At 35.9% G+C, this 121,896-nt stretch overlaps 1 protein-coding gene across 1 annotated transcript; it reads right to left on the reverse strand.

Annotated features, from left to right (window-relative positions):
- Nucleotides 1–3,019: 3,019 nt before the first annotated feature.
- On the reverse strand, nucleotides 3,020–119,423 carry ZBBX (zinc finger B-box domain containing). Its single transcript, XM_036850855.1, has 20 exons — nucleotides 119,344–119,423; nucleotides 112,770–112,886; nucleotides 108,657–108,770; nucleotides 106,138–106,228; nucleotides 99,816–99,864; nucleotides 98,834–98,943; nucleotides 92,594–92,689; nucleotides 60,604–60,762; nucleotides 50,028–50,202; nucleotides 42,298–42,418; nucleotides 33,228–33,337; nucleotides 32,747–32,847; nucleotides 31,495–31,574; nucleotides 29,718–29,857; nucleotides 24,043–24,350; nucleotides 19,817–19,970; nucleotides 18,961–19,089; nucleotides 13,678–13,935; nucleotides 5,269–5,407; nucleotides 3,020–3,181 (listed from the first exon to the last, which is right to left on the reverse strand). Exons 2-20 carry the CDS (start codon nucleotides 112,835–112,837, stop codon nucleotides 3,055–3,057), a joined length of 2,529 nt encoding a protein of 842 aa, XP_036706750.1. The 5' UTR covers nucleotides 112,838–112,886; nucleotides 119,344–119,423; the 3' UTR covers nucleotides 3,020–3,054.
- Nucleotides 119,424–121,896: the final 2,473 nt, after the last annotated feature.

The following is a 121,896-nucleotide window of genomic DNA, read 5'->3' on the forward strand; positions in this document are numbered from 1 at the left end:
AGAATTAGGTGGTCTTAAGGGTGGGGTGTGCCACTGGCCTGTGTTGTGTGACACACTCAGAGTGCACCAGATGTGAAAGACTTCAATGAATATCAAACAACATATTAAAACTATCAAATATAATTTAATTTCAATTTGTTTCCATCATGTGTATGGCCAGAGTTATAAAATTACAGAATTTCCTATGGCTATACACCAGAGGCAAATCTGCATATAAACTGCTAAATCCTAACATGCATGCAAAATCATATGATCATTTGTCCAATAGTTGCTAGAAGCACACTATACTAACTCTAGAATTAAGAATATGGTTGTGATTCTTCTAGAATGTCTGTAACTCTCTCAATTCCACAGTCAGAACTAGGTGCATGCCTTTAACAGTGATTTTTAAGCTTGATCTCCAAGATGAGAGAACACATTGAAGCTGCTTTGGGCAAAGGCCCTAATCTTATTTAGTTTTTATTTCCTCATTAGACTAATGACAAATGAATTAAGGAACTTTTCTAAATGTGTGGTTATGGGAAGCAAATAAAGGCAGAAGGGGGTCTTCTCTGCCCCAGAGGACCCTCATGTTTAATTTCAATGTCGTATTAGAAGTCAAATGACAAAGTCAATGGTACACTCCTTATTTCAAATTCTGGCCAGAAATGTACTGACGACAACCAATTACCAGCTTAATTTTTATTTCAAAATTCTTATATTGTAAAAGGTAAGGGCATCTTATAAAATCTCCTTCTGAGCTAGTTTATAAAAAACTCAAGCTATGGCCAAATACACAGAAGGAATAGTAGTGGTTCTACTTTCCTAATGAGAATAAGACAACATCTCCTGCCATTTTGTCTGAGAAAAAACATTGGAGTTTTATAAATTGCACCCAGAGGAACAATTTTCTTTTCCATCAAAAGGGAAAAGGAAAAAAAAAAGGGGGGGGCGGGGGGAAGGAAGATGTCTTAGAGCAAAGGAGGAGAGGGAAAGCCAAGAAACTTTAAACCTGAGCAGACATGTTAAAAAGAAAAACAGTATCTTTTCCTATCTGAACAGATGAAGAGGAAATCTCCATTTAAGCTATAGATACTAAAATTCAGAAAGCTAGCAGCCTCAGGATAAGATGCCAGAAGGGCTTTTGACACAAATGACAAAGATTCAAGGGTGACTCACTGCTGTCTCTCTATGGGATTGCAGTAGAAGTACTAAGAGAACAGTAACAATTACAGAGGCGTCACGCTCTTAATTTTAAGATATTTCTTCTGAAAAATTTTATTCTGTTACTATGATTGGCTTCCTTGATTACTTATTGTTCACTTATGTTAATCACTTTTAACAAATGGCATTTTTATGCTAAAAGACATAGAAATGGCTATAGGTTCTCTTCACCATCATTTTCTATCCTGTCAGTAGATGATGTGTGTGAATGCCAGTATAATTTTTTGATGCTGTGAAAAAAGTATCCAAGATCGATTTACACTAAACAAACATCAGTCTTGTGTAAGGGGTTTCTACCCAGAATCTCAGAATTTAGAATCTTGGAATACTACTCAGAAGAAGGGGTTCAACCCCGAGATATGACTATGCTGTGGTGATAGCATAACCAACCTGTAGTGATGTTCTTCTGATAGGTCAACAAACTCCTTAATGGGAAAGTGTCCTAAAATGTCACAAAGGGACATCCATAAAACTATCCTCCCATGTCGTCTTCTGCTCTTTTTTAAGCCCTTGCATTATAAAATTACGTAAAACCTTGAACACCTACCAACCCCAAGATCCACTACCACTCAAGACTAGCAAAACACTTCCAAATGTGTTATTTTCTTTGGCTACCACAACAGTCCTTCAAACTGACTATGTTTGAATTAGTCAGGGTTCTCCAGATAAACAGAACCAATTGTGATGGCTAGCAAATTCAAAATCTATAGGGCAGGCCGGCAGGCTGGAGGCCAGGGAAGAGCTGATGTTGCAGCTTGAACCTGAAGTCAGTCTGAAGGCAGAATTCTCTCTTCCTTAGAGGACCTCAGTCTTCTTTCTCTTAAGACTTTCAAACGATTGGATGAGACCCACACACACTATGGATGGTAACCTGCTTTACTCAAAATCTATTGATTTAAATGTTAATCATCTAAAAATTACCTTCATAGAAACATCTAAAGTAAAGTGTGACCAAATATCTGAGTACCTTAGCCTGGCCAAGTTGACACAAAAAATTAACCATTACACTGACCCTCCCCAAATAAGATACTTAGGGGATCTTTTCTGTGTTTTTACTAGAACAGAGAATGGCAAGTATTATGTCCACTTTATTTTAGGTCCCCTTTTTCTCTTCCAGCAGAAACTTTTGATGTTACCAGAACATCTATAAATGTCAAAAACACCAATAGAAAAAAAAAAAAAAAAAGCCATAATCACCAAAGTAAAAAAATGGATTCCAGGCTCAATAAATGATACTGCCAAGTATAACTTGGCCATCAGATGTACATTGATGACATAATTATTTAAAATGTAATTTAACAATTAGTGTTACTTTAAAGATAATCATGTACTAATTTATATAATATTATACATCAAATGTACTTCAATAAAAATAAATTAATTAATTAATTTAAAAAAGATAATCATGTACCATCTTATGATAAGTTCTTAGAGACATAGTTATAACTTACTTTTTATCAATTTCCTTTCTTTTAAATTTGATTTTATTTATTTTTTTATACAGCAGGTTCTTATTAGTTATCTATTTTATACATATTAGTGTATATATGTCAACCCCAATCTCCCAATTCATCACACCACCACCACACCCTGCCACTTACTTTTTAAATTTCACTAAATTTTACTAATATGATCTGCAATATAGATTAGTATTTGACATACAATATACCATTTGGAAGAAAAAGCCCTTAAACTTGTAATTTCACTAACTTATATTAGTCTGCAAACCTTGAAGTATCAGAGACAATAATCAAAATCTCCAGCACCTGGACACATAATCACTTGATTACTTTTTTCAGTTGTTTGCTTTATTCTGGGTACAAAATGGAAAAAGTAATGGACAAATGATCATTAGGTACTCTTTGACCATGGGAGTGTAATGACATGTTGCTCGTCAAGAAAATCTTCTTCCTCCTCATCCGTACTGCTTTCAGAAACTGTCAGCAAGGACTGGATTTCAGTATCTTTTTCAGAAGAGCTGGAAATACATTAAAAGATCAATACACAATATACAGAACCAGGCTTCAACTCTCCATTTATCTTCTGATCAATACTACACACGCTGAAGTCATCGGAGGCAGGCAGACGTGAGGGGGCTGTCTTAGACTGAGACCATAATTTTCAATGTGCCCAATACACCAAGCCTCCTTGTAGTGAGAGATCCCCATCATTCTCCCTCTCCCAAGAAATAAAGCCACAGTGGAACCAAGGAGAGAAGATTTTATGGTCTCTTGTTGTGTCGTTCATTGATGGTTCAGAAGGTATTTCACAAACTTACAGAGCCTCCGGGTCATCTTTAAGAACACTCATCATTACATGGGCTCTTTAACAGAATCCCAGTGAACAGACTGCCAGATAAATCATCTCTTTTGTGTACAGTAAATTAGGACTATGTGGATAGCCAGTCAAGATATGGCAAAGCCAAAATTAAGAACAGCAATTATATAGTTATTTTATTTTGTTGCATTTTATGGTGGAAAGGAACTCGTGGAAACTCTAGTGTGTTGCTGTCTGAGATTTGGGGAAAGACGTAGAATGGGGGAAAAGAGAGGAGCCTGCATAGTTCAGATATTTTGCTCCAAGTTATCTAGAATTTCAGCCAATGTATGCTACTAAATAATATACAATAGTTCACCCTGTGACAGATAGAACTCTTCTTTGGATTTTATGCCCAACACAGGCTAAACCAGCATTTCCTAAACTCTTGTCGGTGGACCAGTTCATATCTAACTGTGATTAAAAAAAAAAAAGTTTTCACTGGTCTGAGAAAAGAAGGACAAGGTAATAACTTTTTCATGAAATTTTTAATTTTAAAGAAATGTGCTTTATTCTACTAGTATATTCTCCTTATATTTAGTACAAATGTCTTTCCTTTTATGAAATGATGGTGAGAGCATGAAGTTGGTTTAGTTACTTTGTTCTTAATGACTTTTTTAGGGAAAAAATAGCAACTTTGGGCTTCCCTGATGGCGCAGTGGTTGAGAATCTGCCTGCTGATGCAGGGGACACGGGTTCGAGCCCTGGTCTGGGAAGATCCCACATGCTGCGGAGCAACTAGGCCCGTGAGCCACAACTACTGAGCCTGTGTGTCTGGAGCCTGTGCTCCGCAACAAGAGAGGCCGCGATAGTGAGAGGCCCGCGCACCGCGATGAAGAGTGGACCCCGCTTGCCGCAACTAGAGAAAGCCCTTGCACAGAAACGAAGACCCAACACAGCCAAAAATAAATAAATAAATAAATAAATAATTTTTTTAAAAAATAGCAACTTTATATTGATCCCTTTAAAAAAAATATTCGTGGTGTCAGAAATGCAAAAATCCTCGGACCACAGCTAAATGATTTCCTCCTTCAGAAAGACAGAGTAATGGACTCTTGATTCCCTTTTAGTGCAATATTAGACTTCAACGAATCAAAGGAATTTACAATTCAAGGGACTTTTATTTTACATTTATCTCAGTCTTTTTAGAAGAATCCCTCTTCCTTTTTCAGGGAATTCCAGTATGTCAATAGTAGCCTGACATGATAGACTACTTTTCTGAAGATTTATTAGTATAACCCATGTTCCTTATAAACAGATCACCATCTCTAAATAAATGTTCTTATCTTATGTAAGGAAACAATGAAGTTATACAGATTAAAATATGCTATCATTAATGATCTAGACTTGATTTCAAGGAGACTTCTCAATATTCTGTTCTATACATTGAGTAAGAGGCTATTAATGCAAAGTGTTGAAATTTAGTAAGTTAATGAATGCAAGCAAGGCAATTGTTTTTCAGTATAAGAAGAAATGCTGAAGGATTATTAAATTCCAAATGTTTTTTCATTTTCCTGACACACATTGTGCAGCAGAGAATTATCTCTTCACGTTAAAGTAACAACTTCATAAGCTTCCACTAAATCCTGATAATAGGTCAGCAAAGGACCTGAACATTTTACAAAGAGTGGCCATATAAAGTACACACATGAGGACAATCTTTCTTTTTGTAGTAAAGATAACTAGTTGGGGCTTGTCAAAAATTTTACTATGCACTGTCTGTACACATAAGCTGCAGATTTAACCTACCTCTGTTCCTCAACTCCACATGGGCCCCTTGCACGTGAGGTCTTACAGAAATTCCGGGTAGTCTGACTTATAGTCAGCGAATGGTTGTTGAAGTCTGGTAACTCTTCTGAGGTTAGGCTGTAAAGTTTTTCTGAAGGATCTGAAATATTTTATTTCATGCACTGTCAGCACATAAATTCAAGAAACAAATGTACAGCATATGGTGCTGGAAGTTTACTCAAAGTAAATTACAAGCAGTACAAAGATGGGCAGTACAGATTTTCCATCATCTCAATTTTTTAGTGCTGGAGGGGTGGGCTGACTGTGAGGTACGTTTGATCTGAGATTCCAAATAAGGGCATGGGTATCAAGTCACTTTAATCACACTGATTTATTTTTAGCAAATTCCCCAATTTTCTTCAGCTTTGTTGAGATACAATTCACATGTAACACTGTGTAAGTTTAAGGTGTACAATGTGTTGATTAGAGACACATATATTGTAAAATGATTACCACCGTAGTGTTAGTTTATACCTCCATTATTCCACATAACTACCATTTCTTTTTTGTGGTGAGAACATTTAAGATCTTCTCTCCTAGCAACTTTCAAGTATACAATACAGTAATACTAACTATAATTACTATGCTGTACATTAGATCCCCAGAAGTTATTCATCTTATAACTTATTCATCTTATAAGTTTATCCTGTTTGACTAACATCTCCCCATTTCTCCCACTCTCCTCTCCCGGTAACCACCACTTTTCTCTGTTTCTATGATTTTGGTTTTTTCAGAGTCCACATAGAAGTGATATTTGATTAGTATTTGTATAGTGTAGTATAGACAGTATTTGTCTTCCTCTATCTGACTTACTTTACCCAGCCACATTGATTTTTTAATATACAAATTTTGATTGTTTGATATTTTAAGTGTCAAATGCCCTGAAAATTCCCAAAATTCCAAAGAAAATCAAGCGAGCCTCTTTAAAGTTACAATACTGGGCAACTCCTAAACTTGCCTGAATGTTAAATACTTTACTATATATTTTTATCTTCTAAGAATTAGAAGCTTTGCCCACACACAGTCTGAGGCAATGGTTAGTCTTGAAAGCTACCCTTTCTTTTTAGACTTCCTTGCTTTGTTTGGGTAGATAATAGCCACGTGTATGTGAAAGGGTTGAAGCCTTAATTCTTTTTCCTTTCCATGAAGCTGGCCGGTGATTCAGCCTGAGTAAGGACAAATAGTGCAAGCTAAATAAGCAAATGTATAAGCAAACACATCTTTACATGAACTACCCAAAAGTCAAGTATAGAAATAAATACAATTGCTATGTTAGGTCATAATGCCCTCGTTTTGTCATTGATAAAGTTGTAAGAGCCATCTAACTTATACATGAGGTTATGTTATGGAGACTTTTAAAACTGTTAAAACTACAGGCTGCTGTTCCTCCCTTCACTCTTATGAAAGCGCCAAGATCAGAAGGACCAAACACCAAACTGCAAGTATTAATACACTTGACAAAAGATACTTTTGTGGTGGGGGGCTGGTTAGAAATAACTTGAAGTTTTTAAGCAAGCAGAGCTTCCCCTACAGAAGGTAACTTAGATTATTCCTCCCGCAAGATAGAGCTCAATACATTTACGACTGGAAGTGTCCTTAAAATCCCAGTGACTTCTTAATTACGATACATGGAGAAATTCAGTAGGCTGAGGGATAAGGCTCCCACCACCACCCCAAAGCAAGCAGGACAGCTTTCCCTGGTCTCGTTTATGTTTGGGAACTCTCTATAAGATTAATTTTGAGAAAAACAAAAGATTCCTCAGCTAAAATTTTTGTCCCATCCCCACTTGCTGGAGATTAGGAAATTGATGGCCCACCGGGGATTGATAACTTATTCAAAGTCATGCAACTACATAACAGAAGAACTGGAACTCAACCTAAGCTCTTTTAGCTCACCGAAACAATAAATCACTATGTTCCAGAATCTAATTCTTTAGCATTAGGCTACTATCTTCTCTCCTGTTTTTCCACAAGATGAAAGAAAACAGGCAGGCAAGGTCCCTTCACATACCCCGGTGATAGAGAATGTTACCCGTGGGAAAGCAGTCAATTCAGAATTTGGAATTGGTAGAACCACAGTGCTAAAACCCAGTGGTGATACTTAGATCTAAGGAATCCCACCAGGAGAGATATTCAACCTCTGTTAGGCATTTGAGTCCTAACTGAATGAGTGCAGAGCTAATCCAAATTGTGCAAATAGGATGAGACTATTTTTGTATAATTATTCATTCTCAAAATTATATTTCAGAATACCTTGTGAAGTTAGCAGGAACAAAGGTGACATCACTTGACTTTCAAGGCAGAGAAAAATAAAACTGCTAACAAAAACCCTACTGCAGGTTAGCGTTAAAACATAAGAGGTCAACCGTACAAAAACCTAAGTCTTCTGATTTTTCTCATACAGGACCAAGTAAGACTGCATTGATGTTTACATTGGAGATTTTACTTTAAAACTGTCAAGTCAGCTGATTGTTGAGGAGTGGACTGAAGTTAAATCTTTTCTATCCCTGGAGTAAGAGTGTATGTTCTCTGATCACTGAAGAATCTCTTAAATGCAATAATAAAGAATGGCCAAGGAGGAAAACTGACTAAATACAAAGTTCTACAGTGTATTTCTAAAACTCAAGTCATTTAAAACATGTACATAAAACTTTATTCTATGGGGAAATAAACACATATGAATATGGGGATATATGTATACGTATAGCTGATTCACTTTGTTATACAGCAGAAACTAACACACCATTGTAAAGCAATTATACTCCAATAAAGCTGTTAAAAAAAAAAAAAAAGAAATGAAGTAAAGAAGAAAGGCAGGACCAAAGAAACAGGTTAAAAACTTCAAAGAACAAAAACAAAGCAGACAGGCTATTTCCCAATAAGGAATTCACCACCAACAACAAAATCAAGAACTAGATACATACAAAGGACACCCCAATGTTCGGGAGGTGTGACAACCAGGACCCTCGCCCTGTAACCTGTGAGCCCGTGCCCAGCCCGCCAGCGTCTTCCTCATCACCCACTGTCTTGCCTTCTTTATCCTCCATCCCTTCTTTCCTTTGCCTTCACTCTGCCCACACCCTCTCCCTCTCAAGTGATCACAATAGTGATTTGAAGGAAGGATTTCACACTGTTTAAGTGGCACTGTGGTCTGGTGGTAAGACAAAGGAATGTGGGGCAGACTTGCCTGGCTTTGTGCCTGGGGGCTTCTGAGCACCCAGGGGAGGCAGTTACTGTGCCATCCAGAGCCCAAGTTACTGTAGCCACACAGGGGGAACGAAAAGCAGCACCGGCCCCATCAACCTCACGGGGTAGCTGTGAAGATCAAATGGAGCAACATTTCATGGCAGACTAAACAGTGATTATTACTACTCATTGAATGGTTTCATATTCTTTACATCAGAATGTATTTAATATGTCGACTTTCACTTTTAGGTGTCACTCAATTTTTTTTCCCTGAAATTCAGATGCCCTAAAGCAAACAGATTGCCATTCTAACCCAACTCAACCTGACTGTCTTTACAAGGGTTATCTAGTTAATTAGCTAACTATAAATCCTGATTAGCCCTTTTATAGTTTAATATCTTACTTGCTGGTCAACCTGCTAATTACTCAGGAAACTACTGCCTCACTCTTTTACTTCACAGGCAGTGTGGCTACATCCGCTAGTATCAGGTAGATTTTTATTCTTTCTTGTTTAAGAAAAAGTCTTTTCCTCTCTTTAATTACTTGGCTCAGTACCTTTGGGCTCCTACAAGCATAAGATTGCCATGGAAATGTAAGGACCACAAAAACTCTTAAACCACAAATCAGAATGAGTTTAAAACAAATGAATCATTTTTAACTATTGAAGAGATGAATGCTTTACTGTGTATTATTACTGATACTTTCTCGTAATGCATATCTTCTGATATTTCCAAATTCTTCAGGCTATAACAATATCCAAAAACTGAAAAAGTGCCTTGGTAAGTAAATGATACTGATATGTTGAGTTCATTAAGGGGGTGACTATAGTGTTATTTACAAAGATATTTGTGGAGGGAGTAAAAATACAGCCTGAACTATAGCTAACTATAATCCTCAAAGTGCCCAGAAAAAAACATAGTTCTAGAACGGAAACAGCTTTTATATGTTTTTGACTAAAAATTGGACTTGTCAAGTGCACCATACCTTACTGTATGTCAAAAGCGCCACCCATTGGTTTCTTATATAATTTAATAGTGTTTTCAGGACAGACTATGTGCTGGGCACTTAAATGTTAAAATGTATGTGTGTGTGCATGTGTGTGTGTGGAGAGAGAAAATTTTTATAAGTATAATATTTAATATATACCTGTAGTGAAATTCAGTCATTGAACAATTTTATGATAGGGCCTATTATCATACTCATCTTTCATACCTGGAAACTGATGCAGCGTGAGTTTAAGAAAGTAATTTGCCCAATGTCAAGAAGCTAGGAATTGGTGGTTCTAAGTTTCAGAGCTGGACCCCTGGCCCCAGAGCCTGATTCTCAACCACCCTGCCTTGCTGCCCCTTGTCTCCTGATTCAGCAGGAAGTTGTATCTGCAACCTGCATACACGTGCGCACAAACACACACACACACACACACACGTGCGCACGCACATGCACATTCCTAGCCCCCTGCCGGCCCCACCTCCTTTTGAAATGGCTCTACTGTCAGCTTCATCAATCAGAGTCAAAGGAGAAACTACTCAATGTATTATAGTTATTTTCTGTCTTTTCTTCTCCAGGCTCCTTGGCTCTTTTCCTAGAGCTTAGAGGAAGTGGATGTATCTATCCTAGAGCTAACAGAAAACAAGTCAGAAGGTTTGCTGCTCACAAAAAGGCAGGTTTCATAGGGATGCGAACTTATTTATATTTGCTTAAGAGTTCAGTTGTGTAGCTGTGTTTGTGTGAGACCAGACCTCATGAAGTTTTTCCGGAATGCACCATGAGGAGTGACATGTAGGCGGAATTTTTCTGCCCAGTGATGCTGAACAGAACACAAAAGCCTGTGCTGAATCAGTGAATTTTCTAGAATAAGGCCTGATTGCACCACAGCATCTGTCCCCTCACTGACTGTTGGGATGATTCAGCTGATGTGCTGTCCTCTTCCTTCCTCAGCTCCAGGTGAGTGTCTCCAAAGCTGTGCACTCATCCAAGGCCAATCTTCTCAAATAGAAAGAGAGCTGTTCCTGCGTAGAGTGTGTATAAGTGATTGCATTCTGCTCCTGAACTATCAGAAAGCCCTGGCAGTTCACAGGCTACATAGTGGGTGCTTGCTTTTATATATGAAAAGTTATGTATTCTAGTGAAAATATTGGTGTTGGAGTACGAGGAAATGAGTGACACGGAGGAAAAGTGAAGCATGTAAGGACAAACCTGACAGAGGAAATGGAAAAGCTGAGAGGTTAGAAACAAAAAAAGACTACTGTTTATAAAATATTTCATTTGTAAATAATGGGACTTATCAACTTATCAAAGTAAAAAACCTTCACCTTCTGATTTAAAATTGTACGATTATCCTTTTGATCCAGTTCAGACCTGACATGCTTCATTTTAGAATTGGCTTCTAATGTGAGAATTACCTCCAAGGATATTTCCATTTGATTTTTAGTAATGTGGAGTCAGGCAAATGAATGACAGGTAAAGATGGATCACAATCTCTCCTCCCCCAATCCCTAATGAAATGAATGGAAAAAAGCAGAAAAATAAAAAATCATAAATAGAACCAAAGAAAGACGTACAAGTTCACATAACAGACTTTGACAAGGGACAAGCAAAGGAATAAACAGAAGATTCATTAAGCTATAGCTGGGGGCTACTGCTCTCCACCCCCTCCCCTCCCCACCCAGTACGCACACAAACTAGTAACAGGAAAAGGAGAGTCATCTAAGGTGCTGACAAGTCTCACCAATACCACACGGATTTAGAGAAAAGTGGGTGAAGGGGAAGTAAGGAGAAAACATTTTAAATATTTTTAAGCCCTAAACATCCACCAGAAGATCTCAGCAGAGGCAAGAAAATTGCAAACTTGCAGGCGTCCCCCCCCAGGGACAGAACACACTTGAAATCAGGTCCAGTAAAGTTTGGTGTTTAATAAAATCCATAAAAAAAGACAAAAGAGCCCAGATCCTCCAACAAAAGAGGTTAAACTCCCCAGTCCTTCATGTATCCTTCCTGTGCCTTTGAGCCAGCAGGATACAGAAAAGAGTGCAACAGCCAACCCCCAAATAGTAGCTCCAAAGAGAAGATTAACACATCTCAGTACAGGTGGAGAGAGTTTCAGGGAGAATGCGGTCTCACTATATCAGAAAAGACAGAAGATATGAGCAAAGCCACCCACAGTGCATGTGAGCAAGTAAGATACATGGAACTGACGGCAACTAGTTATGCAAACAAACTGGAATCCAAGAATCCATAGCACACAAAGAATGATTAAATGAAAGACCAACCTGGTAGATAACAGATCAAGACCATAACAAAATTCCCCCATAAGTCCTTGGGCTACAGAAGAAATAATGAAAATGACATTTTTAAAAAGAATAAAACTAATATCAAAGATCAAACAACAACATGTAAGACATCAAAAAGGAAAATAAATTAAATGATCACTTGTTCCTGGACTGGATCTTGTACCAGAAAAAAACAAGCTATAATGAACATCACTGAGACAATTTAAAAAAATTAGATACACACTATGGATTAGAGAATTATAGTGTATCATTGTTAAATTTCCTGATTTTGATCATTGTACCGTGGTTATATAAGAAAATGCTGTTGTTCGTGGAAAATACACTGAAGTATTTTTTGGAAAAGGGTCATGATGTTTATAACTTCTTCTCAAATGGTTCAGAAAAAGTGTTGTGTTTGTGTTTGTGTGTGTGTGTGTACATATATGCAAATGAGGTAAAAGACAAACAGATGGTGAACTGGGTAAAGTGTATATGGGAGTTCCTTGTACTATTCTTGCGTTCTTGCAAATTATCTGTAAATCTGAAATTATATCAAAGTAAAAATTACCAAAAAAACATCAAAGCAATACCTGTAAAGGGCTAATTTATTAAGTCAATCAATAAAGAAAGGACTAAAACCAGCTGAAAATTGAAATTCTGACATAGAAGATGTCAGTAAATGCAAAGGAAGATAAAAACAGGTTAAAACAGTTGAAGAAAATGTAAGAAGATCCAACATAAACAAAACAGGTCTCAGCAGGAGAAAGCCAAATGGAACAGAAAAGCAACTCAAATATACAATAGCAGACAATTTCTCTGAAAATAAGCAGGAATTTAAGCGTTTTAAGAATGCTGAATTACTGACACCGAAACATAATCCTGGTCCGGTAACTGAATTTCAAAGATTAAGAAAAAAATTCTTCTAACATCCAGTCAGGAAAGAAGCAAGTCACATGCAAGAGAGAGGGTGAAGTAAAAAATCGGAGACCTCAGACTATTTCACAGCAAATTCAGACCCAGGAGACAATGAATCAGTATGTTCAAGGTTGAAGAGAAAAGTGACCCAAGGAAATTACCCGCAGTCAATTTGCCATTCAAATACAAAGGTAGCAGACATTCTCAAACATGGCAGGACCTCAGTAATAGAGTTACCATGAGCTCTACCTGAGGGGAAGAAAAGTATTTGACAATTAAATTCAACCAAACAAAAGTTAACTGGAAAAACCACGCCAAAGGACTAACTAGCACCATATCCAGGGACAGAAGACACTGGAGAAATGTCTACTGAGTGCAGAGGAAAAAAAACTGTGATCCACTCAATTAATCTAGCTAACTTGCCAATTGACCATAAAGATAAAACTCAGACATTCTCCAGAATGCCACAATCAAAACTTCTAGAAATGAATCAAAATAAAAGGTTCAAAATTGGGAAGTCTTATAAAAATGCAGAATCTCAGGCCCCATCCCAGACATAAGAATCAGAATCTGCATTTTAACAAGACCCCTGGGGGGATCTGTGTACACATTGAAACTTGAGAAACACTGCTTCAAAAGATCGAACAGCTCACTTCTCAAAGTGTGTTGGGCAATGGCTTTTATAAAGCAACAGAGATTAGCCACTCACTGAGTTTGTAGGAAGGAGAAAAAAAAATTTTGTTCTGTCCGCATGAAGGATGAAGGTCCTTAAGCCACAATTTAACCGTGTATTATGTGAGCTAAGGGGACTATCTCTGATATGGCTGGGCACCCACACGTTTTATAACATTTTCAGGGTGACATTGGGGGTTAGTCAAGAAAACAGACACAAAGGTTGATGGTTAAAAGAGAAGGGAAAGGCTTGTTTTCTTGGAGCATGATATGAAGAATCATGTGGAAGGCAGAGTTAATGTTGTCTACGGTGAAAAAATAGCATTACCTGCAGGATTTCTCAGTGCGTTTAATTCTTTTTCCAAACTGTCTAAGGTTTGTTGATCAGCAGTGTCGTCTAAGAAAGGCTCATCATGGTCAGTATCATCAATATATTCAATTTCTGAAATTTCAGAAGCAGCGCTAGAGAGTGATCGAGCAGCTGTATTTCTTGACCGGGGATGAGAAGAGGAAAGGCGGCTGGAACTTCTTTTCACACAGTTGCAAAGTGGTAAATTTGCTGTTGAAGGTCTCTGTGATGTCCAGCCTAAAATAAAAAATAAAAAAATTTTAAATCAACTGTTTTTAAAATTCTGAATGAGTGCTTAAAGATACAAAATACCAGTTCCCTGAACTTAGAACAGTTAAATTCATGCAACAGAGTTTATGAGAAAATGAACTTTAGATTATCATCCATTTTGGTTTACCTCAATTTGTGAATCCCAAATTACTTTCCCTATGTCATAAAGAACACTTCTGGGTTATTCTTCCCTAATTTTTTATAGAGATTCAGAGAAAGGCAAGCTAATTTTAATATTAACTAAAACAAAACATCTGTAAACCCAGTCAATTCCACAACAATTCAACACCCCCAATCTTATCATCTACCCCATAGCCAGCCACTGTGCCATGTATCTTAAATTCTAGGACAATGCCACACTGTGCCTTGTAAGAGGATAGGATAAACATGGTACCACTTCCTAGTGAACCAATTTTATTTGATGGTGTGTAACATTCTTCTATTAAAACAGATATGGAGACAAAATAGACCAGTATGCAAAATCTTTTAGAAAAACACAGGCCTTAAAGAAATTGAGAGCACATCTCTAATTTTGCTAAATATGAGTTCACCCTCAGCCACTTTATAGGGCGCTTCAGTGGAAAAGTTCCAGAAGCACAGATCTGAGTCAGGTTATCACTTTGTTCCAGTAGGGTAGTGAACACTTTATCTTGATCTATTTCAAAGGTTGACTTAGTTGGTTTCTTCAATATGTGTGTTTCTTTCATAGTAGGAAAACATAATCCACTCAAAACATACTAACAGAACATAACTATATATATCATTTGGTACTGCGCACAAAGTTCTTTAAAAAAGGCCAAGGGAATGAATATTCAAGGCATAAATTTGGAAATGCATAGTGCAGGTATATTTTTAATATCCTGAATCATTGTTCTGATTTAGATAAATATATATTAAATATAAATAATTTATAAGATAATCTTGCATTCCCTTAATATAAATTGCCTTTGTGTAAAATATTGGATTCTTTAAAGAAGTGCTATTGTCATTATCATAAAAGTCATGATTTGACTTAACATATGCCATATAACATTATGCCCACTCTATTGACTCAAAGGAAAATGTAAGATTTAGAAGGGTGGCTACAGGCAATTGTCATGTATTAAACGGTTAATGATTATTGAGTTTGTCTTCTATTTTTAACTTAAAAGATCTACTTTGAAGGTGGCTAGTACCCTAAGAAGAATCTTAATGCAGTATGTAATTATTTAAGCAATTAAAACTGACTAAGGTAAGTCCCAAAGGGCACCAATTTTAATGAACATTTCAGAAATCAATTTTGAAAACAATTTTTGTGGGAGTGAAATTGTGAATAAATTAAGATTCTGACCTTTTTGTGTCTATTTGTGCTCAGAGACAATTCTGAAGAAAAACAACTGACAAAAACGTGCATATGTTTTTTTAAAAATAAATGTAAATATCCCTAAGATTTATTTATTGACTAGAATTTGGAAATGATTTTACCTGTAATATGTAAGGAATCAATATTTTATTTATAGCCATCAAGAAAAGCAAACTTGCCATTCCCAAGAGTGAAGTAGTAGTAGGAACAATAATGGTGGAAGTAAAGGTCAGAGAGTATAACAGTAATTCAGCTATATAAATAGAAACTTCTAGATCTATGGAGAAAACCACACCCTTCTATTTGTATTGTGCTATGTCTCAGTTAAAATTGAAAGGAATTTAAAACTCGTTAAAATAAACAAACAAGGACACTAAGGGGGGAAATCGGCGGGGGGTGGTGGTGGTGGGATGAATTGGGAGATTGGGATTAACATGTATACACTGATGTGTATAACATGGATGACTAATAAGAACCTGCTGTATAAAAAAATAAATAAATAAATATTAAAAAATAAAAAACAAAAGAAGTTATTAGGAAGGACTGGACTTCTGCCAACACAGGCAAACATGAGGTGAGAAAAATTTAACATAATGTAGATGCCCTTCAGAAAATTCAGGAGAGTACAAACGCTTGCTGAACTCTTATAACAACATCTGGCTGCTACAGTATTAGAGGTTAACTGATCCCAGTTGAGAAAAAAAAGTACACTGGGGTTGGATCAGACTTATGCTTAGCACACAGCAAAGAGACAGACCATCTTTCTTACTGGACATATACTCAAAGTGTAATTTAAAGTACCTAAAACATAGAAAGACAGTGAGGCTTCAGGTTGATCCTTGATTTTATTTATTTTGTTCATTTAGGTATGTCATTTCTTCTAGTGCTTCCTGTATAAGCTTAGTAATGTTATTGCTAGGGTTAAGATTAGAGAACCAGTTAAGACAGGCACTAATGAAAAATGCCACGACTAAAGGGATCATCCCATATTTTTTTTAAAAGTCCAATTTGCAGATTATAAAACATAAGAAATTCCTTTTGGAAGTAACTTATGCTATCACTGGCAATGTAAATAATATTCCCATATATGTTTCAGGGACTCTTAGAAAATACATTTTTTTTAATGTATAAATTCTCAATAATTTACACAGTGGAGCAGGAATATCAAAAGACAATAATGTTTTGCGACCTTTATCCAGGGAAAAAATATTGAGCCCTTTGGTCAGAATGTTACTTGTTTATTGAAACAGTATGCAAAAAGCATGTTGCTCTGCTTATGTTTCATCCAATTCTAATGTTTTATTTAGAATAGTAATAATTACTATTGTATTAAAGACTCTTCAGTGAGTGATTAATATTTTTTATATATCGGCATTCTTATGCCCATTAATGTAACCCAAAGCATCATTTTACATTATTTTCCCAATATTTCACTGGTCTTATTAGTAATCATAGCCTATATTCTTGAGCTAATACCAAGGACAATTTCTTCTGTTATATTTACAGTATAACTGTGATCAGTGTTAATCTATAATTTCCTCAGATTACAGAGATAGGAAGTCGGAGTCTGGGAGCAGTAAGTTTGGGCAGCGGGTGGGGAGAAGCAATGGACTTCCTGCTCAACACACGTGTATTTCATAGCTATCATGTTTTTACGTTCACAAACTTAAAAATCTTACAGAAAGAGGCGTTCCTTTATATACTGGCATCAGTTCAGAACATAAGATTTCTGTAACTTGTGGCATAGTCAGGAAAATTTCATTTTTATTTCAGGCCACTATCTCTGTCCAGAAAGCCATCTCTTTCCACCTCTAACTGGGAAGTCTTAATAATGCTTTAAGATTTGGCTGAAATGTCACCTACTCTCTAACATCTTAAAATATCAACATGTTTCAATGGCAAAGCAATTATTTTACTATCTCCATTCCTAAAAGACTGCACATGCATCTACCTCTATTATAACTGATCTTATGTACTATTATTAGATACCTATCAGTCTCCAGAAGCATGTTACTCACAGTTCTTTCATAAACCTTTTATTATTAATACATATGGTACAATTTATGTATTTACATGTCTATACAGCAGTGTTCTCAAAGTATGATTTTTGGACTATCTACATCAGCATGACATGGAATTGTTGATAAAATAAATGCAAATTCCTGGACCTTATCTCAGCCTTAATGAATCAGAATCTCTAAGAGTGACACCGAAAAATCCCCATTGCAACAGGTTTCCCAGGTGATTATGCTCATGCTGACATTCCAGAGCCTTTGAATTGGACTCTAAGCTCTCGGGCTTCTGGGAAGAAGGCTTATTTTATATCACCAGCACCAGGCCTCGAGTAGGTGCTCCTTCAAATGTTTTCTATAGTAAATTATTGATTTCAACTGATCACTCTAAGTTGATACTTAAAGGCATTTGGCTACTTACACATAAAGATTTGTCTTAGTGACAAATTCTCATAGCATGCATGTGAACTTGTTTTTAATCAATATATAGTGACTTTTAAAAGTATCTTTGACTGCCTCAGAAGGAAGCAGCCAGAATATTTAAAGCTGCCCTAGACTTTGATGTGAGAATAGGTATCTAATTATAGAGCCAAAAAACATCTATCATAAATGAATGGATTTTCCACTAAAAAAAGACCTTTTAAAATCTGACAGGTTCTCAACATAAATGCATATGGAAAGAATCTAAGCTAGCCAAGTAGTTTTAATCACAGGATTTAGGGCAAGAGAGACATATAAACTTTACATATTTGGACAAAACATATGTAATTAAATTTCTAGCTTGAAGATGGCCTTCAGACAAAGGCAAACAGTCCCCTTTGTCAAGTGTTTCTCCTAAACCATGGGCTCCCGAAGATCAGGGAACGTGACTTACGCAACCATTTTCTCCCAGGGCCCGGCACGGTGCCGTCATACTCAACACGTGTATTGAATTGCCTTAATTCCTCAGTGATCTATTACAACTTCATATGAAATTCAGCACAAAGTAAACCTACTTCAGAAGGTATTTTAGGATAACAATAATGATGTAATAATACTATTGATTTTAATCATGCCAAAATTCTCTGCATACCCTCACTAGGAAAATACTGCAGTGAGCATTCAATATGTCAAAAGAGTTATCCTATAGAAAATCTTGAAATTATTTTGGCTAGAAAATAGAGTTAATGAACTGAAATCAAGATTCCAGGGCCAACATATTAAGCATCAGGTTTAAAGCAGAGGTGTCTTAACCACAGCAGCAAGTAGCAATCTTGAGGCTTTGTGTGATCATAATACGAATCAAGCAGAGGAGTATGCAAAATCTAGTATAGATATACTCTTTCCTGAAAGTGTAATGAAACCCAGCATGTACTTTATAAGCGTTGTTCAAAATATATGCCATATCCTGAGCTACATTTTAAAAATATTATTCTCTACTACATTGTTACAGAAAGGAGCTAAGACTGTAAAATTTATGTGTTTGAGAAGAATAAAGACTACTCGTGGTTTTTTGGTTTTGGAAGAAAAGTCCAGAACAGTTTAAATGAGTAAGTTTAAATTAAGTAACTGCAAAAACTAATTTTCAGGTGCCTAGTAAACTGCTAAGAGACAAACTAATAAATGAAGTGAGCCACCAATATGGCACTGCAGCCTTACAGCCAATGTTACCAGTCTCTTGCTGTGTTCTCCTTGATGACGGGTTCTGGGCTCTCTTCAGAACACCCAAGGCAACTGCATTATCAGCATAGGCACTTACGCTATGGTCTGGGATCCATTCTCTGTCTCCTAAAAATGGAAAAATGGTAAAATTATATAAAGTTGAAAAAGAGGAGACATCTATATCGTTGCTTTATTATATGTATTGCCTTACCGGATAATATTTAGCTAAATAAAAAACATTTATAACAGTGAGGTGTATATTATGAAAGAAAATCTCATAATTATACAACAAAAGGAATAAATTCTAAATTGCAAAGATGTTGCACACACACACACATACAAGTTTGAACAGAAACAAATATTTTTAAAAGTATACAGCAATATAACATAAAATATAATCATTTGTATGTGAAAAAATATATTTGAACACATAGGAAATTTAAGAATACAGGCGACACCAAGACATGGCTTTAAAAGGAAATTATGGATATGTCTCAGAAATCTCACAGGTCCTAAGATTTTAAGATGGCATTTAAGAATTATCATACAATACTTAACCGTCAATCAAGTGATTTGAAGAATTACTATTAATTTATTAAGGGCCACACTTCTAAAATACAAAAATAATCTCTCTCAGTCTCATTATAGCCATGTTTTCTGACAGTAGCCTTAAATATAAATATATGGCAACTCACACAGGGTTAATAATTCCAGCCAGAAAAGAAGAAAATGATTTATTTGTTGAACAGAATTGCCCAGTATTTCCTAAGATGTTGACAAACTGTTTTAAAAAAAGGTGTCAGAAAACTGTTAGCTTGGTCCACAGGCCGTCTGATTTTATGTCTGAATTTACCTGCACTTGTAATCCTAGTACTGGAGTAGCTGCGTTCTAAGCTATGAGAAGGAAGTAAGTTGAGTCTTTCATTTTTATCAACAACAAAGAATCTTTCAAGTCCTTGATATTGTTCAGTTATGGGCTTACTTCTGAGGGCTATTTCTTGTAATAACTAGGAAACAAAATATTCAACAAAGTTAAGTTTATTTTATCTCATCCACACAAATCAGCACGTTCATTCACTGAGCACCTACTATGTTCTTGGCATGGATTTTGCCCACATCAAGTTTAGGTTCTAGTTGTGGAGACATAAGTAATAACACAACATTTATATAGAGTAAATTCGGAAAAATGCATAAACCACAATTACAGTAATAATCTGAAAGTTGCCACAAATCTAAGGAGGACAGAAGTTCATGAAGAAAAAGTAAAGCTTTCCTTTCTCTTTCCTTTCCTTTATTTTCTTCCCTCAGTGCCTTTGCACATAAATTACTCTGGAAAATAGAGTCTCTCTCATATGCTGTGCTTTTGTACTAGTAGTATCTTTGTCTATACATAAAATAAATTCAGAGACGAAAGTAAAATACTGATGGAAACAAATCTGATCTGATCATGGTCACAGAGCAAATCCAAGTTAACAAAACATTCACCATGAATAAAATATACAAGTAGGAAACTGAGGCAAGGGTGAGCTAAGTAATTTGTGAAGTTTATACAGGTAGAAACTAGCAGACCTAGATTTTGACTATATAGATCTGGCTGATCTGAAGCCTAGGCTTACTCCACCACCCTATGAATTCATATTTTGATATGCTTTCATCCTAGGGAAGAATATAAATATGAGGTTAAAAAAGTACATGGGTCTAGTAGGAAACAGATTAGAGATGTACCAGTGAGCGCTCTGGATGGACTTAAAATACAATCAGAGTGGCTATCAGTATTAAACAGTTCCCTAATGTATCTAATGCCCAGATGCAGTCTGTTTCAAGGTGGTAATCACATAAAGAAAATTACGATAACTATTCAAATGTAGAAATCATATAAATGATATTACAAAACCAAGCTAGTGACCAATAAAGCACTTCCTTCAAAGACAAGTCCAAGTCCACCCTACTCATGACGTCGTCACTGGCTCTCCCAGACACTGATCAAAAATTCACAGGACGGTGGGGCTTCCCTGGTGGCTCAGTGGTTGAGCATCTGCCTGCCAATGCAGGGGACACGGGTTCGAGCCCTGGTCTGGGAGGATCCCACATGCCGTGGAGCAACTGGGCCCGTGGGCCACAATTGCTGAGCCTGCGTGTCTGCAGCCTGTGCTCCGCAACAAGAGAGGCTGCAGTGGTGAGAGGCCCGCGCACCGCAATGAAGGGTGGCCCCCGCTCGCCGCAACTAGAGAAGGCCCTTGCACAGAAACGAAGACCCAACACAGCCATAAATAAATAAATAAAATTAAAAAAAAAAAAAAAAAAAAAAAAAATTCACAGGACGGGCTTCCCTGGTGGCGCAGTGGTTGAGAGTCTGCCTGCCAATGCGGGGAACACAGGTTCGAGCCCTGGTCTGGGAAGATCCCACATGCCGCGGAGCAACTAGGCCCGTGAGCCACAGCTACTGAGCCTGCGCGTCTGGAGCCTGTGCTCCGCAGCAAGAGAGGCAGCGATAGTGAGAGGCCCGCGCACCGCGATGAAGAGTGGCCCCCACTTGCCGCGGCTGGGGAGGGCCCTCGCACAGAGACGAAGACCCAGCACAGCCATAAATAAATAAATAAATAAATAATTTTAAAAAAAATTCACAGGACCCCTTCAGCTCTAGTGGAGCTCATATTTGGATTAGACAATTGAAAATATAGAAGTTTCTTTTAAAGCCTAGGCTAACAGAGAACAATGAGAGTGAATTTGCTTGTTTGCCCAATGTCACCAAGTTAACTACTGGAAGTTTCAGATTCAAAACAAAGAGCCCCTGACTAGTCCATGTTCTTCCTGGCACATGCTCCTACCTCACTGCTGCTGCTCTACAACTTAGTACTCAATTCCACACCTTTATGAAGAATTCAATTTCTGGAAACTGAAGTGCAAAATGTACTGTCTTATATTCCATTTTGAAGTCAAGTAATGCCACTGCTTAAAATTGCCCCTACTGTCCACTCCTGAATTTTCTACTGGAGCATAACTGATTTCTAAATAGTTTCTGCTCAGGGGATGGTTTCTACTAGGGCAGGGGAAGAGTAAAAGCAGTTCATGTAGAGTCATTAGGGATGAAAAGAAAGTAGATTCTACCACTAAGTGTAAAGCACTGTGGTTCTATGATATAATCATTTACCACTTATTTTTTTTACAATAGTAGTATAAGAGATCAAAATTATTAGTAGTTTTTTAACATTTCAATTTTAATGATGAAATACTTTAAATATATAGATATGTACAACACATAATATAACTTTCTCACACAATATCAGTAATTTAAAAGACTTGCTTCAAATATCTATACCAAAAATATATATATATATTAGACTTTATAAGTAGAATTTATTGTATTATTGTATTGAAGTTGACATACACTATTACAATGTAAGTTTCTGACTATTATTTCATCTGAGTGTATCCATAAAAAGTTCCAATTATCTTAAATGTTTCCAAAAATGCTATCAGACTTATATATACTCTATGTATCCTTTCATATTTAAATTTTAACATCACATTTTTGAGATGTATCCACGTTAATAAAAGTAGTTATGTTTCATTCATTTTAATTGTTACATTGCTTTCCATTATGTGAATTACCACAGATTATGTATCGGTGAGTTTTGCCAAATGTCTTTTATTAGGTTACAGAAAACAATGTCCACCCCAGGGCAGAGGTCAGGCAGGCTGACACCCAGTATAAAAGAATTGGGTTCTATATGCTCAGAATTCCTCTCTTATAACACAGCACACAGCATGTGCAGGTGTCACCTAGCCCTCCGCATGATGCCCTGTGGAAACTGGAAAATCAGTCCTTGTTTGTTCTGTTTGCGGAAATTCATTCTATGATTAATTGTTTTCTTCATTGGGGGAAAGGGAGAAGCTCAGCTGCCGTGGGCGTTGATTTGGGGAATCTGTTATTGGCTAAATTGTGGGACTGTCTTCCTAGAAGGGATTAGGGTTTACTTTTGCCAGATACCTCAGGGCATCAATAGACGTGGATCAACATTAGTGTTAATTTATTGGCTTGCAGATTCCAAGTGAGAAATGTACATTCAAACTCTAAACCAAAGCTAGATTAAAGCCCAAGATTTCCATTTTTCAGATAAGATATTTATTGACTTGAGCCAGATCCCCTGCAGAAATCAGTTTCCTTTCATCTTGTTGTACCTGTGAGTATGTCTCCTTGTGTATTCCTTCAGAGACTGAGCAGACTTTTAGGGATCTAAGGTTTTTGCAGAGGTCTCAATTCTAATTTCTCACTTTGAAAAGGAAAAAGACCTGTCACTAAGTGGGCATAGAAATCCAAACCCCTAAGCAGAAGTAGCAGCAACTCAATATTCATTCTTCAACTTTTTTGGTCCCACCTTCAGTTTAGGCACCATGGAGATTCATTACAAATGACTGTAAAGTCTTGGTAAAGTGTTTGACTTCCTCAATTTCCAAATAATTTAACATTTGACTTGTCCAATTTCTAAATAACTTATTATTAATAATCATAATTACTTAAGATTTTTAGTACCTAGAACAGAGATTCAAATATAGTTTTTAAATTTGGCAATAATGCAATAATGAACTGCTTTATCTTTTTTTCTCTAAGAAGAAACAAAAACTACACCCCTATTTCTTTATTAGCCATATTCCTGAAGAATTACCTTTTCAACCTTATATTTACATTAAGCCACAAAAACTGGTTTTATCTACAAAACTGCATTGTTTTTTTCATTTTAACCAGTGACTATAGAGTAGAAAGCTAGAAAGGATTTATTACAGTAAATTATTCATAATAATGAATTTGATTTAGAAAAGTAACAGCACTCTTACTATGGTGCATGAGGTGGGTCTTAAATTATTTGTCATAGAAAATCATTCGTTACAATGGCATTTACCATATTAGAATTTGTTCTGCAAGTCATTTATATTCTTTCCCAAGTGAGTTACTCTTCAACTATAAGCTCGCACATTTTAAATTCAATAGGAAGTAACATTTAAGAATATATTGTGTCAATATGAATTTTTTATGTTTATTATACAATTTTTAATACAATAAACGTAATAGATATTTACCAGTGGTGACTCTGTAGTTTTAGAATCTTCAGAGTTTGGCCTCTCATGCAGATTGCTAAATTCCAAGAATTCCTTGTCCTCTTGAGATAATTTCCCCTTAATGGAGGCTTTTTCTAAATCTGTACTTGGCAAAGAATCCTTGCTCTCAAGTAATATGCAGGAATCGTCGTACTTTTGACTACTTTCTATATCTATGCTGTCCTCTTTGAAATTTCTCTCAAAAAAGCTGTTTTCCTCTAATTTTTCAACAGCAGGAGAGAAAGCATCAGGATTCACAATGTCACCAAAATCTGCACTTGAAGCTCCTGCTGTTGAAAACACATATTTACAAAAGTTAAATAAATAAATATAAACAAATAAATTGATTAAACTGTTCACTAACCAAAAGTTCTGTGCTATAAACCTTTATCATTAAACACTATTTTTTTTTTTTACAGAATAAGCATTTAATACTTAGTTATTATTAATGATACTCCATTTTTTTTTAATATTAATTAATTTATTTATTTAGGCTGTGTTGGGTCTTCGTTTCTGTGCGAGGGCTTTCTCCAGTTGCGGCAAGTGGGGGCCACTCTTCATCACGGTGCGCGGGCCTCTCACTATCGCGGCCTCTCCCGTTGCGGAGCACAGGCTCCAGACGCGCAGGCTCAGTAGTTGTGGCTCACGGGCCTAATTACTCCGCGGCATGTGGGATCTTCCCAGACCAGGGCTCGAACCCGTGTCCCCTGCATTGGCAGGCAGATTCTCAACCACTGCGCCACCAGGGAAGCCCAAACACTATTTTTTTAACCAATGTTTCTTTACTGAGTTCTCAGTGTTAAAATACTTTTACATGGCTTGTGTTCATAAATGATAATTATATATATATATTCAAGCCTAAATTATTTAGAGTAATGGAGGGAGACAAGATATTGTTTTGTAATGCAATCTTGAAATTGATGCAAATTTTCATTTCAGCCTGTGGTTCAATTCTCACTTTCCTACCCTCTCTCCCACTCAAGTTTTATATCAGCAATTTATGAGAAATAATACAGAGGGAACCTTATTTCCCACATTTTACCTCTTTTGCTTAGCATGACTAGTGATGAGGAGAGGGCAAAGGGAAATCTGCCAGATGAAAGAACAGCAGCATTTAGGGGCACAGAAATGTTTAAGTTGGGACACCTGCCTCTGAAAATCTACAAAATGAGCAAGATTATATTAGTCACCCACCTCATTATGTCTGCTTTTAAAAATCACTTGGTTTAGATCACTGGTTTTCAACCTGGCTGTACAATGGAATTATCTGAAGGTACTCTTTAAAACTGTCAGCGTATGGGCCTGACCCCAAACCTATTAAATCAAACACTGACAGCGGGACTTAAGCACTGTTTTTTGTTTTCTTCCCCCTCCACCAAGTTCTCCAGGTGATTATAATGTGCATCCAGGATTATGAAACATTGTTCTAGATTTTCTTAAGAATAAAACTTCTTTAAAAAGCTTTGTACCATATTGCTTTCATTATCTCACACACACACACACACACACACACACACACACACACATATATTTATCCAGACTGAAGACAGCTTCATCTGATTATCCCTTACTCTCTTTCCAATATACATGTCTTATCTCTATAAATAGACTGTGAAAATAGTAGAGGCTATGACTAAAATAGTCTCCAGTGATACAAACTCTGCCTTACAGCCCAAAGGACTTACTTGTTGCAACCAAATGTTTATACAATTCAGCAATTACACACAGTACTTAGAACTTCCACTTCCAATATCACCTCTTAAATTGCACAAGTACTGTGAGAAATGCAATAAGTTGTATGTCAGAGAAATATTTTATAGAAAAACTTTATAAAAGCTATTCAATTTAATGAAACTTTCATGGTAATGCTGTACTTTCCTACTGAACTTGAAAAGAAATTATCTGAATCTAATATTTTTGTGGAAAGATCTGCCATTCCTACGTATAAATGTCTACAACGAACCTCTACAATATTTTTGCAAGATTGTAAAATTCCATTATTAGGATTTATTGCTGCTAAAAAGGTGAGAACACAGCCTCTTAATAATGTTTAAAATGCAATGCAGAAAGTACAGATATGATTTAAGTTAGTCTCATTAGAAGCCCTTTTAAGTCATAAAAAATAGATGCCTTGGTTCAACATTCAAAAATCAATTATTCTAACCTGTCACATCAACAGGATAAAGAAGAAAAATCACAGGGTCATATCAATAGATGCAGAAAAAGCATTCAACAAAATCCAACACTCATTCATGATAAAAACTCTCAGCATACTATAAATAAAGGGGAATTTCCTCAACTTAATAAAGACTACCTAAAAAAAAAACTACAGTTAATATCATAATTAATGATAAGAAACTAAAAGCTTTATCTCTAATATCAGGAACGAGATAAAGATGTCCACTCTTACCACTTCTTTTCAACATTTTAATGGAAGCCCTAGCTAATGCAATAAGACAAGAAAAGGAAGTAAAAGGTATACAGATTGGGAAGGAAGAAATAAATCTGATTTTGTTCACAGATTAGATGATTGTCTATGTACAGATCCAAAAGAGTTGACCAAAAACTTCTGGAATTACTAAGTGATTATTGAATGGTTGCAGGATACAAGGTCAACATACAAAAGTCAATTGCTTTCCTACACACCAACATGAACAAGTGGAATTTAAAATTAATAACACAATACATTAGCACACAAAAAATTGAAATACTTAGGTATAAATCTAAAAAAATGTAAGATCTACATGAGGAAAACTAGACATCTCTGATGAAAGAAATCAAAAAACTAAATAAGTGAAGGGCTAGTTCACATTCATGGATAAGAAGACTCAATTTGTCAAGATGTCAGTTCTTCCCAATTTCATCTAAAGATTCAATGCAATTCCAATCAAAATCCCAGCAAGTTATTTTGTATATATTGACAAAGTGATTTTAAAACTTATATGGAGAGGTAAAAGACCCAGAATAGGCAACACAATATTGAAGGAAAAGAACAAAGTCAAAGGATTGACACTATACAACTTTGAAAATTATCACACAGCTATAGTAATCAAGACAAAGTGGTATTAGCAAAAATATAAAAATAGATCAATGGAACAGAATGGAGAAACCATAAACAGATTCACTTAAATATAGTCAACTGATCCTTGACAAAAGAGTAAAAGCAATACAGTGGAGAAAAGATAGTCTTTTCAACAAATGGTGTTGGAACAAGTGGACATCCACACATCCCCAAATAAATCTGGACACAGACTTTAAACTCTTCACAAAAATTAACTCAAAATGAATGATAAACCTAAATGTAAAATGCAAAACTATAAAAATCCTAGAAGATAGGAGAAAATCCAGATAATCTTGGTTATGGTAATGACATTTTAAAATACAACACAAAAGGCAGGATCGTGAAAGAAATAATTGATAAGCTGGACTTCATTAAAATTAAAAACTTCTGTTCTGTGAAAGACACTGCTAAGAGAATGAGAAGACAAGCCACATATTTGGAGAAAATATTTGCAAAACACATACATAAAATACTATTATCCAAAATATACAAAAGAACTCTAAAATTTTCAACAGTAAGAAAACAGACAACCCAATTAAAAAATGGGCAAAAGGCCTTAACAGATACCTCATCAAAGAAGATATATATGGCAAATAAGCATATGAAAAGATGCTCAACATCATACATCATTAGAGAATTTCAAATTAAAACGAGATACCACTATACAATTATTAGGATGGCAAAAATCCAAAACACTGACAATGCCAAATATTGGCAAGGGTTTGAAAAACAGGAAGACTCATTCGCTGTTGGTGGGAATGAAAAGTAGTAAAGTCAATCTGAAAGACAGTTTGGTGGTTTCTTACAAAATTAAACATACTCTTACCAACAATTGTGCTCCTTGGTATTTACTGAAATGAGTTAAAAACTTATGTCCAAACAAAAACTCAAACATGGATTTTTATAACAGCTTTATTCATAATTGCCAAAACTTGAAAGCAACCAAGATGTCTTTTAATAAGTGAATGTATAAATAAATTGTGGTACATCCAGACAATGGAATATTATTCAGCGCTAAAAAGAAGTGAGCTATCCAAGCCATGAAAACACATGGGGGCACCTTTAAATACATATTATTAAGTAAAAGAAGCCAATCTGAAAAGACTATTGTATCATTTCAGCTACATGACATTCTGGAAAAGGCAAAACTGGAGACAGTAAAAAGATCGGTGGTTGCCAAGGGTTAGCAGGGAAGTTTGTGTGAAAAGACAGAGCACAGAGGATTTTTCGGGCACTGAAACTACTTTGTATTATTCTATAATGTTGGATACAAGTCATTATACATTTGTCCAAACCCAGAGAATGTACAACACCAAGAGTGAACCCTAATGTAAACTGTGGACTCTAGGTAAAAATGATGTGTCTATGTTCATCGATTTTAACAAATTATTGTTAAATAATTTGTACTACTCTGGTTTGGGATGCTGATAGTGGAAGAAGCTATGAGTTTGTGGAGTCTGAGGGTATATGGGAACTCTGTACTTCATGCTTAATTTTCCTATGAACCTAAAACTGCTCTCTAAAAAATAAAGTCTATTCAAATAAATTAAATATCTTTAAAGTAACACTTAATGGGCATTTGTATTCAGCATTTTCCCAAAGGCAATTGGAACTCCATGCTCCAGGTAGGTTAAAAATACCTTCTGGCTTAGACCTGGAGCCCTGTAAAGTCCTAAATTCCCATGTGGGTATAGTTCATTGTCATATGATTTAGAGGCTTCGTAGCTGAAAATGTTAAAACCAGCATGATTACTACAAATCATTGTTCTCTACCATCTGTTACCCAATGAGAAGGTAATCATCAGTTTTACAACTAGTCACTTTAAATAATGATCTCTGGCATCTCTCAAATTCTTCACATAAGATATATTTATTGGTTTTTCTGAAAATCCTAAGTAGATAAAATAAAATCCTAAGTAGATAAAAGTAGATTAGAAATAATCTAGTTCCCATATTTTAGTTTCGGAAAGTGAGATCTAAGAAAGGAAGTGACATGTTCAAGGTCACACAGCAATTTAAGGCAGAAATGAAAACAAAATCTGACTAGCAGGCCAGGATACTTTGCTATGACTGTCTTTAAATGATGATCTCAGCATCTAGAAATGAAAACCAGACATTAGCACACAGTATTCTAATCTATAGATCCCAAGGGTACTACTAGTAATAACAATGTAGATATATAAACAGATGATTTGTTTTGGTTTTATCACTAATGTGAAACTTTACACAAACTTAAATATTTTATGAAAAGATTCAGTGTCAGGGAGGGAGGACAAAAGAGTGCCAATCAGACTTTTGTCACTAAAAGCCCACCTATGTAATCCTTTAAATGCTAGCTCAGTCCATAATAACTTTTAGAGTAGTCCTATACCGGCTGCTTTTTTCTCTGAATACAAATACCATTGTCCATTGACCAAAAAGAGTATTTGATAGAAAATTATGTATTTTCAACCAATTTTCTCCTGAGGACTAAATCTTCTGGGTTTAAAATGAACAGCAAAATAGGCAAAGCTTTTATATACTGCAATACCTATTGGTTTTATTAAGTTACTAACATTCACCATTAATAATATTAAGCAACAACAAAGAAAGTTACCTTTTGAGTTATCTTTACAATAAGAAGTGTTGTTGCTCAGATGAAGATGTAAGAGGTGTGTTTTTCCCTTGGTGAAAATTTGATGTTGATGGATGTCATTTTCGTATAGAAAAGTATTCTGATAATCATGAAATGTGCAACTTTCATGTTTAGGGACAAGCAAAAGAAAAGAGTTGAAAGAAATTATATATAAAAAAGTTAAAAGACCCAGCTTATTAAAATAAATACAGTAAAACTTTAAGCAAATAGGGTTATTCACATTAATTTAATATTTGCTTCAACGTTCTGTGGACAAATTCTAAACCACAAGTAACTAAACAGTATTATGAATTTAAAGGATATAGGCAACTGGGACAAACCTGATTTAACTACAAATTTTTAATTGACAGTTTCTTGTTAAAAATATTCTGAAATAAGTTTGGTTTCTCACGGTCTTTCTTCTAAAAATGGAGAGTTATCTTTCAATCTCATCAAGCTCATGAAATCAAGGTTTTATTGCTTAAATAAACTTTTTATTTGTTCATCATGAACTATATGAGTTCAAAAGCCTTATGTGGTATTTATATCTCAGTTTTAATGAAGATTACCATACACAAGCATAATTACAATTGAATAACATTTTCTATGAATGGAATAATATATTTAATAATACTTGATATTCATGTAAGCTCTACATAGTACCACCATAAAAACTCATGGATTATGCTTAACCAAAAAGGTCCTCTTGTGTCACTTATGATGCTTTATGACTCTTAGAAAAGAAGCTCTATGGGCACCTCCAAACCCAAGATGCAAAACTATTGCCAAACCATAATCAGTAACTTTCTCTGCCTTGTCTAACATGGAGGTCAAAGCAAAGACTTGTGATAAGATATATAAAAGAATCAAGTTAGAGAGTAGAAATCCATTTCCTTAGGGATACAGTAGTGCATATAAACCTCATATACTGACCAGAAGGTTGTCCCCTGCCAAAAGCACATTTGCTGCTAAATATCTGGGTCTATGTGTCCAAACGTGGGGCTTTTCGGGTCTGAGGGCATCACTTAGGCCCACTGCTGTTCCAAAATGCTGACAGGGGCCTAAGGTGATCTGAACATATAAACAAAGAATCGGTGTAGGGGCTACTTAATAGGAACTTCATTCTGCTGTTTACCCAACTTAATGCTTTGTAGTCAAAACATGTGAAATCCTAGCTAAAGTTTCAACAGCAAAGAGGACTTAGAATAATTTTTAGCATTACTAACAGATACAGCTAGAAATTATTTTTCATTTGGAAATGACAAAATTCTTTAAAAAATTTACAAGCTGAATCATTATAATTCATTTATTTAATTTATCACACAGTAAAATCTACCTAGGAAGTAATCTATAGTTTGGGGGCTTTTCTTGTCTCTCAACTTATTAATGTACCTGTTTTTATTTAGGGTTCATAACAAACTGAAGAAAAATCCAAAGAGTATCTTTGGAGAAAGTAAGGAAGTTCATATGAAATACATGACTTGGGAGGCCATTTCAAATAATAACAATTCCTAAATTCAGAAGCATCTATTAAATAATCCAGATATTAGGTAAGAGTATAAACATATCATTATAGATAATTTTCTAATTACTGAATGCCGATAAATATTAGCAATATTGTACCCAAATTTAAACATGGCTTAAATAAAATATATTCTAACACTGAAGTCACATTTTTTTATGTTGTGAATTTCTCAAGAGATAGTTAATTTTTTGTGGGTTTTTAATAAGTATCGAAAGCGAATTAGAAAGATCTTACCTTTGTTGACTGTCTGCATCTGCTAACTCAACTTTATAAGGCACGACATTTCCCGGTTCTTCAAATGCTGCTTCATCAGTCTTATTAAACGCATGTTGTATAATATTAGTATGTTCAACAAATTTATAATACATTAACCAGCTGATTTGTGCATAATATTTAGAGAATTTTTTTTCTCACAAAGAAATGTCATGAGCTCTCTGACTATATGCCATAGAGCATTAGTTCTAGGAGAACTAAACAAATTCAACAGATATTTGCTGAGGGCTTTTGCTGTGTCAGTACATTTATCACTACTATCACACCCAGAACCAAATATAACAACTTAGGTTTTATTTTGTAACTACTAAGTGCCAAGTAGATCAGTGACTAAGATGTTTTTCATTCTCTGGCCAGCATGTCATACCATATGCATCAACAATTTAATGAAGAGCACACACAAACACACATGCATGTATGTATTTATTTGCTCAGAATCTTCAATTTATCCAGAGCAGAAATAAAAATGTTGCCAGGCATACACACACACACACACACACACACACACACACAGCAGAAGCTATTAACCTCAAGAAGAAAGCAGTACTTAAAAAGGTACTTCCTCATTGTAGTCCTTCTCTGTGACAACCATAGTAAGAGCAACATTGAGGACAGGGGGTACACTCAGCTACTAGAGGACTAGAAAGTCAGAAATGCAGAGTTTATCACAACTTAACCCTCCAAGCTGGAGCTCTAGATCTGACTGGCTCTAGCTCCAGCTTATTCTACCTGGTGTCTTCTAGAGGTTTGTATTCAAGTTATTATTATACTAAATCCCTTAAATCTTAATATTATTTTTCCTTTAAATAGAAAATATTAAATGACATTCAACAAATTAAATTTATACAAATTTTATTAAATAAATATCATATAATGAGAACAGTCTTTGTTAAAAAGCCTGATAACACAGAGAACTAAATAAAACAAACACTAAACTACATTTCTACAAGTTAAAAGAGTGAAACGTCTTCTCATCTCCCATACTATGACACAATATCAATTTAGCTGACAAATTTACTGTCTACATTAAAATAATAGTCGGTTGTATTCCTGTCAGCATATTTAAATTCAAATACTTGTAAATTTATAATACTTGTTATATACTTGTAAATTTATTTCAACAAGAAATCTTGTTGAAAACAACATGTAGTTGTAACTGTATGTTGTGAATTTCCTGTTTGTTAAGTAATATGAGTGGTCATTATGCACTTACATCATCCAGTTCGACTATTTTTAGAGATGGTTCAGGTCTCTCTATGTTTAATTCTTCTACTGGCAGAAAAAGAGCTGGGGGTTGTATTTTGATATCTACAACTAGAAAATAAGATTAAAAATAATATCATCAAAGCATATACCTTACCTGATAATTAATCTTCAAATAACAAAGGCAACAACAGAAGAAGAATGTTCTCCTGTGCATCCACACAAAGGTATAAATACTGTCAATTTTCCCAGTTCAAGTAAAATACACATTGACTTAACATTCGATTTTTAAATGAAACTATTTAAACTAAGGTAAAGTAAATCTAGAGAATGGCAAGGAGAGTGTGCATGATTTTGATCTGGAGATAAAGTGTACACAGTGCAGTTGAGAATGATACAGTAAAGAAAACCAAAAGCAGATGCTGATTAATGCTCAGCGTATATAATTTGAAATAGTAAATTTGAAAATATCTAATCAAGGCTGAACTAACCATCACTATCTTCATCATTTTCATTCTGAGAACACTGCGCCTCCCTACTGGTTTTACACTGAGGTATAAAGGTGTCCAGTAGCATGTTTTGAAGTTGCTCCTGTGGAGTTCTACAAAACAAGAAAGAAGCAATTAAAAGCCTAAAGTACATTATCTGAAATTTCTCCAGACAAGATCTTGACTTATTTCACAAACAAGTGAGTCTACAAAATTAATAATGAAAACCATAGCCATACCTCTGATTCACAGAAGAAAAGTACAATTGTATAACATAATCTGAATCCACTAAAATAATTTTGTAAATCAAATTAACATCACACAAGGTTTTTAATTTCATATCTTATTGTTTTTCCTTTAGGATGAAAATCAAAGTTATGACAGAATTCAGTATTTTTGCAAACAAACACATGGAATCCATGAAACATATCACACTGTTTGAAAAGCTAATTTACAAATGTGTGTTGTATCTCACAGACTTGGCATTATGTTGATAAGTTCTAAGAGAACTGAAGACATTTTTCTGAACTTCCACCAAGCCAGTCGGGTGACAAAATAGGCTTCCATGATAAGAATGTGAGGTGTTCCGGCTGTAGCATCTATTATGTAATTAACAATGAGGTCTGATGTGGCCTGTCTCACATACAAGGCAATGAAGCACAGGAATTCTTAGAGGTCTTGTGCATTTGGTTCCAAAGGATAGTCCCAAACAATGGGGAAGGGAGTAACTTTTTAACTGCCCTTAAACCACACAGCTCTTCTAGATTATGCATGCTCATGGAGTCCCCATATAAAAGTCAGGGCCTTCTTAATAATATTAGCTGGTGACAATAATACAAAAAATGTACCAGGCTATGTTCTAAACAATCTGGGGTACTGAATCTTAACAGGAATATTAAATAGGCACTAATATTATCTAAGTTTGATGAGAAAATTAAAGCACAAAGAAGTAATCCAGCTTGTTCAGTCATTCAGGTAGTAAATGCAGCAAAGACAATTTGAACTCAAGCAGTCTGCCTCCCTAAGCCCATGTTCTTAATCATTACTCTATATTGCCTCTCTCACAATTTGCAAAGGTACTAAAAATTTAATGATCTCCTAGCAAACTGTGACTATGTGCATTTCCCCACTATATGTAATGTATATATCAGAACACTCCAAAATATTTATATATTATCCAGCTTTGAAGAGCATGTCATCTTACATCCATAATTTAATTAAATGATGGAAAATATTAAAGAGTAAAGGTCAAAGACAAACTGGCATCTGGCCACCAGAAACCTCTTTCCAGTTTGACATAGATATACTGTACTAAAAATTCAATCACTGATACACATAAATGTACTAATATCCAGATACTCCTTCATGAAGTGAAAACTTACCTAATTTTAGGAGGAAAGCCCTGAATCAAAGACTTAGAGAGTCCAGTTAATAGAGCATTGGAGCTGAAGGGGTCCCTTAGATTATTTATTCCAAACTCAATGTTTTTCAGGTGATAAAATGTGGACCAAGAGAATTAAAGTGATTTGTCCATGAACAAACAACTAGTTAGTCAATAAACTAACTCTACATTCTGGATTGGGACCCTAGCACAATTGCTTTGTTAAAAGATCATGCCACATAAATAAAAGATGACATATGCTTTAGAATAGGATTACCTCACCAGATTTTCCTCTTTTAAAATGTAAACAAATATATATTGAGCATTGACCAATTCATTTGGGGAAACCAACTGATTCTGTGAATCAGTGTTAGGCTGTTTGCATCAGAATCACCAGAGAAGATCTTTTTGAATGCAGAGTCTCATACCCATCCTTAAAAACACTGACTTTTAGGTCTGTCTGGGGCCGGGAGGAGAAATCAGCATTCTAAAAACCTCCCCCCATGCTTCAGATGATCAGCTAGAACTGAGAAGTACATATAATAAAAAGAGTAGGGGAACTGGAGTAGAAATACCAGCTAATTTTTAATATCCGCCCTTAAAATACTCTAAATCCAAATCATATGATCTCTTTCATGAAACTTTCCTAGCATTTAAAAGACCCACTAGAAACAAAAGAGAAAAAAAACCAGTGGGACTACATCAAACTAAAAAGCATCTGCACAGCAAAGGAGACCATCAACAAAATGAAAAGACAGCCTACCAAATGAGAGAAGATATTTGCAAATCATATATTTAATAAGGAACTAATATCTAAATAATATCTAAGATATATAAATCAACAACAAGAAACCCAAAGAACCCAGTTAAAAATCGGCAGAGGATCTGAATAGACATTTTTCCAAAGAAGACATACAGATGACCAACAGGCACATGAAAAGATGTTCAACATCATTAATCATCAGGGAAATGCAAATGAAAACCACAATGAGATATCACCTCACACCTGCTAGAATGGCTATCATCACAAAGATAAGAAATAGCAAATGTTGGAGAAGATATGGAGAAAAGGGAACTTAATACACTGTTGGTGGGAATGTAATTTGGTGTAGCCACTATGGAAAACATTATGGAGATTCCTCAAAAAATTAAGAATAGAACTACCATATGATCTAGCTATTCCATTTCTGGGTATTTATCTGAAGAAAATGAAAATAATAATTTGAAAAGATGTATGTACCCCTTTGCAGCTTTATTTACAGTAGCCAGGATATGGAAACAACCTAAGTACCCAGCAACAGATGAATGGATAAAGATGTGATTATACACACACACACACACACACAAACACACACACACACACTATGGAATACTACTTAGCTATAAGCAAACATAAAATCTTGACATTTGTGACAACATAGATAGACCTTGATAGTATAAGTGAAAAATGTCAGAGAAAGACAAATGATTTCACTCATAAGTGAAATATAAAAAAACCAAAAATAAACAAAACAAAACAAAACAAAAACAAACACATTAAAACAGAGAACAGATTAGTAGTTACCAGAGGGGAAGGGGAGTAGAAGAGGGCGAAATGAGTGAAGGTGTTCAACTGTACAGTAACGAATGGAAACTAAACTTTTGGTCGTGAGCAGGTTGCAGTGTGAAATATAATCTGCACACATGAAACTTATATATAATGTTATAAACCAATGTTATCTCAACTACAACAAAAAGAACCACTGGAGATATTAAGATTGCTATTAAGGTCTATCAACACTTACGTATTGGCAGGTAAAATACAAAAATCATTACTATCCAAATCAGAAAAGTGATATAAAAACAAAATGCAATAGAACATATATTTATAAACCTGTTAAGCCTTTTATAAACTATGACAATTGTAGGCAGAAATGAAGTCAGTCATTTAACAAAAGTGTTCTTCTTTTACTGTATAGGAAACTCAGTGTGAAGGGCCTTGAAAGGCAGCCACTAAAAAAGATAAGTGACCTTGGCATTACTTTTATGTACTAATTCCTAAGCTAGAAAGAGGCAATTGACAGATATACACTACTAAGTTTCACACCTGAAAGACTGTTATGGACATCATACTTTAAAAGAGATATAGACAACTTGGACAATAGTTACATAGGAATAACCAGAATAGTCTATGTATGAACTTAAAACCCTGCCACGTAAACCACAATGGGATATAACTACACACCTATTAAAACAACCATCAAAAGAAAAAATAACCTGAGAATACCAGGCACTGGCAAGGATGTGGAGTAACTAGAGCTCTCACACATTGCAGAAAAAAATGCAAAACTATGCAGTCACTTTGGAAACAGTTTGGCAGTTTCTCATCAAGATAAACATATATTTACCATATAACTCAGCCATCCTGGTCCAGGTATTTACCCAGGGAATTAAAAACTTATATTCAAACAAAAACCTATATGCAAATGTTTATAATAGATTTAGTCATAATTGCCCAAAACTAGAAACCAGCTGGATGTTGTTTAACAGATGAATGGATAAAATATATACCATGATGATGAAATACTACTCTACCATAAAAAGGAACAGACTTTGATTCACTCTAGAACATGGTTGAATCTTAAATGCATTTTGTTAAATGAAGGATGCAAAAAGCTACATATTTTATGATTTAATTTGCATGACGTTCAGAAAAAGGCAAATGTATAAGGATGGAAACAGACCAATAGTTGCCATGGGTTGAGGAAGAAGGGTTGACTAAAAGAAGAGGAAGCATGAAGGATTATGGGGTGATGGAACTGTATTCTTCAGTACTGTGGTGAACACATGGCTCTAGGCATTGGCAAAAACCCATAGAACTGTACACAAGTTTATTCAAATTTTAAAAAGTACTCAGGATATGGGCATACCCCCAAAGAATGGTAGAACCACTCTAAAGGAGATGGGAAAGTAATGAGTGCCATGGCCTAAGCAACTTTGGAAAACAAGATTTTGACTGGATACTGTAGAAAGCACTATACACAGTGTACTCTAATTGGTAAATTTGTTTCTCACAGTGATATTAGTTAGCGATTCTGAAACTGCTTTACACATATATTAAGGGTGATAAATTAATAAATATATTATAGATACTGAGAGCCAGGATTCTCACTGCAGGTGAAAGAAACCACAAATAAGCAAAGGGAGAATGTAAATGAACCATTTGATGTTGGTTTGGATGTATGAATATGAACTCATGTTTACCTTAACAGATATCCAGGTAGACAGGTACAGAAGTAAATTTAGTTGTGTGTGTATCCTGGGTTAGTATATATACATGTATCTCCTAGATGTTCTCTGAGAAAACCTAGGATCTGTGACTCCTGAGCAGCAAGGTGTACACCTAAGTTGAGATCTTGGTTTCTGAATAACAGTCTCCAGTAAAAGGAATCAGGTTTCCTTGGAAAAATGATTCTCGGGTTAGGACAGGAAAATGCATCTCAGGTGCTAGAAAAATAAAGAGATGTTCAACGCAAACCAACCAACAAACAAAAAAGGGCAAGAATGTATTGAAAGGAGCGAGAAGTCAACCTGAAAGAGCTCTCAATGATCAAAGCAGGAACTTGAGTCAAAAAATAAATAACAATCGTATTGGATATTAATCCAAAATAAAATAAATATCCATGAGTCCACATAAATAAACAATTGAATAAATAAACCAAAGTGGGAAAAGAGATATTCTTCCTTGAAGAATTCCAATTAATAAATGTAGAAGGAATAGAGGAAACAGAAAATCCCCAACAGAGCAGCAGAGTAATAACTGATACAGGCAAAATCCACTGACAAATGCTACAATTAGTAGATGAAAGTTTAAAGTAAAACAGAATTTTGCATCATCTCAAAGTATCTCCCCTAAAATATTTATTACTATGATGTGATTAAGTCCCCCCCCACCCAATTCATATGTTGAAATTCTAACACTCAGTGTGATGGTATTAAGAGATGAGGCCTTTGGGAGGTGATTAGGTCATGAAGGCAGAGTCCCCACATGGGATTAGTACCTTTATAGAAGAGGCCCATGAGAGCCCTGTGAAGACACCATGAAAAGATTTCTCCTATGAACCAGGAAGCAGGCCATCACCAGACTCTGAACCTGCTGGTGTCTTGATCTGGGACTTCCTAACCGCAGGAACACTGAGAAATAAATGTTTGTTTTTTTATAAGCCACCCAGTCCATGGTATTCTGTTATAACATCCCAAATGGACAAAGACAGAGATTGGTACCAGAAGTGGGGTGCTGCTATAAAATTCCTTAAAATGTGAAAGCAGCTTTGGAGCTGGCTAATTAGTAAAGGCTGGAAGAGGTCTGAAGTTCATGCTAGGAAAAGGCTACACTGCTATTAATAGACCTTTAAAGACAATTCTGGTAAGGGCTCAGAAAAAAGAGAGAACTGTAGAAAAAGCTTCAATAGTCTTAAAGAATACCAAAGTAATCCTGAATAGAACGTCAGTAGTAATATGGATGGTAAATGCCATTTTGATGAGGTATCAGATGGAAGTAAGGAATAAGTTATCATACAATGGAGGAAAGGCAATCCTTGCTAATAAAGTGGCAAAGAACTTAGCTGAATTGCATTCCTGTCCTAGTGTTTTATGGAAGGTAGAACTTGTGAGTAATGAAATTAGACATATGGCTGAGGCAATTTCTAAGCAAAGTGTTGGAGAGGCCTAGTTTCTCATGACTGCTCATAACAGAATGCAAGGAAGAGAGAAATGAATTAAAGACAGAATTAATCAAAAGAGAAGCAAAACTTAAAGATTTGGAACATTCTCAGCCTATTTATATTTATACTGAGAAGTATGACACAACCTATACAGGAGAGAATAGGAAGTATATGGCCAAAGGATCATCTCACAGGGAGATCAGTTAGCCATCTAAACAGAAGATATGACCTATTATCCAAGACAATGGAAGAATGATCCTGAAGGCAATTCAGAAATCATCAGGGCTATCTCTCCCATCACAGAGAGCCCCCATTAGAGCAACAGCCCAGTAAATCCCTGGGCTGCCCTTGTGACCCCAGACTAGAACAGCCACACAATTCAAGCCCAGGGGAGTCACAGGCATGTCACCGAGCTCAGAGCCATCTTAGGAATGGGGCCACTCAAAGCCACAGGGCAGAGCCAACCAGAGCCTTGGGGGCCCAGCCCCTGCCAGGCAAAGCTCGGGGCAGAACTGCTGCCTCAGTGTGTCCAGAAGTGGGGCTTCTATCCCAGTGGGCCCGGACAGCAGAGGATACTTTCAAGATTTAAGGTCTGATAGCATTTGGCTCGTTAGGTTTCAGACTTGCTCAGGACATGTTACTTCTTTTTTATTTCCAATTTCTCCCTTTTAGAATGGGAATATCTATCCTATGCCTGTCCCACTTTTGTATTTTGGAAGCACAGAACGTGTTTGATTTCATATGTTCACAGTTAAGAGAGCAATTTGTCTCAGAATGAATCATACATTGAATTTCACCCATATCTGATTTAGATGATACTTAGATAAGACTTTAGAATTAAGACTTTAGAATTTTGAGTTGATGATGAAAGGAGTTAAGACTTTTGGGGCTACTGGATAGAATGAACATATTTTGCATGTGAGCAGGACATAAACTGGTGGAGGGCAAGGAGCAGAAAGCTCTCTTCTGAATGTTTGTGTCCCCACAAAATGCATATGTTGAAATTCTAACCTCCCAGGTGATGGTATTAGGTGGTGAGCCTTTGGGAGGTGATTAGGTCAGAGGGTAGCGCCCCCATGAATGGGATTAGTCTCTCCCCAAGAGAGACCTCTCGCCCCTTCTGCCCCGTGAGGACACAGTGAGAAGACAGCCCTCTATGAACCAGGAAGCCGGGTCTCTCCGGTCACCAAGTCTGCTGGCACCTTGATCTTGGACTTCCCACCCTTAAGAACTGTGAAAAATAAATGTGTGTTGTTTATAAGCCACCCAGTCTATGGTATTCTGACAGCTTGAACAGACCACAATGTTAACTATGAAAGGAAAAGAGTGGTTTTGCAGCAGGGAACCTTGGTGAGTACCACATTAACCATGTGTTCAAGGTTAACATCCTCGTGATGAGACCTACTGATAGTATGATCGGGTGATATCATGCACTGAGAAGAGTACATCCTCTCTGTGGCATTCTTCCTCAAAATGCACAACCTCAATCTAATTAGGAAAAAACACCAGATAGACCCACACTGAGTATATTCTACGAAATACCCAGCAAGTACTCATGTCCAGGTCATGAAGACAAGGGAAGACTGAGGAATTGCAATGGATAAGGAGATAGGACAAAACTGCAATGTGAGATCCTGAGTTGAATCCTGAAACAGAATAAGGATTTTAGTGAAAAAAACTGGTGAAATCCAAATAAAGTGTGTAGTTTAGTGAGTTATATTGTACTAATGTTAATTTCTTGGTGTTAATACATGCACTATGATTATATAAGATGTTACCATTAGAAAAGCTGAATGAGCGGCATGGGAAATTCTTCGTCTTGTTTTGTAACTCTTGATTGCATGTCTTATTTCAAAATTAAAAAAAAAAAATTAAAAGAAAAGAAATCTGCCCATGAAAAACAGCTGAAGGGGCGTGGGGGCAGATGGTAACCTGTCAAACAGAAGCTTCAAGGAAGTCATGAGGGCTGATTTTTAAAATATGAAGGGATACCATGAAGAGGAGAAATTCAGTTTGCTCAGTATTGGTTTAATTGGTAGAATTAGGACCAAGTTAGCAACTAGTCAGAAAAAATTACAGCTCACTAGGAGATATCATAGGAGGCAGAATGTTCCAAGGATGGAGTGGGCCGTCTCGGGAGATGGTTTTGTATGACTGGAAGTGAAGCAAGGGCTCGAAAACCACTCCTCAGGTACATTCTAGACAGGTTTTCTAACACCCTGCTCCTCAAAATGTGGTTCAGAGACTAGCATTATCCACGGCAGTATCACATGGGAGCTGTCAGAAATTCAGAAATGCAAAATCTCAGGCTCCACCTATGCCTACTGAAGAAGAATCTGTATTTTGCCATAGTCTCTAGCTGATTCATAGGCACAATGAAGTGTGAGTAGCACTGCTATAGGGCAACTGAGCCCATGGCCTTTAAAGGTACCTCCCAATGTGGTTCTTACATCATGGTAAAATTATGAATGACTCCAACATGTACTCAGTCATCATTTTGGTTTGATATTTAACTTTTAAACAATTTATGAAATGCTACATCTAATGATAAAGTCTTTGAATAAAATATATTTGAATACTATTAATAAAACTATAAAATCAAAGGCCTGCTTAACTTAAAAGTAACTTAAAAAGTAACTTAAAAGTTTCTGAAGAGTACAGCCTCAAAAATTACCTCTTCAAAGTAAGCTTTCATTTATCACATTATTTTTGCTATTATTTTAAAATTCTATACCATATTTGTGCCTTGTTTCCCACATACACATTTCCATTTCTCAAGGCAAACCCTAAATCAATCACACATTACATATATAAATAGAATTAAAATTCTTATCAGAACGGTAGAAGCTTCACAGGGATTTAATATTGCTTTAAAATTATTTATGTAAATGTGAAGTGCATAAATAACACTGCTACAAAAAGCATGTCACACAAGGAACGTAAATAGCTTTTACATTTCTTATTTATAATGCAAAAAATCAGAAAATACCTTCTGTGTTTTTTAAGCCATAATTTTTCCATGTAGGATAGACTGTCTTCTTTAAATTCAATTGTAAGTGGTTCTGTCCAAATTCTCAGATTAGTTTGTACTTCACATTCTTCCAATGAGTCTATAAAAATAAATATAATATGCATAATTAAGGTAACCTAGTCTACAAATTACCACATCTTCTCTCAAGATATAGAATTCACCATTTTTGAGGCAAATATGCTTTGACATTTGTCTGTATAATCAATAGTTCTAGGCTTAAATGATGCAAAAGTGTTAAATATTGGTGATTTTTTCTATTACTGTATAGATAGTTTTCTTCAATAATTTCTTGAAATGAAAAAAAACTTATGATTCACAAGGTTTTTTAAAGCAACTAATTATTTTACACGATAAAGATAAATACAAATAGATTCATTATATATTCTATAAATGCACACACACATAAAGGTATGTGTTAGAGCCACTGACAATAATATTTACACATTATGGGAAACAGAAAATAAATAACTCAAAATGGCACCTGGAGGAGAGTGCCATTTTGGCACTCTCTGTCCTCATGGCACCAACTGTCCTCATGAATTTATATCTACATGGCAACTTACTTCCAGATGCTTAAGATATTTCTGAAGTACTACTAAATTAAAACCACCATTCAAAGATATTTAAAACTGATGGAGATTTCTGGGAAAGAAAGCAGCATAAATACAGAGTTACTAGTCTCTCCACCCTCCTAGATATTAGCCCTCTCTCCATAATGACCACAACGGGAGGAAAAATGTGGGAGAAGATGGAGAAGTAGTAAAGAGGGAAACAACTATTTTTTTATAGACTGAAACTAGAGAATAATCCCCAGCTCATACTGCAGCCTTTAATAAATAGCTTTTAGAAACAGCCAAATGCCAGCAATAGAAATAAACCAAAAGAATGTAAGTCATCCACTCGTATTCTTCCCGAAGTGTAGAGCAGTGTTGAAGAAAGCAACTGGAGGATGTTCTGAGAACCACCATCAGAACGCATGAACTGAAAGAGTAGGAGTCAAGGACAAGAGCAAGTCATAGAAAAAAGGAGAGGCCTCCACTGTGAGTCCTCCTTTTCATAAGTAAACAAAATATTTCCCGGCAAGGAAGCTGAAAGAGAAAAAAATGAGGACTCAATTTTTTTTCTGTCCAGGTCATGGAGAAAAGCCACTTGTGGCTTGAGAGATAACCCCCAAGTCTAGAAGGGTGATGAGGAGGAAGGAGATGAAGCAGCTGACCTGTGACTCACTCTTCTCCCATCACCAATGGCACATTCCCAGGAAATAAAGATGGCAGGTGGCCTGGGTTAATTTGCTTGTGAATATGCTAATAACTAGACTTTCTGGCAAACAGATGAATGATATTTTCTAGAAAGAGAGTCTTTAGCTATGTAATGCATTCAGCAGGATAAGCTTTGTTTCAAATTGCTTACAGAAAACAAATCTAGAACGCATGGATTCATGAGTCACGTCTCCCTGAACAATGCCACACAAGCTATGGAACTGAGGTTTTGGTTTGCTCCCTTGTTTAATGGTTCCCTAGCTACCTTTTGTGTGAAGTTGTGTAAGACATCCCATTGTTCATATTGAAGGGATGATGCGTATTTTCCTTAATAGACAATGCTTTTAAAAGTCTTAAGGTAAATTTGCCCAAGGTGTTTAAGGAACAGCCAGGAGGCCAGTGTGGCTGAAACAGAACAAGCCAGGGAGAGAGTAATAGGAAGTGAGATCACAGAGATAGGGACTTCAGATTACATTGAACCTTCTAGGCCATTGTAAGTATTTGCCTTTCACACTGAAGGAAATGAAATTTTACAGTTCACTAAAACGTAATCAAGTTAGAAATCAATAACAGAAATGACTAGAACACTTGAAAATTCAAAGCTAATGGCCAAGAAACACAGGAAAACATACTCAGTGTCATTTGTAATGAGGTACACAAATGAAATATACAATTTCATGTCTATCAGACAAGAAAAAATTTTTAAAAACTGACAGTTAAAGTGTTGGTGATAATGGGAAGCAGCCAAACCATTTATATACTGCAGAGAGGAATATAAACTAACACAAATACTTTGGTAAAAAAATTCAGGTTTACCTAGTATAGTTAAAGACACAGACACCCTATGACCCAGCTATTCTGCTCTCAGGAATAGACACCTAGAAATGTGTACACATGTGTACTAGGAGACTTATGCAAGAATATTCAAAACAGCAGTGTTTGCTGGGTAGGGCTAAGGGAATAAGTGATGTTGAAGCACTCAGCAACTAAAAATAATGGAAAGCCGTTACCACCCTAGGCTTGAGAGGACAAAGTTGGAGAAGTTTGTAAGAAGTCATTGAAAGCAAGGGCTGTGGACAAAAGGTCATCTAAGTGCTGCTCTGTAACACAAGTAGAGAATGCAGTCACTGCAAAATCTCAGCACATCAAGGAGAGGAAAAGTAAGTACCTCTACCTCTTTCTACCCCAAATGGGAATCAACCTAAACAAACATCAACATTTCTACAGGTAAGCAGTGGTGTAATCACATAAAGAAGACTTTTAAGCAGAAGACTCTTAAGCAGCGAAAATGAATGAAATACAACTATGCACATCTTTATGGGTAAATCTCAGTAAATTATGTTGAATAAGTTAAACAAGTTGGAAAAGAGTACATATACTAGTTTTCCATTTACACAATGTTTAAATACATGCAAATTTAACAATATATTGTTTAGAGATACACACATGCAGTAAACTGCAAGGAAATCAAGGGAATGAAAAAACACAAATCCAGGCTAGTGATAATCACTTAGAGGGGAAGGAAGAGGAAGAGAACAAGTTCTTATTGTTTTGTTTTTCTCCATAAGGTATATAAATTTTATAAATGTTCTTTTTATCTACTTAATATCTTAGGGAAAGGAAAATGTTTGCACACACATACATATAATATACACGCACATAAACAATCACATTTATAATACTCTGAGGCAAAATAAAATCACATATTATATCAACAGAAGTCCTCATCTTAATGATTTCTCCATGGCAACCACACTGTTGACCTCATTTCTTTACTTAAAAACACAGTCCTCCATGGGTTTTTATGATAATACACTTTACCAACTTTCCTCCTATATCTATGCCACTCTTTGTCTTGTTTGTAGCCTTGTCTTTCCAAGACACTAAATGTAATTCCTCTCTAGCTTGTTGTGCTACAACCTTGCTCTCTGAGGTCCAGCCGTGCACATCTACCTTCAGCTCCATTAACACAATATGCTCTCTTCATCATGGAGCCTCTGTACATTCTAATTTGTCTCCACTCTCCAACTCATTTTCTAGACTTCAACTTGAACCTTGGCTTCTTAGAAATCCCTTTTTAATTATCTGTATCAGTCAGGGTCCTGACAGGAAAGAAAAAACTCAAAGGGGTAATTTGAAGAAGATCAAATGAAGGGACTAATTTATAATCATGGTAAGGTTAAGGGAACAAGTGATGTTGAAGCACTCAGAGACTAAAAATAGTGGAGAGCTGTTACCAACCCTAGGCTTGAGAGGACAAAGTAAGGCAAGTGCTGTAAGTAGTCATGGAAAGCAATGGCTGTGGATGAAAGGTCATATGAGTGGAGCTAATGATATATGCAGACAAAGCAGTAACTGCAAAATCTCAGCACATAAAGGAGAGGGAGAGTGAATACCTCTACCTCTTTCTTCTCACCCTTCAATGTTCTGCTAGTGTCTCCAACTGGTCAAACCCAACCAGAAGCCAGAGAACAAGGGAGTTCACATGATGCAGCCTCTAAAGATCAACCTCTAGGGGCACAGAGTAGGGCAGAAATGGGAAAGAACAGATCTGGAGAGACAGAGTCTACTTAGTTTGCATCTAAGCATCCATTTGTCTGTCTGTCTCTTCCTCTGAAAACAAAACAAAACAAAACTAACTCATGTCTGAAGCACAGGGAACACAAAGTTCTAGAGCCACTATGTATCACAGGGAGATTTCAATTTAGTGATACTCCCAACTAAATTTAAATGTTAGATACCAGTAGTACGTGTCATATTAGGTATCAGGAAAAAGAGAGGAGAAAAAAAAAAAAACAATTACTCAATATAAAACATAGCTGCCATGGTTCTTCATTTTGTAGCTGGTTTTGAAGCCTACCTTGATTTGTTTACCATAGTTTCCTTCTCTCATCACCCATTCTGTTTACCTTACTGTCTGCCAACCCCTTTTACCTGGTAGAGGACTAAAATCTTTCTCAAAAGATTCAAGACCATAGAAGCCCTCTTTTCACTGGGTTGTCACATTTTTCCAATGAACATTATTACTGGACACAGAAAAATTAAGTATGCCACTGAATGGTTTGCAGATGAAGTCTATCTTTTCTTTATTGTATGATAACAATCTAATTGTTCCTTCATACTTGTGCTCAAACAACATGGTCGGTACAGTGACCCTTCCTGACTATTAACTCAGTGTTGATGAGCCCCAAATGGCAGTGGGTAGTCTCAGCTTCCTGTTTAATGGAAGTTTTGCCGGAGTTTCATGTAATATAGAGCCCCTTGTAGGAAAAGCACCCCAAACTCACAAGATGTTGTTTCTCAGCTGGAACCCATACTGAACCTTCAGCAGGCCATTCCACAAAACTATCAAGCTAGCTGGATGGTGCTGCACATGGTAAGATGAGTGAATTCCATGAGTATGAGCCTATTCCTATACCTTTTTCATAATAAAATGAGTGTCTTGATCTAAGACACTCATTGTGTAAGACACCACAGTGACAAATAAAGCTTCTGCTGGCAGATATACTACAGGAAGAGAAGGCAAATCCTTTTCTGAAATATGTAGCTTTTCCCATGAAGACAAATTACTGCCCTACCCATGATGGAAAGGAACCAATATAATCATTCTGTAACCGATACTCCCTGGTCACAAAATCCACTTAGCATCATGCCATCAATCTAATGGGCAAGCATTATCTTCTGTGCAATAGCAAGACAATCAAGGTTCTTTGGGACTATATAATGCTAGAAAGCTGGAGAGTTAATATAGGTATGAAGCAAGACTGTGAAGGTATACTGTAACCTCTGCCATATGATATCAAACTATCTCTGGTTATATTTATTAATAGAAATAGAAAAGAATACATTTGATATGTCAAGGAGTGGTAAACTATAGCCCTTGGGCCAAATTTGGCCCACTGCTTTTGTATGGCTTTCAAGCTAAGGATGGTTTCTACATATTTTAATGGCTGAAAAAAATCAAAAGAAGGATAATATATTGTGACATGTGAAAATTATGTAAAATTCAAACTTGTATCCATAAACAAGGTTTTATTAGAAAATAGTCACACTCGTTTGTTTATATACTGTCTTTCATGATACAGTGGCAGAGTTGTATGGCCCTTCTGAATGGCCCTCAAAGCTTAAAATATTTACTATCTGTCACTTTACAGAAAAATCAACCCCTAGGCTAGGTCAATAGCTGTCTCCCTCCTCCAACCATGGAGAATGTGTTGGTTTTCTCCAGCAAAGACACTACATCTAGAAAAGCAACTGTGACCTGTATCATCATCATCGGATCAAGTTTAATCTGTAGTCATTTTCCAAGATCATTGGCTTTTGTACCAAATAAGTAAGTTAAATGGAAATATAATAAAAAGCAGTATTCCTGCATCTTTCAGGTCTTTGATGTTGGCATTAATCTTTGCAATCCCCAGGTATTGCTTCTGGCATGGTATTTTATTAGCATGGACATTGGCAAGGAAGGGAGACAGTTCTAGGGTCTTCTACTTACGTACTACCATAACAACCTTCATGGCACAGGTCAGACCATCAATATAGGCATTATTCCTGTTACTAAGTATATGCGTTCCCAAGAATCAAGACTGGGAAAATAACCACATAATGGTCCCACAGTCCCAGTGCACTATGAGACAGAATAAAGACAACAGTCTATCTATCATTCCACTTCCATAAATCTCTAAATCTGACTGGTGGATTATGGTGGCACTTAGGGTCTCCAGGGTCTCTAACTGTCAGTTCAGACCCAGAATCTAATAACCCCTCTGAAGGTCTCGGCATTGCCTTTCCTCAGTGCATGTTTATCCTGGTAAATAGCCATAAGTTCTGTAGTGAAAGCTTAGAGGAAGATTCATAGTGTACCCTGTGACCACACTACAAAATCCTGCAAAAGGACCCAGCCTCTACCTCAAGGGGCTTCAGATTTGTGGTCTGGCTTTGGGCTGAGAACTTTATAATAAACTCTGAATCCCCAATATGGTAGCTCAAGTTGGGTCTCTGTGCATCAGGATGGAAATTTTCTACTCGGATAGGAAAAACAGGAGTCTATACAAACTTGTTCATTCTCATGTACTCCAATTAGTACCACAGATCTCTGTGAATTGAAACAATCTAATTACTAGTCTTCCTTGCCCATTATTTTGGTAATTTTTCCACTATAACTTTGATAATTATATGCCAACATCTGGCCTCTACCATTCCAGGTTTCCATGATTCCTTTGAAATCAGGCAGTTCAATTCCATTTAAGCATCTTTATCCACAATCTTCAGCCTATAGAGGAAAGCTACAACACATCAGTTCTATTATTTTTAAATACTATGTCTTCAAAGTGGACAATCAAAAAGGTATTTCTATAGAAGACTTAATCCTTTTCAGAGTAAAAAGTAAAAAATACATCAAAATGTGAAAGCACAAATAAAAGAGCACATAAAATAACATAGTCAATGAGAGTTATATTGCTCATATATATATTGTATACTAAAACAGGGTATACAAATAAAGTCTTGGAAGTATTAACAAAATTGATGTATCATGAATAAATGTAGGAAAAATATTTGAAAGAGAGAACATTATTTAGTAAAAAATCAGATTTTAATTGGGAATAAGGTGTATGATATCTTGACATTAGGAATTACACTATGTTACAAAAGAGGACTAATCAGGAGAGTTCCTTCATTGGAAAAAAAAAGAAATAAAAATCATAAAATTGAATGCTTCAACTAAGTTACATGATTTAAGTTTATTATCTAATATTTTATTTTTAATGAAAAGCAATTGGAAGCCTCAACAAGATTCTGAGTAATAAAATTAATAAATTGAATACTTCTAAAGGTATGATTTCCCTCAAAAGGTACTGGGAAACAAAGAAAAGACACTGTACACTTCGGTCATCCAGATCTTCAATGTCTAGAATATGGGTGTGAAAATTACCAAGGAAAAATAAAAACAAATATTTCTTCAAAAAGAAAGAAAAACAAAAGACAAATTAATTATCCCCCTGAACTTCACAGCAGTCCTTGAAATATATTTCTCAAGACACATATAAGAAAATTCTCTATTCCTCTCATCTCATAGATCCTCCTGTTTTATGTGTTGTAATTACAGTTCAATAAAGGAATAGTTGTTCTGACAAAACTTTCTGCTAGACAAGGAGCTGAGAGAATCTAATTCTCTATTCATTTGACAGCCTGAATTTACGTAGGAAACAAAGGCAAATATATCCCCAATGCTCAATTCAGGGGTTTATAAATATTAAACCACTAAACCAATGGTCATAGAGTGACTACTCCTTTGAAGAGTTATATCAAACTACTATCCCAATGTTTCAGTGTTTCTGAACACTGCATTTATATTCACAGAGAATGGAGATAAAATAAATTAAGCTTTATTTTAAAGCATTCATTTTATTTAAAAAAACAAAGCAGTACCTGGTTTTGCTGCATGTATCTTCTGTTTCTCATTGTCATCATGATGTCCAGTTCTCCACTGATTTAGAACTTCTTGAAAGGACTGGGCAGAAGCTTCTTCAACAAATGGCCCTTCACACAAGAGCCTATCTCTTGGATTTGCACATTCTTCTTTTTTTGTTGTTGAAAGTTCTACCTAAAACAATTAACAGTGTATCTAAGTGTGCTTTACTAAATGTTCTGTATCTTACAATACAGGTAGCATTAATTACTGAGCATTGTGAATCACACATTATTTTTAAACTTAGAATAGAATGTTTTTAAGTTGTACTTATTTATGTGCTTTACTGATTTCTTTAAAACTATAGACAGTTTTAAACGGTCTCTTCAGAAAGTACTAAAACTAGAACCTACAGGACTGAGAGTTTATCATTATGTTATCCACCAGTGTTTTCCCTGGAAAGCAGTGATAGCCTTGTATCTAATTCTACTTCTCCAGTCTCCTGCTCCCTGCAACCTCCCCACAGCAAAAAGAACAGTTTCTTAACATGTAAATCTGATGTCACTTCTCTGCTCCAAACCCTCCAATGACTCTCTCTGAAACCCTCAGTTCCTACTAGGACTTACAAGGCAGTACACAACCTTGTACCCCCCTGCCTTTCACTTCACTTCCTTTAATTCTCCCCTTCATTCACCCTGCTCCAGCTAAACTTATCTTCTTTCAGTTCTAGGAACCCATCAAGCATATTCCACTCGAGGTCCTTGAGTAAGCTATATCCAATGCCTGGAATGGTCCCTTTTCATATCTTCACACAGCCATTCCACTCATTTAATTTGGTCTTGGCTCAAATGTCACCTACTCAGAGAATAGGTGATGACACTACTGATGACCCTAAAAACAAAGCCCCTTTCTCCCCGACTTTCCAATCTCTTATCTGCTTTATTTTTCTCTCAACAACTGATCTCCATGTGAATTTACTCTACATGTTTGTTTATTGCTGGTCTCTCCCCATTAGAATGTAATGGGATCAGGAATGTTGTCTGTTTCCTCAGCGCCAAGAGTAGTGCCTGGCACAAAGTAGGTGCTCATTAAAAGTTAGCTGAATGTGGTCAGCTCTACCCACCACCAGAGCCTCCCATCAAGCCTCTTAGATAGCCTCAACCACCAGAGGGCAGACAACAGAAGCAAGAAAAACTACAATCCTGCAGCCTGTGGACCAAAAACCACAGTTACAGAAAGATAGAGAAGATGAAAAGGCAGAGGGCTATGTACCAGATGAAGGAACAAGAAAAACCCCCAGAAAAACAACTAAATGAAGTGGAGATAGGCAACCTTCCAGAAAAAGAATTCAGAATAATGATAGTGAAGATGATCCAGGACCTCGGAATAAGAATGGAGGCAAAGATTGAGAAGATGCAAGAAATGATTAACAAAGACCTAGAAGAATTAAAGAACAAACAAACAGAGATCACCAATACAATAACTGAAATGAAAACTACACTAGAAGGAATCAATAGCAGAATAACTGAGGCAGAAGAACGGATAAGTGACCTGGAAGACAGAATGGTGGAATTCACTGCTGCAGAACAGACTAAAAAAAAAGAATGAAAAGAAATGAAGACAGCCTAAGAGACCTCTGGGACAACATTAAACGCAACAACATTTGCATTATAGGGGTCCCAGAAGGAGAAGAGAGAGAGAAAGGACCAGAGAAAATATTTGAAGAGATTATAGTCGAAAACTTCCCTAACATGGGAAAGGAAATAGCCACCCAAGTCCAGGAAGCGCAGAGAGTCCCATACAGAATAAACCCAAGGAGAAACACGCTGAGACACATAGTAATCAAAGTGGCAAAAATTAAAGATAAAGAAAAATTATTGAAAGCAGCAAGGGAAAAACGACAAATAACATACAAGGGAACTCCCATAAGGTTAACAGCTGATTTCTCAGCAGAAACTCTGCAAGCCAGAAGGGAGTGGCATGATATACTTAAAGTGATGAAAGGGAAGAACCTACAACCAAGATTACTCTACCCGGCAAGGATCTCATTTAGATTTGATGGAGAAATCAAAAGCTTTACAGACAAGCAAAAGCTAAGAGAATTCAGCACCACCAAACCAGCTCTACAACAAATGCTAAAGGAACTTCTCTAAGTGGGAAACACAAGAGAAGAAAAGGACCTACAAAAACAAACCCAAAACAATTAAGAAAATGGTCATAGGAACATACATATCGATAATTACCTTAAACGTGAATGGATTAAATGCCCCAACCAAAAGACATAGACTGGCTGAATGGATACAAAAACAAGACCCATATATATGCTGTCTACAAGAGACCCACTTTAGACCTAGGGACACATACAGACTGAAAGTGAGGGGATGGAAAAAGATATTCCATGAAAATGGAAATCAAAAGAAAGCTGGAGTAGCTATACTCATATCAGATAAAATAGACTTTAAAATAAAGAATGTTACAAGAGACAAGGAAGGACACTACATAATGATCCAGGGATCAATCCAAGAAGAAGATATAACAATTATAAATATATATGCACCCAACATAGGAGCATCTCAATACATAAGGCAATTGCTAACAGCTATAAAAGAGGAAATCGACAGTAACACAATAATAGTGGGGGACTTTAACACTTCACTTACACCAATGGACAGATCATCCAAAATGAAAATAAATAAGGAAACAGAAGCTTTAAATGACACAATAGACCAGATAGATTTAATTGATATATATAGGACATTCCATACAAAAACAGCAGATTACACGTTCTTCTCAAGTGCGCATGGAACATTCTCCAGGATAGATCACATCTTGGGTCACAAATCAAGCCTCAGTAAATTTAAGAAAATTGAAATTATATCAAGCATCTTTTCTGACCACAACGCTATGAGATTAGAAATGAATTACAGGGAAAAAAACGTAAAAAAGACAAACACATGGAGGCTAAACAATACGTTACTAAATAACCAAGAGATCACTGAAGAAATCAAAGAGGAAATAAAAAAATACCTAGAGACAAATGACAATGAAAACACGACGACCCAAAACCTATGGGATGCAGCAAAAGCGGTTCTAAGAGGGAAGTTTATAGCTATACAAGCCTACCTAAAGAAACAAGAAAAATCTCAAGTAAACAATCTAACCTTACACCTAAAGAAACTAGAGAAAGAAGAACAAACAAAACCCAAAGTTAGCAGAAGGAAAGAAATCATAAAGATCAGAGCAGAAATAAATGAAATAGAAACAAAGAAAACAATAGCAAAGATCAATAAAACTAAAAGTTGGTTCTTTGAGAAGATAAACAAAATTGATAAGCCATTAGCCAGACTCATCAAGAAAAAGAGGGAGAGGACTCAAATCAATAAAATCAGAAATGAAAAAGGAGAAGTTACAACAGACACCGCAGAAATACAAAGCATTCTAAGAGACTACTACAAGCAACTTTATGCCAATAAAATGGACAACCTGGAAGAAATAGACAAATTCTTAGAAAGGTATAACCTTCCAAGACTGAATCAGGAAGAAACAGAAAATATGAACAGACCAATCACAAGTAATGAAATTGAAACTGTGATTAAAAATCTTCCAACAAACAAAAGTCCAGGACCAGATGGCTTCACAGGTGAATTCTATCAAACATTTAGAGAAGAGCTAACACGCATCCTTCTCAAACTCTTCCAAAAAATTGCAGAGGAAGGAACACTCCCAAACTCATTCTATGAGGCCACCATCACCCTGATACCAAAACCAGACAAACACACTACAAAAAAAGAAAATTACAGACCAATATCACTGATGAATATAGATGCAAAAATCCTCAACAAAATACTAGCAAACAGAATCCAACAATACATTAAAAGGATCATACACCACGATCAAGTGGGATTTATCCCAGGGATGCAAGGATTCTTCAATATACGCAAATCAATCAATGTGATACACCATATTAACAAATTGAAGAATAAAAACCATATGATCATCTCAATAGATGCAGAAAAAGCTTTTGACAAAATTCAACACCCATTTATGATAAAAACTCTCCAGAAAGTGGGCATAGAGGGAACCTACCTCAACATAATAAAGGCCATATATGACAAACCCACAGCAAACATCATTCTTAATGGTGAAAAACTGAAAGCATTTCCTCTAAGATCAGGAACGAGACAAGGATGTCCACTCTCACCACTATTATTCAACATAGTTCTGGAAGTCCTAGCCACGGCAATCAGAGAAGAAAAAGAAATAAAAGGAATACAAATTGGAAAAGAAGAAGTAAAACTGTCACTGTTTGCGGATGACATGATACTATACATAGAGAATCCTAAAACTGCCACCAGAAAACTGCTAGAGCTAATTAATGAATATGGTAAAGTTGCAGGATACAAAATGAATGCACAGAAATCTCTTGCATTCCTATACACTAATGATGAAAAATCTGAAAGAGAAATTATGGAAACACTCCCATTTACCATTGCAACAAAAAGAATAAAATACCTAGGAATAAACCTACCTAGGGAGACAAAAGACCTGTATGCAGAAAACTATAAGACACTGATGAAAGAAATTAAAGATGATACCAACAGATGGAGAGATATACCATGTTCTTGGATTGGAAGAATCAACATTGTGAAAATGAGTATACTACCCAAAGCAATCTACAGATTCAATGCAATCCCTATCAAATTACCAATGGCATTTTTTACGGAGCTAGAACAAATCATCTTAAAATTTGTATGGAGACACAAAAGACCCCGAATAGCCAAAGCAGTCTTGAGGCAAAAAAATGGAGCTGGAGGAATCAGACTCCCTGACTTCAGACTATACTACAAAGCTACAGTAATCAAGACAATATGGTACTGGCACAAAAACAGAAACATAGATCAATGGAACAAGATAGAAAGCCCAGAGATTAACCCACGCACCTATGGTCAACTAATCTATGACAAAGGAGGCAAAGATATACAATGGAGAAAAGACAGTCTCTTCAATAAGTGGTGCTGGGAAAACTGGACAGCTACATGTAAAAGAATGAAATTAGAATACTCCCTAACACCATACACAAAAATAAACTCAAAATGGATTAGAGACCTAAATATAAGACTGGACACTATAAAACTCTTAGAGGAAAACATAGGAAGAACACTCTTTGACATAAATCACAGCAAGATCTTTTTTGATCCACCTCCTAGAGTAATGGAAATAAAAACAAAAATAAACAAGTGGGACCTAATGAAACTTCAAAGCTTTTGCACAGCAAAGGAAACCATAAACAAGACCAAAAGACAACCCTCAGAATGGGAGAAAATATTTGCAAATGAATCAACAGACAAAGGATTAATCTCCAAAATATATAAACAGCTCATTCAGCTCAATATCAAAGAAACAAATCCAATCCAAAAATGGGCAGAAGACCTAAATAGACATTTCTCCAAAGAAGACATACAGACGGCCACGAAGCACATGAAAAGATGCTCAACATCACTAATTATTAGAGAAATGCAAATCAAAACTACAATGAGGTATCACCTCACTCCTGTTAGAATGGGCATCATCAGAAAATCTACAAACAACAAATGCTGGAGAGGGTGTGGAGAAAAGGGAAACCTCTTGCACTGTTGGTGGGAATGTAAATTGATACAGCCACTATGGAGAACAATATGGAGGTTCCTTAAAAAACTAAAAATAGAATTACCATATGACCCAGCAATCCCACTACTGGGCATATATCCAGAGAAAACCGTAACTCAAAAAGACACATGCACTCGAATGTTCATTGCAGCACTATTTACAATAGCCAGGTCATGGAAGCAACCTAAATGCCCATCAACAGACGAATGGATAAAGAAGAAGTGGTACATATATACAATGGAATATTACTCAGCCATAAAAAGGAACGAAATTGAGTCATTTGTTGAGACGTGGATGGATCTAGAGAGTGTCATACAGAGTGAAGTAAGTCAGAAAGAGAAAAACAAATATCGTATATTAATGCATGTATGTGGAACCTAGAAAAATGGTACAGATGAGCCAGTTTGCAGGGCAGAAGTTGAGACACAGATGTAGAGAATGGACATATGGACACCAAGGGGGGAAAACTGCGGTGAGGTTGGGATGGGGGTGTGCTGAATTGGGCGATTGAGATTGACATGTATACACTGATGTGTATAAAATTGATGCCTAATAAGAACCTGCAGTATAAAAAAACAAACAAAACAACTAATACTAAACTTTCATTGGGTTATTTGTATGGAAATATGTTAATATAAATGTTTCAGACATTACATGAAATTTCTAAAAATCTTATATTTGTATTTGTATGGAAATATGTTAATATAAATGTTTCAGACATTACATGAAATTTCTAAAAATCTTATATTTGTATTTGTATGGAAATATGTATGGAAATATGTTAATATAAATGTTTCAGACATTACATGAAATTTCTAAAAATCTTATATGTTCTGGTATAATGTTATAAGTAATAATCCTAGTTATTACTTTAAAATGTATATCTCAGAAATAACTAAAAAAAAAAAAAAAAAAAGTTAGCTGAATGAATGTACAAATTAATGAATGCATATGAAAAACTGCCTGCTTCTCAATGTAATGACGGCGGGAAAGGATGAATTCCGTACAAAATATAGATCCACTGTGAACACACAGAAGAAAATAAAGGTAGGATTTGGCAGTTATCCAGTGAATCAGAGAAAACAGCCAAATTAGGAATCTAAAGCAAAATAAGTTCCGCACCAATGCTGAATTATCAAATGTGGATTACCTACACTGATGAAATTACTAAATCTCCATCGTGTATCTTCTAGATACAACAGTAGAATCCTCTATGTTCAGCCCTTAATTGCAAAAAAAACCAGGCAGATTGTCAGAGGACAATTGAGAGAAAATCGTTAAATATGTGCATATATAAAATTCAGTATAAACAAAAAGCATCTGGAACCTACAGACACTATGCTAGTGGTTGACACAGAAACACAGAAATAGAAATAGGAGCAAAGAGCAGGAATTTAACTCAGATAAACAAGAATCCTACAGACAAAAAGTGGCAGGGGCAGTATTCCGGAGTGAGAGAATGGTATATATGTTAAGGCATGGAGTTAAAGAACACAGTGGCATGGAACTGTATGCAGTTGTGTTGCTATAGCAAAAAGTGGGATATGAGAAAATATAAAGGGTGGAAAGACAAGTAGGGGCAGATTGTAAAGGATCCTGCCTGCCATCCAGAGAAAATTACACTTAAACATATTGGAAATGCAAACCTACTGAAGAGTCCCACCCAGTAGCTACTGAAGAGTCCCACACAGTAGTGTGGGAGAGAAAGAAATTGGAGAACAGTGAGTTTGGATGCAAGGAAACCAATTAAAATTTATATCCATTTCTCAATATCTATCAACATTACAAATGCATAACCCTCTTCACCTAAGAATTTTAGGATTTTATCATATGGATATACTCATATATATGCAAAACAATATTTTTCAAAATTATTTTTTATACTATAGTTTATACTGGCAAAAGATTAAAACAGTATAAATGTTGATCAGAGAAAACATAGTTTAAAAGTTATTTTATAGCCAATAAATGGAATATTTTACAACCACTATATAGAATGAGAAGGCTGTGGAATACACTTACATGGATAACAAAACTACTGTTAAGTGTAAAAAGCATGTTTGCAGAGCAGTATGCAACACACTAATATTTGTGTTAAGAAATACCTACATACGAAAGTAGAATAATTATTAACTTCTAGAAGGGGAGAGAAGAAAATGCACTTTTCACTTTATAGACCTTTTGCACTTTAAGCAAAAGCTAATTTCAGTATTTGGAATAGCAATAAGAATAGAAGTGACCAAATATTCAAGAGTTTTCAGACGGTTTTAAGATGAGATGTGGTAACTGATTGGATATGCAAAGGAGAAAGAGAAATGACTATAGAAAATAAATGTGCCTGCTGGCTTGGAAAGCTAGAAGAGAGGCTGCCACCAACAGTAACATCCATAGGTTTTGGAGAAGACATGATGAATTTCGTTTGGAAATACTGAGTCTTAGAAGTATGGGAAGGTATTTACAGGTATTCAGTAAGCAATATGTGAATGCGTGTGTATATGTTTGCTGCACTCATGAAGATGCACTGAAAACTCAGTGCTTAATACAAAAGGAGTTAAGTATTCTGGTGATTCTAGCAGCTTTCCAGGGCAGCTCCTTTCCAAGCAATGAATCAGAGACACGAGACATTCGCATTTTACAGCTATGCCTATGGAATACTTGGTTTCCACGCAGCGGTGGCAGGATAGAAAAAAGCCAGAGGATAGTACATTGGCTCTTAAATGTTTCAGCTCAGAACTGTCATATGTCACTTCCACTCAGAGCCCATCAGGACGCTGCCCGATTCTACAGGGGCTAGGAAATTTGAAGAAGCACATGGAATCCAATGCTGTGCATCAATTACCCCTCTAGGCTACACGATACCCCACAAAATATGTTTTAATATCCCCACTTTCCAGAAAAGGAAACAGAGGATCAAAAGGCTAAAGTAAACTGCCCGATGTTACAAAGCTAGAAAACCAGAGTCAGGATTTCAAACCCAGGTTTCAGTCTCTAAAATGAAAGTTCTTTCATGAACTGCACCCATTTCCAAGGATATCCACTGGCTTGAATCCATAAGAAAAGTCCTAAGACAGATATCAGGCCTTAGCACCATTTTGACTCTTCCAGGCATTCAAATTGCTTGGTAAGCCAATTAAAAATCAGATTCCTGGGCCCAACCTAGATGTAAAAAAAAAATCGAAGTTTGAGTGGCAGGCCAGGAATGCACATTTTTCACAAACTTACCCAGTGATTCTGATGCTTATTGCAGCTGGAGAACCTCTGCTCCTCAGCACAGAGTAGTACGAAGCATATGAGGGGGGTACCTCTTTAGTGTGTGCACTGTGTACAGGTGCACACCTGAGGGTCGACAGCAGGGATGCCCAACCAGGACTACTCACCAGAATGACTGAGCAGGTGTTAAAACCACACGTCTGGACCCACCCAGAGAGATGCTAAACTCAGTCATGTGTGTTTCTCTAATGTTTCTCCAGTTGATTCTAATGTGCATTCCTGGATGAAACCACTGAATTAATGGCTTTACGTTAAGACCAGGGGTGGAGGGTCTATACAGCATACACAGTTACCGATGGGAACAAGAGGCAGCATTTATCTTAGGGATTAAAAGAGCAGGCAAAAGAGTAGCTCCATAGCTTTCTAGTAGAGCTCGTTACTTAAACCCTCTCTGGCTTTCTCATCTGTTAAGTGAGATAATGATAATGTAAAACTTATATGGCTATTGTGATTATTGGATAAGATAAAGCAATTAAAGGATTAAGCCTAGCATACAGTGTTTAATAAATGTTAGCTGTTGATTTATCACTATTTTTATTGGTAGGATAAATTAGATAAAATGGCAGGCATGAAGGAGAAACCTTTAAAACCACAGCCTCTGGGTAATGGTTAAAAGCAGGTAATTTGGGGTCATAAGGCCTGGGTTCAAATTGAAGTTCCACTATCAATGATATCTTGGGCAATTTAAAAAAACTACTTTGCCACTATTTTCTCATCTGAAAAAAAAGAAAAAAATTTAAAAGGGTAAAAAGAGATAATACATGTAAAATATGTAGGATGGTGTCTGGCACATAGTCGGTCCTCAGTACATTATTATTCTAATAAGACTGTAACTCATTCAGTGATTATTCACAAGCACCCTTGGCAGGTCTATTAGTGAAATTCATGCCAAACTGCTAACCTTCCTGGACAATACAAGTATAGTTTCTCTGCTGTAAAGAGGTCCTACTACCATAGAGCATGTTTCCTTTTATGTTCTCTGAGCAAGGGTTAGGAACTCACAGGACTGAAGTTCAAGCCTGATTCTGTCACAAAGTAACAAGCTGTGTGACTCTGGCCAAGTTACTATTTCTGAACTACAGTGAAAAGGCGAGTGGCATCTAAAAGAATGAGGATTATTAATTACAAGGATCAAAATTTGAGGAAGTTTCTTTCTTGCTAAAGAATCAATACAACAAGTCTATTATTAAAACACAAACATGAGCTGATGAAAGCTTATCTAGTACATCATAGGATCAGTAATCAATCTGAATGACCACACAATTTGGTATAAATCTGATTTTAAATAACTGTGAAATTGCCTGTCACCTAAAACACTTGGCAAGGTTTTGTATTTTTAGCCTCTCTGAGATCCTGATTAATATAAAATTGTTATATTGCATTGTGGTTTTTTTTTATATTTCTCCCAAATATTCATTTCCTGATGTGGTGAAAATGCCTGGAAAGCAATATCAGCAAAGGATCATTCATCAAAAAACTAGTAGCCAGAGAAATCAAAGCAATCTCTTTAAAAGGATTTTTACAGTGAAAGTGTTTCTGATTAATAAAAAAACAAATTCATATTAACCAACAATGTGATCAAATAATCTCCAAAACTCTACAGCTCTAGTTGAGTATATGAATGACAGTTTCCATGATCATGTATGACAGAAAATGTCTACTATATTTTCCTCAGCTTACCTCAGAGCTGCTCCCCTGAAGAAGAAGAGATTTGGTTTTATGCTGACTTTTACTAATCCCTTTTGTAGAACAATTCTCCCCTTTGGGTTCATCCGGATTAACTTTCTTTATAAACCGATGGGCAACATCCAATACATTGGATAATACTTGAGATTTTGCCTATAAATAAACAAAATAGGAATAAAAAGCCTAATATGTCAGCCTAAGTAATTTAGATATATTAAATCATGTTTTCATTATTCTATGACTAATAAACTTCAATGCATTTTATTTAATATTTAAAAATACAAATTGCCATTTACATCAACCATATAATAGTGACAGCTGCCATCTACTGAAGGGCTAGTTTGAGCTCATACTATCCTAAGTATCTTAAAAACATGTTATTTAATCCTCAACTCTAAAGCATAACTATTTTTATCATTGCGTTAGGGATAAAGAAAGGAAAGTTTTGAGGGTTTAAATAACTTGCCCTTGGTCACATGGTGAGTGGGTGGCAGAGCTGGGAAGTGACCCCAGGTGTGTATAATTCTAATGACTCCTAGCCTTTCCACTATATCGACCCTAAATAGGTAGGTGTGCTATTTTGCACACATAATGGCTAAACAACTAAATATAATCTAGAGGGAGCCTGAATAAGCAGTTATGAGTATTTTGTTCGTGATAAAACATCTTTAGAAAGTATTAACTACTCAAAAGTGCACATCCAGAAGTGCCCTAGCAAACTCCCAGTTGTTCTTTTTGCCATGCCTTTGCTCATGAGTTTCACTTACCAGGAAGGCCCTCCCTCCTCTATTATCTTCTTTGCTGGGCACACTCCTACCTCTCCTTCTAGATTCACCCCAAGTTACTCCCATGGGTCCAGGCACCTCTCCCTGCATCCCTCCCACAGATGCATGAGGCGCCCATTCTCTGCACCCTCTTCCTACCCTGAGGAAATCCCTACCAGCCCACACAGTATTGATTTTATATCATCTTTTGATGTCTGTCTACACCATAAAAGTTCACAGAAGAAAAACATCATGTCTTCTTCAATCTTTGTGTGGCTACCACAGTGCCTGGCAAATAGCATATGGCAAAATAACATAAAAATAAGGTGTTGGGGGAGGGAGAGGGAGAATCACAGAATTAAAATAAATAACTGGGAAACAAGAATTCAAAAAGCCTTTTCAAGTGCCTTCAGAGTGGCAGGAAAAGAACAGGCAAATCTCAGGAAAGCCCTATTTTCTAAAGGACTTCCTATAGGCAATAAGCCTGGTTTGCCCAAGGAGACCCTGAAGGATTCTGGATCCCATCTGAGCTTGAACCAAACAAACTCCAGAGGGAAGATGCAGGCACTTCAGAGACTCTCTGAAAACCTGACATTAGGAACACAAGTAATAGGTCTTACTTCTTAGCAAATGTTCTCAAGATAGAGGAAAACTTCAGCAGGGATCAGAAATGATCCCTGAAAATTTTTAAATTTTTAAATTTTAAATTTTAAAATTTTAAAATTTAAAATTTTAAAATTTTATATTTTTTAAAATTTTCATCTAGCTACCTATTTAAATAGCTAAGACTACTTTCCAGTTATGATCTTTAGTAAATCTATTAAGATTCACTGCAATCTGATTCTGGAATAAATCAGTGAACATCAAATTAACTAGTGTTACTTCACACTGAATTAATAAATTTATCTATGAAAAATGACTAAAATGACCTATGCACACATATTGCTGTCCATATACAAACCTATGGCATCTGCTCCAAAATTTCCCAAAGATCATCAAAAAGCCTTTACAGACCTAAGCAGTCCTTATTTTTAAAAGAAATTCATATTTATAATACAAAATTGTTGTCCATATTCATTATACTGTGCATTAGATCTCCATGGCTTATTTACTACTTGTTGCAAGTGTGTACCCTTAAACAACATCAGTCTTATCCCCTTCATGGCCCCATCCCCTGTAAACACCATTTTGCTGTTTTTTATGAGTTTGACTTTTTGGATTCCACATATAAGGGATATCATACAGTATTTGTCTTTCTCTGTCTGACATATCTCACTTAGCATAATGTGTTCAAGGTCGATCCATGGTGTCACAAATGGCAAAAGGATATCCTCCTTTCTCATGGCTGAATGATATTTCATTGTGCATATATACCACATCTTTTTTATCCATTCATCCATTGACGGGCATTTAGGTTGTTTCCATATCTTAGATATTGTCAATGATGCTATACAGGATTGTATCTATCTCTTCAAAATCCTGTTTTAATTTCCTTTGGCTATATATTCAGAACTGGAACTGCTGAATCATATGGTAGATCTATTTTTAATTTCTTGAGGAAACTCCATATTATTTTCCATAGTGGCTGCACCAATTTACATCCCCACCAACAGTGTATGAGGGTTCACTTTCCACCACATCCTTGCCAGCACCTGTTGTCTTCTTGAGGACGTTACTTGGTTTGGGGTTAGCGGAGATTATAAAGAGGCACAAAGGAACATTTGGGGAGTGACAGAAATACTGCGTATTTATTTATACTGAAGGTACACAAGTGTATTGAAATGTATTTTCAGAACTAATCAAGCTGCACATGTCAAAGGAGTGCATTTTACAAAACAATGTGAACATACTTATCATTGCTGAACTTAAAAATGGTTAAGATGGTAATGTTTACATTTTTTGTATTTTACCACAATTTTTAAACAATGTGGACACAGAAATAATGTGTGATTTTATTGTTCATAAATTAAACCTGAATAAACTTGATTTATCAAGAAAAAAAAGGAAATTAAGCCAATGGTAATGTTTCATTTTTCCAGAAACATCTGCATTTTAACAAATATTTTTTTAAGCGAAGTAATCCAATTTAACCTGATTTTAAATTCCCTAGAATAAAGTACTATTGACTTCAAAGGTGGTTAAAATTTCTAGTTTATATTTTATATTTTAAAAAATATCAAAAAACAATAGTATTTTATATAAAATTATCAAGATAGAATTATCATTCAAATATATATATATACATATTTAAATAGCACAGAACAAAGATTATTTCTGTCCTAAAATGAATCTTGCTATCAATGATTCAGTAATTTTTATAACAGTTTTAGGTAGCATATTAAGAGACTCTTAAATGGCCAAAAAAATGATTTTATTCTTAAGTTAAATTTAGTGGGCTTCCCTGGTGGCATGGTGGTTAAGAATCTGCCTGCCAATGCAAGGGACACGGGTTCGAGCCCTGGCCCGGGAAGATCCCACATGTCGCGGAGCAACTAAGCCCGTGCGCCACAACTACAGAGCCTGCGCTCAAGAGCCTGCAAGCCACAACTACTGAGCCCACGTGCTACAACTACTGAAGCCTGAGTGCCTAGAGCCCATGCTCTGCAACAAGAGAAGCCACGACAATGAGAAGCCCGCACACCGCAAGGAAGAGTAGCCCCCGCTCACCACAACTAGAGAAAGCCTGCGCTCAGCAACAAGGACCCAACACAGCCAAAAATAAAAACAAACAAATAAATAAATTTAGTGCTAAAAAATAAGATAAATATCATGAATAACTGATAAATTGGAATGCTATATCTAAATGTCTTAAGATTCCATTAATTCAATATAAATAAAATGCCAATAAATGTGAATTTTTTTTCCCATGACACCTTACATTTAAATATTACTCTTCTTGGTTGTTAGAGTGTATAAGTATACTCTATCTTTCTCATTCTTAAAAGAATTTTACAAGGAAAGTGAACAGAACTGTGATCCCCATTACTTAGACAAGAAAACCCAAGCTCATAAAGCTTAGGTCAAAGCCAAGTGGATACAAAACGCTGCGGCTGGAGTTAGAATCAAGGTCTTCCTTCTTCCAGCCTAATCCCTTTTCCCTACCGAATTATGTTAACACAGAAAATGTGTTTTACCTTTGACTTTCTGAAACTTAAAATTATTAAATTGTATCTCTAATAATGGATATGAACATTGTTCCTTCCATTTAACAAAACAAAACTACAATACATCGTGAAATGTTTACCACAATAAGTTTAGTGAACATCCATTATCTCATATAGATACAAAATTAAAGAAATAGGAAAAAAATTTTTCCTTATGATGAGAACTCTTAGGATTTACTCTCTTAACAACTTTCATATATAACATTAATATATACAATTGCGTGTGCAGAGATTAGATTGTTGAGTTCTTGTTTTTAATTACATTTATTGTGCTTATTTATTTTCATGTTTGACCAAGCACTAGCACATTGAAGGGAGGAATAGAGATGCTCCTTTCACTCATCTCACCTACATATTGCAGGAGAGAGGGGAATTGGAGGGCTATATGAACTTTGAAAAAACAAAACTTTTGAGCAACAAAGTTAAAAGTATTCTATAAGAATAGAATTATACAACAAACTTAAGCCATCTATCCCCTAACTAAGAGGTGTAAAATTTAACAGAATCATTAAGATTAGAAATTCACCACAATACTATAACATGCTATTTTATAATACTTAAAAGTTCCTACGTATGTGAAAAATATATCACCCATATGTTATTTTTAACAATGTTAATTCTTCCAATGATCGCAGAATATCTTTCCATTTGTTTGTGTCTTCTTCAATTTCTTTCAGCAATATTGTTAATAGTTTTCATGCACAGGTCTTTCATCTCCTTGGTTAAATTTATTCCTAGATATTTTATTTTTTTATTGCAATGGTAAATGAACTGTTTCCTTAATATTTCTCTCTTCTAATTTGTTGCTAGTGTATAGAAACACAACCTTTTTTATATTGATTGCAAATTTATGGTTTTTGTTTATTATTCTAATAGCTTTTCAGTGAAGTCTTTATGGTTTTCTGTAAATAAAATCATGTCATCCACAAATAGTGACAGTTTAACTTCTTCCTTTCCAATTTAGATGCTTTTTATTTCTTTTTCTTACCTAATTGCTCCGGCTAGGACTTCCAATACTATATTAAATAAGAGTAGTAAGAGTGGGCATCCTTGTCTTGTTCCTGATCTTAGAGGGATAGCTTTCAGGTTTTCATCATTGAGTATGATGTTAGCTGTCAATCTGTCATATATGGCCTTTATTACTTTGAAGTATATTACCTGTATACACATTCTATTGAGAGTTTCTATCATAAATGGGTGTTGAATATTGTCAAGTCCTTTTTCTGCATCTTTTGAGATGATTATTTGATTTTCTCTTTCATTTTGTTAATGTGGTGTATCATGTTGATTGATTTGTGAATGTTGAATCATTTTTGCATCCCTGGAATAAATTCCACCTGATCATTGTGCATGATCCTTTAAATGTATTATATCTGGTTTGCTAATATTTTGTTGTGAATTTTTGCATCTATGTTCATCAGAGATATTGGCCTGTAATTTTCTTTTTTTGTGCTGTCCTTGTTTGGTTTTTGGTAACAAGGTAACCAAAGGGAAATAAACATTCCCATCTCTTCAAATTTTTGGAAGAGTTTGAGAAGGATAGGTATTAAACCTTCTTTGAACGTTTGGTAGAATTCACTCATGAAGCTGTCTATCCCTGGACTTTTGCTTTTTGGAGGGTTTGTGATTACTGTTACAATCTCCTTACTAGTGATTGGTCTATTCAGATTTTCTATTTTTTCATGATTCAGTCTTGGAAGACTGTTTGATTCTAAGAATTTGTCCATTTCTGCTAGGTTGTCCTATTGTTGGTGTATATCTATTTGTAACATTCTCTTACGATCCTCTGTATTTCTGTAGTATCCATTGTAATTTTTAGTCTTTTGTTTCTAATTTTATTTGTCTGAACCTCCTCTCTTTCTTAGTGAATCTAGCTAAAGTCTGTCAACTGTATCTTTTCAAAGAATGAGCTCTGTTTAATTGATCTTTTCTATTGCCTAAAGTCTCTATTTCATTTATTTCCACTCTGATTTTTATTATTTCCTTTCTTCTACTGACTTTGGGCTTCATTTGTTCTTCTTTTTCTAGTTCCTTTAGGTGTAAGGTTAGAATGTTTGAGAGGTTTTTTGTTTCTCGAGTTAGGCCTGTAATGCTACAAACTTCTCTCATAGTACCACTTTTGCTGCATCCCATAGATTTTGGTAGGTTGTATTTTCATTTTTATTTGTCTTCAGGTATTTTTTTATTTCTCCTTTGACTTCTTCATTGACCCAACAGTTGTTCATTGGCAAGCTGTTTAGTCTTCATACATTTGTGACTTTTCCAGCTTTCTTCTTATAATTAATTTCTATTTTCATACCACTGTCATCAGAAAAGGTGCTTGATATGATTTCAATCATCTTAAATTTATTGATATTTGTTTTGTGCCGAAACATATGGTCTATTCTTGAGAAAGTTCCATGTGCATTTGAGAAGAATGTGTACTGTGCTGAATTTGGATGGAATGTTCTGTACAAATTTATCAAATTTGTCTGGTCTAATGTTTCATTTAAGGTTGCTGTTTCCTTGTTGACTTTCTGACTGGGATGATCTATTCACTGATGTAAGCAGGGTGTTAAAGTTCCCTACTATTAACTATTTTTGTGTTGCTGTCAATTCCTCCCTTTAGGTCTGTTAATAATTGCTTTATATATTTTGGTGCTCCTATGTTAGGTGCAGATATATTAACAAATGTTATATATTCTTGATAAATTGTTCCATTTATCATTATATAATGTCCATATTTGTCTCTTGTTACTTTAGCTTGAGGTTTATTTTAACTGATATGTTTACAATCACTTTCCTGTGGCTACCATTTTCTTAGAATATCATCTCCCATCCCTTTACTTTAAGCTTATGTCTGCTTTTAGAGCTGAGTCTCCTGAGGCAACATGGAGTTGGTTCTTGTTTTTTAATCCATCCAGCCACTCTGTGTCTTTTGACTGGTGAGTTCTATCTATTCACATTTAGGATGATTATTGACAGAATAGGACTTAGTACTGCCATTTTATCTTGTTTTCTGGTTGCTCTATATCTCCATTGTTTCCTTTTCCTTGTGTTTCTGTCTGCCACTTTACTTTGGTAGTTTTCTACAATGTTTTTCACTGTTTCCTCTTGTTTTATATTTTATGCCTCTGCTCTAGATTTATGTTTTGTGGTTACCATGAGGTTTATATAAAAGTCTCATAGATAAAATAGTCCTTTTTCTGCTGATAGCATATTATCTTCATTTGCCTATTTAAGTTCCATTCTTGTCCTCTTCCCCTTTATATGTTTTTGTTGTCTCAAATTATCCATTTTTATGTTGTGAGTTTGTAACCAAATTGAAGTGTCTATACTTATTTTTACTGCTTTTTCCCCTTTAACCTCTATGCTATAATTGTTTAACAACCTAATCTGAAACAGAGTTGCAATTTTCTGATTCTATTTATCATTTTACTCAAAGTTTTGTGTACTTTTGCCTTCTGATTTTAGGTAGAAGAGCCCTGTCCAACATTTTTGGTAAGGCAGGTCTAATGGTGATGAACTTCCTCAGCTTTTGTTTGTCTGGTAAATGCTTTATTTCTCCTTCATATCTGAAAAATAACTTTGCTGGGTAGAGTATTCTTGGCTGACAGTTTTTATCTTTCAATATTTTGAGAATATCATTCTACTCTCTTCTGGCATGTAGAGTTTCTGCTGATAACCTGATGGGGGTTCCTTTGTAAGTTACTATCTTTTTTCTCCTGGTTGCCTTAAAAATTGTTTATCAGTGCCTTTTGACAGTTCTAATATAATGTGTCTTAGAGAAGGTCTTTTTGCACTGAGATAATAATGTGTTCTCTTAATTTCCTGGACTGGTATCTCCAGATTCTTCAGATTTGGGAAGTTCTCAGCTATTATTTCTTTAAATAAACTCTCTGCTCCCTTCTCCCTCTTTTCTCCTTCTAGGATACCCATTATCCTTATGCTGCCTTTCCTAATGGAGTTGGATAGTTCTCATAGAATTTCTTCATTTTTAAAAGATCTTAGTTCTCTCTCCTCTTCTACCTGAATCACTTCTATATTTATATCTTTGAGTTCACTAATTCTTTTTTCCATATGGTCTCTATTTCCAGTGCTTTCTAATGCCTTCTTCATCTCATTTATTGAGTTCTTCAGCTCTAGATTTTCTGTTTGTTCTGTTTTTCAGAGTTTCAGTTTTGCTGAAGTATTCCCTCTGTTCATTAATTTTATTCCTGAGCTCATCTGAACGGTCTGTCTGAGTTTTCTTGTAACTCACTGAGTTTCCTCATGACAGCTATTTTGAATTCTCTATCAGTTAGATTGCATTATCCTATGACTTTAAGTTCTATTTCTAGAGAATTGTCATTTTCTTTTTGTGATACTGTGTTATCGTGGTTTTTCATGGTGCTTGAGGAGTTGTTCCTCCGCCAGCGCATTTGAAGTAGCAAACACCTGTCTGATTTAGATAAAGCTTTTTAGCTTTGATTCTAACAGTTAAACAAGTTGGTATATATTAGAAGCCTTTCTTTTGTTTTTCAGTAGGTGGCACTACAGCACAGGTTTTTGGTTTCTCTTACCTGAGCTGCCTCTGGCTATGTTTGAGAATGGGCACTTTCCACCCTCCACTGCCTCTGTCAGAGGTGTCCTCAGTATCCAAGTTGTCACTGCTTGGGTTTCCGGGGTTGCTGATGCCTTGCTGTGCCAGTGTCACTGCTGCTGCTAGCATTGCCACTGGGGGCACCAAGGTAGTGGGCACCCCACCGCATCCAAGGTCACCCGGATTGTGGGGAGAGTGGCATGGGTCATGAGCACCCCTGCTGCATCTGGGGTTGTCAGGTTCAAGGATGCCACTGCCACAGGTAGGGGGAGGCCAGAATCACAGGCACCCACCATGGATGGAGGGCCCATGGTTGTGGGCCCTTGCCGCCAGCACTGCTGCCTGGTCCCCTGTGGCCATGGGTGCCACTGCAGTTGGGATTCTGGAGTTATGTGCTCTGCTACTGGGTTCTCTGGGGCTGTGGGATCACCTGCCATGGCCAGCAGGCTGGGATCATGGGTACAACCTCCGCTGTTCCAACAGTTCTGCCTCTTCTTTGTGTTCCAGTCCACTCACCTCCAGATGTACAGATGTGTGGAACTCTCTGGCATCCTAGTGTGTTGGACAGAGGAAGCTTTGCTGAGTTATGGATGTTTTACTAGTTGTGGACTGAAGGAAAGAGACAAACAGAGCATCTCATGCTACCATGATGTTGACATCACTCCAAGAGCAAATTGTTTATCCTTTTGAGATGATGTTTTTCTTCCTTAACTAACCACAGCAAAAAAACCTCACGTCTTCTGGGTGCTCTTATAACTCCCAGCTTACATCTATGCTGGAGCTTTGCTTTTCAGTGTGATCCATATATCAGCAGTATCACCATCACCTGAAAACTTGCTAAAAATATGAAATCTATGTCCCACTCAGACTCACTGAATCAGAATCTGAAGTTTAATATGTAATTTAACATACATTAAGGTTTGAGAATCACTATGTCAGAACAGTTAGTCAACTGTGTTACAGTTGTTTGAAAATATCTATCTTCTCTTTTGTGATGATGAATTCCTTGATTCCTTGAGAGAGGGGACCATGTCATATATATAAATGTGTACACACACATATATATATAAAATTCTCCTCCCTGTAGCCCTGTCCTTCATGCTTTGCAACTAGAACATTGTTTGATGCTGGTAAGTACTTGAGAAATATTGGTTGAATCTAATTTAACTGACTTACTGAGATAAAAATGACTAAAAATTCCATTTGAACATTCATTCCTTATACCCAAGCTATCTGAGTCAATGTCAACACAGGCAAAATAAATGGCACTATTAATAACAGCACAAAAGGGCAAATAATTTACCTCTCTAAGCCTAAATGTTTACACCTGTAAAATGAAGACAATCTCTACCTTGCAGGGCTGTTGTGAATACATATCTTTTATGAAAAACACCTAGCAGAGTGATGACATAAAGAAGTGCATTCAAATGACTGCTATCATTTTATCTAGATCACGATAGCATACTATTTCTCTGTAAATAAGATAAATAGTTTAAATATCCAGAAAATAGAATTCCTGCCAAATTCAATAGACCTCTGACTACGGTATAATGAAGAGGTCAGTAAATAATTCTATCACCATAAAACAAATGCTAAACTGGATAAATTTGTTAAAAACCATTTCAGAACTCTGGAAACCAACCAAAAGCAAACAAATTAAGAAATATTTATTCAAGAAAAACTACGCTGAAATTAATGAAGAACAGTAAAAGTGTAAGGCTTCCCTGCGTGGGGCTACTCCTATATTAAATGTCCCTTCCCAAGTCTGTCAATTACTAAGGCAAGACTGGCCTTGCTGGAGTGTGCCTGATTCCCAGGGGAGGACAGAGTCTTGAAGTTACATTGGCATTATCAGTGAACTAGAAAATTTGGTTATAAATGAATGCGGAAAACCTTCGGTTCTGACAGCCTGAGGTTTTGGTCCCAGTTGGGAAGAGCAGTGGACCAGACAAACACTTAATGGAATGATCCTGAAAATGAGATCTATATAAGCGCTGATTAAAAAATGGAAATCACAAAAAAACCCCAAGTGAAAATTCTTGAGTACGACTTATATAAACTAACAATAGATTTGAAATGAAAGGAAGAAGAGTCAATCAACTTGAAGACAGACCAAGATAAATCATCTATATTGAAAAGAAAAATATAAAAGATTAAAGAAAATGAACACAGCTTTAAAGACTTATGGGACAGCATCAAGCATCCAACATACATTTAGTGGGAATATCAGAGGGAGAGAAATGAGCATAAAAAATATGAAGACATGAGGGCCCCAAATATTCATATTTGATGAAAAATTATCACTTCAAAAATCCACAAAGCTCAACAGGTCCCAAGAAAGATAAACATAGAGAGATCCACACCAAGACATATCATAATCAAATTACTGAAAGCCAAAGACAAATAGAAAAATTTGAAAGGAAAAAGGGAAAAATGACTCACTACATATAAGGCTACATCAGTATGAATAACAAGCTGATTTCACATCTGAAAAAATGGAGACCCAGAAGGTAGTGGAATGATACAAAGTGCTGAAAGGAAAAACTGCCAAAGATAATTTTATATTCAGAAAGAGGATCATTCATTTCTAGCATATCAGCCTTACAAGAAATACTAAAGAAAGGTTTTAAGGCTGAAAGGTATTAAATCTACCAGAAGGAAGATAGAGGCCTGGAAGCATAAATATATGAGTAAATAGAAAAGATGCTTAAGTATTTATTTTCTCTTTTATTTTCTTAATTTCTTTTAAAAGCATAAAATCATATATAGCAACATCATTAGCACTATCATTAACATTATGGCCTTACTGATTTTCTGCCTAGCTGTTCCATTAGAAATTTCAATACCTCCTTCTCAGAAATTAATGAAACAGCTAGGCAGAAAATCAGTAAGGACATGGAAAACTTTAACGACATCAAGTAACTTGACCTAAATAACATTTAAAGAACCCTCAATATCACAACATCAGATTATGAATTCTTTTCAAGATCACATGGAACATTCTCCAAGACAGACATATGCTCCACATAAAATAAGTATTAATAAATTCATAAGAATTGAAATCATAGAAAGTATGTTCTCTGACCTCAACAAAAATATATAAATCAGGAACAAATAGTTTTGGGAAATAATAAAATATTTAGAAGTTGAACAACCCATTTCTAAATCACTTTTGGATGAAAAATAAGTCACAAGGAAAATTAGAAAATTGACTGGAAATAAAAACACAACATATCGAAATGTATGGTATGCAGTAAAAGCAGTGGTTAGAGTGACAGTTATAGCTTTCAGTGCTATTTTGGAAAGGAAGAAAAATCTAAAATCATAATCTAAGCTTCACTTCAAGAAGGTAGAAAAAGAAAAGAAAAAAGTCCAAAAGGAGGTAGAATTCACAAAATAAGGATCAGAGTAGAATCAATGAAATAAAAACAACTGCAAAGAAATCAAGGCAACTAAAATTGGAAAGACTTACAAATTCATAAACTTTTAGCTAAACTGACCAAGAAAAAAAACAGAGTAAAATACAAATTAACAAAATCAATAATGAAATAAGAAACATCGCTATAGACCTACAGTAATTTCTGGATTATAGTGGAATTTGAAACATTTATGCCAACAAATGGACAACTTAGATTGAATGGACAAATTCAGTGAAAGACATAAATTACCAAAATTGACTCAAGAAAAAGAAGAAAAGTAGAATAATAAGGTAAAGAAATTGAATTAGTAATTGAACATTTTCCCATAAAAAAATCCCAGACTCAGACTGCTTCACTGGCAAATTCTATCCAACATTTAAGGAAGAAATTAAACCAATCAAATACAAACACTTACAGAAAATAGAGAAGGAAATACCTCTAAATGAATTTTATAAGGCCAATACAACCCTGATACCAAAGTAGATAACCACATTTCAGGAAAACAAATCTACAGCTTAATAGTCCACATGAATGTAGATACAAAGTTCCTTCCCAAAATATTAACAAATTCAATCCACCAACATGTAAATTATGCATCATGACCAAGTGAAATTATACCCCAGTAATACAATCATAACATCTGAAAATCAAGTACTGTAATAAGCCATATTAATAAAGGACAAACAGCATGATTATTTCAGTAAGAGCAGGAAACACACACACACACAACAAACAGGGAATACAAAGGAACTTCCTCAAACTGATAAGAGCATCTACAATAAAACCTATAACTAACATCAAAATTAATGGTGAAAGACTATATGCTTTGCCCTTAATCAGAAACAAAACCAGGAAGTAAACACTTACTACTTCTTTTTAACATTTACTGGCAGCTCTAGCTAACACATTAAGACAAGAAAAAGAAATTAAAGGCATCTAGGTTGGAAAGGAAAAAGTAAAACTACTTTTATTTGTAGAGGATACAATCCTTTATGTAGAAAATCCCAAGGTACCTAAAAAAATAACTATTATAATAAGTGAGTTCATCAGGGTCACAGGACTCAGGATCAATATTCAAAAATCAATTTTATTTCTATATACTAGCAATGAACAACCTGAAAATAAAATTAAGAAAAGAATTACATACACAGTAACTTCAAAAAGAATAAAATACTTGGGAAAACATTTAACAGAAAAGCATAAGAACTTAAGACTAAAAACCACAAAACATTGACAAAGGAAATTAAATAAGATCTAAATAAATGGAACAAAATCATGTTCATAGACTAAAAGACAATATTGTTAAGTGGTAATTTTCCCCAAATTGATTTGTGGACTCCATAAAATCCTTACCAAAATCCCATGAAGATTTTTCTTTGTAGCAGTTGACAAACTTATCCTATTATGTATATGGACACAGTGAGATATCATCTCATACCTGTTAGGATAGCTACTATCAAAACAACAGAGGATAACAAGTGTTGGTGAGGATGTGGAGAAATTGGAACACTCGTGCACTATTAATTGGAATGTAAAATGTTTCAGCAGCTATGGAAAATGGGGGTTTCTCAAAAAATTAAGTACAGAATTACCATATGATCCAGCAATTCCATTTCTGGGTATATATCCAAAATATCTTGAAGAGATATTTTCATACCCATGTTTATAGCAGCATTGTTTCTACCTCTTGGCAGTAGCCAAGAGGTAGAAATAATGCAAGTGTCCATCAGTGGATGAATGGATAAATAAAATGTGGTATATAGGTACAGTGAAATATTATTCAACCTTAGAAAAGAAGGAAAACTGATATGCCACAACATGGATGAACTTGGGAAAATTATGCTAAATGAAATAAGTCAGTCACCAAAAGACAAATATTGTATGATTCCACTTATATTAGGTATCTAGAATAGTCAAAGTCATAGAAACAAAGTACAATGTAGTTTAATGGGGATGAAGTTTTAGTTTTGCAAGATAAAGTTCTGGAGACTGATTGCACAATAACGTGAACATACTGAGTTATACACTTAAAAATGATTAAGATGGTAGAATTTATGTTATGTATGTTTTACCACAATTTAAAATTTTTAAATGTATATGGAATGTAGATGATCTGGAATAGCCAAAATAATTTTAAACAGAAGAAAAAAATTGGAGAACTTATACCACCTGATCTCAAAACTTCTTATAAAGCTACAGTAATCAAGACAGTGTAGTATTGGCATAAGGCTAGGTAAATAGATCAAAAGAACAGAATACAGAGTCCAGGAATAAGACCTTATGTTCAAATGACTTTCAACAAAGATGCCAAGGAAATTCAGTGGGAAATGACAGTCTTTGTAACAAATAGTACTGGGCCAATTAGAGGGCAATATGCATAAATATGAACTTACAGACACTTACCTCACACCATATACAAAATAAAATGCAGTGTAGCTCTAAATCCAAGGGCTAAAATTATAAATCTTATGAAATAAAATGTAGGGGAAAAGTTTTAGGACCTTGGATCAGGCAAAATTTTTAAAGATGACACTTAAAACATGACCCATGAAAGAAAGATAAATGAAGGCTTTGTTATGAAACTTGATCAATGAAATTTGATCTGAGAATGTCATATATTCTATACCAAAATTCCATCAGGTTTTGTGTTTGTTTGTTTTTGTAGTAATTGACAATCTTATCCTAAACTTGACAATCTTATTCTAAAATGTATATGGAAATGTAAAAGACCTAGAATTTGAATTTTTTAATTTGCATTAAAAAATAAAGTTGAGCCATAGACTAGGAGAATATATTTGAAAATCATATATCTGATAAAGACATATATCTAGAATACATAAAGAACTCAAACCTCAATAAACAAAGACAAATAACCCAATTTTAAAATGGTCAAAAGATATGAATAAACATTTCACCAAAGATATATAAATGGCTAATAAGAAAATAAAAAGATGTTCAACATCATTAGTCATTAGAGAAAAGCAAATTAAAACCACAATAAGATATCATTACACACATAGTAGAACAGCTATAATGCAAAATACTGACAGTACCAAGCTTTGGCCAAAATGTGGAGAAAATAAAACCCTCATATGTTACTGGTAAGAAATGTAAAATGGCAGACTTCCCTGGTTGTGCAGTGATTAAGAATCCGCCTGCCAATGCAGGGGACATGGGTTCAAGCCCTGGTCCGGGAAGATCCCACATGCCGTGGAGCAACTAAGCCCATACACCACAACTACTGAGCCTGTGCTATAGAGCCCACAAGCCACAACTACTGAGCCCACGTCCCACAACTACTGAAGCCTGCGTGCCCTAGAGCCTGTGCTCCACAACAAGAAAAGCCACTGCAATGAGAAGCCCGCGCACCGCAACGAAGAGTAGCCCCCGCTCACCACAACTAGAGAAAGCCCGTGCGCAGCAATGAAAACCCAACACAGCCCCCCCGCAAAAAAAACAAAAAAGAAATGTCAAATGGCACAGATACTTTGGAAAATAGTTTGATAGTTTCTTGAAAAGTTAACAAGTACTAACCTTGGGACTCAACAATTCCACTCCTAGGTACCTACACAAGAGCAGTAAAAATATGTCTTCACAAGGACCTGTACACAAAGAAATATCTCTAGCATCATTATCCTAACAGCCAAAAGTCTAAAAAAAAATCTATATGCCCATCAATTGATGACTGAATAAACAAAATATGATATATCCATAGAATGGAATATTATTCATCATTAGAAAGCAATGAACCACTACAATGAACATGCAACACTGTGGAAGAACCTCAGAAATCTTATGCTAAGTGAAAGAAGTCAGACACAAAAGATTGCATAGGAATGATTCCATTTAAATGAAATTTCTAGAAAAGACAAATCTATAGCAACAGATAACGGAGGAGTGGTTGCCCGGGGCTGTAAGTGGTAGCAAGGATTGATTGCAAAAAAAGTACCAGGAAATTTTTGGTGTAATAGAAATGTTCTAAAACTCAATTGTAGTGATTATTGCACAGGTTTGTAAATTTACTTTAAAAATCATTGAATTGGTATTTCCCTGGTGGTGCAGCGGTTAAGAATCCGCCTGCCAATGCAGGGGACACGGGTTCGAGCCTTGGTCTGGGAAGATCCCACATGCCGCGGAACAACTAAACCTGTGCACCACAACTACTGAGCCTGCGCTCTAGAGCCCGCGAGCCACAACTACTGAGCCTGCATGCCACAACTACTGAAGCCCACACGCCTAGAGCCCATGCTCCACAACAAGAGAAGCCACCGCAATGAGAAGCCTGCGCACTGCAATGAAGAGTAGCCCTCGCTCATGGCAACTAGAGAAAGCCTGTGTGCAGCAATGAAAAGCAAACCCAACACAGCCAGAAAATAAACAAATAAATAGATCTATTAAAAAAAATCATCAAATTGCACAGTTATAATGTGAATTTCAGAGTGTGTAAATTAAACCTCAATAAAAGGAATTTAGACTAAAAAATAAAACAATAGACAAGACTAGGCTGACTGCAGCAGAGACTTGTATTAGGGTGAATGCACAGTCTCTTGTCATGTCCCCTTCTATCATAATTTCTTCCTGACCCACAGCAGTGCTCATCCTCACCAGCCCCACCATGGAAAATACAACTGCTCAACATATTTCTGCCCTCTGGGCCACGGTTCATTGGACAATAAGTGAGCACCAGGTTGAGCTCCTAAAGATTTAGATTTGAAATCAAGAAAGCAACATTGGTCTCTCTGTCATTGATCCTCTATTATGTATCTTCATAATTTGTTAATTACAAGAAAAAAAAGGTAGATATACAGGAAAAAATAATAAAAGTGGAAGAAGGAGTCTGCCTAGTCTTTCAACAATTTCCAAAATCCAGTCCTGGTTCTTACCATGATTCAGCTACATGACCCCTACTCTCATACAATGAGACATCTGTGAGGTCTTTAATAACAAGAAAAAATTCTTTTTGACCAAGTTAGTGTAAAGAGTCCTAACTAATGCAAGGATCAGTGCTTCCCAATTGAGGCAAGGAAACCTGAAGATGTGGGGAGGTGTTTTGGGTTTTCACAAGCATTGGAGAGTATTACTGACATTTAATGGATGATAACCAGGTTTAATACATATTCTGAAATGTGAGGAATGGTCCACCTCAAGAAAAGTTCCTGCCCCAAACACTCAAGAGATTCCCATTGAGGAATACTATCACAGACCTAGACTTACACTAGCAACAGTTAAAAAAAAATTACAGAAACCCAGTGAAAATAAATCATCATGCCATCATACTAAAAAGTAAGAAATAGAGGTTCCTTCCAATTCATGAATACTACTTCTCAGGGGTAACCACTATTAACAGTTCGGTGTATATCCCTGCAGCCTTTTGTCTTTGCTTAGAAGAACACATCTAGATTTGCAACACAAAACACATTATCTTTCACTTAAAAATACATCAACTATCATTTTAAGTAATAAGTAACCAATGAACAAGAATGTAAAGGTTATTGTTATAAAATATTTAAAATAGATAACTATAAATGTTGTGTCATAACACTGTCTGATATGTATTATAAGATATTTTAAAACTCAAATATTTATGTCAGAGTGTTCTGCCTATGTTTTCCAATAAGAGTTTTATATTGTCCAGCCTTACATTTAGGTCTTTAATCCATTTTGAGTTTATTTTTGTGTATGGTGTTAGGGAGTGTCCTAATTTCATTCTTTCACATGTAGCTGTCCAGTTTTCCCAGCACCACTGGGAAAAGACTGTCTTTTCTCCTTGTATATTCTTGCTTCCTTTGTCACAGATTGGGTGACCGTAGGTGCATGGGTTTATCTCTGGGCTTTCTATCCTGTTCCATTGATCTATATTTCTGTTTTTGTGCCAATACCATACTGTCTTGATTACTGTAGCTTTGTAGTATAGTCTGAAGTCAGGGAGCCTTATTCCTCCAGCTCCATTTTTCTTTCTCCAGATTGCTTTGGCCATTTGGGGTCTTTTGTGTTTCCATACAAATTGTAAAACTTTTTGTTCTAGTTCTGTAAAAAATGCCATTGGTAATTAGATAGGGATTGCACTGAATCTGTAGATTGCTTTGGGTAGTATAGTCATTTTCACAATGTTGATTCTTCCAATCCAAGAACATGGTATATCTCTCCATCTATCTGTGTCATATTTGATTTCTTTCATCAGTGTCTTGTAGTTTTTTGCATACAGGTCTTTTGCCTCCTTAGGTAGGTTTATCCCTAGGTATTTTATTCTTTTGTTGCAATGGTAAATGTGTATAGCACAGGAAAAAAAAAAAAGAAGGTACAATCTGTTTGCAGGACATTTATTAAGTTAACCTTAGAAATACATTTCAATATACATTAGGTGCAGACAAATACTGTTTGATTCTACTTATACGAGGTACCTAGAATAGTCAAATTCATAGAGTCAGAAAGTACACTGGTCGATGCCAGGGGCCGAGGGGTGGGGGTGGGGTGGGGTTGGGGAGGAAGAATGGGAAGTTAGTGTTTAAAGGGGACAGAGTTTCACTTTCAGGAAGGTTAAAAATTCGGGAGATGGATGATGGTGAGAGTTGCACAAAAATGTGAATGTACTTAGTGCCACTGAACTGTACAGTTAAATATGGTTAAAATAGTATGTTTTATCTTTTACCACAATAAAAAAAAATTTTTTTAAACTCGAAGATAATTTTATTTCCATCTTCATGAAAATTTACATATAGCAGTACTCATAGGTAGCAACTAATAGGAGGCGGAGGGGACTAAAATTGAATAAAATTACCTGTGCAACTTCTCTACATGCCAAAAATGTTTAAAAATCAAAACAAAACAGCCTTCAGGGCACATAGTAAATCATATATCTCACTGTAAGAGAGAGGCTTAAACTAAAGCCAAAGAATGTGATTTACTGCCAGCATTTCCATAGTCCCCCACAGCCTTCACTACACTGCATGATGGTAGGATTTCATCTGGTAACTGTTCTAACTTCTCACCTGAACTTTTTTTTTCTCCCTAGAATATTATCTTTCAAATTACACTCTAGGAGAATTCATCACTCTGACAATGTATCATTAATCAAAGTAAAGAGGGTTGATATTTTATAGCATTTTGGAATGGATGGCACCTTATAGAAGTTAAGGTCCAACAGTAAAAGTTTTAGTTTAGTTAGAAAAATGATATACTTTATGGTAGTGTCAGTGCTTCAAAACTCTATCATCATCATCCCAAACCCTGGCTATCCAGCAACATGAATAATCATGTTGACATAACCACGCCTCCTTATATGATCCAGAAGTTCCAGCTCAAAAAAGTTCACACGTGATTTAGACCGACGTTACTTCCTAAGTTTGAAAAAAAATGTTGAAATGTCTCTTTTCATGGTCCTAACTTTCACTGATTTTCCAGTTGCAAAATTTTAGAAGAGATTTACTGCAACCACAGCCTTGTATTAAAAATGGAAAGCTCTACTGATGTGTATAAAATGGATGACTAATAAGAAAATAAATAAACATTTTTTTAAAAAATGGAAAACTCTAATTCCTGTAGAAGAGTTTTGTTATTTCATTGGTACTTGCTAGGCAAATAGATAATAGAGGTAGAGACAGAGGTGTACACATATACACATACACAGAAAAAATTGTGTTACATATACACAGAACCCAAGAAACGTTACGAATTCACTGGTTACAATGACTGTTGAACACAGTTGGAATTTGGATAGCTTTTAACTATAAAAATCATTTCAGGAAGATGAAATTATGCACTAATGGAATTTTTAAAAAAGGAATATATATATGTGTGTGTATATATATATATATATATATGTATGTATGTATATAGGGTTTTTTGGCCTTACTTTTGAGAAAACACTTCCCTCCCATATAGAGAATATTTTCCCAAGTACAGTTTTTTTCTGGTTTCTTTGATGTGAATTAACTCATATGCAATTGGTAAATAGGGGAATGATGTCAGTTTAAAACTATGGAGCTTTATTGATTCTTAAGTTTTTCTTTTCCAGCACATTACTGTTTTGAGGCGATCAGGGGCAAGCTGTCTCACAATTAAAGCCAAAATCTTAGCAATATATAAAGATCTTAGGGGAAAAAAAAGCTGGAAATCTATAAAAATGCCTCCCCACAGTGCAAGTACAGACTACTTTAATGACTTTAATGACCATGCATTCCACTAAGTTAAGCTATCTGGAAAAAATGTGAGTGCAGATAAAGAAGTAATAAAGAAAAAAAAAAAAAAAAAGAAGTAATAAAGATACTCTCTGATTTAAAACAATGGATTAATAAAGGAGGCAACAGTTTGATTCAGAGTTTTCATTTTGACAAATATGATGTCATTAGAAGTGAATTACTACCAGGACCTATATCATAGAGAAGGAAACACAAGTCCTCAAGGAACATGTGCCAGTGGTTTTATAAGGATGGTTAACTGTTTTTGTTAGGGTTCTGATTACAAAGTGCCATGGGATTTGAGTGGCCTTCCCCTAACCCTAATTTTTCCTGGAGCCCTATTAGATAGGTAGGGGATTATCCAGAATGGGAAGTTTTTCAGAAATTGTATATTGTTATGGCAGTAATACATGTACACTAAAGAACTGTGCTTTAATTTATAGTGAAATATACTTTTTTATTAAAACTCATCAAAACATTTGCTCAAGGTATATTTATCCAAAGAAACCTCCACAGATTATTTTACTAGCATATTTCTATTTATATATTTATATATATATATATTAAATACAGTGCATGATGATAATGTAAGGATCCTGTTAACGAAAATCAACAATAACAAACCAGACTAAATCCCTCTGAGCTGGAAGCTACATAGAAAAGAAGGAATACTAAACATACCAAGCAGATAAATTTTCTCAAATTATCATGTATCTACGATAAGATGCAATAAGCCCATGAAATTTCCACCTAGTAAAACTATCTTTGCAGAGTAAAAATTATTTATAAAAATACATAACTATGAACATCCTAACCCAATAAACAAGAATGAAAAAGACTGAGGTAAGAGGTGGATGGGCCCCTGGGCTGGACAGATGGTATTTGTCAAGCGGAGTAAAATTGGAGCTTTGTTTTCCCTAGACACTTCAAGGACCAAGTTAATGACAGGAGCTGAGCTCTGCTGGAGTAAAGAGATAAGATGACCACTCTTAAGGTCAAGGAGACCTCCCCGACTGCACATGTGCAGAAAGGCTCCTTGGGGGTCAAAAGGGAGGGGCGCCACCCCATAATAGGTGCTGTCAAACCTCCCACTAGCCTCTGTGCTGGAATCCATCTTGGTAAAACGATGCACAGGCATGTTGGGGAGTGTCCTAGAACAGGTCAGATGTGGGAAGAGAAGTGAGATAATTGGTCAAAGGTAAACAAAGAACCGGTCTAACTGCCCTGTACGAATGATTTAACCATCTCTTTACTACACTCCTCCTCATTAGGGAGGACACCCACACCCTTTCTCTCCAGGTGTGTATTTCTGCTTTGCCTCTGTCTTAAATAAACAAACAGTTTCTCTGTGTTCTCCCCCACATGTCGCACTGTGTCTCTAATAATAAACTTTGTACCTGTTTTTACAGTTTTTGCCTCCTTAAGAAATTGATTTTTCAAATGGGGCAAGAGCCAGGGGAACTTTGCTTCTAGCCTCTAGCCCCTGGTGGCTAGGATTCCTGGCTTTCATTCAGGCTACCCAGGTTCGATTCCTGGGCAGGGAACTAAGACCCTGCTGCTGTCTCTCTGAGATCAAGATGGAGCTTCATCTCTCAATTTTTTCACATTATTAAAATATATACTCTATTCTTAGAGCAAATTGTTATTTTGCTTTTCTGATAAATCCACCTTTACAGATAGTCTTAGTACAAATTTATTCCCTAAAAATAGGCTTTACCATAGGGCCAACTCTGAATTTTCCATGAAAGTTGAAGTAAAAGGTATCCATAAATAAAGGACTTGACCAAAGTTTTTGTCTACTGTTAGAATCAAAAGAAAGAAAGAAAAAAGTCAACTTCAGGCCAGCTGAAAGGTAAAGAAACAAAGGACAGGAATTTCCATATAGCAGACACCAGAAAGAAAAACAGGGTTTGAGTAGAAGTCCCCATATAAATACATGAAGAAACAGGAGAAAACTAAATATTTATAGGATGAAAGAAAATTGCAGCAGAGAAACTCACAACAGAATCATGTTTCAAATCCAGTTCTGCTCATTATATTTCTAAAAACAGATACGAAATTTGCATGAGTAGTACAAAAATGTCAATGGTATGAAGAACTACTTATTGCAAGCTAGTTAGGAATCAAATCCTGGAAGTGTGAAATTCATGTGACTAAAGTTTATTGCTTATTCCAGCATCATTTCAGTATAACTTTAAGTAGAACTTAAAGGACCCTTAGATTTACCTTTCCTCTAAAGGTCTAATGGAAAACACAGGTTTTATTAATCAAAGATTTATGTGTTATTATTCCTCCTTGACACATAAGGGATAATAAAAAAATAAGCAAGTACCTGGACACAGGCCTCGGATTATAAATGCAATTTACTATTCAATAGACAGTAAATGTCAAATAAAAGTAATCTGGACTCAATATTTAGTACTATCATAAAGTAACGTGAGAGTAACAAAATAAAACACACTTAATGCCATTAAACTATTTAAAAATAAGACAATACAGCATATAAATGTAATAGCTAAAAAAATAATATATTGTCAAAAATTTTAAATCACTTGATATTAAGAAAAATAACAAAATGTGTTCTCAGCCTTTCAAATTTTATTACAACATTAAAAATTCTATTTAGAGAGCAATCTTAAAAGTGAGCCAGAATAGCAACAAGAAAACAACGTAGGAAATTCACACCTGCAATCTGCTTTCTATTTGCAGTTTTGGTGCCATATAATTATGCACTATATTAATTATCTTAGCAAGTACTTACTACTGTTTTCAACTAATATTACATGTATAATGCATCCAGATGAGTTAGCTGCTTTTAGCAATTACGCATATTTGAGATACATGAAGAACAAATGATTTAATATGCAATGATTTGAATAACAGATTTTTAGGCATAGCAGAATAAACTCACTAATAAATAACAATAATTTGTCATTCGTTTTCTTATACATGGTAATGCTACTACTATGTATAAGTAGTACATCACAATTGACAATTTTTATCCCATAAATACCAATGAACATAAAATATAGTAAAAAAAAAAGAAAAAACTACTGTAAAATTTGTCAGACTCCATGAAAAACCTGTAAGATAATATGGGTAGCACCTGTAAATTATAAAGACTCCTCAAATAATCAGCATCAATGTGATTGATTAAAGGTTCAGACATGTGGTTAGACTAACAATTTTTTTTTAAACAACACACATTTATTATCTCATGAGTTCCATGAGTCAGAGTCTAGTTCCAGCTTAACTGGATGCTCTGCTCAAGATCTTAGAAGGCTGCAGGCAAGGTGTGGGCCAGGCTGCATTCCTTCCTGAGTTTGGGGTTCTCTTCCAAGCTCACAAGGTTGTTGACAGAATGCAGTTCCTGAGGCTACAGGACTGAAGTTCTGGTTTTCTTGCTTGCTGCCAGCCTGAGGCTGCTCTCAGTTCCTAGAGGCTGCCCACACTTTCTTGCTATGTGGCCCTCTCCCTCTCCCAGGCCCTCTCACTACAGGGCAGGTTACTTCTTTAAGGCCAAAACGAGGATCTCTCTGACCTCAGGGAGGGTCTCGGTCTCCCTTTTAAGAGCTGTCATGTGATTAAGCCAGGTCCACCCAGAATCAGCTCCTTTTTGATAACTCAAAATCAACTTATTTGGAACCATAATTACATCTTCAAAACCCCTTGAACTTTGTCATATTCTATTGGCAAGTCACAGGTTCTCAGACTAATGATCTTTATGGTCCCCTCTAATATTGAGCTTCTATTATTTTCTATTTGGATAAGGAAGAAGTCTGTATTTTTCTAAAATTTTACCTCACTGTATTTTCACAAGTCTTCCAAAATATGTATTACTATAATACTTTTTAAAACATCCCTAAAACCAAAAGTAACCATTTCATTAATTCTTTAGAGTCATTATCATTAAAATACTTTGTTTTCTAGATTCTAAATTTAGATGGTCTAAGAACTGCATTGAATTTTTACAAATACTATATCCTGACTAATAAAACCTAATGCATGGAGCCCCTGCTATGAGCAGAATACTTTTATATTTGTTGTCATTTAATCAGATCCTCACAACATCTCTGTAAGCTTCTGAGCTTGCATATATGAGTTTTATCTTAAAGATTCTTTTAGCATAAATATTACAGAAACACCCTCTTTTCCCTTTGAGATGAATTCAGGCCAGCTCTGCATTAAACCCTAGCACTGCATCTTCCTTCTCCACTGCATCTGTAACTCTGTCACTTGATTCTGTAATATACTCCCTGAACCACTAATGTTCTTCCAATTCTTCACTGGTGGTAACAGAAGCCCTGCTCTTACTTTTCTACACACTTTTCAAATGTAGTCTTTTCCCTTTCCCTAGCTTTTCCTAGTACTGGTATCTAAAAATATCATCATCACAGTTATGGTTTCACTGAAGTGCAGGTTATTAAAATGTCCCATATTTAAAATATGTCTCACATTTTGAAACTGTCTTCTCAAAAATCCTTATCAGCATTTCTCCAAGGAAGATATAAAATGGCCATAAGCACATGAAAAGATGTTCAACATAATTAGTAATCGGGATAATGCAAATGAAAACCGTAATGAGATACTACTTCACGCCCACTAGGTCAAAAAGTGAGATTAATAACTGTTGGCTAGGGCACAGAGAAATCAGAACTTTCATATTCTGTTGATAGGTGTGAAATGGAGCAGCCACTTTGGAAAACACTCTGGCAGTTCCTCAAACAATTAAATATTAGAGTTACCATACAACCCAGCAAGTCCACTACTAGAGATATAGCAACGAAAAATTAAAACATATGCCCACAAAAAGCTGTCCATAAATATTCACAGCAGCATTATTCATAATGGCCAAAAGGTGGAAACAGCCAAATGTCCATCAGACAATGAATGGATAAACAAAATGTGATATATCCATACAATGGAATGTTATTTGGCCATAAATAAATGAAGCACAGATACATGCCACAACATGGATGAAACTTGAAAACATTATACAAAGTAAAGGCAGCTAGTCAAAAAGACCACATATTGTATGATTCAATTTATATTAAATATCTAGAATAGGCTAATCCATAGAGACAGAAAGTAGATAAGTCGTTGCCAGGGGATTGCAGGGAGGATGGTAGAGGGGGATGGGAATAGTAGCAAAATGGTACAGGGTTTCTTTTTGAAGTGATAAAAATGTTCTACAATTAACTGTGGTGATAGTTGCACATATCCGTGAATGTACTAAAATCTATTGAATTATAAACTTTAAATGGATAAGTTGTATAGTATGTGAGTTATATCTTAATAAAACTGTTTTTAAAAAATTCTTGTCTATGATGCCTCTATAAGTGCTCTTGATCTATTTTTTGGGTAACCCATCATTCTGTCTTTAGAAATTCTGGTTAATCAAAGACTTAATTGCAATGCCCTCCAAGGAGTCTACCTGGGCAAACTAAACTTTCAGACTCACCAGGCTGTCAGCAAACCCCTCTTGGCAACAGTCTGCTCACAAGGATAAGAACAGGAACAACAGTTTACCAATGGGACGGCATCAGTTGTTATTCTTGGGAGTCTTGCAATAGTTCACGCAGAAGTACAGCTCAGATAGATGAGGGACAGACCTGGTTTAGAAGCCTTATTTCCCACCAGAGTCAATCCCCATCTGCAGATTTCCAGAGCCCCACAGCCCACGTGCCAGCTACAAAGCTCGCCATGTTCAGGGAGCTGTGGCTTACCCCAAGTACTTATAGTCCTCCCGTTAGATGCAATTTGCCAATGAGGAGTCATGTTTACCATGAATATGTTGTCTAGGAACATAGGTGACATTAGGACCTTTATCTGTTTCCCAGGAAAAGAGCTAGAAAGCTAACTAAAGGTCAAATTCTCGGACACAAGAGGAAAAGCTTTTCTTAACCCTTCACCAACATAACATATTAACATACCATATGTTCTTTTAATTGTCCAACCTTTGGTTTTCAAAATTTAGAGAGAAATAAACTTTGTCATTTAAAATGTAATTTTAAATTATTTCACGAGCTTGATCATATCATTCAGGATTTATTCATGCTTTCACTCATTCAAAAATGAGATTTTTACATGCCAGGTACAATGTTAAGCACTAAGAATACAGTGGTGAACATGACAGAAATAGTTCCTCTCCTTACAAGATTTGAAATTTATCAGAAGAGATAAAAGAGTAAAAAGTCAATAACAATATAGTTTAAAAAATCCTTTGACAGAAGTTCAAAGTTATAATCATATTGAATCATACAGAATTATTTATATTTAAGAAAGAAAAGAAAAGCATGCCAATACTCAGTTGTTTATATATATTTTAAATATTTTATTTTTTCTTATGTGCAACACTAATATTTATAAATAGCAAATTTATAAATTTTTTAGGATATTGACATACCTGGACTCTAAAATCATGGGAATTTATGATAATTCCTTTTTGAGGGAACATTTACTCCCCATCCTTATATTTCTATCTTATTTGTGAGACTTTGGGAGAAGAAAGTGAGTGTGCTGACCTCTGCTCTTTCTGGGTTCTCCGAGGGCTACCTGTCCAGAGAGGGATGTATTCCAGTCTAGATCTCCATTAAGGAGTTTTTCTGGGTACGTCCTGCCCTGTCAAAGGGAAAAGTCTATAACATTGGGGTGGGGGGGAGGGCAGAAAGTTCAGTTCCAGGAAATATCAGGAAGCTGATCTGTCTGAACACCCATGCTACAACCACCAATTCTGATTGTATCAATAATAAAACTGATATTTTGATTTCTACCTTCTGACTCTAATGCCTATTTGTCAATTGGTTTAGAACATGGAAAGTGAAGAAAGAGATGTTATATATTGCCCTTCAAAAATTGCAGTACACTCTAAAACTGGCCAACAATTATCTATACTGTAATCTCATTCTGAATTACATATTGTCACAGGTCAGGTTGGCCAAGAAACAAATTCTGAGATTTGCCTGCCTGACTTTTACTGGGGAGTTCTCTGAGAAGAACACCTGTGGGCGAGTGAAGGAAGCAGAACTGGGCAAAGAAGAGAGTTGAATTTGATGCAATGCCAATCCCAAGGGAGGAGCTGTGATGGCCCATTGGAGTTGTTCCCAATTGAGGCAAGAGGTAGCTGGGAATTTGTACCCTAACATAGACCAGATATTGGCCCAGAGGATGGGCTGCCTCCAGGGATGGAGTGTAGGCTTGGAGGTGGCAGTTCTCTTTGGGCAAAGGCAATTCCAGGGGAGAGACTCAACTATGATACAAATGCAGGCAACATTCCAGACAGCTAGGGTAGTGAGTGTCTCATTTCTAAAGAGGAAGATCTGGGTAGCACACATAGCATCTACATTATGTGTGTACACAGCATTTAAAACGGGTACATTAGGATCATCCAAGTAAGCAATCACGATATTAACCAAATGACCAGCTATGGCCTAAAATTACTGTATTATCCTGAACATTAACAGAATAATGGTAGTGTGAGCCTAAAAGCTGATACTGGGCATTGTCAAATGAAAGAAAAAAGTCTACCATAAAGTCGGAAAGCATAAATAGTATTATGATAACTGAGGTTCTGCCTGGTAATTATTTTCCTGTCGGTATGTTCAAGCAAACAAATATTTCCACTTATAATCCATATTTATGTAGGTATACCTTACTTCGTAGACAAAAAAGTGAAGAGGCTGCATATAGATGCCTCATATTAGAAAACACAGAAATCCTACCTTAGTTATCTCTTCTCTCATTACTAACCACCCCTCTTCCCAAGGTCTCTCCTTTCCAGTTAAGAAAATCTCCATTCTAATTAAGAAAATATATATACCAGAATCTATTAATGATTTTCTTAATCCAGCCTCCCCTTGCGCATGTCATACTTCACAATGAAATGCCTTTTGTTTGTTCCCTGCCCCCCCACCCCCGTTTTCCCTTATCTCTGATTAACCTTGTCTCTTCTTTGATCTTTTGTTGTTAAAAGGAAATAGGAATTCCTGATATATTGAGGCCTTATTTTTCACCAATGTGAGGCTTAGCAAGTGAAAAAACCTTTTGTTTTAACCCTTAGTGTTGAAAATCATTCTAAATACAGAAGTAGAATTTTCATCCTTAGTAATTCCCCTCATGAATTTACACATCATTTTGCAGATAATTAACTATTTCACAGAGGTTAGAGAAGGTTAAAAACAAAAACAAAAACTTGTGCTGAAATCACTTCCAAGTATTAATCAATCGTAAATCAAAAGAAAGACCCTTTGAAATTATGTTAGTCAACATGGAAATGGTAATAGTTTGTCTTCAATTTTTCAGGGATTTATCTCTTAAGTGAAACAAGATATGCCAGGACAAAATGGTCCCTACTGACTGTGAACTTTGTAAAGACTCACTGGTATGTAGGCTGGGGGCTGAAATGATTAACAACACTCAAAATAAGCTATTCTTCATAATAACCAGAAATGCCAACATAGGTTAAATAATATAAAGTATAACAGTCATTAGCCTAGAATGCTTGCTTTTTATATAGTAATGCTTAATACTCAGGTATAAGATGTCTGCTCTAACTTCTCAGATTAGGTATGAATTCAACAGTCAACAAAAAAAAATCTCATGACTTCTTTTTCTTTGTCCTCACAGTTTGCGTATTTTCTAAATTGAGATACAGTTGCTGTACAGTATTATATAAGTTACAGGTGTACAAAAAAAAATCTCATGACTTTGACAGTTACCAAAGTGGTGGAAAACTGAAAATGCTATGGCTGGTAGATGAGGGCTCAAGAGAAAGAGGTATCCACTCACTGCTGAACAATGGCCATCAGGCCAAGACACAACAGCATCAAGAACCTTACCTTAATGCACAGGGAAGAATGATGGAAACAAGAAGAAAAAAAGCAAGATGACTGAAAAAAAAAACACAAAGGGCTAAACAGTGCACAGAAATAATAAGAAAATGGCAGATAGCTAATGGGACAACTGATTAAATTCAAGATGGGATGGCAGAGAATGGATAAGGCCATGATAGAGGAGCAAAAATAAAGCACTAACCGGAAGAGCAAATCTCTGAGGATGAATGTGTAGCGACACATATTACATCAGCTAGTTGAGACCTCCTATTAACTGTTCTAACAGCTACTGGTCAACATAATGGGCAGGAGTCACCAATATATAGTGAGACTCTGTCCACTGTATGCTTTACTAAGATTGGAAGGAGTAGGTTATACATTCTGAAATAGCTTCCTTTAAAAAAAACTTTTTTTTTAATTTTAAAATTTTAGTTGAATAAAATAAAGGGTCAAATTTACTTGAATTATCTAAAAAAAGATAGCTCCTTCAAAGTATTTCATTACTTAGCAATCTGGGTACATAAAATAATGTCATATACAAAGAGAGTAGTAACCATGTATATTTAGCTCCCAATTCAGGTGGTCTCTGTTTGCTCTTTTCTAAGGGTCAGCCTCACAATCTGACTTCCCCAGCAGACAATGAACTTCCCAGGAAAATCCTCAAGATAGCACCAAGTAGCAACTTTGGTCTCCACAGACTAGAGGGCAATCCAGAGGAATAACATAAATATAGAAGATATATAGTTATTTATCATTATTTAACTTTAAAATATATACATAAGAGAATCCCCGTATTTGAAAACTCTCAAGGATTCATTATTACTTGCTATGCTCTTTGATTTGTATACATATTATGAAATTCATTTATGTTAATTTCTAGAGATAAATGCATCTTCTACAATTAGAAATTCACTAGGAACTTAAATACCATTCTACTATTTCTGGCTTACCAACCTTTCCTCCCCTGCAACCAAAACTAGAAAATGTGATGCTGGGATGAGATGAAGCTTATACTCAGTAAATATTAATTCTCTCACTTCAGCATCAATTCCACATTTAGAATTTTATAAGAATATAATTTACAAAAATCATGTTCTTCTATGTTAAGATATCGAATATATCCATTTTAATGACATTAACATGGAATAGAAAAACACTCAATGTTTACTATACATATGCTATGTCACATTACTTTTAGTAAGCATGATTTGACCCATGTCATATCTGCCTCTGGATTACAATAAACCATATCATGGCAAAGTTTGACTGTGTTTTGAAATTGAATGTGGGCGGGGGGGAGGACTGAGAGAAGCAGAAAGGGACAGAGGTCTGGAAGAGAGAGGGGAAGGAAGGGAGAGAGAAAAGAGAATCAGACTTAGATAAATCTTGAAGGTCAAATACTGAAGTTGAGGGAAGGAGCCATGTCTGATTCTTCTTTGTACCCTCCACACCAGCTAGCACAGTGCCTAAATTCACTGAGCAGTAATTCAGAAAATGTGCTGAATAAATCATTGAATGGAAAATTCTAACAAGAATTCACAGTGGGATAATTACACTCTTTACCCTTACAGTGGCGTGCCTTTAGTTAAATTCTATATTATTTGCATATTAACAATTACACTCACTTTTATATACATTAATTTTCATTTCCTATGACTGTCCGGTCTTAGGATACTTCCTGAGGCAGGGGAGTAGTTGGTGGATTTCTTTTTGTTTTCCCTCCATCACTTCTGCCAGAAGGCTCTAAACACTGACTAGCCACTCAAAAGTTAACAGACTTGGGCTTCCCTGGTGGCGTAGTGGTTGAGGATCTGCCTGCCAATGTAGGGGACACGGGTTCGAGCCCTGGTCTGGGAAGATCCCACATGCCACGGAGCAACTAAGCCTGTGTGCCACAACTACTGAGCCTGCGCGTCTGGAGCCTGTGCTCCACAACAAGAGAGGCCGCGATAGTGAGAGGCCCGCGCACCGCGATGAAGAGTGGCCCCCGCTTGCCGCAACTAGAGAAAGCCCTCGCACAGAAACGAAGACCCAACACAGCCATAAATAAAATAAATAAATAAATAAATAAAATAAAAATAAACAGGAGCTGTTGTTTTAAAAAAAAAAAAAGTTAACAGACTTCGGTAAATACTGATAAAAGTAAGGTCAGTTTTATGCTTTGTGGTTATCATGACTTGGGTCATCAGCATCTGTGAGAGCTACCAATATTTATATATGTTGAAGCAACACGTAAAGATTGAAGTCTACCAGTGATCTTTCTAAATACAGATAATATCAATATTAAAATTTACAAGATAATATTTAATCCTTCAATCCATTATACAAGGTACTCGATTCTCACTTTTATTTCCAGGTCCTTAAGAGGAGGATCCTAGGGTTATTCATCTGTGTAGGGTCACTGCCTAGCACTGACCCTGCACAATGAATGAAATCTATGACAAAACAATGCATCATCAAACGTAACTGGTATAATGTTATATCAATATTTAACCATATTTATTGTTTAAGTATTAGAATCTTAAAGCCATCTGACAGGGTTTGAGTTTAGGCATTTCAAAAGACAACAACTATATGAGGATAAATAAAAGTTTGTGATATGTAGGAGGAAAAGTAGAAACCTGAGAGATAAGCTTATTTAAAAAATAGTGGGGGAGGACAAATAAAAGACAAATTTTTTTTAAATAAACATGAGAAGGAAACAAGAGATTTCTATTTATAAACTAGATAGAAAGAATACTTAAATCATGTGTTCATTTGAAACCACAATAGATAAAAATATTGTCTAATTTTTAAATGTCAAGTTCACAGATAGAATGTATAATATAAAAACTCTAATCAAGCTAAGTGTTTCAGGAGATATTAAAGCACAGTTTAAACAGCAAAATAAAATCCAGATTAGCATTCAGTAAAATAATTTTAAGTTATATGTAAAGATTGTAGATAACAGAATTTTACAAATTAATGCAAATCATCCTAAATTCTAGATAATTAAACATGTTTTATATGTCTTTGTTTTGAAACACTTTATAAATACACTACAAGTAAAGCGTTTTAAAAAGTCATACCTGCAAAAGAGTTGTCCTATGGAGTTTCAGTGCCCCCTTTTGATGAATTTTAGCAAAGCATCCTGAACAATAATCTTCTCCACATTCAAGGCATACCTTAAAAGATATTGAAAAATCATACAATCTTATAAAATATGACTTTGAGAAAATATGTGCATAAAAAATTCATTGCTCTCATCTTTACTTCTCCAATTACACACCTAGATGTCAGCAGAATTGAGAAGCCCAAGGAAACGGGACATTTGCCTCAGTTAAGATGTAACTCTGAGAAAAATTAACTTGTAAACTTTAATTACTCTCATAGCAAAATAAATATAATAGCTGTAAGTAGGTTTTAGATATATGTGTTAGGTGCATGTATGTATGTACAATTTCTGAATAAATCACTAAAAAAACAGCAACCTCAGATCAAACTTCTTAACCTGGTAAAAATTAACAGCAATATCTCTGGGTCAACACTATTTCATTATGAGTTCTTTTATCTTTCTGCATGGATTTACATGACACAATTAGTTTCAAAGGATGTGTATACTATTTGTCTCCAAAAATCCCCACAGTCTTCTTTGAACGGCACTACTTCACTGGTGATTCTCAAAATGTGATTTTAAAAGCGTTCTTAGAAGATTCCTCAAAGGAAAAAAAAGTATAAGAAAAAAACTGGATGGATCTTCATCAACATGTCAGCAATGTTTATGACTGGCGAAATGATTACAGACAAGTGTATATTTGTCATGCAAGTTCTCTATGGTGCTAAAATGTCATTCTTTAAATTTGCGGATAAGTTGGAAAATGTGATATACCTCTACCTATGATGGTGCTAAGCAAGGGTGAAAGTGAGAAAAGGAAATGGAATTTTTACTGCAAGAGTAATTACTACTGTGCAGACGAACAGCCACTCTAACACCCTTTACAGTATGATAAAAAATAGTGCAAATGGCTGGTAACCCCCATTTTCTTGAGTTTGGCCTAGGTTGAGGACATCCAGTAGTACAAATAAGAAAGCATGAGGCCTGGAGAGAGAGTGTCAGAAAGTCTGTACCAAGGAGCTCACACTCCCTTTAGCTCTCTTTCATTTCCTCTCCCTTTAGGGTGCCCACCACCCTTCTCCCCCTCCTTCCTCTCCCCTCTCTCGGGGTATAATAAGCATAAAGTAGCTGGGGCAGACTGGGGAGAGACAGACCAGGTTCTTCTGCCTGTACGGGTCACTGGTGACCTGATGCACAATTCAGTGACACTTCTCAAACTGTACCACGCATACACATCTCCTGGGATTTCCTTACAGTGCACACGCTGGTTTGGGAAGTCTGGAATGGGACCCAAGATCCTGCGTTCTAACAAGCTCCCAAGTGATGCCCATGCAGCTGCTGGGTGCAGACCACACAAGGAGTAAGAAGGCACTAGAGTGTATTGGATGAAGAAAAGGAGACTAAACTTAGGGGGGTATAAATCAGGAGTTTGGGATTAACAGATACACACTACTATATATAAAATAGGTAACCAACAAGGACCTACTGTATAGCACAGACAACTATTCTCAATATTTTTAATAACCTATAAGGGAAAAGAATCTGAAAAAGAATATATATACAGGGCTTTCCTGGTGGCGCAGTGGTTGAGAATCTGCCTGCCAGTGCAGGGGACACGGGTTCGAGCCCTGGTCTGGGAAGATCCCACATGCTGCGGAGCAACTAGGCCCGTGAGCCACAACTACTGAGCCTGCGCGTCTGGAGCCTGTGCTCCGCAACAAGAGAGGCCGCGATAGTGAGAGGCCCGCACACCGCGATGAAGAGTGGCCCCCGCTTGCCGCAACTAGAGAAAGCCCTCGCACAGAAACGAAGACCCCACACAGCCAAAAATTAATTAATTAATTAATTAATTTTTTTTAAAAAAAATATATATACATATATAGATATCTAGCACTTTGCTGTATACCTGAAATTAACACAACATTGTAACTCAACTGTACTTCAATAAAAAAAAATTAAACTCAATAAGAGTCCATTAATTTTTAAAAATTGTATTGCAAGTTCCCACATGATGATGCAGTTACCTACACTAATGTAGCCATGTTTATTAAATATGCAATGATTAGGACAATACTCCAAAAATAGGTTAAAAGAGTAAGAAGTTGTATATAACCAAAATGAAACTAAAAAGAAAGGGTCAAATAACAATAACAATATCCACAACATTCAGGGAGCACTTACTCATTGTTCTAAGGGCTTCGTATGTTCCATCTCATTTAATCCTCACAATAACCCCATAAGGTTAGCATGACCATTGTACCTCCATTGTGAAGATGAGGCAACAAAGGAACATAATGATTGAGAATTTGTCCAGTCATACAGCTAACGGAGCCAGGATTTCAACCCCAGAGCCTGGTTCAAAGCTTAAGCTCTTACCCATGACCCACACACATTACTAATAATCATTGACCATTAATTTCAGTATTAATCATTTATTAGAAAACCTTCATAAAATCTGCAATAAAATAAATCCAAAATGTCAAATGATTGCATGGTCTGGTATTTATCAAAATCCAAATGTATTTTTCAAATGTGATTATAGCTACACAGAACTGGATTTATAATTTTAGTGGAAGAAAAATAAATACTATCCCTAGTATGGGAACTAATCCTAGCCTTTCAACTCCTGTTTCAAGAGCTATAGTCTCTTACAGAAATGATGATACAAACATTATCTAAATCCATAATTTTTAAGTGCAAAATTAAAAGCTATAATTTCACATACACATATGGAAGTATTATTGTATTAACGTAGACTTCAAAATGTATTCTACAACATGTCAGCTAATATTTTAACGAATTTCTCATAAATGTTCGGCACCATTTTTACAATGTAATATAGAGGACTGAGAGTCAGTTTCAGCATATAATTCTAAGCCAAATATTTGCTAACAATAGACTTTCAATGAAAGTAGCCAAACGGATGTTATACTGGAAGATCAAAGCTGGAGTCACAGAGTAAGCTTATATATTTTGTTATACAAGCATATTTGGATTTAAATTGGGTTAAAATGACCGCCAACTGGAACATCTTTTTAGGTAGTTTGTATAACTGGCAGGAACATACTAAAAATGTAGATAAGGACCCCATTCCACCACAGATGCTTCTTTGACGACGGAATACGAAAGTGCTGTTTTAGCAAATATCTTTTTAATTTGTTCAAGGCTAGATCACTTATGCTAAGCCTTCAGAATCCATTTGAGTTTAATTAAATTATCCACATTTGCCAAATTAATATGTAATTTTTAACTATCCATTTCACTTTTGTTATGTAGAAGCAGCCTAAAGCCACTGGAATTTCTTTTAAAAATAAGAAATCTGCAAATTTGGGGCTTTATTTTTACCACCAACATATATAAAATGTGCCAACAACAAAAGGCATACAATTTACTATCTCTTCTCAATGCGCTAGGCACAATGCTAAATACTTCACATGCATTAACCATTATCCTCAATAACTTTGAGGTCGTTATACTACTGTTACCCGTTTTATCCCATTTTACAAATGAGAAGACAGAAGCAAAAGAATTACGTCATTTGCTGAAGTTCACATAGCTAACAACAGGTAAAGTTGAGATTCAAACCCCCAAAATGGGGGCTTCCCTCGTGACGCAGTGGTTGAGAATCTGCCTGCTAATGCAGGGGACACGCATTCGAGCCCTGGTATGGGAAGATCCCACATGCCGCGGAGCAACTAGGCCCGTGAGCCACAATTACTGAGCCTGCGCATCTGGAGCCTGTGCTCCGCAACAAGAGAGGCCTTGATAATGAGAGGCCCGCGCACCGCGATGAAGAGTGGCCCCCGCTTGCCACAACTAGAGAAAGCCCTCGCACAGAAACGAAGACCCAACACAGCCATAAATAAATAAATAAATAAAATTTAAAAAAAAAAAACCAAAATGTAAGCGCTTACTCCCCACCTCCCATCCCTGTACAATTTTCCCTGATTAAGGTCCTGTCATAGGATATAGAAAGGTTGACTCTGATTATCCAGTCAGCATGACTATCTAGAATGATGGAAGCTAAGAACACCAGGTAACCTCAGAGTTCAACACTATAGAGTTAATTACATCTACCGAGCTTGAATTTTTAAATAACTTTTTGTGCTTTTAACAAGTATCATGGGATATTATTTTCATTTCAAATCAAAGAACATCTTTTCTTAAAATCTTAGTAAATTCTTTAAGAATGGTTAGGGCCTAAACCCTGACTTCTATTTACAACAGTTTTCAGGCAAATCAGTTTTGTAATCACTGCATGCTTCGTCACTCTCATCTGCTTTCCAGCCAAGGCACATGCCATTTATACTGTCCGGGAATGTCATTTGCTTCCTTTTCCTTCTCTCTGGAAAAACAGAGCCTTTATTTCCAAGTCAGATCTTATCTACATATGCCATATTGTTTGAATTCCATGGCCTTTAAAAAGTGCTCAACATAGAAGAGGATTAATAAGAAATATTGACTCATAGCTCCTATGCAAATACTTTTTCAGATCAACAGTGGACTCCAACAATTCAATTCTGCCATAAGACCCTTTTAGCTTTCATACTTCAAACTTCAGGAATATTAGCATTTGTTTATATTTTCTAAACTTTTCTGGATAGGTATAACTTGTTAAAATTCCACCATCATATCAAGTAAGGAGAAAAATAGTATGATGTATGATGTAAAAGTAAGAGCATTATACCAAGAGCCAGGGTTTTACATTTAATATTATTAGTGCTTTATTAGACTTAAAGCACTCTAACTCTCTGAGCTCAGTTAAAACTGCCATGAAATAAGGCTAGTAATACAATCTTAAACCAGAAGTGATTATAACTAAATTCTCTGAAACTTAATAAATCTTAGTTATAGTGATCCACAAACATTAGTTATAATCATTAAATTCTTTGGGGGAAAACTGCTTCCTAGGTATGTATAATATTTTAATTGCAAAATATATTGGATATCTTCCTTTCAGTTAGCTTCAATGATAACAGTGTTTTCAAAAACAGAAACGCTTTAAAGAAATGACTCATTCAACAAACATTTGTTGAGTACCTATTAAATTGCAGGCATAATTCAAGGTGGTGAGCACACAGCAGGGAACAAAAGTAAATCCCTACTCTCATGAAATTTACATTGTAGGTGAGTGGAAAATAAACAAATAAACATACACTAAAGGGTGATACATGTTATGTAGATGAATGAGGCAGCTTCACAAAACTATAGAGTCATTTCAGGTGTTGCTATTTTATAAAGAGCTGTCAGGACAGGCAATGTTTGAGTTGACCTTTATTGATATGAGGAGACCTTGGGGGGAGAAAATTTGATGGGGAAATATTAAGAGTTGAATTTTGAACACATTAAATTAGTGATTTTGGTTAGACATCCAAGTAGAAGTGTTGATTAGGCAGTCTGAGTTGAAAGTTCAGGGGAGAGATATGAGTTAAAGAGGTAAATTTGGGAACCATCAAAATAAAGATGGGCTTTAAAGCCAAGAGAGTAGATGAAACTACCTAAAGAACAAGTATAAACAGACTAGAGAAGAGGCCTGAGGACTAAGCCCTGTGGCACTCCAGCGTTAAGGGGTCAAGAATACAGAGAAACAACAAAGCCTTACACAGAAAAATACATACCATACGATTCCATTTATATAAATTTCAATAGGTTTAGCACCACTACATGTATGCTGATAAAAATCAGAATAGTAGTTGGCTTTGTAGTGGGAGTTAATTGGAAAAGGCACAAGGGAACCTTCTGGGGTGTTCTATTATCTTGATGGGGGTGTATACATTTAAGATTTGTCCATTTCGCAGTAGGTAAATTATACCTCAATAAAAAAAAAAAAGAGAGAGAGAGGGAGAACGGGAGGAGATAATGTGATGACAGCAAGTGTAGACAACTCTTTAGAAACGTTACTAAAAGGGGTACAGGGGGAGATGTGGGGATCAAAGAAGAATTTCTGTTCCAGTTTTGGTTCGGGAAATACTGCAGCATGTTCTTGTGCTGATAGGCACGATCCAAGGGAGAGAGGACAAGAGTTAGGTGGTGTCTTTAAACAAGAATGAGAGGATGAGATTCAGGGCATCGTGTAGCATTGGCCTTTCCTGGCAGCCTGCACACTTCACCCTTAGTAACGGTCACGAAGGAAAAGACATGGCTACCAAGCAGGTTAAGTCGGGACAGGTGTATGAGCCCATGTGAAAGTCTGATATTATTCCAGTGTACGTACTAGCAGAGCGGCTTTGTTCTCACACTGCCCACAAACCTTCCCTTTTATCTTGGGTTTTTCATGTTCAGAAGAATTTGCCATTTTATAATTAGGTGGTTGTTTCACTGGCTCTGAAGGGGAAAAAAAAGACCAATCACATTAAAATACGATGTTCAGTTTTCTGATTGATAAAGGAAATTATGCACATTTCTAAATTCTCAAACAGTATATAAATGTTAGTTGCCCAATAAGAATGGCATGTAGCCAAGTCTAATCTTCCCAGTAGACTAGGGAGCCCACAGTCCCCCTCCCACCCACTGTGACCACAGGGCCACACATATCCACCCATATCCATTGTGCTGTAAACTCAGGTGAACTGGACATGTAAAATTACAGAATGTTAAAAACTATGCTTTGGATAGAATTCCCATAGCATTCTGCCCCATCTCTGGATCAAACTAAAGCCCACACAGAACAACTTCTATAATAAATGTTATATATATTTTTATAATTTGTTCTATCAAATTATCTTAACTATCCAAATTAAATGTTTATCCTCTATTTTAAAAATCTTATTTCTTTTAGAATTACTGTAAATTCAAATTTTATTTTTGGTTTTTGCTATTTTCAAATACTGTATTAAAATATAAAGCAGTTTTCAATATTCTTTTAATTTCCCAGAGTAAAATTTCAATCTATAATTTTATACTGCTAAAATTTTCTTCCTAGAGTTTAAGGAACAATGCTATGAAAGTTCTCACTTTTCAAAAATACTATTATTATGATCATATCCTAAGTTGATTTGTGACATAAAATAAGCACCCCTCCCCAAAATACAGATAAAATATATTTTGAGTATCAAAGAAAAAGAGTCACCATTTTTGGGTTTAGAATCTTTATGCTGCATGAACAGTTCTAGCACTTAAATTTTCTATGTAATTCAAATGTGAAAAAAAAGAAATTATACCTTCAGCATCTAATAATATAATGGTAAACTGTTTACCTTGAAGCTGCTCCTTCAGTAATTTTAATTTCACTTTTCCAGCAGAAAGCTGTATTAATAAAACAGATATTGCATGTCAGGGTATACAAACTCAAATTAAGTTACTAATAAAAATATTATAAAGCCATACATTTTGGTGCATCTTGAACAAAACAAACATTTTGAAAGAATAATATAATAGGAGATCTTTAATGCATATATAGGAATTTTAATTAAATCAAGAGAAAATTCATAAAGAAAAATATATTTTGGAAATATATATAAACCAGTTTTTAAAAAACATGTCACAAATTATCTTTAAACAAAAATTACATATCACCATGAAATGATTTTAGGAAAGCACTAGCATTCAAATATTGTAAAGGCTCAGTAAGCCTTTTCTATCTCTGATCTTTCTGAAACACACAAAGCCTAATATTTGTGTAGACTGAATCTAAGCTGAATTCTGACTAAGCTATTCTGCTCACATAACTGTAGAAGCTAATATTATTATCTTAATTGCCCAAATTAGAGGACCACATGTTTAAGCGTCATAGGCATAACCTTCAAATATATTATTTGTGATCCCTGACTTTCCCAAGTTGTAGCCAAAAGAATTGAGTAAGTAACAATTATGGATAGGTATTTCAAATAAATAATCACTTAAAATCCTTGGATCTTAAGAGTTTAAGAAACGAAACAGACTCCCCAATTGCACATACTTGCCTTAGTCTTATTAAAACCAACATCTGAAGTACACAGACATTCACGGAGCATGGCGCACACTTACACACACACTGTCAATTCATGCCTCATTTTCAATTTTCAATTTGCATGCTCAATTGCCCAATTTGTACATGAGAATATGAGAACAATGGTTGCCTCTATGTCTATGGCTGTACCAACTGCAGTCATCTTTGAAAATTTAGGCCTAATTATTTTCAGTGAATCTCGTGGTTTTGCTTCAAAAGGGCATTTGTTTGTTCCCATTCTTTAAGGAGCTGCTCAGATGCTATGTACCAAACACAGCAGACAAGAAAATATAATTGAAATAATCAATTTTTATGTGAACCACACTTTTATTTTTAAACTGGCAGTGTTGTACAAGTTACAGATAATTTAATCTTATTTTTTATAACCAAATTATCCAATACTATTACCTTAATGATACATCTGAATTGCAACATGATCTATGCGTTTATAGGCTATCTGGGCAGAATGGATATACCAAAGCAAAACGAATTCATTATTAGGGACATGTTATACTTTGTTCTTGTTACTGTGAATAATATTTTTCTGCTCTATGAATATAGCCATATTTACTTCAAATGAATCAAACCGCATACAAATATTTCAATGAACAAACTGCTAGCTTACTATTTTTAGGCAAATAGAATTTCCTCCTAAGTCTGATTTTTATCTGTTGGGGAAAGAGATGAGGGTGGAGTAGCGCTGGCCCACGGATACACACACACACAGGCAAACACCATAAAGATACATATATATGGATATGCATATGTGTGTATATATAAAACACCAGGAATTCAATATACTGAAGCCTATACCTTATTAACCCACTTATGACTCCACCAGGAGATGCTGAAGGGGTCCTATCAGGAGTCAGGGCAGCTTAGTGTCTCTACCACACAGACATATCATCTGGGCCCTTGGTGTCAGACTATGTTGTATTCATCGGCCTCCCTGGCATTCACAAATGCCTCCATCCTGCCACTAACGTCCTAATCCACCGTGCTGGGCCCACACTCCTTCCACAAGCCACCTTTTCAAATATCCTCATTCTTAATCCAATTAGCTACTCAACCTTTACCATTCTCCACTACTTGTCCTTCCGTCCAGGCTGCTCTGCCCTTCCATGAAGCCCTTTATTAAAGAGTCCTTTAACTATCTTATGCCTTAAAAATTTCCTTAAAATATCTCTTCCAAAAGTTCACAGTAACTGGACCCACCTTTCCTCACACACAACCTTCTCCACAGAACTCTCAGAGGAAATAGCTCCACTTCTACTCCCTTTCACTCACCAGGAGAGAAGGAAAATGTTCTCCCTGTTTGCCCCTCAGTGCTGCTTCCAGAATACTGTTCCGCTCTCACCATTAGGCGAAGCTGCCTCTACTGAAGGTCCCCACCATCCACTTATTGCCTTTATCAATACCCAGGATCCTCTTCCACCTGAACCTCAGCAGTCTGTTCAGTATTTCTCTCCAGCACATTTCTGGGTGATGATCGTGGAGACTTTACTGTCCATGTTCACCTGACATCCTGATGCTGAAAACCCTCCGACATGCTGACTACTATGAACGTCTAAGTGCCTCCTCAGCCACCTGACCATTATGACCAAACCTTGGGCCTAAGCAGCAATCTGAATGGCCATACCTTCAAAATCCCAAACTCAGAGTTTCTCAGTGCAAACCGCAATCTCCTTACCTCCTTCCTCTTAGACCTCCCATTATCTACCAACCATTGTGATGAAATAATAGCAACTGGGTCCCCTACAAATCCATGCTGAATAAGCCCCGTGGGCTCTCCTGGCTCGTCAGCAATCCATTCATTCATTTGCTACGAATCCTCAAACATGATTCTCACATGATTTGGCTACTCCAAATCTTCTCCATTCCAAAAAACTCAGATTCACCCCATTTCCTTTCCTTAATCTGAACAGATGATCTTGCCTTCAAATTTACTAAGAATGCCAAGGTCTTCCTATTAATATTTTTCCACAGCTTTCTGCCTCACCGCCTGTCAAAAGCAACCTCTAAAAATGTACCTTTACTGCCACCTGTTTTCTCTTCCATTTTTCTTCTCAGAGAAAATGTGCCCTCCTTCCCTTGGTCAGGCCCTCCTCAAGGAGCTACCTCTTCAAAGCCCTCAGCAACTGGCACCTCTCTCATTTGAATCTTCAATCTTTCTTCCACTAGTGAATCTATCCCTCAGCTACAGATTGGCTCACACCTTCCCCCTGATTCTAAATATATATATATATATATATATATATATATATATATATATATATATATATATATATATACACACACAGTATTTATATATATAGTATTTGTTTATATATTTTTGTATTATATATATAAAGTCTCCTTGATCCTATTAAAGCCTTGAGAGATCATCCTCTGTTCTCACGTTTACTGAAACTTTAGCCTTTACTCATTGCCACCTGCCTTTCTTTTTCAACCACTTGAAATATATTTTTACATCTGATAACAATCCAACCATCAAATTTATTGTTTTTAAAAATTCTCATTCTCCGTAAATAAACATTTTAATGTGATTTTCAGTTAATATTACAATTGGTTTCACACATATTATCTCACACCTTGCTCAAATCTCTGTGAAGTAGTCAGCCAGTACTGTTATGCATGTTTACAAATATGGTAACAGTAGCCCAAGAAAGGTTACATCATTTGTCTAAAATCACAAAGCTAATGAGATGAGTCAGGATTTTAATCTATATAGTCTAGCAAAGGGTTTCTTGTTCTTGGTACCACTGACATTTTAGGCCAAATAATTCTTTGCTGTGGGGTCTGCCCAGTGCATTGTAGAATGTTCAGCAGCACCCCTGGCTTGTAGCCACTACACACCATTAGCCAAAAAAATCCCTCTCAGTGGTGATAACTAAAAATGTGTCCAGACATTGCCAAATGCCTCCTGGGGGACAAAACTGCCCCCTGTTGAGAAACACTGGTCTAAAACTAAACCTAACTTTTTCATTACAAATACGTCAATCAAGGTTGACTTCTCCATTTTTTTTCTAAAAATGTCCTCCTTTACTTTCATCTCCTATGAAATTACATTACTTTGACTCTATTTCTCCCATTATTTCTCTTCTCAGGCTCCCTTTACTGGAGAGCTGGCAAATTATCTCAGAACTAGCCTGAAAGCCTGCATTCCAAATCTTGGCCCTGACCCTTGACGTGAGCAAGTTACTTAACTTTTTTGATGTTAAATTACTTCATCTGTGGAACTGGAAAAAATAACAACTGCCTCTTAAGAGTGATACAAGCACTTAATGAGATAAAACAGGAAAAGCACTGTTGACTGGTATAAAGCAGACAGTGAATAAATATTCAAGTTCTCTTTGCCTCCATATTCTCTGGGCTTTATCCTTCATACCTGCCCTTTATCCTTTACACCTTTCTTATCCTTTTTATAAATTCTTAGGGAGCACATTTACTCTCTCAGCTTCAACTAACACATGAGAATGCAAACAAAACTCTAACATCTTTGAAATTTGCTAAGAGAGTAGAACTTCAATGTTTTTATTTTAAAAAAAAAGGTAAATATGGATGTGTTAATTAACTCGATAGAGGGAATTTACTCACAATGTATATGTATATCAAATCATCGTGTTGTACACTTTAAATAACTTACAATTTTACTTGCCAATTATACAATAAAGCTGGGAAAAGAAAGTAAGAGAGGGAGGGTAGAAGGGAGGGAGAGAAGGAGGAAGCCAACTATCTAGCTCTAAATCTAAACACCAGAATTTTTTTTTCCAGCTCCTTTATTTATTCTATCTCCTAGGCAATTCATCCTGGAATATCAGTTATATATTTGACTTCTTCTTTTCCTTTCTCACTGTGTTTTGGGTCCATGTTTCCTTTATATTTCTTCTGCTACGTTCTCATTCAGACTCTTCTCATCTGACCTTTTAATAGACTTATAAATAGTCTCTATGCTTCTGTATCAGTGGTCTCCAAAGTAGCATGTATGCATGCCTGAGGGAGCTCAGGAAAAGATCAAAGAGAAGAAAAGAAGCATCTATTCATGTTTATATCATCTTTGATTAATTTCCATATTTTGTTTTACAATAAACATGACATATTAGTAAATTAGTATGTATATAAATAAATTATATTTATAAGTAAATTAAAAGTTCATAGATAGAAAGTCCATTCTCAAAATCTATTTTTATTGCTGTGGTACATGATCGAAAGAGTTTGAATATCATTTGCTCTATACTCTACTTACATAAACTTCAAATACACTGGATATTAACAAGATCAACCATCATACATCATTATCTTAAACTTGCTACTCTCCTGCTTCAAAGTTGTCAGGGAATTCTATTCACCCAGTGAAAAAGTCAACACTCCTGAGTCTGGTATTCAGGCCTCCTACCCCCCTGCCCAATCTTATTTCTACTCCCACCTTCTGTAACTCCCCAACCCCCCATGCTTTCATCCTCAATTATGAGGTTTATGGGAGAGTACACTCTCAAATATTTGTAGAGCTAAACTATTATTTCCCAAACACAAATGATTCATACACTACATGGCAAAAATTACATAGTGATTTTTCTTATAAATATTTTCATATGTGCATCATCTTTTACATTAGGTAAGGATATCCTTGAGAACAAGGATAATTCACTATAAGACAAAGAAGGCACTTAATAAATGCTACTGAATAAATAAATCAATAATCACAAAGAGTCAGCACTTTTAATATATTATATTTATAACAACATCTAAAGTATGGAACACTGTCTCAGAAAGATAATGAAAAATGCAAAGTGGATTATAAAACTTTTAATACAAAAATTAAAGAAACATGTCTCAGTAAGAGAATGACACTAAAGAATAAAATGCCTTTTCTAAGCCAAAAAGGTTAGAAGTGCCAAGATGTCTGTAGATGCCAACTGACCCAATGAAAGTTTAATGATAGGTATATAAAAAAGAAAAAGCTATATAAGTTAAAACTTACAAAGTCACAGATTTTGTACTAAAGAATCCAGAAGCAAAACAGTTTTCTTTACATAAGGACACTCATTTGCCTTTAACCTTAAATATTATGTAATGTTATATTTTACAATACACAGTAAAGATAAAGCAATTCTATAGCTGGGAAATTTTAAAGCATTTTCCCTTGGGTATCTTCACATATGGAATCAACAGCTTATGAATAATTATTATTCAAGCAGAACATAAATACATTAAATAAATGTGATATAATAAAAAGGCAGAAAAAAGTCTGTCCTTTGTTATATCAAATAATTTTGCTTTCACCTTAATATAGAACTACATAGTTCTATTTCACGTACTTAAAACCAGAACTGAACTGAATGGAAAAATTCAGTTTAGAAAATTCACCTGAAGATGAATTTTTAAAAATCAACTTTCAGATGAAAAACAAAAACATATCCGAATAGTGAAAGTTGCATATTAGCCCATAAAATATAATCGAAATCCAATAACATGCAAAGTTGTTAAAACAAGAATAGGAGGTTCTTAAGTATGGAAGGGAATGCAAGATCTGAAAAAATAATTTATATCTTCTCAGCAAACTGCCTAAGAATCAAATGGTATTTTCTTACCTTAATAACATTTCCTTTATTTTGTGACATCATGCATGATTGATTACCCAATCTGCCCACTTGTCCAGATTTCCAGTGACATCCACTTGACCTTCAATATATATGAACAGAAGACAAAATGTAATTACTAAATATATTTCTCCTTTTAATGAAAACAAATATATTTCCCCTGTTTCAGAAAATGGAAATTCAGTTGTTAACATTTAACAGACCACCACAAAATAAAAATGAAATATCAGTAATGCCACAATATCCTCAGTAATTCTAAAATATAGCTCTATTATATTTGGAACTTTTGAGAAGAAATGAATAAAAGTGAAATGTCCAAACACAGATGAAGAATTTCATTTTTTTAGACATTTACAATGACTAAAGATAGCTTTACTGATTTATAAGAAATTTTACAGATTGTCATGCAGTTTTAAAAGCTAAGCGTTCACAAATGTAAAGAGAAAAAGGAAGCAAAACAAGACCCCCCAAAATTCAGCAGATCTACTATGTGATGAATTCCTTATTAAGACTTCAAATTAGCTCCCACAGCAAAAGGTAACAGAGCTTGCAAAGAAGGCAAACTGTTTTACAGTTTTCAAAGCACTTTTATTTGAGCCTCACAAAATCTTTTGAAGTCAGCAGAGCAGGGAGGCCAATTCCCATTTTAAACAATAATGAGAGAAAAACTTGCCCAAAGCCACAGAAATAATAAATCATAAAACCAAGATTGGAAAACCAGACTTTCCATCTTCCTGACCAGTAACTGGCAGGTTCTCATTCTGGCTGTGACATTTACTATCTGTGTGACCTTAGAAAAGCATTTAACTATTCTGAAAACCTAGTCAAGCTTTAGAACATTTTTGAAAACATCTAGAAAAGGTTCCTCAACTAATGAAAACTTACTCTTGGGGGCTGATTTCAGGAACTCTGATTCACAGATATATTCATGATCCACTGAGAAGCCCAAACTAAATCCAAATTAGTGAAGGTTTAAAAAAATAAGAAAAAAAGGAAAAACCAAAAAAACCACAGTAAAAAAAGAGAACTGGCCATTGGATCATTAGGATAAGAGCAGCAAGATACAGAATAAACTTTGTCACCTGGGATGTACTACATTGAGATGACTTTGATTAAACCAATACTCTGGTTATTAGAAAGGTTGTGTGTATAGCTCATGAATACTTTTTCAAAGAGTTAATCTCTAAAGATAAACACTACTAAAACTATAATAAACCTTTGAATTTTCTTTAATGGTTCAGAAGGTACTTCATAGATATTTGATAATCATCATTTTGAATACTAAACAAAAGCAAATTTAATACACAAAGAGTCTGGTAATATTTAGTACCACCAAAAGCATATGAAATACGCCCACTCATTCTCTGTAGGAGAAAGTTATACACTTTTGAAGCCTATTTGAAAGAAATTCTCCAATGTCTACCAAAATGTAAACTGCCATATACTTTGACCTAAAATTACATGGGTGGGAATTTATCCCATAGGTACTCTTATATATGTAAGCAAAAATATATGTAGAAGCATATTCATGGCAGCATATATAATCACAAAATACTGAAAACTTAATAAAGATCCGAAAAATAAATGCTATTATAGCCACACAAAGAAATACTATGCAGCCACTAAAAGAATGAGATCGCTGTGCACTGACGTGGCAAGAGCACTAAGATATATCAAGTAGAAAAGTAGCATGTGAATCCATCCACAGACTTTTATAGATGAACTCATTTTAAAAATGTAAAAGACATGTCAGATACAAACCTACACACAGACACACACACACACACACACACACATTCAAACACATATATACATAGGCTTGTACAAAGACATTTGTGGGAAGAACCATTTTAATTGTTAAAAGTGGTACTACAAAATGGGCTGGGAGTTAGCCTAAAGTGAAGAAGAGATAATTTTCATTATATAACTATCAGTTATACTTGATTTTAATTATATTTATGTATTATTTTTACAACAAAGCAAAATGCTCGGTAAAATTAGTACAGATATGCAAGCATAATATTAGACAAGTCTCATTAATAAAATTGCAGCTAAAGCACATTTGCTAAAAATATTTCAAACATACGTGAGGGTCTGAATGATTCTTCTCTATGTGCATGTTAACCCCTGCCCCCCAAAAGTCTTTTAATAAATAAAAATGCCCTACACATAAACTGGCAATCTGCTATTGATGGCAATTTTATGGGAGCAAAGGGCAAGTTCTGCATTGCTGTCCTCAACATTCCAGACTATAACTGGTTCAGAAGAGGAATGTAAGAAAAGAAATAAGAACATGTAAGACCAAATAAGGTTCAGAGGAAAGGGACACAAATAGAAAAAGGAGGGGAAATTTAATATTGCTTGTTCATCAGGAAAAGCCAGAAATGATTCATTCAGGACAGATAGTCATTGGAATGACAATAATATATAAAATAGTTCTTGACATAAGGACTTCAGTTTATAATAAAATTCATTTTATTCCTCTAAAATCCTCTAAAAATGTCACCCACCCTTTTTCATCCTTTTCTTTGCCCCTTGTTGCTTGGAATTCTTGTAGTTTCTTTTCCATCTCTTGGTTCTCCAACTCTAACTGTACTTTCTCCATTCTCAGTTCTTGAGCATTTCTGAATAAGATTTAAATGCAACATGTTCATTTGGGGTAAACAAACAAACCCCCCAAAAAGAAAAAAAAAGGCAAAATAAGTTTATATCATGGTTTGCCCTTAATTAAAATTATGAATAATAAATATGTGAAAAACTATTTTAAATACTTCCTTTGTAGTCTTTGAAATATGGTTTCTAAAGTTAGCATTTGCTTTTAATTAATATTCTCCTGAAGCAAGGTATCGTTTCAAATCTTAAACTTTTGTTTTATTACATTGTTAGAGGTCTCAAATCATAATTCACGTTATACATGAGCTATGTCTTTATATATGTACAAATATCCATGACACACAAATAGAAAATAAAAATAATTTTCTAATTTTCATACTGTCTTTAAAGGATTCAAGTATTCATACTTTGAATCATAGTGTTTAAAATAACTATTCTGTATGGGCAGAATACACATTTTTGCTAAATTAATCACTTTGGAAAACTTCGATAAATATCTACCTTTATGCCATGTATGTATAATACAAAAAGAGAAAGAGAGAGAGAAAGAGAGAGAAGGGCCTGCTTGGAGCCTATTAGGAAGAAAACACCTATCAAGGGTTTTGGAACAGGAGCCATCAAAGGGATAAATGGGAACTGAGCCAAGCACCACCTATTGTTTCCATTGAAGGAAAGCAACAAGAAGAAAACTTTCTGAGGACAGAGCAGAGCCCCCTTACAGATTCCTGTACAAGAGCTTTCGTAATAATATCTGAAGTTCATCAAGCTTTTGACGCAAGCTATTTTCTTCATTCTACAATTCTGGTCCCTTGTCAGCATTAGTCACTGAGTCTCTCTTTCATAGAAGTAAACCAACCTAGTTCTCTAGCTTTCATTCTCTATCATGAGTTTAAATCTCTTCCTTCGTTATTTCATTAGTGTCTTATTATAATCAAGTAGTGTGGGCTACTTGGGTATGTGTGCCATGGCAAGGAACCAAAATAAGAATAATGAAGATAAGAGAGAGAAATAATTGAGAGGTGGTGAGCAATCCACCAAAAACCAAGCGGGCCAAAGATATGTCCCCAAGTGGACAGTCCAGGAAGATATATGGAAAGTGAGAGGAGGCGAAAACTGTCTAGAGCGTTCAGAGAAGCTGGTGAAGATATTGAGAGAGACAGGCATTATTTTCATTATATCTGTTCCACAAGGAGTAATTCAGCCCCTACTACAAACAAGCACTGTCGTAAGTAATAGAATGTGAGACCCAATGGAGCTTCCATTATAGAAAGGAACGTAGAAAAGCGTGAAGGTAACTGAAGTATAGTATAATGGTGTTTTCATTGGAGAAGTACAGGGAGATACCTGAGCACACAGAAAGGGCACATACCCAGCCCCTGGGGCCGTAGGAACAGTTCCTGGTGGAAGTGAAGACTAAGCTGAGTCCCAAGGGATGAAAGGACTTAGCCAGTCAAAGGGAGGTGGTGAGAGCAGTGTTCCAGGAAGAAAGAAAAGTGTGGGTACCAGTAGAAAAGAGTGATGTGTGGGTCCAGGAACTAGAAGTTCCATGTGCCCCGGCATTGAGTGCAGGACGGGGAGAGTGGCAAGAAATGGAACTGCTGAGGTGGACAGTGGCCAGATTATGAAGAGCTGTGTAGGCCATGATGAGGAATTGGGATTTGTATTCTATGAGCAACAAGAATTTTTAAAAGGTTTTAAGAGAATTGAGACTTGATAATACTTGCACTTTAGAAAGATCACTCTGGCTGTATCATGGAATATTAATCAGAGGGTGTAAGGCTGAGAGCAAGGCAGCCAGTTAGGAGACTATCTCAGTAATCCTAATAACAGAGAGACTGTGCTGGTCTGACAGGACAGAGACAGTGGAAAGAAAAATGGGAACATTTGAGAAATATAAGAAAATAGAATTAACTGGACTTGGAGACTGACCAGAAGTAGGTGACTGACCAAGGAAGGGACAAGGAAGGAACCTGAGATAATCCCAGGAGCAACCAGGAAGCCAGTGATGCCACTTCCTGAACTAATTCACTCTGGGGTGGGCTGGGGACACAGTTCAGGATTAGTGGCCCGAAGACTCAGTGGCCCACAACACTTTCCACATGGCCTCCAGAGGAAGAGCTCAAAAGCACACATGTGATTGTGTCACTTGTTTGCTTACAAAACTTTTGATGTTTTCAAAGTCCCCACTACGGTAGAGGAAGGGGGTGCAACTGAAAAAAAGCAACTGGCCTACTGACCAAGTGGTCAAGTTGATGGTGCAATTCCGTGGGTCTGGAACAAGACAAAAGATTCTTCCTGGAGACAGCCTTAGACGCAGAGCCAGAAGGGCAACTAAAGTTGATCCCACAGGGACCGTGTCAACACAACAAATCCAAGAGGCAGAAACAGCCCACAGAAATGGTGTGGAGGCTGGAAAAGAGTAGAGAGGAATTGAAGAACACCAAAACGTAAGACAACATTAAGACAATTGTTGAGACAATGTCAAATAAGAAAGACGTGGAACAAGGAAAGGGCAAGAAAAGAAACTCCAGAGCAATTACCATAGAATGGGTGTTCCCGCCCTAGTTTCTATGGGTTGTGGTTCATGGGTGGACCAGGGAGATATGCAGGCCAGGGAACAGTGATTCCCCCTCATCTCCAAGATAAATCCCAAACTCCTTAGTGTGGCATACAAGTTAATTTATTAGCTACATGAATTGCCGTTCTAACCAATTTTGTTCTATTAATCTTAGCGAACTGGATATGTCTGAAAGTCCCCAGACTATGTGTCTGTGTGCCTTTGAACAAGTTTCACCCAGTAACTACCCAACTAACTGCATCTTTCAGGCAAAGCTTGGAGACCTCCTCACCCCTGGCCTAGCAGTTTGGGCCATGTTCTTATAGCTACCTGTGTTTTAATATCACACCATGTTTCACACTACTTTGTAAATGTAATTTTACTTATTCCCATCCTCCACAAGCTACCTGAGGGCAAAGATTGTGACTTTCTTCTTTTGTATCCATTGTTCCTTAGCACAGTGTATACACTATGTGTACTTAACAAATGTTTGTTGGATGAATGTTTATAGGTATATACACACAGACTTAAAACATATCACCAAAATGCATTGCCCCTTCTCTTTTTGCATTAAAAAAGTAAAATTGGTAATACTAGCAATTGGATAGCTCCCCTCCCTACCAAAAACTAGTAAACCTAATAATGATAATGCCATATAACTTTTTCTAGTTGACAAAATTCTTTTCCACACAGTATCTCAAAAGTAAAGGGAGAATTAGGAAAGCTCTGAAGACACTGAGTAACCACAGGACTATTTATCTGGATCAGGGAACTCAGAAACTAAAATTAAACACTGACAGTCTGCCCCCAACCCATGATGGCTGGCCCTGAATCATATTTGAGAGGAAGGTCTTGGGAATTCCCAGTGACTCTAGATGATCTCAAAGGGAAATGGTATATTGAACCTTCTGGTACACCTACCATGTCCTGAAATTTCTAGGATACCCAGAATTGCTTGACTCAGGCCGAATGCATCTCCAAGGCAATCTAGGACAGAAGGTACCCGTCCTGGGAAAGGTGATTTCAACATAAAGTCCTTTAACGATGCATAGTGCAAGGGTAGTTAGTGATTTCTATTCCCTGTTTAAAGGTCTCTCACTTTAACAGTCTCCCTAAATTTCAATTTCTTTCAGTTTCTTCAGGGTGATTCTTTTCTAATTTTGTATAAGTGTTACAAAAATATTTGTAACTTTCTGTTGTATTGCTTCAATAGTTGATGAACCCAATTCACATAGATTCTTGTGGCGTATTTTTAGTCCTCATTTTTAAACCATTATAGATTTATAATATTTCAAACTTACTCTCTTAGAGCAATGTGAAGAAAATGGAGATGAGAATTCACAAAATTTTATTTCAACTCTAAACAGCCTCATATGAAAAGAATACTTTAGATTATAAAATACAGAAACTTTAGCAACTATTCTATTTAAGTAATAAACACATATGCACTTACTTATATTTTAGCTTTACAGAATTTCCAGGTTTTCCCCATGGAAGAACCACAAAATCTTTGGTGTTCATGATTACTGTCTTAGTATTGTCTAAAAATTATTATGATTTGCGAAAACTTCTGAAAAAGTAACAAAGGCAAAAGAATTATGTCAACATAAAGTGGTTAACGTTACAAATTTGAAAATACATATAACTCAGGAAAATTTTTAAACAAGAAAACATTATGAGAGAAAAGATCAAATCAATGGTTAAACAACAAGAAATTATTATAAATGATAAGTATATTATGTTATACAAATATTTATATGCTAATATAGTTATAACTATAACATATCTGATGGAACTAAAATTTTACCAATAATTATATAGCAAAAGACTGTGGAAACTGAAAGTGAAGAATGAATTCCTTAAGACAAATAGAGCACATATTCTGTCTGTTTCTATAATTAAGATTATAACAATAGATATCAGGTAATTGTTCCCGGCCAAAAATAATACCCAAAGCTAGGTAGGTAGTGAAAAGAACCTTAGAAACACAATCCAAACTCGAAAACCTTTTTTTTTACATATACGGTAATGTTAAATGAGCATTAAGGTACGCAATAATTACCCAAAGGCATTCTAGTATCCTCATTTATCAAAGAAAAATTTAATGATGCTCTTTGCCTAAGATCAAAACATAGCATATTTAGAAAGAATTTTTCAACAAGAAATGAAACAAAAAAGACTTTTTGCCTAACTCCAAGTTAGCCAGAAAATTAAATTATTCAGAACACCCTATTTCCTGAGTATCCCAATTACTCACGGTTCTACAATAATTTACTCTGTAATGCTGAACTGCTGAATCACATGCACAACTATTAGATTTTTATATGAATAAAAATTTCCAAATTCCAAACACTCTTAAATATGAGGCAATATAATAGAGTCCATAGTCATAAATGCCCAAACCATTTGATACCGTCATTTTATATATGTGCTCCCATGTGCTCATAACCCCTATAAATATTTATTAAGGCTCTGCTATATGCACAGCACTGTACTGAGAGACATGAAGGAGTCAAGGCCCAAGGAGATCTGTTCTCTGGGCTCAAATAGTGTAGAGTCAAATAGGGCATATAAGACCTATATATAAAAGCCATAAAACAAGGTAGGAATCACAAAGGCTATAAAACTTACAGATATAAGAGGGGAGCAAAAGAAGAGAATTCAAGCTGGCTAGCATTTAAAGTGGGGCTTTAAGGTGAAGGGGGGCTAATATATAAAGATATGGATGGGATGAACTTTCCTCACTGCTAGAAGAAAACAGCTCTTGAATGGAGGGGGAAAAGTAGGTGTAAACTTGGAAATGTAGGCTGAGGCCCAATAATGGGCGACGTTAAATCCCAAGTTAAAGCATTTGGAATGTGTTCTGTAGCTAATGAGAATCACTGAAACTTTTAGAAGGAAGAACAGGAAATAAGCCTAGGAGGTATGCTCAAAGACTTAAGCAGAGAAGACATCAGAACAGGAGTAATCAAGTGTAAGTCTACTGTGACATTAAGGTCAACACAATCGAATGAATCGCATCTCTGGGAGATTATTTTACAATTCCAATGATGCAACCACTGATCAAAACATTTTTGGAATGCCTCTTTTGAGACTGTCTGCAGAGTCCATCATATATCCAACAAACACACAAATCTACTTTGCTATACCTCATTCAAAACTAAAAATGATGGTGGCCAGCAGGAGCAACCTACTTTGTTCACTCAAATCTAGTTTCAAATTACTCTACCTCCAGAAATCAGATTTAGCCTGAAAGGGTAGATTTTTAATTCCTTAGAGGAAATTCTAAGGGAATTTATTTATTCTAAGAGAATTCCAAAATGCAATTATACAAAATAATTTTATACTGTAAGTAATGTAATGGCTGCATCATAGGACAAAGTATATTTGTGCCTTCAATCAACAGTTATTTAGCTGCTCCTTTGTGAGCCCTATTGTGGGTACTGAAGTCACAATGGTAAATAAGACATGGTGTCTTCCCTCAGAGGACTCACAATCAAGGGGAAACCACACAAATAAAGACAATACCGTGAGACATTCTGAAAGAAGAAAGTACTTAGGAGAGACGTCTAACTCAGACGCATTTCTCAACCACTAAGTCCTGTCTCTCAAAGCTAAAATCAGAGTCAAAGAAAACCAAAGATACCACAGGAATGAAAAACAAAATTTGGTTTGCTTCTACCCCTTCTTTGTAGGTAAAACCTTTGTCTCATTTCTATCAGAGACTACAAAAGGCATCTTTTAAAAACTTCTAGGACATAGAGTAACAGAGAGTCTATGTATCTCTTTTTGATCTAAATCAGGAAATCCAACTGCTGGACACTCATCTACTGTCGGTAAGTTTTTCGTGAAAAGTTCCATAATGTTATCATTACCATTATCATCAAAAAATAAAATAAAAGAATCCCCAAAGTTAATATGTCTGATTAATTAAAATAACTTAAATTGCCTTAACTTCATTTATGCATTGAGATACACAATTTTATATGTGTATGTACATTATGCATAAAGCTGAACTGATACACAAGGACTGAAATGAATGAAAGAAAAATCTGTAAATTTCATTAGGATGAGATGATTCAGATTTATAGCTCTGCTGATAATGTGACTTAGCCAATAAATAGTCTTATTCAGGGGGCATTTCACTTCACTGAATGCAATTAGTAAGGCTTCTTCTCAATTAAATGTTTTATCAAGCCACAAACAAAGGCCAATTTTCTTGCATGAAGAAAAAAAGGAAGATTATAATTGTGAGTCACGCTCTTCTGCCTGTTTCCTTTCCTGAAACCAACAGAGAATTAGTCACCGTTCTTGGGACAGCAAGGATATAACAATGTCAGCAGGAAGAACAGCAAGGCACAAAACTTTAGTCACTTAATGGAACCATGGAAATAGATATACTCTCTGTTATGCAAACCTCATAATTCCATGTGTCCTTTGATCAATAATTTTTTTCCTATAATTGAATACCAAAAGTTCAGTAGTTATTTGGAAATTTTTCTAGTTACCTGATTTATCAGACTGCATCATTTTTGTCCCCAAGCTTGTTCTTCCCCAGACACATACACACAATACGACCCAGAACTGCCCATGATGGTTTGAATGATCCTTCTACATAAGTTCCCATTTTGGGAAAGCAACCCAAGCATCAAGGCCTGCCACAACAGAATGGAAACAAGGAATTTATGCTCTATAAATCTAGAAACTCCAAGTATTCAAGAGCTGCCCTAGGCTCAGAGAATTTACCATCACACCATTGGCAGAATGGGATATTTGGGAAACCACTGTTTTCATATAACTGAAAACTTATCTAAGGTTAGTTGATTCTTCTAACAACCCAGATCATCTTAGAGATGAGAACTTAAAAGCCAATAAATAAGGATTTTTCTTTACTTTAGCACTTTCAAGGGGTCTAATAAGCAAGCTTTTGGGGATGGGTATTTACCATAGTACTTAGAAATCAAAGGCCTAAGCAAGAAATGTTAAATGAAAATGAATTTAATTAAAAATAGTTAAATTAATAAAAGAATTTTAACAGTTTCTCTGCCTGATATGATCCTTATTTTAAATATATATGTGTGTATATATATATATATATATTTTTTTTTAATCTAAGGAAAGAACTGTAAACACATGGTCCTTAGCATAACATCTTATGCTTGAGTGCCCTACTAAATAAATATATGTCATTTTCTCCTACCATAGACCCTGAAAGTAAATCAGAGATTAACATCCAGGCTGCATTCAATCTTTCAACCAACCAAAATATTTGATAATTAAACACTGCTTCAGGGCACTAAATTGTACCCAAGTCACTCACTTTTTACCTTCTATGTGCCAGTTCCCTTGAGAACAACAGAAAAAGTTTGGCTTTAAATATCAAGGGGCAAGATATCCTTTTAAGATAATTTCCAACTAAAAATGATAAGTAGTTCCATGAAGAATAACAATGGAATATTACTCAGCCCTGAAAAAAAAATGAAATAAGGCCATTTGTAGCAACATGGATCGACCTAGAGATTATCATGCTAAGTGAAGTAAGTCAGAGAAAGACAAATATCATATGATATCGCTTATATGTGGAATCTAAAAAAATGACACAGATGAACTTATTTACAAAACAGAAATAGACTCACAGACATTGAAAACAAACTTGCGGTTACCAAAGGGGAAAGGGTGGGGGAAGGGATAAATTAGGAGTTTGGGATTAAAATATACACACTACTATATACAAAATAGATAACCAACAAGGACCTACTGTATAGCACAGGGAACTATACTCAATATCTTGTAATAACCTATAATGGAAAAGAATATACATATATATATATATAACTGAATTACTTTGCTGTACACCTGAAACCAACACAACATTGTAAATGAACTATATTTCAATAAAAATTTATTTAAATAAAATAAAAATGATAAGTGATATTAAAAGATACTGGGTTTAAGTTCAGAAGACCTTTGTGTTAGAGGGTCTCTGAGCTTCAGTTTATCCAGTATAAAAAGGTAGGGATCTCCCCCTCCCTAATTTGCAGAATACTGAACAAAAGGTCTCTGATTCGTGGCCTATAAAGGGCTTCAGAGAGTTCCGGGTTAGAGAAGTGGGCAGCCTTAGAAACTACCTTGAGAAGCAAATGAGGGGAGCATCAAGGCTCTGCTTTACCCACAGCTGCCCTGATTTCATCTATTTTTACATAATGAGCCTCTGGGTCAGACTCAAAGAAACTCTTCTAGAGTTTAACAAAGTTTTAAAGGCACAATAATAAAGTAATATATAATTATTATTCTGTATCAACTAAAAACTTTATATGATTATAAAAAATACAAGTTTTAAATTTATAAATCATACCTTTTAGAAACCTAAGTCCTTTTATATATTTATAGTTTATTTCTCCCATCCATTCTCATACAATCTACTGTTATTCTAGGTGCTCTCTTGTGAGTATTTTAGGCATGGGAAAATTAAGGCACCCATCCAAGATTGGTGACAAAGCCAGAAATTACAATTTTATTCTCAGTCCTGTTAGCTCCTCTTAGGATTTAAAATCTAAATTGTTCTACATACTTAAAATAACTAATTCATATCATTCATATTCTCCCCCCCTTCATACTCTTAACCTATCATAAAAAGGAAATTTAGAGTAAGAACTGTTTTACCAAAACTATTTTCTAAATTTTACAGCAATTTATTTAAACACCATTGAAACCCTTTTGAGTGTCAGATTGCTCTGTATTTTGCCTCTAAATAGTTCCCCCTAAACACAGGAAAAAAAATACCCAGGGACTTCGCTGGTGGCACAGTGGTTAAGAATCTGCCTGTCAATGCAAGGGACACAGGTTCGAGCCCAGGTCCAGGAAGATCCCACATGCCACGGAGCAACTAAGCCCGTGTGCCACAACTACTGAGCCTGCGCTCTAGAGCCTGCAAGCCACAACTACTGAGCCCACGTGCCACAACTACTGAAGCCTGCACGCCTAGAGCCCATGCTCGGCAACAAGAGAAGCCACGACAATGAGAAGCCCGCGCACCACAATGAAGAGTAGCCCCCGCTCACCGCAACTGGAGGAAGCCCGCGCACAGCAACGAAGACCCAGCACAGCCAAAAAATAAATAAATAAATTTATAAAAAAAAAATACCCAGCTACTCAGCTTGGTACTTAAGATTCTCCATTATCCATTATGCCTTATGCTTTATTTTCCACTTCTCAGCTCACCGAGTTTTATTCTATTCAGTGCCCAGTTCAAATGCCACCTCTACCATGAAGGTTTCTTCCATCAGAAACGAGCTTCTCTCCTTTAAGGACATAATGTGTATTACACTCACTTGCTACTATATTCTGTCTTGTGTTATTTTTGCTGCTTTGCTTATATAGATGTTATTTCCCCAAGTATCCCAGATATTTGAGGGTAGTCCTACCATTGATCTTTGAGTCCCTAGCAATTAGTAGAGTGTCTACACATAGTGTACTGTCAATAATAATGTGCTAGGTTTTAGTATTTAATATTTTTCTACTGCTTTGAATTTTCTGTATAATCAACTCCATGAAAAACAAATTTAAAACAAACACACCCTCTTTCCCACTTCAACAAATCTTTTTTCTTTTTTCCATGTGCCAGGTATCAGGTTAAGCACTGAGGAACAAGGTGAACCAGACAGGTATAGTACTAACCCTCACTAAACTTACACTCTCGTGAAGGAAGTAGGAAAAAAAATTAAAAGCAAATAAAATAATTGTAGGAAGTATTAAATGTCTTGAAGGAAATAAAGGACCGAGATTCTTTCAAATAATTAATTTGTAATACAACTGGCAATATTATGGGAGGTCAGGGCAGACCTCTAGTAGCCTCTAAGATAAGGTGCTAGAGGGAAGTAGAGGTGTGTGCATTGTGTGTGTTTTCTCATCTTCCACAAGCATACAATTTACATAGTTTTTAATCCTGGGTAGGCATCAACTTTATAGGATTTTTTTTTAATGAGTCTTGATAACTCCACAAATAAAAAATACATAACTGAACTTACACAATATATCTAAGCTCCTCGAATGCTGATGGGAGGAAAAAGAAAAAACTTCCACAGCTTCAGATTTCTCAGGAATCTGGCACCCCTCACCGTGACCTTTAGGGAGGAGTGGACTTCTAGAATGAAGTGTATGCATGTGGCCGCCCAGGCAGAAAGAAGGCTACAAAAGTAGGTGTGATAATGGTTTGTCAGGGCACCAAATTTTTCAAATAAGACTCAAAAAGACTTGATTCGAAAAGGCTGGGTTGCAGAAAGGGTACAAGTGATGTGACGAAGGCCCAGGTTTCACTGTTTAGGGTTCACCCTCGTTCATGTCTCCATCAGCATCAAGGGCTGGGAAGTCTTTTCTTTGGCAAAAAAATAAGACTCCCAACTCCGGGAGTCTAGGCCGCTTCCTGCAGCGCCTGGCACTGTGGCGGGCACAAGGCAGGAGCTCAACAAACACCCGCGAGGACGGCGCCCCCAGCTCCCCTGGGGCCCCGTCTCCTTTCCCGCCTTCCGGCCCGCTCCCCGCACCACCCAGACCCGGCGCGCTGCCCGCTACGCCGACTGCGAGGCCCGCCGCCACCGCAGCCAGCCGACCCACCTGGAGCCCCCAGACGTGTGCGTCACCGTCGCCCGCCGCAGCGAGCTGCCGGGAGCTTCCGCCTTGTCTCCTTGGTTACCGCGTTACCTCGGTACCCATAGCAACCAGAAGGCTTGGTACTGCGGCTCTCGGCCCGCAGAGGGAGCAAGGGAGCCCTGCAGAGAAGTAGGAAGAGGGAGAGGAGCGGAAGAGAAGGAAAGGGCAGGTGCCAGAAGCTTTGTGCTGGAGTGGGTAACACTGGGCTAACATTTACTGAGCCCCTACCATATTTCAGAAAGTTTGAATAACAACCCAAAATTACAAAGCTAGCAAATGGCAGACGCAAGAAGAATTAACCCAAGTAGTTCAGAACTCCCACGTACATACTATTCAGTCACTCATCAAAGGTCACAATAGGCAAAGTCAGGATTAGAATCTAAGTCTTTGACAAGCCTAGAACTCTCTTTTCCTTGTATCAAATACATGACCCATGGGGGTATGTGAGTTTAAGAGTTGAGAGAGAGATAAAGAGAGGGAGGAGAGAGAGAATATCAACTCACACTTCTCCAACTTAGAGTGTCACCTGTGGTGAACTTATTTTTGGCTTCTTAAATATGCTGTAGTTTTTAATCTCTGTTTTTTTATATGCTGCAAGTAGGATGTCTGGTTGGTTCTGCAGTCAGTCAAAAAAATTTCTATGCTTCTCCACACTGAATCTATCTTGTTACTGGACTAATAATCTCAAGTATTATAGTTAAGACACTAACTCTTGCACCACTGCTTTCCACATTAATGTGCCTGCCAATACTCATTTAAGAACACATCAAATATTTTCCCTTGGCAGTCAGCTATATAAGATTATAACCAGCATGGATAAGAAAAGACAATGATAGTCGTGTGTTTATGACTGGGCTTTGAAATGAAGGCAGACCTGAGTTTGAGTCCTGGTCCTGCCACAACTCACCTACTGTGTGACCTTGGGTAAGCTGTAAGACCCAGTTTAATTGGTTAAATGAGGTAAGGTTACGTTTAGTTCACACATGGTGTAACACGGAAGAGTAAATGAAATAATGTATGTTAAGTCTTTGGCACTAAACCAGGCCAAGAGTAGGTGCTAAATATTTGGAAAATATGGTGGTTTTGAGGCTATGGTGGTTATCTTACTGTTCATGGTATAAATTCACCAAGTCTTTCCTTTAAATCTAATACAATGACAACTTTCAAGTGGATGTGTAATACTACTAGAAGTTTCTTGTGCAAGACTGTGTTTCTCAGACAGCTGTGCTCTTTGAATGATCAGGAATGGTATTTCCAGTATGCATCCCTTCATTCATTTATTCAACAAATATTTATTGAGAGTCCACTGTTCCAGGTTCTGAAAATACTGCAGTGAAGAAAGCATAGCCCCTCCTGCTGTCCATCTTATATTTTACTGCCAGCAGAAAGACAATACACGAACATATAATTATAGGTCAGGGGCTTTGAAGAATAAGGATCAAGAAATAGAAAATAACTGAGCCCAAGTTTAGGTTAGATGGTCAGAGAGGTCTCTGAATACAGGGGTAGAGAAAGACGTGGGGCAGTCAGAGCAAGGAACATTCCAGACAGCGGGAACAGTAAACAAACTTCAATTCTGACTCAATCAATAGCAGTATGCTGCATAAAAACTCTGATCACTTCTGTACCGCACTTTTTTTACTTCAGAAAAGAATTTTTACAATGCATGGACTGGCGCAACAGAAAATTAAACTCATAAAAATATTGTATAAATTATTCTGGCACTTTTCAGAAGCCTTAAATGGACATGATCATACTTATATTTAGGGAAATATCTGAGTTTATGCATACTTATGCAAAACAAAGCACAGCCAGAAAATAATCCCATGCCAAGTTACATATTAAAGTGAAAAATAGGAAGTGCTTGTCTTTCAAAACCATGATTAGTGACAAAATGAAATGAAACATGTAGAAACAGTTACACCTCTAGA

Source organism: Balaenoptera musculus, chromosome 4 (genome assembly GCF_009873245.2).
Source record: "Balaenoptera musculus isolate JJ_BM4_2016_0621 chromosome 4, mBalMus1.pri.v3, whole genome shotgun sequence".
NCBI lineage: Eukaryota > Metazoa > Chordata > Mammalia > Artiodactyla > Balaenopteridae > Balaenoptera > Balaenoptera musculus.

What these genes read in the sequence shown, in the direction of transcription:
- ZBBX (XM_036850855.1), bottom strand. Translation starts at nt 112,837, where the DNA reads ATGAACACCAAAGATTTTGTGGTTCTTCCATGGGGAAAACCTGGAAAT. An exon ending in ACTGAAGGAGCAGCTTCAAG is followed by an intron (nt 98,944 to 99,815) that starts GTAAACAGTTTA and finishes TTTCCCCTTCAG; the next exon opens with AGCCAGTGAAACAACCACCT. An exon ending in GATGCAGACAGTCAACAAAG is followed by an intron (nt 29,858 to 31,494) that starts GTAAGATCTTTC and finishes TAAACATGAAAG; the next exon opens with TTGCACATTTCATGATTATC.